The sequence below is a fragment of the Haliotis rubra genome, unplaced genomic scaffold (genome assembly GCF_003918875.1).
Source record: "Haliotis rubra isolate DU_JTF1 unplaced genomic scaffold, ASM391887v1 Scf11, whole genome shotgun sequence".
Taxonomy (NCBI): Eukaryota; Metazoa; Mollusca; class Gastropoda; order Lepetellida; family Haliotidae; genus Haliotis; species Haliotis rubra.
Window position 1 is genome coordinate 272,299 of NW_025765003.1, and position 111,424 is coordinate 383,722.

At 39.8% G+C, this 111,424-nt stretch overlaps 6 protein-coding genes across 11 annotated transcripts; 3 read left to right on the plus strand and 3 right to left on the minus strand.

Annotated features, from left to right (window-relative positions):
- Positions 1-10,332: 10,332 nt before the first annotated feature.
- Positions 10,333-10,932, minus strand: LOC124285337. Its single transcript, XM_046721544.1, has one exon. It carries the CDS (start codon positions 10,930-10,932, stop codon positions 10,333-10,335), a length of 600 nt encoding a protein of 199 aa, XP_046577500.1.
- Positions 10,933-14,936: 4,004 nt separating this feature from the next.
- On the plus strand, positions 14,937-48,758 carry LOC124284041 (AP-1 complex subunit gamma-1-like). 6 transcript variants are annotated; one of them, XM_046720109.1, is made up of 23 exons: positions 14,937-15,023; positions 17,588-17,804; positions 18,932-19,056; positions 19,709-19,850; positions 20,083-20,179; positions 23,595-23,671; positions 26,016-26,030; positions 35,498-35,593; positions 36,283-36,363; positions 36,568-36,666; positions 37,837-37,892; positions 38,079-38,192; positions 38,754-38,894; positions 39,552-39,606; positions 41,377-41,589; positions 41,996-42,123; positions 43,696-43,800; positions 44,812-44,974; positions 45,281-45,422; positions 46,075-46,158; positions 46,395-46,555; positions 46,976-47,074; positions 48,142-48,758. In XM_046720109.1, exons 2-23 carry the CDS (start codon positions 17,604-17,606, stop codon positions 48,241-48,243), a joined length of 2,496 nt encoding a protein of 831 aa, XP_046576065.1. In that variant the 5' UTR covers positions 14,937-15,023; positions 17,588-17,603; the 3' UTR covers positions 48,244-48,758. The 6 variants fall into 6 exon arrangements, with proteins under 6 accessions (XP_046576065.1, XP_046576075.1, XP_046576076.1 ...); XM_046720119.1 differs by having other exon boundaries at positions 15,012-15,033; XM_046720120.1 differs by lacking the exons at positions 14,937-15,023; positions 26,016-26,030 and adding exons at positions 15,144-15,333; positions 24,915-24,923.
- A 3,039-nt stretch (positions 48,759-51,797) lies between these two features.
- On the minus strand, positions 51,798-59,644 carry LOC124284088 (epimerase family protein SDR39U1-like). The gene is given in 8 exon segments (XM_046720148.1): positions 51,798-51,909; positions 52,016-52,471; positions 53,055-53,201; positions 55,341-55,371; positions 55,373-55,463; positions 55,937-56,022; positions 57,449-57,555; positions 59,547-59,644. Coding segments are annotated over 7 exon segments (900 nt in total). The 5' UTR covers positions 59,563-59,644; the 3' UTR covers positions 51,798-51,909; positions 52,016-52,049.
- On the plus strand, positions 53,197-90,541 carry LOC124284079 (E3 ubiquitin-protein ligase AMFR-like). The gene is given in 17 exon segments (XM_046720138.1): positions 53,197-53,216; positions 68,417-68,720; positions 69,211-69,303; positions 75,975-76,139; positions 76,330-76,482; positions 77,077-77,117; positions 77,622-77,754; positions 78,958-79,091; positions 79,315-79,425; positions 81,002-81,186; positions 81,539-81,564; positions 81,566-81,652; positions 82,130-82,255; positions 85,068-85,130; positions 85,300-85,463; positions 86,388-86,492; positions 87,703-90,541. Coding segments are annotated over 16 exon segments (2,040 nt in total). The 5' UTR covers positions 53,197-53,216; positions 68,417-68,420; the 3' UTR covers positions 87,857-90,541.
- A 1,842-nt stretch (positions 90,542-92,383) lies between these two features.
- On the minus strand, positions 92,384-94,486 carry LOC124285602 (dolichyl-diphosphooligosaccharide--protein glycosyltransferase subunit DAD1-like). The gene is made up of 3 exons (XM_046721866.1): positions 94,193-94,486; positions 92,810-92,936; positions 92,384-92,499 (listed from the first exon to the last, which is right to left on the minus strand). The coding sequence occupies exons 1-3, from the start codon at positions 94,401-94,403 to the stop codon at positions 92,496-92,498; spliced, it is 342 nt and encodes a 113-aa protein (XP_046577822.1). The 5' UTR covers positions 94,404-94,486; the 3' UTR covers positions 92,384-92,495.
- Positions 94,487-96,297: 1,811 nt separating this feature from the next.
- LOC124284114 lies at positions 96,298-110,792 on the plus strand. The gene is made up of 2 exons (XM_046720177.1): positions 96,298-96,366; positions 104,459-110,792. The coding sequence occupies exon 2, from the start codon at positions 104,627-104,629 to the stop codon at positions 108,746-108,748; it is 4,122 nt and encodes a 1,373-aa protein (XP_046576133.1). The 5' UTR covers positions 96,298-96,366; positions 104,459-104,626; the 3' UTR covers positions 108,749-110,792.
- Positions 110,793-111,424: the final 632 nt, after the last annotated feature.

A 111,424-nucleotide genomic window follows, 5' to 3' on the forward strand; every position in this document is an offset into this window, starting at 1 on the left:
TGATGTTGCTTAAAGCGACGAAAGAGCATACTCACTCATTCACTTCGTGGCATTCCAGTTTTCAACATGTCGGTCCCAAGGGTATCACGTACATGCAGTTTTCAAATAATCATAGTTCTAACATGAGAAAATACTGGATTGTGATTGGTTAATTAAAGTCATTCAGAGGTATATAATCACATTATATACCTCTAATTTTCCAACACAGTATGTTTATCTCCTAAGTAAATTTGGAACATAATTTCATGTCGTCATTGTTTTGGAAATGACATCCAAATAGACATACAATTCATGACAAGCTTTGTAACACAGTATGCTGAGGGGCGTTTATATGGTTATAACGTGGTGGCCCCCAAGTTGACAACAACTAGTTATCTGGAAATCAGTCAATAAAAGAATTTGACGCGAAAGCAACAAACTACAAAGAAATGTGATATAATAACTATTGTATTAAAACTGTTTACAAATCGCTAAATATGAATTACAATGGCAGTAAAATAACGTGGTAGTACAAATATAGGGCAATGTGATAAAAGCAGTAATTATAATAATATAGTAATTAGAATATTCACCTTGCTGTAACTATGTTATAGCTTCCAAATCAGGCCTAGGCTGGAATCCAGGGTGAAAGTGATCTTCACAGAACTGCCGGTCTTCTTGTATTGCCAGTTAATGCGCCAACAGTGTATATTAATGGGGCGGTGGGTAGCCTATTGGTTAAAGCGTTGGCTCGTCAGGCCGAAGGCCCGGGTTCGAATCCCCACATGGGCACAATGTGTGAAGCCCATTTCTGGTGTCCCCCGCCGTGATGTTGCTGGAATATTGCTAAAAGCGGTGTAAAACCAAACTCAGTCAGTCAGTATAATGATGTATATGTGTACAGTATACCCTGGTTATAATACCACCGTTTGTCCAGGAGAAAATCTGGCATTATATCCAGGGTGGCATTATAACCAGGTAGGACAGTTAGCGGCTCTATGCAATCCACAAGGTGATTGAGCTGATGTCTCCTCTTACGAGCCTTGAATCACAGGATAATCTCAGCGTATGTGGGCTGCAGGGGCTGCTGTATATTGAGCTTTCATCAGCGAGTGAATATTAACGTGCACTGTGACATCAACCCATGATTAGATGATTTCACATGGACCATCTGTATAAAATCGCACCCGTGCAGATCCGGATTAGAATTGGTCGCTTGTCGTGACTGATCAGGTGGTCAGGCTCGCTGACTTGGTTCACACATGTCATTGCATACTAATTGATGCTCATGATGTTGTTTACCTGGCTGTCTGGTCCAGACTCGATTATTTACCATATAGCTGGAATATTGCTAAGTGCAGAGTTAAACAACAAACAAACAAAAAAGTAAAATGGCGACTTCTGCGCTTGCCCAACTCTTCTGTGCCCAGGTCAAGGGATGAACTGGATTGAACAGTATTCCATCTCTATCACGACGTGTCAGGTTGATGTGAGAGGAACGCCCGAAGTAATGAAGAAACCACGAGCATGCCTGTGGTTCTGATGAACCTGGAAATATAATCAGGGCGAATCAGGATTCCAAGCCACGAATATAGGTGTCGGGTACGCCTAAGGAACGCAACTCCGCTCTGCACGACCCGCGAAGATCTGGGTTATAATTGATCTTCAGTAACCCATGCAGTCAGTTCCCAATTGCGCAGATCGATGCTCATGCTGTTGATCACTAGATTGTCTGGTCCGGACTCGATGATTTACAGACCGCCGCCATATAGCTGGAATATTGCTGAGTGCGGTGTAAAATTAAACTAACTCACTCACTCCCTGCTCTGCAAATCGTGGTGTCTTTCTTAGACGACGTCTATAGTCAGTCGTTACAGGTCAGTGGTCAATACCCACAGAAAGTCCGAGTTTCACTCTCGCCGTTTTAAACCAATTCAATTCAATTCTGACCACAGTACCGCCTTTATAACAATACGTAAACTGAGTTCCTTCATTAAATATATGCGTACTTATCACGCAACCGATCGATTAAGCTTCGTGTCGGCAATATGTCGCATGCAGAATCAAAATATTGTCGACTTGATGTAGTGTAGTTGTTAGTTGTGAGCTCGGCTATGGATTTAATGTGGTCAAGTGTTCCTCGCGTGTCAATACTGAAAGAGTTAGTTCTGTTGTCGACAGTTGTAGCCACCTAGCACGAGGGTGTCAGATGTTACATTGACGTAATGTTTTGTTGTCGTTGACGACGACGACGACGACGACGATGATGATGATGATGATGATTGTATATGTCTCCATATTAGATGAATGTAAAACATACCCTGCAGAAGAACTGGTTTTGTATATTGATTTTAAAGTTAAAGATGCTGATTGAAAGAGTAGATTGTTCCAAATGTTTGTGCTTGTGCAAGGAGTGAGTGAGTGAGCGAGTCTATTTCCACGCCTCACTCAGCAATATTCCTGCTATATGGCGGGGGTCTGTAAATAATCGAGTCTGGACCAGACAATTCAGTGATCAACAGCATGAGCATCGATCTACGCAACTGGTATACGATGATATGTGTCAACCAAGTCAGCGAGCCTGACCACCCGATCCCGTTAGTCGCCTCTTACGACAAGCATGGGTTACTGAAGACCAATTCTAACCCGAATTGCGTAGATCGATGTTCATGTTGATCCAGATCACTTTATTGTCTGGTCCAGACTCGATTATTTACAGACCGCGATTTGATGTCGTATAGTATCATTAATATGAGATCTTTTGGTTCCGATACAATAGTTCGCTGAATAGAAAGTCGCGTCTGATACTTTCCAAATCAGCGGTTGTGTAGCCTTGTGGTTAAAGTGTTCGCTCGTCACGCCTACACAAGGGTTCGATCTCCCATATGGGTGCAATATGTAAAGTCCATTTCTAGTGTTCCCCGCCGTAATACACCTGGAATATTGCTAAAACCATACTCACTCACTCAAATCAGCCAATCATGCTGCGGCGAGACTTCGCGTGAAAGAAGCATTCAGACAAGCATCTCTGATTTATGTATCTCGAAAACTGTTATCATCGGGAAGTTCCGAAATGCAAACAAAGGCGACAATTTTTAATCTACAAGAGCCACTTTGGTTGAAGGATTTCAGCAGGCATGGTAGGGTACCCATCTGATAACCAAAGAGCCGCTTTGTCTGACGGATTTCAGCAGGCATGGTAGGGGTACCCATCTGATAACCAAAGAGCCGCTTTGTCTGACGGATTTCAGCAGGCATGGTAGGGGTACCCATCTGATAACCAAAGAGCCGCTTTGTCTGACGGATTTCAGCAGACATGGTAGGGGTACCCATCTGATAACCAAAGAGCCGCTTTGTCTGACGGATTTCAGCAGACATGGTAGGGGTACCCATCTGATAACCAAAGAGCCGCTTTGTCTGACGGATTTCAGCAGACATGGTAGGGGTACCCATCTGATAACCAAAGAGCCGCTTTGTCTGACGGATTTCAGCAGACATGGTAGGGGTACCCATCTGATAACCAAAGAGCCGCTTTGTCTGACGGATTTCAGCACATTTTTGTCTGACGGATAATGACATCTGTTTTTGATAGAGGCACACATCTAATGACACGCTTTTATAGAGGCACAGTCTTAACAAGTCTCAAACATGTTACATGGCTGACATATTTTGGACCTAGTCCTTGCTGTGACAGAGTTAGTTTATACCTTGCCTCTACTGTCCTCTACAGGGTTGATGTCATCAGTCATGCCATGGACATGCTTGACTGTCTTGGCATTATCTCAGCTGGTACGAATGGGAATCTCTTTCAGCTTCTGAAGGTGTTTTCTCACTGTTAGCGGCCAACATGTTTTCTGAACTTGAGCTGACCAAGGTGTCGTCATCAGCTTATGTTTGGCATCCGGTGTACAAGTTCATTAACGCAGACCCTGGTTTAGAATCTGCAATCATGTGTAGGGACTGATATATGTAAATCTATATACTAAGGAAGAAATCCATTTATTTGTACATGACATGCAGGGGTGAGTGGGTGGGGTGCGATGCTGGGGGTGGGGGTGGGGGTCACTTACTTTGTAGATAAATGATAGGTAGGTTGGGGGTCCTTCACATAGTACATGCTTCTCAATATAAAAAATCATTGAAATGATAAGACGATTTACAACTTCTGCTCAGCTAACCACTCTATAACACCTTCAGTCTATTATGATTATCATGATGAATACCGTTAAAGACTAAATTCGTAATTTACAAAACTAAAACATAGGCATATCCTAGAATGCGGGTCAAAAATGGCTCCACATGGTCTACCCATGTGACGACGAGTCGACGCTCCAACCGCGCTGGACACCCCACACACCACCACCACCACCACTTGTTCTGTCGGTTGAGATCACAGGGGCGTGTCACGCTTAGAAGCAGCGTTAGAAACACATATAGGTATATAGACCCTACCCTAGTACTATATAAAAGGTAGTACTAGGGTAGGGTCTATATACCTATATGTCTTTCTAACGCTGTTTCTAAGCGTGACACGCCCCTGTGGTTGAGATTACTTGTATAAACAAATGTCAAATCTAGTCAGAGGTGTTGTATATTTCAAGCAGGAGTTTAACCAATCAGGACACACTTCCGCTGCACGAAATTTACATGCGCGTAATCCAAACTTCATGGATGACAGCAGACGTGACTAAATTTATCAAATGCACCAGTACTTGTCAAATTAATTCGAACAAGTCGTTAAGAATCCAAGTATAATCGGCATTAGAGTCAACTTAGACCCCTTTGGCACAACGGTGAACGCTGCTTTTTAATTTTTGCGATTCATGAAGAATATAGACGAGGAATTGTGTTTCAACGATATTGAGTACCCTGCAGCATTTCGAGAGCAAGTGAAACGAAGGGTCAAGGTAAGTGCAGTAATAGATAGTTAATAAGTCTTCGGGGAAAGTTATTTTTAAAAAAATATTTATTCACCAGTTCTCCAACTGTAACATTTTGTTGAAAATCCGTGAGTATGAGTTCGGGTACGAACTCTGCGCTCGTTGTGACAATTTACTGATGTCGATGTTGATCTTAATACACAACGATTCATTTTATTTGCACATCACGCTTGGGAAAAATATTTATATTTATAAGCCTATTGGGAATGAGTATGGTTTAAACAGCTTTCAGCAATACTTTTTCAACATCAAGATAGGGGGACAAATGCCACACACTGTATCAACGTGGAGAATCCAACCGGGTTTTCTGAGTGCCCAACAAACGCCTTAACGGCTTGAACAGTTATCCTGAGTCAGCCGTTACGACGGGGACCCGTGAAGATCCGGGGTAGAATAGGTCTTCAGCAACCCATGTGCTTGCCATAAAAGGCGACTGTGCTTGTCGTAAGAGGCGACTAACGGGATCGGGTGGTCAGTTTCGCTGACTTGGTTGACACATGTCATTGGTTCTCAATTGCGCAGATCGATGTTCATGCTGTTGTTCACTGGATTGTCTGGTCCAGACTCGATTATTTACAGACCGCCGCCATCCCAGATAGCAATGTCCGTTGGGCCAATGTTGGACCAACATTGGCCATCATTGGGCCTACGTTGGCCAATGTTGGCCCAACGAACATTGCTATCAGGGATATAGCTGGGATATTGCTGAGTGCAGCATAAAACTAAACTCACTCACTCACTCACGTTACGACGGGTAGGAATTTGCTATAAACCGGTCCCTTGTTCCCTGACTGCTGCAAAGTGAAGATCGGGGTTAGGATTGGTCTTCAGTAATCCATGTTTGTTGAAAGGGGTGACTGACGGGATGTGCTGGTCAGCGTGTTGACGGACCGAATGCCTGCCATTGCATTCTTATTGGGTAGATGTTTGTGATGTAAGTCACTGGGTTGTCTGGTCCAGATTTGATTAGTTACAGAGCAAAGTCTCAAAGCTACACTGCTGTGATACTTAAACAACCGTGAAAAAGAGGTAAATCCATGTGCGAGGCACATTCTATGTGTTCCATCGTGATGTGTCTGAAATACTGTAAAATTTGTGTAATTTGACAAACTGAACAAAATCCCGACGTTTCAAGCAAAGGGAAGAGGACGCGTGTTAGAATAACTTACACCGTGGCTTTTACCATTCAGTAGAAGCATTGTCCAGGCTTGTGACTGACACCCAATATCTGATTAATTTCCTGTTATGGACCACGTCTGTAATTTGTGTCCCAGAACCTAGAGTTTACTAGCCCTGTTTGCATCAGCTTCGTGTCTTGTATGTTTATTTGTCGTTTACCCCTTGATTTCAGAGGGGCATAAGCCCCTCCTCTTATCGAATAAAAGTCGAATAAAACTCGGAATGTATCACGCAAACAAATAGACTTCAAAGGTTTGAATTCTGACATTTCCTGTTCCCTGATGTGACTCTATACAGTATCATTGTAAGCAAAACAAAATGTCTGACCTCTGAGAATTAGGTATATTGTAAATCTCGCCGTTATTTGGCACATAATGAAATCGCCATTCAGGTTGTTATTTTGTGTGTTTTAAAATGTCAATATCGGATACTGGGTACATTACACAATCACGTTTCACGTAGATCGGTCATGGGACGCCTATTACACCACGTATATTTCAAACACATACACCCCAGGATTTCTCATACATCAAGCAAAATAAGTTAGGTGTGAAAACGAACGCTGTGCTCGGATGACTGTGCCTGTTCGAAATGTAAACATAGAAAAATTCAGATTTTATACTCTGCAGCATTTCCTCAAATTTTGAGAGATCCATTCGTCTGTACGTTGACTACATTTGCTCGATATTATCAGAATAAACATAGCAAGAATTAGGGAATTGAAAAAAGATGCATCACAATGATTGGGTAAATTCAAACGAAACTGGCAGAATTTCTGTCCAGCGTTACACCATGATTTACACAGAATCATGCACAACAACGGTGTTTGTCGGCAGTTCAGACTACTTCTCTTGGTTACAATGGCAAACAAATAACAATACGCAATAACAATAATCACTATATTACGTTTACTTACATCATAAACATATGTGCAAACGATCCCTGATTGGGTGAAAAGTCACTCGCAAACCCCAGCGTATCGGTCAGCGGTATAGATGTTATACACCAACATTCAACACATATTTGGTCATTTCTTAGAGGTGAAGGTCGTTGGAATAGGAGTATACACACGTTTATCCTACCTGGTGCTCATTTGACCCTTGAAAATAGAAAATATATGCTCTGACAGGTCTTTTTTCTATGGTTTTATTCCAATTATATGACTTTTCCATCCCATGTATTAGTAGTTCCATGTGCCCTCTTTGAAAGTATGGGGCGGTGGGGTAGCCTAGTGGTTAACGCGTTGGCTCGTCACGCCGAAGACCCGGGTTCGATTCCCCACGTGGGCACAATGTGTTAAGCCCATTTCTGGTGTCCCCCGCCGTGATATTGCTGGAATATTGCTAAAAGCGGCGTAAAACTAAACTCAGTCAGTCAGTCAGTCTTTGAAAGTATACATATAAAAGTACATTTGAGTGTCAATATGACATTTTAAATAAAAATCTGAAAATTTCAACTTTTCAATGTTTTACCTCAAAAATAGGACTTGGCATATTATTATTTGACTTTTCTAACCCATTTATTAGTAGTAATTGTGTTCTCTTTGAAAATATATATAAAAAGGTAAATTTGAGATTTTAGAAAATATTCACTGAAAATTTCAATTTTTCAACTTTTAACCCCCACAAATAGGACTTAGCATCATATGTCAAGGGAGGACTTTTTAGTACTCATTAGTTATAACTTAAACATGTTGAATACACTCAAATAATTTCTGTACCATTGTTTTTTTAGGTTTTGTCACATTCTGCCTGGACTACTCGTAATGAACTCGACTTGGAAACGAACTCTACTCGAATACGAAATGTAGAAAATCGCAACGACATGAAATATATGGACAGTATGAAAAATTAAGACTTATTCAGATGTGAAAATGTTTAATTGTGGCTGATGACTGGCGGCGAGGAGAAGGACATTTTGTAAATCGACGGACAATCTCAGGAATCAAACTGATCACCGTTTGGCAAGATTTCTTCTGTCTGACAGTTGGGATAGTATTAGTATTTTTTTATACCATGGCTCGTATCATCCATCAATCCATACCTCGACCGGTTTGGGTGTCCTGTAAAATAATTTGTGGGTTTTGGGGCTTGCTGAATTCCCCAGTCTTCGTAATATAACCTTTCGTAGGCAACTGTTATGTACAGCTGTCAAAGTTAGTAATATAAATGTCAGAGGCTTGTTAAAATGTAGCACAGATGCATGTAACTGGTGGGCTTGTCGCATTCAAAATGAATATACTTGACAGACCTTGAAGAGAGAGCCTTCCTGACTTCACCTGTCAAACCCATGTGTTGGCACCGCAAGGCTGACGACACGTTTGCCATTCTCCACCCAGGCCAAGATCCAGGTCAGCTACTAAAACATCTGAGGTGAGATGAGGTGAAATTGGGTTTTACGTCGTGCTCGAGAATGTTTCGCTCATATGACGACGTGCATGCGTGTGTATGTGTATGTGCGGCTGCTTGTACTAGCCCAGACTTAAGATGGTTTTATAGTGCTAGCCCATTGAGATACCATGCCGCAGTGAAGCAGGAATACCCCACTCAGACACAATATACTGACTCCGAGCCGACCAGTCCTTGCTGTACCCATTAATGCCGAGCGCCAGGCAGGGACCAACAAGTACCATATTTAAACGTCTTTTGGTATGACGCGGTCGGGGATCGAACCCCGACCTTCCGCTCTCCGGGCGGACGCTCTAACCACTACACCACGGAGGCGGTCAAAACATCTGAACAACCAACACCATCGCATTAACTTCACTATGGAACCAGAAACCATCAGCAAACTGCCCTTCCTAGATATCCTTGTGCCCGCACCCCTACCAACACACTCCAGACCACAGTTTACCGCAAGCCGACGCACACCAACCAGTATGTGCAACCATCCACCACAGGTGAAGACTGGCATAATATCTTCACTAACCAGGAGAGCAAAAAACATCTGCTCTACAAATCTTCAAGAAGAACTAAACCATCTTAAAGAGGCGTTCATTGACCTCAATGATTATCCACCCAAGTTAGTCAATAGGACTATCGTATCCACCCTCACAACATCATCGAAGCACCCAAGGCCAGAACAAGCACCTATAAAACTATCCATACCCTACATTGGCAAGACTTCACACCAGAAGCAACAAGTGGATATAGACACCACATTCTCGACTTCCCGTACTCTAAACAACCTACTGCAGGCCAACGGGCGCAATCACACCAACAACGGAAAATTAAACCCCAAAGGTGTTATTTGCAAAATAACTGCAACTGTGGAAAATCATATACATGTATTGGTGAAACATCAAGACCAATCAACATCAGATTGAAAGAACACCAGGTGTCTACAAACAAATAGGACAAGAAATCAGCTATCTCTGAACATATACAGAACAACCCCAATCATCAAATCAACTGGACAGAGTACACAAGACTGGTAGGCAACCAACCTGACTTCACCAAACGAAAATTGACCGAAGCCATCCACATCAAACGACACCGACCCTTGATCAATAGTGATCAAGGTTACTTCATCCCCTCTGCGTATGATGAACTCATCAACCAACCCTAACTGATGTTTTATAGGCATTTAGAAGTTGGTAGGGTAATACAACACACTTGATATGGATGTGCAATATTTCTGTAGAATAGTTAACTCTACTATGTACTTTGATAATAAGGTCAACATGTTTGCTATTTACGTAATTTATGCATTTTAGGTAAGAAAGTGTGTGTGTGTGTGTGTGTGTGTGTGTGCGTGTGTGTGTGGTGTGTGTGTGCGTGCGTGCGTGCGTGCATGTGCGTGCATGTGTGGCTGTCTGTCGTAGGTGTCTGTCTGTAGGCTCGTGCGCTTGTGTGTGTGTGTATGTGTGCGTGCGTGTGGGTGTGTGAAGGTGTATGCGTTTTGTGTTTGTGCATACGGTTCGGCCTGCGTGTGTGTATGTGTAGGTGTGATTTTATTACCAATGTTTTATACAACTGTGACATTTGTGTCTCATAGGCCTTATGGCCGGATGCTGCTTTTAAATTCTTGCAATAATGTACCGTCTTTTTTTAATGTTCTGCGGTATGTGAAACATTGATAAACTATATTTCTTCTTCTTCTTCTTCTTCTTCTTCTTCTTCAACTTCAACTTCTTTTATTTACACACGACGTTTCTGGGCTAATACTTGCCCCTTCATCAGGTGAATGAAAGTGAATAGTGATTCTTAACTAAGTGTTCAGAAAGAGCAGATTTTTAGTCAGATTTGTTGACAGATGTTTTGTGCTCTTTTATCCGAGTGGCAATAGGTCTGCCTGTCTCACCGATGTAAGTGTCACCACAGTTACATTCCAATTTGTAGACACATCCTGTTGGGTTAGGAGTGATGTTGCAGCTGCCTTTGCCATTGGATTTTAGTAAGGTTTTTAGTGTTCTACCGGATGAAAATGTGGTATCAATTCTGGCAGTTTTCTTCAGTAGTCTGCTTGGATCCCACATAGGGGATGTTAATAAGGATGGGGGTGCTTCAGGCTTGGGTCTGGTTCGGTCTTGATGTTGGAGAGTTGACTTGATGGTGGTTTCCATTAGTTGTCTCGGGTAGCCATTGAGGGATATGAAAGTGGTCTTGAGGTGGTCTAGTTCTTGTTGGAGATGAGAGGGGCTGCAGATGGATTTGGCACGTCTGGCTAACGTAGATATGATGGCTCTCTTGATCTGGGGGTGATAGCTGGAGTGGTAGTGGAGATATTGGTCAGTGTGGGTCGGTTTGCGGTAGACAGAGGTGATGAGCTGACTGTTGGAGTTCTGAATGGAGATGTTGAGGAAGGGGAGCTGGTGTTGTTTTTCAGTTTCCATCGTAAACTGAATAAGTTGATGTTGTTTGTTGAGATGGTTGAGCAGGAGAGAAGGGTCGTCATTGCTGTTCAGGATTGTGAAAGTGTCATCCACTTTTCTGAACAAGCATAGCGGTTGGATTGGGGATGTGGATAGGGCTGCTTGTTTAAAATTCGTCATGTAGATTGCGATTATGAGGGGTGACAGTGGCGAGCCCATGGGAAGACCATGGGTTTGATGATATATTTGGTCTTGTCATTTGAAGTAATAAATTTCAACAACTCTGTGGCTTCCTGTACATACTATATATACCTCTGTAACTATTCCCTGTCATTCACCTGATGAAGGGGCATGTATTATCCCAGAAACGTCGTGTGTGAATAATAAAGAAGTTGCACATCCATATCAAGTGTGTTGTACAACCCTAACTGGTTGTATTACTTGTACAAACAGGCCCGTAAACCCCTCTGGCTTCTACATGTAATCCCTTGTCATCACATTGTTACTGTACATCCCAATTAACGTCCTTGTTGTTTTAGTTAATTATTTACTGTATGTATATATTCCCCTGTTTTCTACCTTACTCATACTTGTTAGACAACGATACAAAAATCTGTATCGAAACGCCACATCACCCGAATAAAGAAATTGTTTATCCATAAAGTTTGTCTGTATATAACACGGTTTGGTCGCTAACATTTTTATCCATTTGAAACTCATCATCGCCTCGTAATGAGTTCGGCGCATGTTCAGAAAATTCAAGTCATTTCATAATCATTTTGTTATGTTGAGATGCAACTTGAGATTTCATTTTAGTGTGAACTTTCAGTGGTTTCGGTCCAGTATAGGTTCATCGTTTCTAATTTAGCGAGTTTGTCTTTTCACGTTTTAGCTCCATCTGAGATGCGCCACTGGAGTTTAGTATGAGTGTATATGTGAATATTTTAGCTTCAGCTTGGTGGCACCGCCTACATTTACTATAGGTTAGAGTTTGAATATTAAAGCCCTAACTGAGAAGCACAGTCTTCCATTCTAATCAGTTGTTTTTTTCAAACTTGTGCTGCACTAGATAAACTCCTCATGCGGTTTTGCATTACTTGCTCATTAAATGTTTAGGCTCCACTTGAAACGAGCCTCTTGGTTTTACACTGGATTAGTGTGTTAATGACTTTACTCTTCTATTATTATGATTTTTTCTTGCAATACTTTAGCTCCAGTTGTGATGCACCATATCCTATTATAACACAATATTCCCTTAACAGCGCCATCTCTTATTATACTGAAAGGTATTTTAATGTGTAGTTCGAGCTGAGACGCAACATCGTCTCATATAATGGCCTGATGTTTCCATCTTCAGGCTCAAGAATGTTTTAGCTTCAGCTTGGTAGTACCATCTATGTTTACTATGGATCAGTGTTTGAATGTTATAGCTCCAATTAAACACAGTCTTCTATAATAATGAATTTGTCTTTTGATATTTTAGCTCCAGTTATGATACACCATGTCATGTTATGACAAAATGTTCCTTTAATGTTCTACCTCCAACTAAGCAGCACCTGATCCTATTATAGTCGAATGGTCTTTTCATGTTTTAGCTCGAGCTGAGACGCAACATCTTCCAATGAAGTGAATTGGTGTTTCAATCTCTAGGCTCTGGTTGCGATTCATCGATCTACATGTATTACTTCTCCGTATTTATTGACTTGGTCTTTTATTGCCATAGCTCCAGTTGAGACACATCGCGTCTTAACATAATGAATGGCCTTTGAGTGTCTCGGCTCCAGGTGAGACATGCTATATATAGTTTATCGTTCGATGTTTTTGGTCTAGTAGAGATTCATCATCTCAGATCGTAATGTGTTTGTCTCTTTGTGTGTTTGCTCCAGCTGTGACCCGACACATGTGTCTAGTATGACTAAGTCTTTGAATGTTTTAGCTTCAGCTGGGTAGCACCACCTATGTTTACTATGGACAAGTGTTTGAATGCTATGGCTCCAATTGAGAAACACAGTCTTCTATAATAATGAATTTGTCCAGTTATGATACACCATGACCTATTACAAAATGTAAAACAAAATGTTCCTTTAAATACCTCCAACTAAGAAGCACCAGATCATATTATAATGAAATGGTCTTTTCATGTTTAGCTCGAGCTGAGACGCAACAATGTTGACAACATCTTCTTAAATCGTGGGGGCGGTGGGGTAGCCTAATGGTTAAAGCGTTGGCTCGTCACGCTGAAGACCCGGTTTCGAATCCCCACATGGGTACAATGTGTGAAGCTCATTTCTGGTGTCCCCCGCCATGATGTTGCTGGAATATTGCTAAAAGCGGCGTAAAACCAAACTCAGTCAGTCAGTCTTAAATCGTGAATTGATGTTTCAATCTTTGGGGTCTGGTTGCGATTCATCTCTTTAATGATTGAGAGCCCTCATTGAGAAGGTGTATGTTTGTTATCTGGATGTAATATTGGATCAGTGTTTCAGTTTACCTGGGCACGATTTAGCTAGACATATACGTCATGCGGCTTCTGATGGTGTACTGTGGAGGTTGTAATTTGTTGTGGCTCTTCTCTAAAGATCGAAATTTCGGAATCGATGCAGTAAAGAAATGAGGGCCACCATTTGTTGTGAACTTGTTTGTCTTGTATGAAGTGTAAACATAGCGTCCCACTGTACTAAGCCTGTAAACATTATTCCCTCTCCATCTGTCTCTCGTTTATTAAATGCGTCAAGCGACTTCGACGAATGAACAATATGTTACTTGAAATTAGCACAATGGAACTGTTAGACAACGAGAAAATAATTTCAGTGAGACTCACGGAAAATGTTATTCCTAGTATGGTTTAAACATATTTTATTCCATTCAAAAAAGAAAGAAAAGGATTGGCAAACAAACCTAATTGGCTCATTAATGCCGCTCCATAATATACTGAACAGCAAAAGAAACGCAAGTTTCGAAAAAAAGAAAACTCATGAAGGTAAGCGTTCAGGTTTATGGAACGTTCATGGTAAAGTGACGTAATGATCTCAGATTAGATGATGTCATGCAATTTGACGTCCACACGAACCATTCGCACAAACACACTAACAGTGCGCTGTTATCTCTGAATAATAACAATCTTGGATATCAACAATATTATCTTGGGTTTTTTTTCGTGGCCAGTTGATACAAATAGGAAAATAATAGAAACTACAAAACCTTTTATGAATCAAATCATTTTGATGTAATAATGAATTGATGGACTGACCGTAGAATATCCATATTCGTCTGATGAGATACTGAGTTATTACCGTTTAGCACATCCCGCAGGGAGAAAACTTTTACTTAGAAATAAGATTCGTATCGAATGCTATCATGCATATTTAGGACACATGAAAAAATAGCGGAATACATCCTCATAATCTTGTGAGCAGGAACAAAAAGCATTATCAGAAATGAAACGATTATACTTATCACTGTTTAAGTCACTGCATCCCCATCTAAGGCGGCAACGTATTATTTGACAGAATCGACTACCAAAATTTATATCGAACATTGTGTTGGTATTATCTTGTGGTGGGATTAAATGTCCAACAGAGGAAGCGTTTGTCGCATTTGTAGGTAGGTAAATCCACAGTTTAATTGTTTCGGGCAAAAACGATTTGGCATAATTAGTAGGTTTGCATCTCATAGTCTGATAATTTAAGGGGTTAATAAAAAGGCATGTTATTAAGAAGCTATTTATATTATTACACTCCATTACGTATTACCAATGTTTACGGTTTTACAGGTACGCACTTTTTCCTATTTTATAAGAATTTATACGGGATTCGAAATATGTGTCACCCAAATTAAATATTTGTTTATATATAGTTTATTAAACTGCCTTAGTTTGTGCTGTATGACTTCGGTAGCTGAGTCACTAGCCTTTAGAATGTAACTTGGTGTAGTGAACTTTCAACCTGTATTATTTATCGTGGTGTGCAATGCATTCCGTCGCACAGTTCCGAGTTGTCGCCCATAGATAGATTCACGGATGTGACGTCACAACCACTTGCCACGGGTGTAGTGCACTATTTTCGGGTTTGTTATTATTTCGCCGAACCTGAACTAAAACCTAATTCCGATAGGTAAGATATTGTAAGTACCACCTATGTCTATACTGAGCAACTGAGAAGAACCAGACTTTATCATAAAACCACAGCAGGATTAAATGCAAATTTAATTAGGTACTATTTTCATGTCGCGGATCACCTCACATCTTATAACGCACCGCCATATTGCAGGAAGGCAATGTGGTAAATGAATAAGAAAATATAATATCATACCTCTACGATTGGGTTTTAGAATTATTCGACGGTTGGTGCCTTTGGATTATACCTACATAGTTTGAATTTACCCTTAAGGTGGCACTGAAGATCTGTCGCATACTATTACAAGGTAAAATGACACCGGCTTGCAGCCGTCCCCACCTCCTTCGTATGCTAAATAGTCAACAAATTATGGCAGGTGAAAAAACCGTCACTCACGATCAAACAACTGCATGCTTATTTATACTATTGTTTCTTTGATTGCAAAACAAGTAGTTGCTCCGATAAAATCAATATGTAACTCATTACATTCAATGATTTTGAAGGGTGTACATTTGTCGTATACTTCTTTTAGCATTGACGCATGTGATTGGAATTATTAATATTAAATATGTACCATGTGTACAGATCTCTTTTTGATAATTGGAACTTGACATAAGATCATACAATTTGAGGATATATATATATTTCTAGAAATGCAGACATTAATTCATCTGTCAGTGGTTACAAGTAGTGCATGTTGAAAAACTGTGCAATCACCTGTTAGAGGAATGTTGTTATCGCCAATATCGGTGGTGAATGCAACTGATAAAATAAGTCGTGATTGAGTTCTTCATATAGCTGTTTTATGTTCAGTTCCAGTGGTACCTCTTTTCAGTTTGAGATCAATGGTGAAAATATGACTGAACCTAATAATAATCCTTAACCTCCAAGCTGTAAATTAGTTTAACTTAAGACCTAAGTTATTACATGACTTTATGCAGGATGGTATTATATTATTTCTTCCTATTTACCATGTTTACAAACTCCTTACGTCTGGACGTGATTGTGTTAAATATTTTGATGTCCAAATGATTGATTATTTGTCTTTTGTTTCTTATGATTGATACAAGACAGTGATCATATGTTATCTGTAGACAGTTGTGGACAAACTATTATTCAGTATAGACTGTTTATGTCCAATTTGAGACATTCATTTCATGTTTTCATCATAAACAAATTATACATACTCATCATTAATCATGTTAATGATGTCACATGAAAATGCAACCAATAGCATGTTTTTAACATGTGTAGCATGTTTGGGGGAAATAATAGTTTTTTCAATAGTTAAATTCTAATCATACTGATTCATAGCAGCAGGCATTTTCATGTGTTATTTTTTAAATTCTAGAAAACAGGAAAATGTGAGAATGGCTGTCATCGACTTCAGCCACTATGCTGAAGCAGAAGTTCAGCAATATAAAATTAGCTCGTACTAGTCAACTGACGTTTCTCGAGCGAGGTAGAAAAAACACAATTATCTTTGAGGGATATGTTGGAATTTGATATTGATGATACTTCCCTGTTACCCGGTAGCAACTCTGGGGTAGAACAAGGTCCCCAGTTTTAATAGATAAGGGGGGGTCATGCTCTGTTGCTTGGTTGAATATTGATCATATAGTTGATTCATGTCATTCTATCTTGACCACATCAGTTGATGCTGTCAGTCACTGGATTGCCTGGTCCAGATTTAATTATTTACAGACGGCAATCATGCAGCTGTAATATTGTTGAGTGCTGTGTTAGTAGATAACAAATCAAACAGATTCGGTTTATATGAAGTATTATGGGTCCATTACTGCTAGTGTTATTATTACTGCTGATTAGGGGCAAGGGTTTCCTGAAGAAGTAAGTTGTAACCCATGCTTGACTTTGGTGACCTAATAGATCAGCTGTGGTTAACATATGTATGAAAGCCAAGCATCCATGTAATAAATGCAGTGTTAAAAGATTTTAGGGGTCCCAAGATTCTAATGCTTTAGCGTGTTTAGCACTAATAGCAGCAAAGCTCAGGATACCAGTACAACCTTCAATTTGGAAAACTTTATTAGGTGGTCAAATTCTGTGATTTGTTAGTCGAGCCAAGCAACAAGGGAGGCTCATATAGCATCAATTGTTGGTTGTGGTCCAAACTCGATTGTTCACAGGCCACTGCCATATAGCCAAAATATATCTTATTAGTTGTGAAACAAGAAGTTAGGGTTCAGAAAAGGGTTTATTTTTCTATCAATGTTTTTACAGACCACTGCCTTACAGATGACATTTTCTTGTCGTAAAGCAGGAAGTTAAAGTTTCAAGGAATTGATGTTCTCGTTGACATGAAGTGCTAAATAGACTGTGTGCCAAAAACATTTCAGTCTTATAACCTAAAATGTGATTAGGCATTATTTTCAGTATATTTTAGTCTTTGTTTATGGACTAGTATTGTGTAATCTCAACAGACTCAGACAAAATGGAGCATGATAGATTTATATAATAGTTATTTATTTCTCAAATGAAATATATTTCTGCTTTGTTCGTGTTGTAAGCTTAATAACTATGAAACTTTTCATTTTTTACAGTGTTTAGGCACTAGCCATGCCGACCCCCAAACGGCTGCGTGACCTTATACGGGAAATCCGATCTGCCCGTACTGCTGCAGATGAGAGATCAGTCGTCAACAAGGAATGTGCCGCAATTAGAGATTCTTTCCGAGATGAGGACAACACCTACAGATGCCGCAATGTGGCCAAGCTTCTATACATACATATGCTTGGATATCCAGCCCACTTTGGTCAGGTGAGATCTTCAACAGAGAATGGTGTATAAATGCGTCTGGGAAATATTTGTTGCAGTTGTTGAAAAAGCATTTTGTGATGTATTATTACGTTCAAATTACATTAAACAATGTGAAAGTTCACAAATTGAGACATGTTATTCAGAATTACTTTCTATTATCTTAATAGACTACCAGTTTTACTGTAAGGTTGATGGCATCTTCGTTACAGATACAATTGGCTAACTAGTGAAAATACTGTTATATTTCTAACCTTGAATATTTGAGCAGGGTAACAAGGTTCTTTTTTTTCATGGCCCAATAATGAAGAAATGCTAGTTCCCAAACAATTTAAGGTTGATTTTATTTGGAGTGGCAGGACAGTATTGATGTAACACACTTGATGTCCAAATATGAATGTGTTTGTGGCCTGTTGGGCTGCTGTTACGTTACCTTCCCAGCTGACACTCTCTCACAGACATATCTCATCTTATTGCATCTTCAAATAGAAGCCATTAGGTTTTTGTAACTTGGGGTTCTTATGTTGTGCTAGAATTTTTGTCCTGATGTAGGTTTGGCGATTGACATGGTCAGTGAGTGATTATATTTTGTATCCCCTTCAATGTACATTAACGTACATGTATTACAATGGACCCTGTCCGTGCAAATTCGTCATTTCTCTGGCAGAGCATAAAAACGGTTTATTATTTCTTCACCACACTTGGCACTTAGATAGTTCTTATCATGGACTAGTGCCTTTGGATAGTGTTGGATTTCTGAAGAAAATTAATTTTGCGTTACCATGGCAACAAGTTTGACTTCAGTTGAAATTGGTGGTAGTGCTCCCTTGCGGTGTAGAACTTAAAAACTCTTTCAGTACTCTCTTTCCACTTGTGGGTATCCAAGAACTTAATGAGATAAATGAACAGTACCACTCTATTTCCAGTGTCAACATTACTGAGGTACATCAAGCCGTACGTTTTGACAAAATCATTACTAGTTGATATATTCATGAACAGTATTTTACCATTGCGGGGGATATTGATGACTTTGTCTTCTTCTTGTTACTTGGTGTAAAAAAACCCATGTCTGTCAATGGGTGAAATTAAATATGAGATGAATTTAACAATTTCACTGCACGTTTTTTCAGCTGGAGTGTCTGAAGCTGATTGCCTCACCTCGTTTCACAGACAAAAGAATTGGGTACCTTGGGGCCATGTTGCTTCTGGATGAGAGACAAGATGTCCACCTTCTTGTCACAAACTCCCTCAAGAAGTATGTAGCTACACACCTAATGCTTTTGTGGTTTCAGCATTTCACTGATGAAATAAACTTAGATTCATAAGAGACCCGTGACGATCCGGGTTAGAATTGACCTTCAGCAACCCATGCTTGTCGTATGAGGCGACTATCGGGATAGGGTGGTCAGGCTCGCTGACTTGGTTGACATGTGTCATCGTATCCCAAATTGTAGATTGATGCTTTTGTTGTTGATCACTGGATTGTCTGGTCCAGGCTCGATTATTTACAGACCACCGCCATATAGCTGGAATATTGCTGAGTGCGGAGTAGAACTAAACTCTAAGTTACTCTAACCCAGATTAGCAATGCTGACTAGAAATAGTGTGAAATACAAAAGTCTGTATTAATTTAAGTAAACCATGTATATTTTGGAATTCTTGATAATTGGTGATTTGGAACAGGTGTTCACTAGTGTAGGACTAACAGACTTGTGGCCATGTCTGACCATGTTTAGCAATGCTCATTCGAAATAGTGTGAAATGCTGTTGCCTGTTTTGATGTAAATACACTTTTTAAGTTGGGAACTCTTGAAAATTTGGGACTGTTAACTGAAGGTTTCAGTCTATCAATCAGCAAGTGATAATGCATTGAAGTGGCTGTGACATCTGACTTGTTTTTGTTCCAGTGACCTGAATCATCAAACCCAGTACATTCAGAGCCTTGCCCTCTGTACACTGGGCTCAATATGCTCGGTGGAAATGAGCAGAGACTTAGCTGGAGAGATAGAGAAAATGATCAAATCTTCAAATGCCTACATAAAGAAAAAGGTAAAATAAACTGATGATAAACTGTTGCTTATTCTCATTCTATCTGTTTCAGTGTTCAGAGTAATATTTCTATTCTGGTTGATTTTAAGCCTTGCTGAATAGGGATTAATGGAATTGTCACTTTTGTCTACTGATTGGTTCATTTGAATGAGTTGATATTGTAATTTTTTCTGTGCTTGCTTTGATTGAGAGTATTGTACATTTGTTCAGTTGTTACCTTTTGTCATTGCAGTCCATATTGTGTGCATTCCGCATCATCCGGAAAGTTCCCGATCTCATGGAGATGTATATTCCTGCAACACGCTCACTGCTCAATGAGAAGAATCATGGTAAGGCCTCTATGCAGACTGTGGTTCAGTTAATGGTATAGCATCTTCTTTATCTCCTGGGGCTCCTTTCATTCTGTAACATTGCACTAAGATTACCTTAGTGACTTACGATAACCTTAGTGGTTTGTGAAAAGAGTCCCTGGAATCCAATTTGGGTAAACTTACACTAAACCCTGGATTTCCCATTGTTCTTGCCTCCTCGAATTATCCGCCCTTTGATATTCAAAAGCCAATTTGATTTGCTATGTCTCATGGATTAATCTGAATATGAGTTAAAAGCCAGCATCAGAAATAACCCATTGCCCGATGTCCGAGTCCAGTGTTTTTTTCCAGTCGGGCAAGCAAATTTGTATATCACGCTGTACCAATGTCCAGTTGACTTTCCAATGTTAATTATGTTGTTTATTTAAAAAATCAACAAGAAAATCGGCCGGTATAGAGGGAAAATTATCAGGGCAAGTAATTTTACAATTGCCACTGTACCGGTGTACACTAGCAATTTTAAAGTTATTTCCACCCCTGTTTAGTCACCAAAAGATTCTTCATGGGGAAGGATGACTTGTTGAGGAAAAGGAAGGCCTGCTTTAACAGTGTTCACGAATGGTGTTTCAAAGTAACAGGACATTGGGTCCTGTAAGCTTCAGATGTCTGTCTGACCCATTGAAAATTCACAGGACCCAAAGAATAAAATTAAACACACATTTCAGATTTAACATTTCTTATAATTGGCATTGAAATTATTAACAAACATAAGATTTATAAACAGCAAACAAGTGCCACATGTCACATATAACAACTTCAGTCAAAGTCATTGTGAAATATACAGTCAGACACTGGGGCCGGTGGGTTGTAGACTTCTATCGGACCTTTGGCGAATCTGCCGGATTTGTCAGAGGGTCAGACACTATTCGTGAACACTGCTTTAAGTGCAAACAGTCTTTATCATAGCATGATCCTCACGCCTCCTGCAACAAATGAGTTGGGATATGCAGCTGGTCTCAACGCTGTCATGCTTGCTATCTATTGGATGACGACCAGTCTTTTATATTTTACATATTTAGGGAGAATATTATGGATACTCTTCTCTGTTTGTACTTGATTATATGCAGTATTGATCATGTAACCATGGTAACCTTTGAAGAACTGTTTCTCAGTAAAATAGATGTCAGAATTAGAAGACAGCTCTAATTAGAATGCAACTTATTTAACATAATGAGATACTTAGGATTCTGATGTAACCCTAGTCATATGCTCCGCCAGAAAAAGGTGTTTGTCTTTGAAAATAGGACCTTTTGAGATTTAAGTTGTTTATTAATGATAAGGTTGGGATGTACAGTTTTTTTGTTCATGTCCTCAAACCTGCTGATGGCAAGGAATGAAGATGGTCAGTACTAATTCTGCAATGAAAACACAATGAGACAAATATGCATATTATTAGGTAATGAATATGAATATTCGAAATGAATACAATGGCAAGTCATTAGTTGATACATTATTCATTATGTTCAGTTATACAATAACGAGATAACTTCTGTCACATGTTTGACCATATTGGCTGTGTAAATTCATCACCACAATGATCAGTGACCACATTACTGTCAAATTAGATATATATCAGTGTTGACTATTAGTATTATCATGCCTCATTGTTATATTTTCCATTTTGCAGGTCATACTTTGATAAATAACTCCCAAATACATATAAACACTCTTTCATGAACATTCAATTCCAGTAATATTGAATAATGAATCGAATTTATGAAGGTTACAGGTTGATTCACTGGATATCATAAAAGTACAAGATATGTTTGTAGTTGCATGTGTGTCAGATCACAGAGATGTGTTTGTATTGCAGGTGTGTTGTACACAGATGTGTGCCTGATCGCAGGTGTGTTGTACATAGCTGTGTGTCTGATCGCAGATGTGTTTGTATTGCAGGTGTGTTGTACACAGCCATCTGTCTGATCACAGATGTTTTGTATTGCAGGTGTGTTGTACACAGCTGTGTCTGATCACAGATGTTTTGTATTGCAAGTGTGTTGTACACAGCTGTGTCCCTGATCGCAGGTGTGTTGTACACAGACGTGTCTCTGATCGCAGATGTGTTGTACACAGACGTGTCTTTGATCGCAGGTGTGTTGTACACAGCTGTGTCTCTGATCGCATGTGTGTTGTACACAGACGTGTCTCTGATCGCATGTGTGTTGTACACAGCCTTGTGTCTGATCGAAGATGTGTTTGTATTGTAAGTGTCTTGTACACAGCCGTGTGTCTGATCACAGATGTTTGTATCACAGGTGTGTTGTACACAGCTGTGTGTCTGATCGCAGGTGTTGTACACAGACGTGTCTCTGATTGTAGGTGTTTTGTACACAGCTGTGTGTCTGATCGCAGGTGTGTTGTATACAGACGTGTCTGATGGCAGGTATGTTGTACACAGACGTGTCTCTGATCGCATGTGTGTTGTACACAGCTTTGTGTCTGATTGCAGGTGTGTTTGTATTGCAGGTGTGTTGTAAACAGTCGTGTGTCTGATCACAGATTTTTGTATTGCAGGTGTGTTGTACACAGCTGTGTCTGATTGCAGGTGTGTTGTACATAGCCGTGTGTCTGATCACAGATGTTTGTATCGCAGGTGTGTTGTACACAGCTGTGTCTGATTGCAGGTGTGTTGTACATAGCCGTGTGTCTGATCACAGATGTGTTGTACACAGTCGTGTGTCTGATCACATGTTTGTATTGCAGGTGTGTTGTACTTAGCTGTGTCTGATTGCAGGTGTGTTGTACACAGTCATGTGTCTGATCACAGATGTTTGTATCGCAGGTGTGTTGTACACAGCTGTGTCTCTGATCGCAGGTGTGTTGTACATAGCCTTGGTCTGATTGCAGATGTTTGTATTGCAGGTGTGTTGTACACAGTCATGTGTCTGATCGCAGATGTTTGTATTGCAGGTGTGTTGTACACAGCTGTGTCTCTGATCGCAGGTGTGTTGTACATAGCCTTGGTCTGATCGCAGATGTTTGTATTGCAGGTGTGTTGTACACAGTCATGTGTCTGATCGCAGATGTTTGTATTGCAGGTGTGTTGTACACAGCTGTGTCTGATCGCAGGTGTGTTGCACATAGCCGTGTGTCTGATCGCAGATGTTTGTATTGCAGGTGTGTTGTACACTTTCGTGTGTCTGATCGCAGGTGTGTTGTACACAGTCGTGTGTCTGATCGCAGATGTTTGTATTGCAGGTGTGTTGTACACAGCTGTGTCTGATCGCAGGTGTGTTGCACATAGCCGTGTGTCTGATCGCAGATGTTTGTATTGCAGGTGTGTTGTACACAGTCGTGTGTCTGATCGCAGATGTTTGTATTGCAGGTGTGTTGTACACAGCCTTGTCTGATCGCAGATGTGTTTGTATTGCAGGTGTGCTGCTCACAGCTGTGTGTCTGATCACAGAGATGTGTGAGAGAAGCCCAGACACCCTGCATCACTTCAGGAAGGTAGGTCTTGCTCTGGCCTCTTGTCATACGTCATTCTTGATGCTTACTGTATATCTTGCATGGTGTCAATCTTTCAGTCTGCTTACCACAAGGCATAGATGTTGAACTTTGTTACTGTAAATACGATGCAATGTTATTATAGAAGTGCACCTAGCATGCCTACTGTGTATTGTTTGGTGTCATTGTATTTTGATGTTAGGTTTGAAAACAATTTTGGGGAGGTTTATAAAAGCTGATTTGCACCATCATTCCATTTAATTAATAATAACTGTTAACTCACAGACTACTGTTTCCATCATCACTTTGAGGCTGCTCTCAAATTTGCTTCACTTAATTCATCTGAAGAGTGAATGTTTATTGCTGCTTGTTGGAATATTGTCAGGAAGACTGCGAATTGTGTTTAGACAGCTTATACATTCGTGGCAAAATAATATTCAGGGTGTTTTGTCCAAGTAAGCCGCCGATTGGGCACTTGCACTATTTTTGTTGATTGTATTATTTTTTGTTTTGTAATAGAATTGATTTTCCCCATGATGATTAACCTGTGTTACCATGGTTACTGTGTTTGCATTACCATGGTAACTGCATGAGCTGTCCGAGGTTATAGAGAGTAGGCAGTGTGTGCAAGGACTTAGGTGTTTGCAATAGTCTGGAGCAGTTATTCAGCTGAGCTGGAGGGAGGGTAGGGTAGGGGGAGGGGGCCGATGTTGCTTTGGGAGTTTTCTTAATGTTGTGGCTTGTAATGGTGTGAGATTGCAAGATAAGGGTGTCATGTTCCAGTGTGTATAACATGCAGTGGATGGATACCACTTTGGCTTACAGTTGTTAGGTAATTATTTGGTAGCCTTGCATTTTACCTTCAGTAGACAAGATGGTTCTAAAATGTGGTCGCTGTTGTACATACTTGTTTATAAGGTTTTATGACTGTTTATGTATGTGAAATTCAGTTGTTGAAAACCACATAAAATTTGTCCTTTGCCCATTGTATTAAACTTTTATTTATTTTGAAATCATTCCAAAATAGCAAAAAGAATTCTTGATTTAAAGTCAGATTTCAACAAAAGAAATTCCAAAATATTAGTAACAATATTCTGGTTGATTAACAATATTAAGCAACCAATTTTAATACAAGGTATAAATTTGTTGATTTTTTTATTGACGCCATGTAAAGAAATGATTACTTTGTTGTATGTTTGGTTGTTCCTATGTGAGCTTTGTGTTTATTTTCCCATGCTTCTGCCAGGGGAAAGAGGTATGTTGGATAGCTGCGGTTGCATCCATGTGCCACAGTAGTGCAGCCGTTACGTGGCAGCCGTTGCGTGGCAGCACTTCAATTTGCTTGCTCTAGCCTAATGCATGGTCTATTTTACTAATTGGTTTATTTTCTTTTGGGTACGGGTTGGTAATTTCTATTACAACCGTTTAAATCCTTGTGGTTTTGGTATGGAAAGGTTATTTCTTTTGGTTTATTTTGGAATCCTTTTTTTATGAAAATATATTTAACCTGGTTTACTGTACTGCATGATTTGTTGTTTTCGTATTTAAGTCAAGGAATTATATGAAGTTCAGAATTGTATTCATTGTATGGATGTGAAAATTACCAAGATTATAAACATGACTGAATATAGTGTTTTAGAACATGAAGGAAGTTAGGCTTTTTTAGGAATGGGTCCGTTTATGGAACAAGATGATAGTACTTCCCTTAGAACTTTGACAACCAATCTTCTTTAAATAAAATTCTTTCACATTCAGTGTCATTTCCTCCAGCTTAGTCATGCAGAGTGCTTAGCTTGCTGAGTGCTTTCACTTCATGTGCTGTGTCAGGGAGCAGTCATTGTTGTATATTGTTGAACTTTGCGATGCAGTCATTACGTGTATTGTAATGGGTGTCTCAAATGGAAAGAAGTGATACTACTTATGTTTTAATAAGCACATAAAATGCTATCAGCAAATTCTGCAATGGCAATCCCTGTGAGTGACTGGTAGTCCTTGTTTGGTAAGACCAAAGACCATTTAAAATGGTATCTGGTAAAACAGAATTGTGTTGTAGGCATGCAAGAACCTCATTGATTGGCATAAACTATTTGTTTGGCAAATAATACAAACTGTTTGATTGGCTGTTAGAACAAGCTATTTGATTGTCAGACATTACAATCTAACAGAATGCCTGATAAACAAGCTATTTGATTGGCTGATAGAACGAGACATTTAATTGGCTGATAGAAAGAGACATTTAATTGGCTGATAGAACGAGACATTTGATTGGCTGATACTGAAATAACATTTGTCATGTTGTTAGCTTTCTTACTTTCAGTAAAATGAAATAACCCTTTGTACTTAACAGGGCTCTAAACATGATGTAAGTACGATTCCTGTCATACAAGTGGGTGGAGAGATACATTTCATTTGGGAATGGAAACAACACAAATGCAACTGTTTGGGGCTGACACGAAATGGAAATTGATTTTTTTTGGTCATAAATTTATCGAAAGATAGAATTGATTGTCAGTCGGTAAATTTAAGTTTATGTTCGAAAACCACACCTGAAAAATTGTTGCTGATGTTGTGTGTTAACATTGCACTCATGTTGTCAGTTGACAGTGCTTCAGATAATTATCAACCATCGAAATACACGACTGGTCATTAACAAAACATGAACCAGACATATTTTTCATTCTGAAATGTACTGTACTGCTCAGTTGTAACATATCTTATATTTGTGATTACGCTTTCTTAGTAAAGTACAGATTCTAGTACTTTTGTTGGGTTGAGTCCCATCCGGGATTCAAACCCACACCCTCAGAGTTAGGCATCTAATTACTAGCACACAAAATCAGATGTTTAACCTGCTCAGCCACCGCAGCTTCCACTTTTTAAATGGTAATGTGAATTCATGCTCAGTTGTAGATTTGACATGTACACCAATTGGTATGATGAAATAGTTGATATTCATTGCAATTTAATTTCATTCAAGTAAAGATGCTTTCAAACAAACTGTCCTGTAGATCTACGTCATTTATCATGTGATTGATCATTTGTGTGACTATTTCTTGAAAATCTCTACATTAATTTGTATGCTTAATTGGCTAGAAAAAATGTGTAAACTGTAAATCTGGGCTGCATTCATTAGAAGAAAAACCAAACTCACTCACTCACTCATTAAAAGATTACATTGTATTTTTGGATTTTGATACTAAAAATGAACAAAAGCAAGACAAAGAATTTCAAGTGTGTTATTTAATATTAACCAATCACATTGAAGGATTGGGAGGAAATCCATTCAGTCCATCCATCCAACACAAAATGACATATTTCTTGGTAATATACTAAAATGTAATGCCTAATGCAATAAAGAATAGTTCAGAATAGATACATAGTGCAGCTGAAGTTAATCATATGTATAGTATTTCCTTCTGCGTTTGAAAAGTTTGAAATCCAAATTTACTAGTTTGGTTCCACACGAAACACATGATACAGCATTATCTGGAGCACTGCATTTTGGAGGGGTTGCTATGGAAACTAACAATAACATTAATGCAACAGTTTGTAGATTATTTTTGGTTTTGGTTCTGTGTAGTGTAAATGTTGTGTTATTTTGATTAATAATGGTAGTGGTTTAATAAACAAATTTGCAAGACACCATGCACTGCCATGAGAAAGAAGGCAAATAGGCATGTCCCAATGGAACTTAGCATGATTCACACAAACATCTGCACTGTACCATGAGCATAATGACAGTCTTCTGTATATATACTACTCAACATTTCCCAAGGTCTACACCACTAAAGATGCCTATTTTATCCTTAGAAAATGTTGAGCAGTATATCAATTTGAAATGGCCCTCTCATACAGAAGTATATGTCTATGTTCCTTTCTGTTATCTCATTAAAGGCACAATTTCACACATTTTCAACAATATTTTGGCCTATATTATATATATTGGGATGTACACACTCACTTTAGCTTCTTATTGATACAATAAAAGACTTATTATCCCTTACGCCTAAAATTGATAATTGAAACTCAATCACAAGTTGCACGTATGTTTTTGTTTCAAACATTAGCGTCATTTTGTCTAAGACTGAGCTCTGTCTCCAAAGGAGTTATAGAATCTTTGTAATATGATACAAAAATGGCTTTCAGACCATATAGAAGTTCTTGAGTTGTTGTTTTATTTACCAAAAAATAGAGTTTGAGTAAAACAAATTTGATGTAATTCGATGGTGGCAGAAATTTGTATTACATGTAAATGCTTATGCCCTCCTGCTATAGCACCTGCTTCATTACTACAGCTAAAGCCAGACACACTTTACGCATCAGTTTATTCAAGGCTTGTTCATTGGAACTCATCACCAAGTCAGTGCTTGTTAACTATTTTTGTTTACCGTATATGACCGTCTATAAGACGACCCCATGGATAAGACGACCCCCAAACTTGACCATTAAAATCAGTGTCAAAATGGTATGTTTCGTGCATAAGTCGATCCCCCGTGATGGGGTCCTAATCGCAGCATACACAGACCACAGACAACTGGCAGTTACCAATAATTATAACTTTGGTCCACATTATTCAAAGAAATATTGCGTCTACTCAAGGATCGAAACGAAGTGTAGTTGACAGAAAATGTATAATATATTTTGTTTCTCTAAATATCATATTTATTGTACCAACAAACTGGCTTGTTTATTTTACCCCATTCAACAATCACGAACTGATTACCGCCTCATTCTCCACTGACTGCTAGTTTACAGTAACATCGGTAAAATGTGTGAATTTCAATGGCTTCCGTATTTTACCCCATTCCATTTGAGTACAACTTCTGCTTACCATGTTCATGAGGGTCCGTATAACCTTAATGTTGATTATATATATTTTACATAAAAACTGTAATTAAAATTACACAATGCTAGGATATATTTCTTTGGGTTAAATAATAGTGCTCAGTATTATATGGGGCGGTGGGGTAGCCTAGTGGTCAAAGCGTTGGCTCGTCACGCCGAAGACCCGGGTTCGAATCCCCACATGGGTACGATGTATGAAGCCCATTTCTGGTGTCCCCTGCCGTGATGTTGCTGGAATATTGCTAAAAGCGGTGTAAAACCAAACTCAGTCAGTCAGTCAGCTGTATTATATTTTACTGACGACTGCATCAGAATTCGTCCCGTTATATTATTGTGCATGTTTGAACTTGTTCGCTGCTGATTGCTATTTCCGGCTCAAATACACATGGTAATCTTAATCTTAATTAATTTATAGAGCAAAAACTGTAATTACAATTACACAATGCTAGGATATATTTCTTTGGGTTAAATAATAGTATTCTGTGTTATATTTTACTGATGACTGCGTCAGAATTCGTCCCGTTATATTATTGTGCATGTTTGAACTTGATCGCCAGAAAATGTGTGCACAGCTGATTGCTATTTCCGACTCAGATACACACGGTAATCTTAATCCCTGCAAATAATACAATGCCGCGCAAAAACAACTTAGAACATAAAAAGTAAATAATCTTGTCTAGTGATGTTTAATTGCAAATTTGACATCTCTACTGACAAAGTCGTCTTCTGTTGTTTGTTCACGCGAAGTGATACGATGTTGTTTTCTTACACCTGGAAAAAGTTTGACGAAAGCGTAACCCATGGATAAGACGACCCCCTTCTACAGACTGCTTTTTTCGGTCCTCAAAAATCGGCTTATAGACGGTCATATACGGTACACAAAAATTTCATGAATTGTTACATTATTTAAGTTTGCTTATGCTATATTATTTAAGTGTGCTAAATTTGCCATTCACATTCTCATTTTTACTGAATATTTTGCATGTTATGTTGATGTCAACAAGATAACTTCACATCAAAACAGTGGATAAGTACCGTCTTATCAATACATGCATTGGTTAGTACATCCTCATGTGTCCAGGGTTTTTATCAATTTTGTATTGCAATAATACTCTGGACCTATCTGCCATCATACCCGTGAAGATCTGGCATAGAATTTGTCTTCAGTAGACTTGGTTGACACATGTCACCGTATCCCAATTGTGGAGATTGATGCTCATGATGTTGATCACTGGATTGTCTGGTCTAGACTTGATCCGTAACAGACCACCGCCATATAGCTGGAATATTGCTGAGTGCTGCATAAAATAACAAACAAACCTTTGTCATCATCCCTGTGAAGAAATTGGTTAAAGTTATTGTTCAGCAACTTACGTGTGTGAGAAGAGTTAGTGAATGGAATTGGGTGGTCAGGTTTGCTGAGTTGGTTGATGTCAGTGTATCGCAGTTGGGTAGATTTGTGTTTATGACGTCGGTCACTGTAATGTTTGGTCCAGACTCATTTGTTTACCAAGCACAGCTGCATTGCTGGAATAATGGAATAATATTAAACGATTAACAAACGTTTTCTATCATAATCCTTGTGTCCGATGTGACATTTGTATCTGAGAAGTACATTGAAGGGACTGCTAGTTTTAGTTTGTTGAACTTTTTTACAAAAATATACAGCAAGTGACAGGATCCAAAAACTACAGTTAGTTACATGTGTCAGTTTATAAGAAGCTTGTTCATAATAAATAAAGCCTTTTACTTGCATCTTACCATTGCTATCAGTCTAAGGTAGAAAAATATATATCATAGAATGAAGATGTAGCAAACTGGATAATCAAAGATATGTTTCCTAATGTACAGTTGTACTTAGTGAAATGAAGGCATGGTGCTCGGCAGTGTGTGTAATACTAAGCCATCTGTTGCAGGGGATATGCTTAGTTTGCATTATTATCACCTAGACAACACAATAAAATGTCAACATGTTCAACCCACTTTCTTGACAGTATTTATGGGTTATAACATTCACTGTTGCCATAAGAGAATCATTGGTTATGCATTATAACTTCAATGTAAAATCTTTGTGTAATAATCAATATTTTGAGAAATCGTAATAGTCTGGTTCCAATAATTTGGGATGTTATGGTCTATTGAATGTTGTAGCTATTCTTAAAACATTCATAGCCCTACTAACTTCTTAAACCCATTCTTGAAACATTGGCTACGATAAAAGTTAAAAATTCTTAGGGCTACGAACGTTTCGAGGCCCTGCTCAACAAAGTGACTATAATGCTGAAGTTCCGTAACTCCCATAATTTAACATTGACTTACAACTGTCATAGTGCTAAAATCACTTTCTGGAAAGTGGTTGTGATGTGTTGAAACTCTACTTAGATACAGGTGACTCATTCTTGACGCTAATTTTGACGATATACCAAAAGGGCCTGAAAATTATAGAAAGTTCTGTATATTCCTCTTCATGCTTACACCGCTGGAATGTTTTTGACAGGCAGTTGCACCTCTTACGCTGGTTTGCCTGCCTGAGATTCAAACATTTACTGGCTGCAATGATAATAGCATAAAACACCCCACAATTGATATTACCATTGAGAAACGTGTTTAAGATTTAACTCAGGAACCAACACTGCTTCCTTTTGGAAAATATAAGAGGTTGTCTAAATTATTTTGGAATGATTTTTGCATGTTTATGAACTTTTGTTTTATTGTATGCCATGCATGAGGCATAATGTGGTGAAAGCGCTTTCTCATCTTGCACAAACTCTGGCCACAAACCCTTACATTGGACAACAGGGTTTGCATTCAAGAAATCAGGGTAGTTGATCTGAAAATGAAGAAAGTCTCAGGGCTCCTTTCCATTATGTTTTATTTTATTTACTATGAGCTTTTTTTCTGTAAAATATGTTCATTTGAGAGACTAGTTGTAAGTCTAGTGATAACAGGAATCAGTGGCAGTGATGGTGTAGTGGCACCTTTAACTATTTAGTCATTGTTAATACCTTTTGGGACCTGTGAAGGTCCGGGTTAGAATGTGCCTTCAGTAACCCATGCTTGTCGTAAGAGGCAACTGACGGGATCGGGTGGTCAGGCTCGCTGACTTGGTTGATATATGTCATCGGTTCCTAATTGCGCAGATCGATGCTCATGCTGTTGATCACTTGATTGTCTGGCCCACACTTGATTATTTACAGACCACCACCAGATAGCTGTAATATTTGCTCAGTGGCGTAAAACTAAACTCACTCACTCACTAATACCTTTTGGAACAGTGCAATGATGTATGAAATAAATAAATTTTGAAACGAACTTCAACATAATGAAAACAGGAAATGTTGATATTACCATGATATATTACATGTAAAACAAAGACTCCCCCCTCTTAACAGTCTTGTTTGTAATATGGAATATGGAAATGGAATATTGCTGAAAGCATCACTCACCTACTAACCCTCTCACTTAAAAAGTCCTTAGCAAATGGTTGAAGTCTATTAGGGCTGGGACGATTCACTGATGTACCGATACATCACGATACATTCTAGTTTGATACAGCTATCGTAACGTCCACTGGTGTATCGATACAAAACAGTATTATATTAAACATGTTAAAGTACTTATGTAGAGAAAAATACACAAGTATGATGGAGTTACTTGTTTGTTTATTACAATAGTGTTATTGTTATACACAAATACCTTGCAATAAATCTTTTTGAATCTTAACACTGTGTCATTCTTTCAAGGTGTATGTATTGTGATACGTATCGTATCGCAGGTAAAATATCGTGATACGTATCGTATCGTCACATAGTGTATCGTCCCCAGCCCTTAAGTCTTTACCTGTTATTCAGTGTGGAAGGATATGATATCATTAGCTAATATTAATTGCACATGTAATTGGTCTGCGAGATATATTATTGCATATAACAGTGTATGGGAATGTTTCGCTTAAGTTATGCCATGGCTCAATACGTGTTGTGATTCTTTAGTTGGAGAATTTCACTCAATAATGCTACAGTTTGAAATCAGGATGTCAAATGTACCACAACACACATTTTGCACCATTAGTGTGTTTCTGTGCTCAAGTTGGGGAGGTTGTTGTTGTTAGCAATCAGTTTGTGTTCAATTTGAATGACTGAAAAACCAGATTGATTTGATGAGATTTGTTTTTGTTATTTATCTGGTAAATTAATGCCATCCAGAGAAGTTATCTGGCCCAGCTATTGCACAATTTGGTTAGTAGTACTTGCTGACATAAACAGGAAGCTGTGGTATGTCCCTGTGTTAGGGAAGCAGGTTTCTCGCCATATGCATGAGGTAGCCAAGAGGTTTATTGTATTTGCTTGTCACACCCAAGACGGTTTGAATTTCCTCCATGAGTACATTGTGCGGAGCCCATTTTTTATGTCTTCTGCCAAGAAATAACTCTCTTGGGCATGGGTCACCCAGTCAACCAAAGCACCACATTTTATTGTACGTGGGTTTGTACCAGAGGTATGTAAGAAGTCAATGATCGTGGGTTCGAATCCATGTTTGTTCCGATTATGTTTGTCAGAACTGTACCATGTGTTGTAAATATCAGAAACCTTCATCACCCCTTTGTGCGGATGGTTGAAGCTTCTGGTCTTCATACCTGGGTTCACACAATCATACCCAACATACACTATCGTTATGTCTGCATGGTAGTATTCAGCCATGTCTTCAAGTAAATAAGTCAAACTGATCACACCAACAGATAGTATGTGTAGTTCTATTGTTTTTATGTATGAATATGTATGCAAACATCTGCGACCATTTGTGAAAAGTCATCAATTATACCGTATATTACCGTCTATAAGCCGAATTTTGAGGACAAAAAAAGCAGTCTGTAGAAGGGGGTCGTCTTATCCATGGGTTACGCTTTCGTCAAACTTTTTTCCAGGGGTAAGAAAACAACATTGTATCACTTCGCGTGAACAAACAACAGAAGATGACTTTGTCAGTAGAGACGTCAAATTTGCAATTAAACATCACTAGACAAGATTATTTACCTTTTAAGTTCTAAGTTGTTTTTGCTGGGCATTGTATTATTTGCAGGGATTAAGATTACCGTGTGTATCTGAGCCGGAAATAGCAATCATGTGCACGTTTCCCAGCGATCAAGTTCAAACATGCACAATAATATAATGGGACGAATTCTGACGCAGTCATCAGTAAAATATAATACAGAATACTATTATTTAACCCAAAGAAAAAAATATCCTAGCATTGTGTAATTTTAATTACAGTTTTTGCTCTATAAATTTATTAAGATTAAGATTACCGTGTGTATTTGAGCCGGAAATAGCAATCAGCAGCGAACAAGTTCAAACATGCAAAATAATATAACGGGACGAATTCTGAGGCAGTCGTCAGTAAAATATAATACAGAGTACTATTATTTAACCCAAAGGAATATAACCTAGCATTGTGTAATTTTGATTACAGTTTTATGTAAAATATATATAATCAACACTAAGGTTATAATGGACCCTCATGAACGTGGTAAGCAGAAGTTGTAAATTACATGGAATGGGGTAAAATACGGAAGCCATTTAAATTCACACATTTTTACCGATGTTACTGTAAACTAGCAGTCAATGGAAAACGAGGCGGTAATCAGTTCGTGATTGTTGAATGGGGTAAAATAAGCAAGCCAGTTTGTTGCTACAATAAATATGATATTTAGAGAAACAAAATATATTATGCATTTTCTGTCAACTACACTTCGTTTCGATCTGTGAGTAGACGCAATATATATGATTGTGAATTCTTTGAATAATGTGGACCAACATTATAATTATTGGTAACTGCCAGTTGTCTGTGGTCTGTGTTTGCCGCGATTAGGACCCCATCGCGGGATTGACTTATGCACGAAACATACCATTTTGACACTGATTTTAAGGGTCAAGTTTGGGGGCTCGTCTTATCCATGGGGTCGGCTTATAGACGGTAATATACGGTAAATGATTTCTTGTATTCAAGACTTTTGAGAATATTTTGAAGATTTTTGAGTAAATTTGAAGATTTTTTTATCTTAACTGGATGTCATTAAAAATTTAGATGCATTGCACTATGATGGAGTAAATTTGAAGATTTTTTATCTTAACTGGATGTCATTAAAAATTTAGATGCATTGCACTATGATGGTGTCCAGTTTTAGGTCAGACACAATTGTATTGATGTTGAAGGGACCTATGTGAATGGTTTGACTCAAGCACAAAATGATGATTAACTAGGAATATACAGGGAGCAAACTTCTACAGAGTGGTGCAAAAAGTATTCGGACACTTGATGTAATTTCCATAGACTTAAATGTTAATTTAGTGTAGCATAAATAATTTTCATGAATTTAATTTTCATAATATCAAAGTCAAATTTTGCACATTTGTGACGAATCATCTTACCTATAGTCACATAATTTCTGTTTAATTTTCTGTTGCTTCTTTATCATGGGAATGGGAACAATTTTATCAACATATGTACAGTGCCGTGAACTCCTTTAACATGGCGGTCTATTTGATTGTGCATTGTGCAACCATACGTAAGTTGATAAATGTGATGTCATTAGTTATATAGTGGTCCGACAATTGAACTGAAATTATGCGCGCAGAGCTGAGATGATTTCAAATTTGCCTGTAAATTTTACGAAGATTAATCCTAAACTCACTTCAGAAAGATTATTTATGCTACACTGAAATAACATGCAAGTCTATGGAAATTACGTCAAGTGTCGAATAATTTGTGCAGGGGTCTGTACTTCTTGACAACTGAAGGTCCGACTCTCTGTGCATTTCTGAACATATATCAACATTGTTGTATTTTGTTAGTGTATTATTTTTATCATTTATACAATGATTTCATGTTCTTAAAGCAAAGTTACACCTTTTTGAAGGTGGCAATGCTATGTATGTGTGTACAGGTGTTGTAGATTGTGGTGTCTATTGTGTGTTGTTTCTCTTCCAGCTTGTGCCACAGCTAGTCAGAATACTGAAGAACCTCATCATGGCAGGCTACTCACCAGAACATGACGTGTCTGGAGTCAGCGACCCCTACCTGCAGGTGCGTTATTGTCAACAAATGACTACCGGTATTGGGTACTGGGAAGAGTAGGTCCCAGATATTCCATGCTTATGTTCCTCTGAGATTAACCCATGAAGATCTGGGTTAGAATTGGTCTTCAGCAACCCATGCTTGTAGTAAGAGGCATGGACAGGATTGAGTGGTCAGGCTCGCTGACTTGGTTGATACATGTCATCATATCCCAACTAAGTAGATCAATGCTCATGCTGTTGATCATTACATTATCTGGTCGATACTTGATTAATTACAGACTGTCGCCATATTGTTTTAATATTGCTGAGTGCAGCGTTATACAACATCCAAACCAATCTAAAATCCTCTGAGATCAGGATAAAATTAGTCCTGAATCCAGTGCTTGTCTCCTAATAGGGAAGCCAGGCCAGAATAGGTCCCTAGATTCCTAAAACTTGCCTCCCTATAGCCAACTAACAAAAATTAGTATTTTGTTTTTACATTAACCTGGTTCAATATGTGTAAATGATCTGCTAGGGCAATTCTTGGTGTTCACCACCTCGTATAATGCTGCAGTGCATCACTTTAATCATTGAAGACACCTTTACACCTTTCACAAATTCTAAATTGAAGTGTTCCCCCATCATACATCCTTTGCACAAATCTTTATGGTTTGTAAAATATGAGTTATTAATCGTTTTCTGCTTACCTTGCAGGTGAAGATATTACGCTTGTTGAGAATCTTGGGTAAAAATGATACAGAGGCCAGTGAAACAATGAACGATATTCTAGCACAGGTAAGAAGTTAACAAGAACAATTGTGTTTTTTACGTTTGGAGATTTTATAGTATTTTGATGCCATTTGAGATTTCATAGTATTTTGATGCCATTTTGAGATTTCATAGTATTTTGATGCCATTTTGAGATTTCATAGTATTTCAAAGCAGAGTGTGTAAGTGTCCATATTTTGATTACTAACACCTTTAAATATTTTCTTGAAGGTTGCCACAAACACAGATACAAGTAAGAATGTGGGACACGCGATTCTGTACGAGATTGTACTGACAATTATGGGCATCCAATCAGAAGCTGGACTGAGGGTAAGTTCCGGAGCCTTTCGTTGTGTTTCCAAAGTTTAAGTCTATTTGGTCTACCAGAGCTGTCAGTTACAAACACAGTATTGATTCCATATATATTGCAGTTGTGTTGCACACAGTGACATGAGTAATTACAGTGCATTGATTTGAACTCAATAGTTATTTCCTCATGGAACAGTTAACGTGTGGGTTTTTTAATATAATTGTTCATTGGTTTTGTGTGCATGTGTTTGTTTGTTCCTTCATTAATTTGTTTGTTTGAACATCACCCTCAGCAGTTCTCCAGCTTTATAATGGCAATGTGTAAAAAATAAAGACTAGACTAGAAAATCAAGCGATCCACTCTGGAGCATCAACAGCACAGTTTCCATTTCATGTCATGCAATCAGCCATTTCACCATGGCTTACTGTTCAATCCTAGACCTATATTTTCTCTGAGAATCGGACCACCTCCGTGGTGTAGTTGTTAGAGCGTCTGCCCAGAGAGCAGAAGGTCGCGGGTTCGATCCCCGACTGCGATATACCAAAAGACGTTTAAATATGGTACTTGTTGGTCCCTGCCTGGCGCTTGGCATTAATGGGTAAGACAAGGACTGGTCGGCTTGCAGTCAGTATAATGTGTGTGAGTGGGGTATTCATGCTTCACTGCGGCATGGTATCTCAGTGGGCTAGCACTATAAAATCAGCTTAAGTCTGGGCAAGTACAAGCAGCCGCACATACACATACACACGCATGCACGTTGTCATATGAGTGTAATATTCTCAAGCACGACGTAAAACCCAATTTCACCTCACCTCACCTCTCTGAGAATCCGTTCTAATGCGCTTCTAGATCTAAACTAACATGTTAATAAGAAAGTCTCATGAATTTCCTGCCTCAGTTTATAAAACCTGTATTTTCTGTTGAAGTCAACTGTCATGTCTGCTGCTTTCCTGTTATAATACAGGGGCAGTGGTGGTGTAGCCTAGTGGTTAAAGCGTTCGCTTGTCGCTCTGAAGGCCCGGGTTCGATTCCCCACATGGGTACAGTGTGTGAAGCCAATTTCTGGTGGTCCCTGCCATAATATAGCTGGAATATTGCTAAAAGTGGCGTAAAATTAAACTCACTCAATCACTCCCTTACATTACATGTTTTTACTTAATCTATGCTGAAGTTGTTTTACTTTCTTGCAGGTACTTGCTGTAAATATCCTGGGAAGATTCCTTCTAAATAATGATAAAAATATTAGGTAAGTGAGCATTTACATTTAGTCAACCCTTGTATATATATATATATATATGTGATGAAAGATTAACCATCATAATATGCCAGAATCGTGTGGTGCGTCTTTTCATGAGTGTTATATTTCTTACTCTTCTGTTTGAAATGTTGTGAAGACAGGACACTGTCCTTAAAACGATCTTTGTTTTCATAGGTATGTTGCCCTAAATACGTTGTTGCGAGTCGTGCAGGCTGATTACAATGCAGTACAGAGACATCGAACAACAATTGTTGACTGCCTCAAAGACCCAGATATCTCCATTAGAAGGTAAATCCTTACAATATCATGAAAACATGACAGTTTACAAAATATATGTGACACATAGAAGTGTAATGGAAAAAGATTACACTGAAGAATTAATGTATCAAATTTTAAAATGCGAGGGACAGGAAATAATGGTTGCTGGTGTGTTGGCTGTTCAGTTCATGTACTTCCAGTGGCCAATAATTACCATGTACACTATATTGTAATGGGTAATGTTGTAGTCCAGCAGTTACTTTGTTGGCATGTTACCATGGAAATGCTGAATTAGGTTATATTCTAAAACTATGTTATACTGTTCAACTTCCTTTGTCAACAGGTATTCTGTAATGAATATCTTGTTTTAATCACGATATGGCTGCATTGTTGTCGATGTGATTTAAATGTTTATTACATCATTGTATTCCCCACATTGAAGTTTAAAGCCATTTTCTTCATGTCACATGCCCTTATATTGTTTTCATGTTACATTCACAAGGTTTTATTGCAGAATTATGCCTGTGTATTTTAAGTATAAGTTGTTCAACTTTGAGCTTGGATGTATTGTCATGTTGGTTCATGTTGTAGACGTGCGGTTGAGTTGTCATTTGCGTTGATCAACTCCAACAATGTGCGTGGCATGATGAAGGAACTACTCCATTTCCTGGAGAACTGTGACCTGGAGTTCAAGCCTGACTGCTGCTCAAACATCATCATGGCGGCCACGAAGTTAGTATATTGCTTTTGTGTCCAGACAAAGTATCTTTATCATTATTTTTAGCGGACTTGGTCCTTGTTATAGGCTATTACCATGTGTGAAAGTTGCACTTTTTGAAGTTGAATTTTTGTGTTTCTTATTACATATAAATTTGATTCTAAACCCTCATCAAGTCTTGGAGCTATGATATTGTTGACTGCTATTCAATCCCCTGTAAACATAACACAGTGTGAATATTTGTAGTATACTCTCCACTTTTGATAAGAATAATTAATTGGGTCATTCTATCCAATTATATACTGAAATCATTTTGTGTCATGGAAAGATGAAAAACATGCACATCAAAATATGTATATAACAGATTGCTGTCTCTAACCATTTCATTCGTATTGGAATGTCTTTGTCATGTCGTCATACCGAAGACCCGGGTTCGAATCCCCACATGGGTACAATGTGTGAAGCCCATTTCTGGTGTCCCCCGCCGTGATGTTGCTGGAATATTGCTAAAAGCGGCGTAAAACCAAACTCAGTCAGTCAGTCTTTGTCATGAGTAATGGCTTCAGGAATTGTTGTTCATTCATGCTCAATATGTTTGTATTATTTATCTGAATGAAATGTTGAGCATGAGGTAATAGAGGCGTGATATTTTGATTCCTTTTCCTCTGTAGATATGCACCCAACAAGAGATGGCACATAGACACAGTTATGAAAGTTCTGACAACAGTGAGTGTTCAGATCTTTGGTATATTTACTCTGCTCATGTTTCAATGTCTTTGATGGTTGGTGATCTTATTGTAGTCTTCATGTATCACATATAAGTATGGTGTTACAAGGACTTATTCATTTTAATCTCAATAATTATTCATGGAATCTCAATAATCTGGGATATAAATGGATTTGGATATTTTCTGTTTACATGGTTTACCTAAAAATCCAAGGTAGACATACTACTCAACAGTTGACTTCGATGGTGACTGGTACTGATTCCATGTGTGTAGTAATACTGTAAACGTACTTATTTTCGCGTGGTGCAATTTTTTGCGGAATTGACAGTTTAGACTACATCGCGCGGTCAATTATTCGCGCAATCAGTAATTGCAGGAACTGCCAGCTGTCTCTTTGGCCGCCACTAATAGCAGTGAAAACAAACAGAGTGGCTTAACCTGTCAGGCGGCGTTTATTGCTTACTCACAGGAAATCCCTATCTGTGCGATATCCTAGTACACAGTAACCCGTTTACTCCCGGAAGAGATGAAAAACACATCAGTCTTATGTTCAGAATTCTGACGATCTGATGAATTAACTTATACTGTATATGAAGCTTTTTGTGATTTCAAACAAGCCGGGTTGTTGTGAATGAGATGATTGAGTGTTAAGTGACTATTCGCTTCATGATGATACGTTTGTATCTAAATGAATAAATAAAATACTGCTGTATTATTTCTTTCCGAGTCGTTTCATGGTAGTCTGTTTTGTATCAAACCATCTGTCATGTGACCAATTTCCATGGCAGCCACAACACACATTGCTGTTTTCGCTAATTCGGCGATGGGATTTGGCTCATTATTTAATTATGTTTTGGGAAATCCATTACAGCGACAGTTAAGTATGATTCCCGTAGATTTCTGTCTTCAAACTTGATGTGTTATGGTTTATTCGCGGTGTATAAATTTTCGCGCTAAAATGTTTTGCTCGAAAAGCGCGAAAATAAAACCTGCGCGAAATATACTACGTTTACAGTATTCAACATTTTCAGCAAACTTGCATTTTGTTCACATGTTGATAAATTATCAGACCTGCGAGGATCTGGGTTAGAATTGGTCTTAAGCAGCTTATGCTGTCATAAGAGGCGACTAATGGGATCGGGTGGTTAGGCTTTCTGACTTGCTTATCCCAGTTGCGTAGATTGATGTTCATGCTGTTGATGACTGGGTTGTGTGGTCCAGACTCACTCACAGACTGCCGCCCTATAGCTTGAATATTGCTGAGTGCGGTGTAAACTAAATTCACTCACATCACTCAGTCAGTGGATTGTCTGGTCCGGACTCGATTATTTACAAACCACCGCCACCATATAGCTGGAATATTACTAAGTGCGACATTAAACAACACACAACAATAAATGATTGTCTCTGGGATCTGTTACTTTAGGTCTGATCTTGGTATTCTTATCAGAGTAGTACACAAGACCAGGCCCCGATTTCTCAAAACAAACTTAAGTTTTTACTCAAATTTCAAACTGAGTTGGACAATTTGAAACAGATGAAATTTTAACTCAACTGCATTTTTTAAATAAAAAAGCCCAAACAACTTAAGTAATCTATCCACCAAACTCAAATTGTCTACTATGTTTGAGTTTAATATCGATTTTAGTTCATTCTGGGAAATGGATTTTCTCAAATTTGAGTAAAAACTCTAACTTAAGTCGAAACTCAGACTTAAGTTTGTTTCGAGAAATCGGGACCTGGTTTCATCTTCCGTCTCTTCTTTCAGGCTGGTAATAGTATGAGATCAGAAATTGTGTCCACACTGATCCAGCTCATTGCCGAGGCAACGTCTTTACACGGATACACAACTGTCCAGCTGTTCAAGGCCATCCGAGATGACCAATCCCAGCAGCCTCTAGTGCAGGTCGCTGCCTGGTGTATCGGAGAGTACGGCGAACAACTCTTCTCTGAGACCATTGAAGATGAGCCACCTTTGAATGTGAGTTCAGGTTTGATTATTGACTCATTTTAAGTGAATTACATTTTGGTTGTGAGTTGAGATAGGTTCGATTATTGACTCATTTTACGTGAATTCCAATTTGGTTGTGAGTTGAGATAGGTTTGATTATTGAATCATTTTAAGTGAATTCCATTTTGGGTGTTATTATTCTGCCTGTTTTGCTCAAATATTGAATGTTGGTCACTGGATTGTCTGGTCCAGACAGTTATTTACAGCCTGACATCGTTTAGCTGAAATATTGCTGAGTGTGGTATTAAATAACAAACAAATCAAATCAAGTGATTTCCATTTCATGCTTGAACTCAGATATTATTATTGCATCCATTTTGCTCAAATATTGAATTTAATAATCAAAATGATTTGTGTAATATTGATGTGTTTACAGGCTACAGAAGAAGATGTTGTGCAGGTCTTGGAGAAAATCCTGGCCGGCAGCAACTCGTCCATCATCACCAAGGAGTATGCCATCACTGCCATTATGAAGCTCAGCTCAAGACTCCCACGTGCTGTACCGTAAGTCATTCCTCTGGCTGCATATCTGATTACTTTGTTACATTTCTGATTATCTCTATGATTTCTAATGAGAGGCTGAGGATTACATCAATATTCCAGCCAAATGTTGAAAGGGGAGATCAGAAATGGTGTTGATACATTGTACCCATGTATGGAATTGAACCTGGGTCTTCAGTGAGCAAACACATGGCACTAGACTTTTCCCATCCCCTGATTATCTCTTTTATATGCTTTGAGAGTGCCAGGGGTCCCAGAGTCCCAGGTCCATTACCTTTTAAAATGCAGTGTGAAGCCCATTTCTGGTGTCCGCTGCTGTGATATTGCTGGAATATTGCTAAAAGCAGCGTAAGACTAAACTCACTCATTTTAAAAGCATATAATCATTTCAGATTTATGTTGGATTGAAGCTCATGCAGGGCTCCAGATGAGGGCTGGTTTGGCGTATGTACGGACAGAAAATATGCTCGATACGATAGGAAATAATTTAGAAAACGTAGCAGATACGCACCACAGCAATGGTGTACAGTCTTAAAATCATTTACAGACGTATTTGTCTGATAAAGTATTGTTTTATTGTTCACTGACCTGTTAACACAAGAGTAGCAATGTTGTAGTGCACATATGAAACGAAACACAAGATTACTGATATGCCATCAAATTCCATTCAGTACTCTAAATGTACTGTTTTTCCAGTACTCCTATATTGAAAAAATAAGGAATACGTACTCCTGATGTTGAAATATTATCTGGAGCCCTGTCATGTTTCTTAACATGATACCCGGGTTCAATTCCCCACATCGGTACAATGTGTGAAGCCCATTTATGGTGTCCCCTGTCGTGATATTACTGGAATATTGCTGAAAGCGGCATAAAACTAAACTCACTCGCTCACTCTTAACATGATGTGATGTGTTGGGGTGACTATTGAGGGAGGAACAACTATTGCGATAGCGATAATCTATTATAAGGGTAATGCTATTTTTGAGGGCATTATCATTTGCAGAAGCCCTAAGTCTTCCATTAAAAAGACCCAGGGCTTCTGCAAATGATAATGCCCTCAAAAATAGCATTACTGTTATTATTTATAAAATACATGGACCTTGTGTTGAATTTGACTGTAAGTTTACTCAAAACCAACTTCTGACGGGGTTGACTGACCGAACAATTCAAGTGACGTCACAACAGAACATGACGATATTCGGCCTTGGCCTTTGACAAGACCATGGCCTGCAACATGTCAAACTGTCAGGCACAACGTCACTTTTCAGTGTTCGGTTTTGGTCCAACAACAACGTTAATAGTGCAATTGTTAAGGTTAGCACCAGCAAGAAAGCCAATATTACCGCTATTTCAAGCAGGAATTCGGGTTGCTTTGACTTGTTGGCCCCAGAATATCTGCCAGTCCAAAGCCAATGTCAAATGAACCGTAAGCCCACGCACCCACTATGACGTCATTTGACAACAGAACTGATAGTGGCCCGTCGTTAAAGTTGAGCGGTCCAATATCATTTGCAGTGGCCCGCAAATTTCTGATAATGGGAAGGCCGTTTCATAATTCCAAGTATTTTGCAGGAACATCCAGCGAGTGTTGGAGGTGTATGGGTGCCATACTGATGTAGAGCTGCAGCAGAGATCCGTGGAGTTCACCAGCCTCTTCAATAAGCATGACCACATGAGGTAATACCGCTGTAGGCTTTGTACCTGCCAAGGTCTGGGTTAGAATTTATCTTTGGTAACCCATGCTTGTCGTAAGAGGCGACTAACGGGATCGGGTGGTCAGACTCGCTGACTTGGTTGACACATGTTATTGTATCCCAATTGTGTAGGTCAATGCTCATGCTGTTGATCACTGGATTGTCTGATCCAGACTCGATTATTTACAGACCACCGCCATATAGCTGGAATATTGCTGAGTGTGGCGTAAAACTAACTCACTCACTCATTGTAGCTGCCAGCCTCCATTTCCTAGTGTATTACAATGAGTTCCCTGAAACCATTCACTACCAAGATTTATTTTGGAAGTAGGGGCGTTATGGTCAACTTCCTTACAACCGAACTAGGAATGAATTCATGTTACTCAGGGGTGTTTATTAAATAGAATGAGGTATTATACACTGGAGAGGATATCAAGGCTGTAGATCAGCCTGCCTCCTGTGAATATACTTGGCTGGAATAAGACCCCATACCCATGCTAGAGAGCTCACTGAGGGTGGTGTGGTCACAATATGAAATATTGTTCTTGTGTATATATCAGAGCGGCCCTGCGCCTGCCTGTGTGTTCAATAGAATATGAAAAGGTTGTTCGTCCTCAGATGATGGAGTATGTCGCCTTCACACTGGATGTGTTGGGAGTTAATATGTCATAGCATGCGTCACATTAAATCCTTCCTTCCTTCAACATATGCTGGGTTTGATAGGTGACAGAATAGATCAGGTGCTCAAGGTTCGGAGACAAGGTCTGTAAATATTCGAATCTGGGCCAGATAATCCAGTGATCAACAGCATGAGCATCAATCTACGCAATTGGGATACAATGATATGTCAGGTCAGCGAGTCTGACCACTCGATCCCGTTAGTCATGACTAGATTGTACCAGATTATTTGCTGGCTGCTGTTTTATGGATGACATGTTATTGAGAGCCTCACTAAACAACAACTAACCCTGCCCTCTATTTGTCTGTCTGCCAGATCTGCCCTGTTGGAGCGGATGCCTCTGCTGGACCACTCCAAGTGCCGCAACATGATGGAGAACGGTGAGGTGACCAACGCCGCAGAGGAGGACGATCTGCTCAACACCAACATGGTGGAAAGGACCAACGCCATGAACCTGCAGAACAATCAACAGACAGAGGTAGGACACCTTAGTCCAATGTAGATTCTGGATTATACTGAAGAAAACATATTTCGTTTCTTGTTTTACAAATGTTTTAGTGGAAAATTCTTGTCACAATGCAGGGAAATATAAAGAACTTAGAGGACATTTCTGATTTCTTCTTTAAGAGGTTATTTGACTTTTTTCCAAATATATAGTGCTTTAAAGCCAATATCATTAGGCCAACGGATATGGATACTTCAAGTATATGTTTTGGACTCTGCTTGTTGTTTCTGACACAAAAAGGTTGCAAAGTATAGTTCTGTCTATGTTCCAATATTGCAGTCAGCAAATATCCTTGATATCCTGGGTAATGGCATCTCAAGTCCTGGCAACAGCACAAGTGAAACTGCAAAGGGCAGTGGTGTTGATGACCTCCTTGACCTTCTGGGTGACCTTGGCCCAATGAGCTCTCCTACAAACTCCGGTGAGGACATTTTTAGGAGAATAGTTTAGCTCAGTTGTATTTGGTCTCTATCAATGTAGCACATTCCAATATGCAACATCTCCTGCAATTCTATATGCCAACAATTATGTGATTGAGCATTTCCTTTCAAAATGGAGTTACTACTGCGCTCTACAAATGTCCATATTAAAATGGCCTCCATTGTTCAGAGACAGCTTGGTAGTATGGGAATGAAGTCTTTCAATACTAATGTCACTCTGATGTGCAGGACTGTGGGTATTTTTTTTCTGGTGTCCCCTGCTGTAATATTGCTGGAATATTGCTAAAAGCGGCATAAAACTAAACTCTTAGCATCCAGATCATTTAATGATGAGTTGTACAGTAATCATTTAGTTCTTTAGTGTGTCACATGCTCACCCACTGGAGCGGCAAACTCACTCACTCTCAGCTTCTTGGTCATTTGATGATGAGTTGTAAAGTAATCATTTAGTTCCTTAGTGTGTCACATGATCACCCACTGGAGCGGCAAACTCAGCAGATATTAGTGAACAGTCTACCACATCACCTCCGTGTGTGGTGAACTCTCAAGCTCATGCTCACAGCTCAGAACTGATCTCTTTAGACTTACTTTTTCCAAATGACTTGTTATTGACATTCACTTGTTGTGTTGCAGTGCCGGTGCCTCAGAACAACCTCATGGAGGGTTTTGTACAGCCATCACAGCAGCCCCTCAGCAACCAGATGAACGGAGGCACGGGTAAGCTCACATTGTCTGACGCTTGCAGGGATTTATTTATGTAAGAAAGGGAAAGAAATCCAAGCGTCCAAAGCTACAAAATGGGTCCTGAGAAATCATAAAGCTGACAATTCGAATTTTTTTTATTAAGTTACAGTTGAAGAAACACTCAAACTTGTGTATATGTTAGTTAAAAATAGATATGGAAAGCCTGGAAGCTAATTAAAAACATGCTCGTGTACCATTGATTTCCACAGGCTTCCTGCCTATTGTGGCTTTTAACAAGAATGGGCTGCTCCTGGAGTTCAAGTGTGAGCGTCAGGGAGGCCTGGCTGAAACCACCATCATCAACATGAAGGCCACCAACTCCTCCGCAACTTCAATCTCAGATTTTGTTTTCCAGGCAGCCGTTCCAAAGGTGCATAAAATAGAGTTACTGAGCATGTTGTCATAGTATTGTATGGAGTTAAAGAATGGGAGTTAAGGTTAACCTTAGAAAGGTTCCTCCCAGTTTACCTCTTTATTTGAAATTTATCCAGACTCATTGATTGAAATCTCTTCATTCCCCTAAGCTGTAATAGAAACTTCTCTCCCAGAAGGCACAGTAGAGCAATGTCCCAAAACCAGATACAGTAAACTATGTTTATAAAGGGCACGTTTATAACAAACTTATGGATAAAATGAACTGTTCTTGTTTTTTGGTTTTGCTGTATATACAAGTTGAAATGCATATAATGAACTACAGTAATAACACTGGTGGTGCCTTTGGGCTCGCTATTACCATAGTTTACTGTAGGTAGATAACAGTGAAATATTATCCAGTGCTTTCTGTTCACAGTCATTCCAGCTGCAGCTTCAGTCCCCCTCGGGTAACAATCTGCCGCCAATGAATGATGGGTTTGTGGAACAAGTCATCTGCATCCAGAACCCCTCCAAGGTCAGGGCAATCACACTACTATACGTTTGTATTACATGGTCAGCCTAGTCTTAGCTGCCCAGAGTTGCATTACCTGTTATTGTTGGTTTGAATCCTAGATGACTGGTTTGTCTGCACCATACCCATGCTTGTACGTTTGGAAATGCCTTAGACCTGAGTCATTTTGGGTTTATCTTCCTCATGAGGCAATAAGTGGTACCTGTCAGAGACTTGCATCTGCCCATTTTGAGTTAAGCCATGATGTAACTGAAATACTGTTTGAAGCAGTGCCAGAGATAACTCACTCACACACCTAACTCCCTCAAGCGATCAGAGCCCATTTTTTGGTGTCCCTGCTATGATATTGCTGGAATATTGCTGAAAGCGGTGTAAAACTCTCACTCACTCATGATATGGCAGGAATATCCCTTGTAGTGTTTTATCTACTGAATCATAATCCCACGTGGAGATTCAGTTAACCCCACGTGGAGATTCAGTTAACCCATGCTTGTCGTAAGAAGCGACCTACAGGATTGAGTGGTCAGGCTCATGATGCTGATCACAGGATTGTCTGGTCCAGACTTGATTATTTACCGCCGCCATATAGCTGGAATATTGCTGAGTGCTGCGTTAAACAACAAACAAATGAACCAACTCCAGAAGCCGATACTGGTCTTAACAGGTGACTTAATAGTTGGGTCATAACCATGGGTGACTTGGTGGCTTGTCAGTGAGAGCACATGCTTTAGCCACAAGGCTACCCCACTGCCCTTGTGTCATTGTACCCGGTGGAGTCCAATATCTACAGGCTTCAATCATATAGTGCTGACTAACACTCCAGTAAGGCTGAAATATGGCTGGTTCAAGTTTAAATTCTAACTCCTTCACGGTCTCGTTATGTACAGGGGTTGTGGGGTAGTCTAGTGGTTAAAAAGCGTTTGCTCCTCCTGCCTAAAGCCTGGATTCCCCACATGGGTACAATGTGTGAAGCCCATTGCTGGTGTCCCCCGCCATGATATTGCTGAAATATTGCTAAAAGCTGTGTAAAACTAGACTCACTGACTCATTATCTACATCTTGTTTTACAGCAAGCCATTCGAATGAGGATACGAATGACATACACCCAAAATGGAAATGCTGTAACAGAGATGGGTGAAGTTTCCAATTTTCCCCAAGGCCTGTGGCAATAGCATAGTTGGCTGTTTCTGTAGAAATGACACGTTTGCCCAGTCACGGCTTCAAGTCTTTCATGGATGCAAAGTTTTGTATAGTGAGTTCTTGGGAGCTGTAAATCAAGTCCAGGACAGTTTCTCCATGATGGACTGACAGACCACTGACTGAATTCCTAGGCAGATCTGATGTTGTGGTCCTGCCCAGCTGAACTGTGTGCTATAATTTGATGTTAATCAGATCTCGCAGTGCTAAATTTTGTCTGTCAACCACTCCTGATTGACTGGTGGATATTCACTGACTACAGCAGTTAATCCTGAATCAGGTACCTATGTCACTATAGGTATGCTTGAAATCTAATCTTAGTATTTGTAGCCTGTATGCTTCGCTCCATGCTACGGACGTTGGCCTTGTTGTGAACATGTTTATTTATAAGAAATTTGGACAGCGTAAATGCACATTGATCAGAACTATCACATATTTGTGTTTTTTTCAAGATGGGCACAGAACGGTAAAATGCAACGTTTGTATTTTCTGTCACATAGTTTGTGATTATTTTGTATATACTCTTGTTTATAGTGGAATTGTGCATGTTGGTGAACCTCGATGTGTAATCATCACCCACCTTGCCATCATCTTGACGCAACACCATCACCATCATAGTAGGATTATCGAAGGCATTGAGTAGAACAAACAGTAGATCAAAATATGCATGACTGAAACTGTAATTATTAAATATTTGTATATTCTTTATATTATATTGTAATCAGCCTGGAGAAGATGTACATACTGACTGTACCATATTCCTATATAAATTATGATTGATAATAGTTGGGTTTCTGTGGCAATATATATTGGATGGATAGTAGGGGTAAAAAGGGGATAGATAGATGTGAGGTTTCTATTGCTAATGGTTGATTTGCATGTTAAATCTGAAATTAAGTTTCCTGTGTTGAGTTATAAAGCTTTAATCTGTTCTATAAGTGGCCAAATTGGCAGTCCCATCCAGTTTTGTTCATTTCATGAATTACCTACATTACATGGAGATGGTGTGTCAGTTTGGCCCTTATTATCTTGAGACTGGAAAGGAGCTCCACACCAAAGAGCAGAGGACGTTTTCTTGCAGGTTAGGCATGGATTTGAAAGACTTCACTCAGTCTGAAGGTCACAAATCCACACATCAACTCCAGCAAGAACCAGATAGTGTCATCATGAGTTTGGAATCAGCTTTATATTTATCAGTATGTTCCACCTTTTAGCGAGATATGTAAGTTTACGATTGGACAAATGTATCGACACCTCGGGATTCATGGCAAGAACATAGTAGCGCTGTTAGTTTGAAAGTATCAAGAGGGGGGCAGTGGGGTAGCCGATGACCCGGGTTCGAATCCCCACAATGGGCCCATTTCTGGTGTCCCCTGCCGTGATGTTGCTGGAATATTGCTAAAAGCGGCGTAAAACCAACCTCAGTCAGACAAGAGACAATGTGCTACAGGACTTGGTTAGATTGTATTGGTTTAGGGAACTAATTCATCGTGGATAGTTGCAGGTATTTCACACCTATTGACAATCTTCAGTCAAGAGATGAAGGATATCAACACATTTGTTGACTTAGATCATGTCACTTGTTCCGTGCTGAAGAGCTTTCAGGGTTGCAACCAGTATGCAGAAATGTTGTTCCTATTGTCTGAATTGACCTGGAGGTGGTGCAATCCCACTTTTTGCTGACTTCCCTGCTTGGAAATTAAGAATATCCTATCCAAAGCTTTATGCCAATAAGTCCCTATTTCATCACTGATGGGCTGTGTGGCGTTCTGAATGTGTGCATTTCATCAGATCATCTCAGCCTCATTCATATTCAAGTCAATGACGTCAGTGGTTCATGTTTTCATATATTGTCACTATTTATTTTCAAGGTAGAAAATGTCTTCTTACCAAGGTAATACTATTTTTTTCACGAGTATTATTTGTGCAGATTGATCTTGAAACTTTCAAACTAAGGGTCATGGAACCTTGAATATTGTCATAATCTTTTTTAAAGTTCACATTATATTCTTCCAGGCCTGCTTTCCAACAAGACCTGACTGTAAAATGACATTTGATTTTGTTGTGATTTTTTGTGTGTGCTATTGTTGTCACAGAATGCATGTTCTAGACCAGGAAGATGGTGTACATATTCAGAAATAATTGCTATTTGTAAAATTCAGCCGTGCTTTGTAGATACCGGATGAAGTATTGATAAGACTGTATATATGAACTAAGCCTGTCTGTGTAAAATAATGTTTTTCTGTGCAAAGTGGTTGATCACCACTGTGATGAAGAGCTATGGTTCATTATTATCCTGCCAAATAAAATTCATGTCCAAATACATTGATGCTCTGTGTTATATTGAAAATTCTTTCGGGAAGCGAAGGTAGGTGGGATGACAGGGCTTAAAGTCTTAGTCTCTGAGTGCAGCTTGGAGGTAATATTAAAACCATCTCATTGAGTCTACGGACAGGGTGGAATGATACTTTTGATTATCAACTGTTCAAATGTTGACCATAGCTTTTTTCAGGAATGGGGCGGTGGGGTATCCTAATGGTTAAAGTGTTGGCTCGTCACGCCGAAGACCCGGGTTCGAAGCCCATTTCTGGAGTCCCATGCCGTGATGTTGCTGGAATATTGCTAAAAGTCGCGTAAAACCAAAGTCAGTCAGTTTTTCAGGAATAATGAGCTATCCTCATGTTGGGGTTTTCAGACACCTAAGAATATCAATTTAGAAATTATCGTTTCTTTATTGGTACAGACATTGGTACAGGTATGTATGAAATAATATGCTACTCTTTTATTTATTTTTTGCTTCTGAGATCAGAAATCAAAATTACTCATTTGTATAAGCTTTTCCGCTAAACAGAAAATTCACATGGATTTTGTTTGAAACTCTACATGACCTCATGATTGAGCTTCCACATTTACAAGGCTGACTTCTTCACTGCATATAACTCTTTGATGTGGAGCATCTGCCCATGAGGCTTGTGTTTCATTGACAATCATCAGTACACCCATTGTTGTTACATGTCATTAATGATTTTATTTAATGTGAACATCAGTGACGTATTGTGAGACATCCTGTTGGGACACAACAATTACACAGCTGGTACAGGATTTAAGCAGCTGGTTGTCGGCATGATGCCATCATTGTTTTGGAGATTCTATTATTTCTTAAGACAGATATTACTGTTAGTATTGAGTTGGGGGAAATAATAATTTTGCCTACCTACAATAGCAAATTTAATCAGCAAAAACATTTCAGAAGCCAATGGGTTTCATGTACAGTTGTGTTTGTTTTGTAACCCTACCGTTGGCAATATTCCACCTATATGGTGTCAGTCTTGACCAGACAATTCTTTGATCAACAGCATGAGCATCAATCTGCGCAATAGAAATATGTGTCAACCAAGTCGGTGAGCCTGACCACCTGATCCCATTAGTCGCCTCTTATGACAAGCCTGGGTTGCCAAAGACCAATTCTAATCCAGATCTTCACGGGTTGACCCGATACAAAATGTGGAACATTATCATAAATACATTGTACAACATACTCTTTAATCACCTGAAGTATACAGCTTTAACTTAAATTCCTCTGAAACAAATACATTTTTACTAACAACCTATATAACATACTTAAAGCTTGCATCTGAAATGTTAAATCCAGGGCATCCTAAACATTTAACTTTTAATGCTAGGCTTATAACAAGGACCCTAGACCTTCATGCCTTATTTAACGTTAATAGCTAATGCTCCAGACATCCATGTTAACTGACACTCTCATGATCATCCAAATTTAGACATAAACCAGTTGTGCACAGCTTGTGCAGGCAGACTTTAGGTCAGGATACACAAATTTATACCCACTTTCTAAAGTCCTTTTGGGCAACACTTTCTGCCCCTCCAAAATTATCTTGCCTCTTTCTTCCCCAAATACAAAATTCATGACGAAACCAGGCACTGGGAACAAGGCTGGCCTCCACATGGCCCGGGCAAAGGCTTTGGTAAAGTCACTGTTGGTGGCAGCTTCAGATGCCACTCCATTCAATACTCCTTCAACACTGGGATTCATTATTCCATGTGTAAACAGCCCAGCAATATCAGCAACATGTATCCATGGCAACCACTGGGATCCAGATCCTACCCTTCCTCCCACTCCCAGGAAGAAAGGAATAAACATCTGCTGAACCATTCCACCATCACGACCAAGGACCACACCTAGAATGAAGATAGAAAATGTTGATGACTACAAATACAGCGACATCGTTAAGATTCATGTCTTCATATCGTACACTCATCAATATTCCCATTACATGAGACTCCTCTGAAAATAATCAAGTCTGGACCAGACAATCGTTTTTCGAACATTTTACATTCTGAATAAAACACATCTTCACTTTCATGAGACCGTGCTTCTGATTGTCAGGATTCCCATGGTACTTGGTTTCTGATGGGGCGTTGGGGTAGCCTAGTGGTTAAGGCGTTTGCTTGTCACACTGAAGACTGGTTCGATTCCCCACATTGGTATAATGTGTGAAGCCCATTTCTGGTGCCCCCTCCATGATATTGCTGGAATATTGCTAAAAGCGGTGAAAACCCAACTCATTTGCTCACTTGGTTTCTGACACACATCCTTGTAATAACACTCTTCATTACCACATGAAGTTGAAGTCAACATGTCATGCAAATCTGAAAGGGATACATTCATTCAAAACACTGAGGTGTGCCCAAATGATGTCAGCACTATACTAGTCAAGCACAGTATTACAACAGCAGTTTGTGACAACAACCACTCCCTGACCTGATCTCACAGTGACTTGTCGGACATCGATGGAGTCGGGTAGTCTGGCAGCCGCCTCCCAGTCTGTCGTCAGTCGAGACAGGAAGTCGTAGTCACCTCCTGAGCTGTCCTCAGTGTACTCCGCGGTGGGACTTGGTGGGTAGTAGGCTGCAATCACAGTGCGTGAGTATGGTTTTAGGCCGCTTTTAGCAATATTCCAACAATAACACGGCAGGGGACACCAGAAATGGGCTTCACACATTGTACCCATGTGGGGAATCGAACCCGGGTCTTCGCCGTGACTAGCGAACGCTTTAACCACTAGGCTACCCCCCCCGTCCCCTCAATCACAGTGAGTACAGATAGTAAACATAATACCCAAGCATAGACCTTGGTTTCATAGACAGGCAGACTTGGCTAAAGTGTTATTTTCTTCTAAAAAGTTTTTTTTTTAAATTGTAATATTCTGAATTTCTGAGATATTACAACATAGTACTGTAACACTGCATGTACACCCATAAAGATTCGGGTTAAAATCGTCTTCAGTAACCCATGCTTGTCGTATGAGGCAACTAACGGCATCGGGTGGTCAGACTCGCTGACTTGGTTCACACATGTCATATCCCAATTGTGGAGATCGATGCTCGTGCTTTTGATCACTCTGCTTTTAAATCTCTGATAAAAACCCATCTGTTCACTGCTGCCTTTCTGTAAAACCCATATGAACTATTTCCTTCCCAATATTGTCACAGCGCCACTGAGCATATCTATGGTGGATATTAGGTGCTTTATAGATAAATCATTATTATTATTATTAATCTGACTGCAACACATTGATCACAAGTTGACATAACTTAACACTGTTGCTGCACTAAACTATTATCAGTCTTGATATACATAATGAAAAAAATTGTTCTATTCTCCATTCATACTGATCCAAAATACATCTGCTTGTAGAATCATGTGGGTTTCCATTCTGAACTTTATTGTACAGGTATACTTGCTGATAAAAATATGTTGACGACCATCCAACCTTCCACATTTATACTATAAGTCTGATAAGTACTGGTGGACTTACAGATGAATCAGGTCATCCTTATCATTTGTTGTGTAGTATTTTAGACAATGATCCGAGGAACCCTTAAGTGGCCTTCACACGGCAAACTAAAGTTTGACAACAAATGTTAAAATTTTAAAAGGTGTCAAACTCGCGTTTTTATACGTCAAACACGTGTTGTCAAACTTTCGTGTCATTTGAGCACCATGTCTCTACTGGTGCGGTCACTTGACAATTTTGTTGACTGTGATAGGTTGTTTCACCTCACACGTCAAACTTGAGTTTAACAACACCGAAAGTTTGATGGAAAAGTTGGTGAAAATAGAGACCAATCCTATTTCTCGATAACAGTTTGACAACTCTGAAATTGGTGTTGGTGGCAAGTTGTTGGAATGTTCACACTCTCAAACTTGAGTTTGGCAACATGTGTTGTCAAACTTTAGTTTGTCGTGTGAAAGCCGCTTTACTTAATAGCCACCTGCAGTACCTATGACTTTATGGATTTGTAAGGATTCATGATCATGTCAACTAAACTAAACCAGAGACCATATAATTAATAATTTGGTTTCGGACCAAGGTACATGTGACTACTGGATAACCTTTTTAACAATAGTATCACAATAGTTGTAAACTGACACTATAGCACTGATGCACTTGATAGTCCACCCATCACACTAGTCTCATTACGATTCACTCACGTAGTCGGTGAATCAAGCCACTACAATATCACTATTTTGGAACTAGTTTCTTGTTTATTTATGTGAGATATGCAAAATGGAATATATCCAAGTCATGTACACTCTCGTAACCTTGATTTGTGGATATAAGGGAAGTGCGGCGAAATTCATATATTAAATGCATGATTTCATTTTGTATACACACTGATTATATTATTCATTGATTCAGCAAATTGAAAATGCCTAATATTCCACTCGTGAATAAAACGTTTGTTTACGGAAGCCATTTACAATCATCACCCATTCATGTGCCCATAAAATGTGACGTCACCTTGTTTCGTGGATTACATAGTCGGTTACTTTATACCACTATGTACGACATCCCACTGCAGTAAGTACTGACACCAAGGAAACCAGACAACAAGAAGTGAGAAGGTTGGAGCAAACGGTATTGTTGTTGTTGTTTTTTCACATTGTACGTGCTTCTGCATAAAACTCATCATCACCCCCACCTTGCCATAAATTATGAACGGTCCCTAACCCCTATTGTCAAAGAAGGATCTCTATACTCACCCACTCCTGACATAGATACGAATACCTCCGGGAGCCTTGCTAGCGGCAGAGATGGCTGATGACAGTGCTTTGGTGGTGGAGATGCGGCTGTTATAAACCTCCTCCTTGAATTCAGGTGTCCATCTACAAAACATAAACCGATGTCAATACAGCTGTTTAGCACCAGGTTCAACAGTGATTTGGTTAAAGTGCTTTGGAGAAACAACTATTGTGACAGGACTGTCAAAATTATATCTTAACTTTGCAGAGTTTCTTATATTACTTTTCTGAACATTCTAAAGTATCTTACATGCCTTCCAACCTCTGTGTATATGAGAAAAATCAAGACAACATCTTGTGACAACTATAATCACACTGATAGTTCAACCATCTCTGTTGATTGTTCAACATCCCTTAATATTGTCTGACAAAATATTGCCCATATTTCCTTAGTACAGGCATTTCTACTGGTCTACATTCATCTATACCAACCAAAGATAACTGACAGTAACTGCTTTGGTGATCCATAACTGACTGAACAATCTGATACATTACAGTAAGGTGAGGTTTCACAACATAGAGCCTCACACCTCAAGAAGATTGTGCGATTTACTCACCTTCTCTTTGGGTTGAGAATATTTTCCCCCGCCATGCTGACAACGGCTGTACATCCTTCTGGCAGGCCATAGCGACTCAAGTCATTCTGAATAAAATTGTAAATGTAAACATCAATGTCTTACATGAAAATATATAGAACTAATTTCAAAAGACAATGTCTATACCAAATGTTTGTGAATATATTGTTATAACAGTCTTAGGAACCTGGACCCCGTTTCACAAAGCGTTCGTAACACTACGACTGATGTAACTCCTACAGTTTAACATAGACTTACGACAGTCGTAACGCTACATTATATCTTTGCGAAATGGGGCCCTGGGTTCTTAGTCATTGTTATTTCTAAATCCTGGTTAAACATATGTCCAATATTGTCACAGCACCACTGAGCATCTCTACAGTGGATGTTAGGTGCTTTATAGACCTTGAGTCTTCAAGCTGATTAGATAGTTCTGCAAAAGAACACTGAACAAAACTGTCATCCAACAACTATCACCCAATTCCTAGTCTAGTCTCTGTTGGGATCCAAGAATACAGGTCACCAGCAACCTATGTCAGACTGATCAGGTGGTCAGGCTCTGTGACTTGGTTGTATGCACGTCATTATAACCCAACTGAGCAGATCTGTGATTATAGGATGTATATATAGCGCACATATCCACGCAACTAGTGCATGCTCAAGGAGCTGGTATTTTTTCCCTCGATCATTGGATGTCAATCTCAACGGCACATCGTATTATCAATCCCAACTTGCTGGGGAGTATACAACTCTTGCTGCCACTAGGCGCACCGAGTTATTGTGGCTTTCTCATCCTACCGAGGTACCCATTCACAGCTGGGTGGACTGGGACACATATACAGTACTTTGTCCAAGTCCACTGCACGTTTGTTTTAAACACGAGTGAGTGAGTAATGCTAAAAGCTGTATCAGCAGTTTTGCAGACATTCGCAGCCTGTGTTAAACAAGACTGGCCCAATGGTAACAATCCTTGACTAGGATATTTATATATTTCATGGTCAGATTGTCACAAACACGAATTGACAATGGCCACTGAATCTTTGCTTACTGACTGATTAGCTTAATTACAGATCAAAGGAATGATCTGAATATTCAATATAACCTTACAATCCTGTGGACCTGAAGCTAACATGCAAACATGTTAAACGCATGAAACATCAACTTGCAGGGATGAAAACATTCATGTGTACAACCAGGCAGTCATAACTGTGCAAACCGGGCAGTCATAACTGTGCAAACCGGACAGTCTTAACTGTGCAAACTGGGCAGTCATAACTGTGTAAAACGGGCAGTCATAACTGTGCAAACCGGGCACTCATGACTGTGCAAACCAGGCAGTCATAACTGTGCAAACCAGGCAGTCATAACTGTGCAAACTATGCAGTCATAACTGTGCAAACAAGACAAAGTTTTACGCTAATCAAACTTGGCAAATGTCATTTCAAACAGGTTAGAAAGTAAGTAGATGTAATTTTGACAGTTACTATAACTTACCCAGGTGATTTTATCCGGGCCAGTCTGTCTTGACACAACAGTGACTTTGAAGCCATTTTCTACAAGAAGCCTGCTTAAATGTCGTCCAATGAAACCACTGCCGCCACCTGCATGGAGAAGTGGTTAACTTTACACACAGATCCAAACCAACAACAACCTCACTATCATGATAGGGCCTGGCAAATTCATTTTCTTGTTGTAAAGATTATTTAACTCTTGATGCCAGAGGTAAAATAATGATAAATATATCGATTAATAACATATTTTTTAGGACTGATTCAAGATTAAACAACTGAAACAAAATTGACTTCTATAAAATGAGTCTAGATTTTCAACAAATGTCCTCTTCATCTACCAACATATCAAATAAATGTTGTGAGGAAAACCCTATCTTCTGTAGGAAATGCAACTTTTCCGTGTGTGAGGCAGGAAAATGTTATTTCTTTCAACCCTCATCAACTAGATGTAGATACACTAAAGATCTGGTGGGACTCCTCATGGACTAGAAGACACAATGATACCTATTGTTGATAATTCCTAATAAATCATACTCTATCACATCATAGTGAGTATACACCAGAGGGACAGGTGGCATCTACTATCTCTAAATAGCTGGCAACAGTGACATAGGAACACATTAAACATGTATACACAGGGAAAAAAGGAAGTATATGGATAGTTATTTTGATTTAGATGCTAAATGGACATAAACAGACATAAAAGGCTTACAGACATAAAAAAAACACAACAGTTTGCTCTTACTGCTGTAAGTTATCACTATTCTTTGTGTGTTGACTTTCTACCCTGACAGAGGCAATGGACAAATAGAACCAATGAATTGGGCAAAGTGTGATGAATAGTATGCTATGGACTGGTATATATGAGTGAGTGAGTGAGTTTAGTTTTACGCCACACTCAGCAATATTCCAGCTCTATGGCAGTGGTCTGTAAATAATCGAGTCTGGACCAGACAATCCGGTGATCAACAGCATGAGCATCAATCTGCACAACTGGGAACCGAACACGTGTCAACCAAGCCATTGAGCCTGACCACCCGATCCCGTTAGTCGCCTCTTACGACAAGCATGGGTTACTGAAGGTTCATTCTAACCCGGGCCTCCATGGGTACTGGTATATTTGAAATTTTGCACTGTACAGTGACATTAACCAGGAAAGGTCAACCATAAAAATGTCCAACATGTTAAGTCAAGCTCCTGTCACCAAAGATTTATTCCAATGCAATGTAAATATCAAATTAACTCAGTCTTGTATTTGGACAGTGCAAACAGATTATAACTTAATATCTTTTGATTCCTATGTTAAAATAACACACTTTTAAGATATTGTTTGTTGAGGAACTTCATATGCACTATGCAGAATATAATTTAAAACAGACTATAGTATTCTAAGGTTGGCAATGGCACCCAAGGTCCTTGTTAGTTTGTTTTGCTGATTACACTGACTGAAGGGACATTACTGGCTGGTTGATGGATGACTGTGGAGACATTGGTGCCATCCTGGAGTTCGGTCAGGTCAGCTGGGGGAATCAAATAACAGTGATACACACGCACCATAGATCACCTAACTATGGTGTGGTCTGCACACACACAAAAAGTAGAATATATGTTTCTGATATAAACAGAGACAATGTAACATTTGGCGTCTGATTTAACTTACTTTCATAATCATAAGAAACTATATATTTGTTATTTAGAAACGTTCATTCTGATGTTTTATCGAGGCTTTTTATCTGACATGCCAAATAACTGACTGACTCGTATCGATAGGTGTATCATAAGACCGAATGTATCATCCAACTACATTTGTTTATCAAGCACCTGGTAAGGCTGGTGTGCATACACTGTGATTTACTGCTGATGTCAAGAATTAGTAAATTGTCACATATGATGAAATGCAAATGTCACATGCAGCATAATGTTAACATGCTTGCCAAAATATAAAGTTGCCATGACCCGACACATGCACTTTGGCCTAAAGCAGGAATTGTATTTCCAGTTTTGGACTTTAATATCCAAGGGCATTCGTAAATATCACTCCCTGTGTTGTTTCATACCATTGATAAACAAGGTATACTTACCAATTAGGACACTCATTGCTATCCACCAAATATCACCTTATGCAAGCGCACATTTCCATCGTCTGCATGACCGGCCTTGAAGTATTAGCGCTTCCGGGTCGCATGGAAAAGTATAAACCTAAAAACTATGTAGTATAACAAACAACCCTAATGTCAGAAATTACTCAACTTACTTTTATTTTATGATTTTTTCTTTTCTTTTCACGTTTTGAACTTCAGGCTTTGTCTTTATAACTAACGTCCGGTGTGAATGAGTACATATTTGCGTGGAACGTTTAAATTTCAATGGAGTAAAAGCTAGTTGTATTAATTCAACGTAAGTACGAAAACTTCCGGTTTAGACTCGGACGACATTTTGAGATCGACATTTGTGTTTTGTTTTATGTAAGTCTGTTATATTTGTTGTTGTTATCGTCATGCTTGTTCAGTCTTTATGACCTTTCACTTTCCACAAGAGGTGCACGAAATTATATCAGTGTGAGATATATTTTGATGTCGTTGACGTAAGATGTCGTTATCGGGATTGTTCCTAATGTTTTTCTGTTCCGTCTAGACGGGTCAAGCATTTACCGACCGGTACTGTCTCAGAAATAATTTTTGTTGTTCGGGAACAATATCCACGTATCTACCACATTATGACAATGATTTTAGTCGGTCAGTCGCGCTTTTTAAAGCGCTTCTGAACTCCACGGTTGCATTCTACCTCTACTTGTTCTAGAACATACGGCCGAACATACTCGTACGTAACCAGTGTTGTTTAATAGGTAGATAATACATGGTGGATGAAAATGTTATTTCAATGAACAGCATGCACCCCACCAGCACTGAGGTCATATAGCCCAAACGTTTGTTAAATGGATTTGTTTATATTAATCATAACAAGATAATTCATATATTTCTCTGATTCTGAACAATTTCACATCATATTTGTTTCTGTGACTGAAGCCATATGCATGATACAAATATCTCCTTTTGTTGTCGTTCATCATTTTATAATTGTTATGCTGAAATTTTTGTCCTTGCTGTTTTAAAATACACCACTTAAAACAATAGATATGATAACTGAAAATCAAGGTTCTGAGTTTCTACCTGATTTCTTCTTGTTTGTAACCAAACACACTTACTTTTAAGTTATAATAGATGGGACGAATGCAAACCTATTGGCATGCTCTCTCTCTATATACATGATATATCTACACCACTACAACTGCCACAGTGAGGTGTATGATGACAGCTTTCTCAACATGGTCAAAGTGACCAAATGGCCAGCTGTCTGTAGTGTTATGATAACACATTGACAGAAGGATAAATATGCCAGTGGAACTAGTTTTTCACATTTTAGGATATTTTGTCAATTAAAGTCAAACATTTCCTGACATATTTTGAACTAAATGTGTAGAGTTGTCCAAAATGAAATAGATGAGATGGACATGAATGGACTTTGTGAGGTGTGACAGGGCAGTAGATGACTGCAAGGAACACTAGGTACGGGGCTGACTGGCTTCATAAGACCAAGGCTTATTTATTTTGTATTATAGGCTTTGAAATACATTGGCTTATCATCTAATTGTCATCAATTAGTATTTTATAACTCATCCATAAGAAAAATTCACGAACTTTCTCCTCGGTTTGCCTCTTAAAAAAAACAAACATGACTGAAGCCAGTCCAGGGAGACTCTATAAGGGGAAGTGGTCTCCTCGAAAGCTGCAGCCTGTTTGAGTTGTCAGCTTCATTGTAGCCGGTTTATTTTCAACAGCACTTCATTTTAAGTCAAATACTTGTTATTAGTGTCAGTATAATTACAGTAGCTTTGTAGTAAAGTTTCAAGTGGGCATGTTGTAGCTCACTGGCTTCAATTCTCAGTACACAGCTTAAGAAAGACTAACTTATATCGCTAAAACTTCTTTCACATATTCGTTTAATTTTTTAGAAGGGAAATATACCTTTTGTTTAAAGGTGTTTGCAAGTAATAGTGATATTTTTATAACTAAAAAAATGTGTTAGGGTGTATTTGAGGTGTGTGAAAATATGACATATCACCCGATCTGCCATTGAAATACTACTACAAGCTTGTTTGAGTGTTTCTAGTTAGTGTTCAAAACATCTTTCACATACACCCTCAATTTTTATGAGGGAATATACCATCAGGTGAAAGGTGTTTGCAAATAATAGTAATAGTTTTATAATTTAAAAAAATTTGTTAGTGTGTATTTGAGGTGTGTGAAAAAATATGACATATCAGCGATCTGCCATTGAAATACTACAGAAGTTGTTTGAGTGTTTATTGTTCTAAAACATCTTTCACATACACCTTTAATTTTTATGAGGGGAATATACCATCAGGTGAAAGTTTTTTGCAAGTAATAGTGATAGTTTTTTGTTTTTTTGTTAGTGTGTATTTGAGGTGTGTGAAAAATATGACATATCGCCGATCTGTTCTGATCGCCATTGGTGCTTGTGATGCTTGAGTGTTATAGTTCTAAAACTTCTTTCTTTCTTGTTGATCTTAGTATTTGACAAAACTGGAAGGTGTTTGCAAGGCTTTGTGATAGTTCTTAACATTATGTTCTTGAGGGGTCTGTGACAGTGTCAGTTAACATTCTGTCAATGCCCATGTCATTCCACACATGCAATAAGATATCTGAATTAGTTACTAATGTAAAAAAAAATGTCTCAAAGTAGATTTTTATAAAAGGACAGCTGATGTTAACATGTGTTCTACCGATAGTTTTGGCGTTCTTTAACATGTTTGGGGAGGGATGGCAGTGGTGTATCATTTATTCTTTCATTCATTCACATATGTTCTTTTCTTTTTGTTCTTTTTCTTAATTTCTTTCATTCATTCACATAAAATTCTTGCTCTTAATTCATTCATTCATTCATTGTAAAATTCCGACCTTTTCAATACACTGGCTGAAGTACTGTTAAATGCAGCCCGAGTTTAGCTTGGGACGAACCAAGTCACTGTGTAATGCGTTGGAGCATGGCCGAGGCACTGCGTTAATTAGTACAAATGGTAAAGAAAGCAAGCCCGAGTGACCTATCCCTGTTGTAGATTGTACAGAGCTCTATTACTTTGGTGCAAGAATTGAATTGAACATGAACATTTTACAATTATAGACTGGTGATGAGGTCAATATCTGTTTTTATGGACCCGCGAAAAGCAATATTGACATAAAAACAGGTATTGACCAAATTCGCCAGTCTATAATTGTTTTATTATGTAATTACCGAAAAAAAGCTTCTAAAATCCAAAACATGTCAATTTAGTCAAGAAAAGTAATTTTATTTTCACTACAAACCGATAACGTTATGTTAACAATAATGTGACATGTAAACAATAAAATGACGTCATAGCTTGACGTGAATGGCGTCATAGCTTGACGTCATAGTAATTCAGGTCAATATGACTTTTGGTCGGACCTGGGTTGGAGTCAATATGATTTCTGTCGACGGTCACGTGACTGCCTCTAGACCAAAATATGCTTGTATAATAATAGATGTGATGTCACACTCATGTATCATTTTGAAATGCACAGAACTGTCAACCCACTGTCCCTTTAACATCTTTACACAATAAGAGTGGGCACCATGCAGGGGTGGAAATAACTTTAAAATTGCTAGTGTACTCCGGTACAGTGGCACATGTAAAACCACTTGCCCTGATAATTTTTCCACTGTACCGGCTATTTTCTTGTTGATTTTTTAAATAAACAACATAATTAACATTGGAATATCATTCTGGACACAGGTACAGTGTGATATACAAATTTGCTTGCCCGACAGAAAAAAACACTGGCGTCGGGCAATGGGTTATTTCCACCCCTGACCATGTGAAGTTACCCTCCCTTCTTGCAAAATAACTGTAGTGCAAATGTAGAAGTACAGTGATTTCCAGTCCAGTTTAAATGTCAACAAACATTTGCTCATAGATGTGGGGTCTTTTATACTGTGGAGATTTCTTTACATGTGAATATACCAGTTATCCTTTAACAATGCTATAAATCGGCATGTACTAATACAATAATGTACACAGAGATTGACTTAAATACAAAAACAAAATATAAATAAATTGTACTCAAACATACTGCTCAAATAATTTATGCAGAAAGATATGTACTATGGCACTGAACATGATTGCAACATGGAGATATACCCCAGGTCTTGAACAAATGTAAAAAATATAATGCCTACCCTGTAAGTAATACAAGGGTGTGATCTGAGCTGCCACACTTTTGGAGTGCTATAATCTTGGACTTGAAGGAGATGTAGACTAAATATAATTCAGTAATGCACATATACTTTTCACAATGATTCACGAGCATTATATATATCAAAATATGAGACAAACTATCAACAAAACCCTACCACGCATTCTCAAAATACAATATTACTTGCACACATCCATTCATTCAGAAGCGACAGAATATTTTGTCTCATATTACGCACATTTTGTTTACTGAAAGAGGCTATGTTAGCATATTGTATTATTTCTGTACAATACAATATATAGATAATGGCCAATTAACTTACTATATTTTTTATCCCAACTCGTCCCTTCGCTGACCTGAGCAGTTCTGTGATGTGCTGATGGATGTTTAGGTTGAACAAAGCATGGAGTATAACAATAGGTGTTAGCTTGGCCAATCAGTCTATTGAGCTTCTTGGTATGTTGAAATGCACAGAACTGTCAACCCACTGTCCCTTTAACATCTTTACACAATAAGAGTGGGCACCATGCAGGGGTGGAAATAACTTTAAAATTGCTAGTGTACTCCGGTACAGTGGCACATGTAAAACCACTTGCCCTGATAATTTTTCCACTGTACCGGCCATTTTCTTGTTGATTTTTTAAATAAACAACAATATTAACACTGGAATATCATTCTGGACACAGGTACAGTGTGATTTACAAATTTGCTTGCCGACAGAAAAAAACACTGGCGTCTGGCAATGGGTTATTTCCACCCCTGACCATGTGAAGTTACCCTCCCTTCTTGCAAAATAACTGTTGTGCAAATGTAGAAGTACAGTGATTTCCAGTCCAGTTTAAATGTCAACAAACATTTGCTCATAGATGTGGGGTCTTTTATACTGTGGAGATTTCCTTACATGTGAATATACCAGTTATCCTTTAACAATGCTATAAATCGGCATGTACTAATACAATAATGTACACAGAGATTGACTTAAATACAAAAACAAAATATAAATAAATTGTACTCAAACATACTGCTCAAATAATTTATGCAGAAAGATATGTACTATGGCACTGAACATGATTGCAAGATGGAGATATACCCCAGGTCTTGAACAAATGTAAAAAATATAATGCCTACCCTGTAAGTAATACAAGTGTGTGATCTCAGCTGCCACACTTTTGGAGTGCTATAATCTTGGACTTGAAGGAGATGTAGACTAAATATAATGCAGTAATGCACATATACTTTTCACAATGATTCATGAGCATTGTATATATCAAAATATGAGACAAACTATCAACAAAACCCTACCAAGCATTCTCAAAATACAATATTACTTGCTCACATCCATTCATTCAGAAGTGACAGAATATTGTGTCTCATATTACGCACATTTTGTTTACTGAAAGAGACTATGTTAGCATACTGTATTATTTCTGTACAATACAATATATAGATAATGGCCATTTAACTTACTTTATTTTTTATCCCAACTCATCCCTTTGCTGACCTGAGCAGTTCTGTGATGTGCTGATTGATGTTTAGGGTGAACAAAGCATGGAGTATAACAATAGGTGTTAGCTTGGCCAATCAATCTATTGAGCTTCTTGGTATGGGGCAATTAGAGAGTGACACAGAAGTACAGATATTGTGTGTTGTTGCTGACTGAAAAAAATGAACAAACTGACAACTAATTATTTATAAGAAATATATGTAAAATCTTTGCATTTTAAAAGAAACATATCTACAAAGAACTACATCGTTCACACAACTTTTTACAGGTTTTAATTGACTGGCCAGATATAGGGGTATGTGTCAAACAGGTTCAGTGTTTTAAATGTAATTATGCCATCCATATTACAGTCCGTTTGAGTAAGAAACGAACCGATGAATTCCAAATTTTAACATTGTACAAAATTGCCACATAAATATAAATAGTACATATGTTTATCATTTACTAATACCCAACAGCTTTCTTATATTCCGGAAACGGAACAGCCAGTCATGGCCGGGGACATCTCAAAATCTATTCCGGGAGACCTGTCGATTCCTCGTCCGTCGTAGTGTCATACTCACGACTTAAAAGGGATGACAAGTGGTGCCATAGTTGCCTGTTGTAAGCCATCCTGAGACCAGTAACCTTGCTCAATGACGTTAGCTACCTTGTTGACACAGTTTTGCCAAGTTTCAGTCGTGATTTTGTTAAGGGATTCAACCAAAACCTCTACGTCACGTAATCTAAAAGTTGTGTTTGATCTGGCAACATCTCCTTTGACAATACCCCATATCATTTCAATGGGGTTACGGTCACAGTGATAGGGTGGAAGTCGCAGAATATCGTGACCCTTACTTTTTATGTAACTGTCAACCTTGTAGAAAGGTTCACCTTTGTGGGTTTTTATGATCTCATATAGCTGAGGCTTCGTTGCCTTTGAGGGCGGTGGGGTAGCCTAATGGTTAAAGCATTCGCTCGTCACGCCGAAGACCCGGGTTCGAATCCCCACATGGGCACAATGTGTGAAGCCCATTTCTGGTGTCCCCCGCCGTGATGTTGCTGGAATATTGCTAAAAGCGGCGTAAAACCAAACTCAGTCAGTCAGTCTGTCGTTGCCTTTGAAGGCCGTGCGATCTGAAATTTGTCAAGCCATGATATCATATCATCTTTTCAACTGTACGATGTTGGGCCTTTACTGTCGGGGTCCTGCACGCTGTTGTATGTGGCATTGTTCATTACGATAAAAGACTTCTCTGGTAGAGCTTGTACCAACTTGTTTTTAACCCAATCGAGGAAAACCGCACCATTCATCTCGGAATGGTAGTCTCTGTTATCTGTGGACTTTGCCCTGAGTACCAAGTTGCAGCCTGGGAGAAAGCCTTTGCTGGAGCAACCAGCATGGAGAATGATTAGTCTTCCTCCTTTCCCTAGAGGCAGCTTTCTACGTGACCCCTTATCACCCCCATCGGGTACCCACTGGCTGCTGGCAGTGTGCGAGGCATTGACCCAGGTCTCGTCCAAGTACACTGGCTCGAACCCTTCCTCGCTTCTTCTTTATAACCCTGAGAAAATTATTTCTCAAGCTTAACCATATCAGGGCTGCTCACAGAGTACTGACCTATTCTCCCCCGAATTTTCTTATAACGATACCCGAAAGAGTGTAAGAGTCGCCAGAGTGTGTACTTTGATACTCTGAGGTTGTGTTCTTGCTTCAAATGCTTTTTTAAAATTTTCAGCAACATGCATTTGTTTTCAGAATTGAGCTTGTTGATAGACTGCCTTACAAGGTTTTTTTGAAAGTTGTCCAAATGTTTTAATTTGTGTGATTTTGACACGACCCCTACCTGCTTCGCATCACCCCCACAATGTTTGTGTTCCAGAACATTTGTCAGTACCCTTACTGATACTCCGAAAGCTTTTGCTGCCCGCATACGGAATTTATTAATGGCATAAAATGATTTGCCCCTTTCGGCTTCAGCACGGAAAAAAATTGTACACTTTAATTATCAACTGTTTCACGATTTTTCATCAGGCATGTGTATCCCGTTCACGACGAGATAGTGGCTGTTCCGTTTCTGCGGTTTCACCCCACTGCGACAGATCACAACTTTTCCGTTTTCAATGATGATAGTTTCTTAAACAACTTTTTTGGTGGAGTTCTGAAAATTTTCAAATATAAGAAAGCTGTTGGGTATTAGTAAATGATCAACATGTGTACTATTTATATTTATGTGGCAATTTTGTACAATGATCAAATTTGCAATACATCGGTTCGTTTCTGACTCAAACGGACTGTAATGGCACTTATTACAATTTATACAAGAACGCAATTATACATAAAACATTATTCAGTATAATTTAACGAAATGGTCCCAAACGCCCCATAATACTTCTGTCCTGGGCATTTTCTGTCAACATCCACATAATCCTGAAAATCTGATTGTTATGTTATTTAAAGAGATTACGGGGAGTCCCTTACATAGTATTATCAACCAAACCCCCAATTATACTTCCGTCCTTGGCATTTTCTGTCAACATCCACATAATCCTGAAAATCTGATTGTTCCGTTATTTAAAGAGATTATGGTAAGTCCCTTACATAGTATGATCAACCATGTTTTACAAACAATTTGATCCAGTCACAAATCAAGCTTAGAAGGTTTATTCTATGCCTAAATATATGAACATTCTGATGAATTCACAAGGGTTCAAATGTAACAAATGTTATATTTGGGATTACACTTTCTTAGTGGAGTACACAAAGAAAGTACTTGAATTCTTTCTTTACTTAGAAATTTTAATCCCAGATATTACATATGTTACATCTGTGTCAGAGTCCATGTCAGTTTGTTGATGTTCTGCAGCCTCTAGTGGAATGGGGTGGTGGGGTAGCCTAGTGGTTAAAACGTTGGCTCGTCACGCCAAAGACCCGGGTTCGAATCTCCACATGGGCACAATGTGTGAAGCCCATTTCTGGTGTCCCCCGCCGTTATGTTGCTGGAATATTGGTAAGAGCAGCGTAAAACCAAACTCAGTCAGTCAGTCAAACACTGGGATCCAATAACGCTAATATCAGCATGATCAGAGGTCTTGTTTCAAACTCACTATCAGGGTAAAATATGTTGTTGAAAGTATAGATCTTGCTTCTACAATTATTTATTTTTCTGTGTAGGAAAATGCCAGCCATCTTACTGGAGAGGATTCCTTTGCCTAGCCTGCAGACGTACACAGCCTTCAGTACAATTCTGTTGGCATGTGCACTCTTCTACACGCATCAGACGGTCACGTCCACTCCATTCGAAAGTCTGGAACATGAAGATGCAGCTCCAATCCAAACTGAGATCCCGGTAACAGAGAACCTGAGTGAAGATGATCCCGAGATCGTGATCTCTGACCCATGGAACACCACATTACCCTACGACTCCTACGAGTGGAACTTCCTGTTTGTCATGACAACTCAGGCATGGTGTGTTTGGGTGAGTTGTGAGAAAACTTTGGATAGATTTAGACACATACTGAACTTGTACAAGTTGGGGAACAATTTTCATTATGAGTACCGATTGCTCAAAGTCACACTTAAAAACTCTGTAAGAAGTTTTAGAGATTGTTACTTATACATTACAGTAGTAAGGACATCCCAATGCAGGTTACATCATAACAACCATTCACACACTTTGCTTGGTCTATGAAATGGCTAACATTAGTCAATAATATTGTGACTTTGGTAAGCTTTATTGCAGTTGCTTTCTTTTAATTACAATCTTCAGTTGAAGTGTTCAAAGTTAGAAATCTTTAAAAAGTAGGATTTTTACATTGATATAAAACACTGCAGTATTGTAAAACTCAAAGATACCCTCACCTTTACTTATTTCCAGCACCGTGAAATACAGTTGAATGTCAAGGTTGTTCCCAGTGTAAGTTTGGCAACATCCAGTAGTGATATTCCAAGTTGCATGTTTGTTGCAGACCCTGGTAAATACAGCCTATTGCTGCCTGATCCTCTTGGGCAAGCTCATTCAGCGCATGGTGTTTGGGGAACTCCGAGTCAGTGAACAACAGGTAACCAGTTGATTCAGGGAGTGCTAGTTGAGTGTTGATTATAGAGGTGTAAATGTTTTTAGAAATCAGTAGTGAGTGTTGGGTTGGAGCCCTGTCCATCTGCTCACCTCTATACCATAGACAGAAGCTAATTGACTTTCTGTCTGCTCAGCTCAATACCATTGACGGAAGCTAATTGACTTTCCCTCTGCTCAACTCTATACCATTGACAGAAGCTGACTTTCCGTCTGCTCATCTCTGTACCATTGACAGAAGCTAATTGACTTTACCGACTACGTTGTGTGAGGTCTCATTCTGGCAATGATACTGGAAGTTTGTCAGTGCATATGTGGAGGTTATGCCACTTTTTGTGGTTTTTTTTTTTTTTTTCATCTTTTTATTGATATCACTTTTACTACCGGTTTAAACTTAACAACTTTAATTAAGTGAGTCACTTCAGAGAAGAATAATTACAAAATTTTCCATATCCTGACTCATGCTAAATGCTTGTCTCCTTCTTCTTGCGAATGATAGTGGAACACTTGAAATCCCTTGAAGTTCCCTTCTAAAAAAAGCGGACGTAAAATCATCAATCTCCCACGGGTGGCCTCCCTTGCTCCTTTGGCGCCCTTTTAGGCACATGACCAGCCATGTTTTGTCACTCTCTCCTTCGCCCCTTGAGGATGGTTGTGGAAGCACTTGGGTCCCTATACGGCACATATTCTTTTCTATTTAGGACCTTTACATCAAAATAATTGCTGTATACAGCTTTTAGGGTTGTATTCTACTCGTGTTTACATTTGATGAAAACTTGTAATCGTTGTAGGTACCTGTTGTCTGCGGCTGACTGCGGTTGTCTGTCCTGATTGCACTACTTCATGTACTTTCAGCTCTCGCTGTAAACATTGTCTGAATTTAACCACTTTTGAATTCAATAACTAGCTTTTTTTCCATTCATAGACGTGCAAAGGACTGGGTAAGAAGGTATTCACAAGTCATGTCTAAAACGAGTGATTGCGCTGATAACCGTGTGTTAACTACTGCTGCCGATGTTCATAATTCCAGTGAACTGCCGAGCATTTTACGGGGGCAGGTCGCTGTTCCAGTGATGAACTCTTGAGCCAATAAGAGATCGTCGTCAACGGAGCTGTCCTCTTCGCAGACGAAGAAGACTAGATCGTCTTCAACGCAGAAGAAGAAGGCTAGTACCCATAAGACTTAATCGAAGTCTCTACACACCTCTACGCAGAAGACGAGATCCTTCTCTGCCGAGATTGTACCTCCGGAAGAAGCAGACGTGTATGATGATCCCCCCATCCTCATACCTGAAGTCACAGTCGTCAGCAAGAAGACGAAGCCTGCTTCTACAGTGACATCGGCAACTTTATCAGCGCAGACATTGACAGAAGACCTTCTATCAACGCAGACATTGGGTACCAGATATAGCAGCAGCATCAACTCTTCTCAAGTGCAGCGTACCTTAGAAGACACCTCATTGTTGTCAGAAGCATCATCAACCCTGCAGCAGTCTCTTCAGACATCACAGAACTTCAACCCGGGGCTGTTCATGCAACAGTTTACAGACCAGATGATGTTGATGATGGAACGTCGCTTCACGCAGGAGAAAGCTGCTACGAAGACCACTACGATGACTACTAGCCTGCGTGAATATTCTGCAGTCTCTCCAACGCACTTGGAAGAAGAGGGAAGCCTGCGTGAAGGCTCACGTACCTGACAATCTTCCCCATCTGAAGTTAGGAGCCTGCACAACGCTACAACGTCAGCTCAATCTAAGACGTCCCTGAAGGAGCCGCTAAGAATTCTCCACGCAGAAGGCGATCGCAGCATTCTCCCGAACCCTACAGACGTCGTAGATACGGGTCGTCATCACCATCGGACTCAGACGCACATCGGGAACCTGCACGCAGGCACTCCACATCTTACAGAGGGGAAACTACGTCTAAGTATCAACCTTTACGAAGGCCTAGAGAGAGATCTCAAGACTCCAGGAAGATACAGGATCACATCGGGATCGTTGACCTGCGCGCAATTCATCATACAGATCTTCACACAGAGACTCAAGTCGTCGTGGATCGTCAGAGTGGGAGATGTCTAAATCAGAGGAAGAAGGTGAAGTCATATTCTCAGATCCGGAAGTAACCTCATGGATTGGTAATGGCCTGGACCTAGCATCACCTTCCAAGGACACAGGCGAAGCGTTTACATACAAGATGTCCAACGATGATTTCGACACACTCACCTTTCCGCCTATCGACCCGATCTCCCAAGTACCGGACAGTCTCAGCTCAGCTTTTGATAAGGCTACCAAGTTACAGAATCAGCATATCACAACGTTCAACGCCAGGAAATTTCCCTTACATCACATGGAACCCTTCCTGAAGGCACCAGAGATTGATGAGGACTACAAGATCATCAACAACTCCCGCTATAGAACTAACAAGATAGAAGATAAGAAGCTAGCGTAACTGGATACGACTACTAGATGTACCTTCTTCGGACTAGCCAGGTCTAGGGCTATCAACGAAGCACTCATCTCGAAGTTCAAGAACTCCAACGATGAAGATGACCGGATGATATAGTCTGCGCTACTGACTCAGAATAAGGACCACTAATTTATGTCGGAGCATCTGGCATCCACATCAGCGGGCCTAACTCTCCTGAGGAGACAAAGATTATTGTCATCGTGCACCTGGAGTGAGCGGTTCACCAAGTCCTTATACAGAGCCCCATGGTCAGCATCATCAATCTTCGGAGGAGGAATTGAAGAAGTCGCCAAAGACGTTACACACGAATCAAGGGTGGTCATGATGATAAAGATACCTTGGCAAATGTGATTCGCCAGACGTCCCAGCACTACTTCAACAAATCCTAGTTTGCAGGAGTCCAGAGAGCCAGAGAAAAGAAGTATTCCAGCTCAAGAGGAGGAAGAGGTTCATTTCGTCGCCCAACCGGAGCCCCCAGAAGTAACCCCAGAAGAGGCCGAGCACCCAGGGGTACCAGGGGAACCAAGCGCTGAAGGACAGGTTTGGAACGACTGGAGTCTTCCACCCCCAGCCGTTCCTGTACAACCTTGGACAGTGGGTGGACGTCTTCAACGGTACTGGGAGAATTGGGGAATACTACAGGACGACTACGTATCCCAGATACTACGCAGAGGGTACCAGATACAGTTGGAAGCCACCCCGCCGCTTACAAGCAGCCCGCTGGCCTTCAACTATGCTGCCGACCAGACAGAGAAACTGGACGAAGCAATCAAGACTCTACTCGACAAAGATGCAGTAGAAGAGATGAATCAAGATCTCATCACACCCGGTTTTTATTCCCCAATTTCCTGGTACGGAAGAAGAATTCCAAGAGAAGTTTTGGTTCATCTATAACATGAGGAAGTTCAACCAGGAGTATGTCTGCAGACCAGCAAAATTCAAGATGATACATCTTCTTCAGCTCCGACATCTCGTTCGTCCATCAGAATACCTCGTCAGCATAGATCTACAAGATGCGTACCTCCACATCCCGATACATCCAGACTCAAGGAAATACCTAAGATTCCTTTTCAATGTTCATCACTTCCAGTGGAAGGTTCTACCGTTTGGAATATCGTCGGCCCTGGTTGTTTACTCGAGTGACCAAGCCCATCGTCACATATCTACATCGTCGAGGTCTACGCAGTGCTTTTTAACTGGAGGAGAGAATTCAAGTTCATCAAGATCCCAGTCAACTCAGACTGCAACTAGACTTCACCATCAGGCTTCTCACTCAGTTAGGATGGCTGGTAAATCTCCTCAAGTCGGAACTGGAGCCGAAACAGGATCTTCAATTTCGAGGAATACGACTCATCACGGCGGTGAATCGCATAGTCGTCCCAGAGGATCGTTGGGTCAAGATACAACATATGATATCTCAAGCAATGCTCTCTTCATTGACAATGCTTGGCAAAGCATGCTCGGTCTACTCACCTCAGCTCAAGACATGACTCGCAGAGGGAGATTACAGCTGCGCCCACTACAAATATTTGTGAACGCCCATCTCGACAGTCTGGATCTGCTGATACTACCGGACAGCCTGAAACCATACCTCTTATGGTGGGCTCGGAAGTTGAATGTTTGCGAAGGAACCTTTATGTCAGAGCCGGTTTGCAACACTCATCTCTACGTGGATGCATTGCTACAAGGATGGGGTGCCCACCTCGACAATGAAGTGGCAGCAGGGAAGTGGTCGAGTCAGGATCAGAGTCTGCACATCAACCTGTTGGAGATGAAAGCAGTGATCAACACTTTACATGCCACATTCCAGGAGCAAAGAATGTCATAGCAGACGCCCTATCTCGTCCACTACAACCATCCCCGATGGAATGGATGTTACACCCAGAAGCGTTCCGGTTCGTCATACAGACAATAGGATCTCCACTGATAGACCTGTTTGCAACAAAATTCAACAAGCAACTACCAACATTCGTCTCACCAATTCCAGATCCTCAGGCATGGGCAAAAGACGCTTTAAGCATCTCATGGGAAGGATTAAACGCTTATGCATTTCCACCTCCAGCACTACTACCACAAGTAATACAAAAAATCAAGCAGACGACAACGCTGCAACTGATTTTGGTCGCGCCCCATTGGCCAGCGAGGGTATGGTTTCCCATCTTCATACAAGAACTCGGAAGTCCAACCCTGAAACTACCAGAGTGGTCGAACCTGCTCGTCCATCCACACAGCAAGCAAGCTCTCGGGAATCCGGCATTATTCCAGCTACATGTGTGGAGCGTATCTAAGCTTGCCTGAAGACTAGAGGGTACTCCACCAGAGCAGTGAAAGCAGTGACACTAGCTCTACGCATATCAACTTGCAACTTGTACGACGACAAGTGGCAGAGATTTGAACAGTATGCAACGAGGAAAGCCTTTACAGCGGTAAAGGCAACCCATCCTCAAGTGGCGGAATACCTGTGTCATTTGCGACAGACGAGACACTTAAAAGGTTCAACACTGTCAACGTACCTGGCTGCTCTCAGCACAGTTATCACCATGAAAATGGGTGTTAAGCTGACCGAAGTACCAGAGATACTGGCACTACTACTCTCATTCAAGTTGGAAGACCAACAACAGAAATTCAAGGCTCCTGCCTGGGATCTCAACGTAGTTCTACAACATCTCACCAGTGACGCCTACGAGCCTCTAGAACGGACATCCTTTGAACTACTGACAAAGATTACGCTGTTCCTGATCGCCCTAGCAACAGCAGCGCGGATGTCAGAAATACATCCTCTGGACTTTGAACGAAAACGATTTGAATCAAGACATCGTGACATCGTAAATCTAAGACTGAGATGGGACTTTATTGCCAAGAACCAACTGCCCGGCCAGCCTCACAGACAGTTCCACATCCCAGCAATCTCTACAGTCCTTGGGCCACAGGATACACAGCATCTATCCTTATGCCCTGTCAGAGCACTAAAAGTCTACCTAAAAAGGACAAAAACAAGGAGACGAAAATTCAAGCGCCTATTCATCCCGTTAGCCACTGAGACGCCCACGGAAGTCTCACAGACAACGATATCGATCTGCATGAGAGCCACTATACTAAGGGCCTACAATCCCCACGAAGTCAGAGCCCTGGCATCTACACTTGCTCTGCATGGAAACTGCTCGATTACATCAATAATGGAGGGCTGCTTTTGGAAATCAGACACGGTGTTTGTCAACCACTACCTCAGAGACATAGCCACCGAAGACGTCTCAGGCATTCACCAGTTTGGGCCACTTGTTGTAGCACAGCAACTAACAGTTCCACAAAGGCGCTGAGAAAAATCTCACCCTTTTATCACGTGACTTGTGAAAACCAACGCTCTGGAGAGCAAATGGTTAAAGTCCATGCACACGTCTTGCGTGCATCAAGAGATGAAGTTTCAATAGATAACTAATGGAACATAAATATATCTAAAACCCACACAAAAATGTCGAGAAGTTTCTGAAGAAATCTGACAAGTTGTGGTTCCCCCCAGACTCATTAGAGAGAAGTAGAAAGAACAGAATCATCAGCAGTGCCGTCATAAGTTCCCATGGGGGGTAATACAGGACGTAAATTAACAGCCAGTGAATCCAGAAGTGGCCTGTCCCACCACTGATTCCGACGGATTCTGCAAGCATTTAGCATGAGTCAGGATAAGGAAAAATTTTCTGACTAAAATTGATATTTTATACTTATCCTGACTCATGAGGTCAGCCCTCCCAACCTCCCCTCTCATGGCACTCTGGATTTCCCTGTAAATCCGGGTGTCAGGCATTCATGCGGAGAGAGTGACAAAACATGGCTGGTCATGTGACGAAAAGGACGCCAAAGGGGCAGGGGAGGTCACTCGTGGGTGAGTCATGATTTTACGAAGGGAACTTCAAGGGATTTCAAGTGTTCCACTATCATTTGCAAGAAGAAGGAGACAAGCATTTAGCATGAGTCAGGATAAGTATAAAATATAAATTTTAGTCAGAAAATTACATAAATACTCCCTATTCACATCCTTTCTTTTATACAATTAATTAATGTGAGGGACCTATGTCCTAATAAGTACTAGTATCTACACTGTTGGACAAGCAAGTAGTATTATCAATTTAGAAAGACATTTATGATCAATCATTTCTGTTTGACTATTTATTGCTTTCCTTTCATTTTGCTCAGCACCTGAAGGACAAATTCTGGAACTTTGTGTTCTACAAGTTCATCTTCATCTTTGGTGTGATGAACGTTCAGACGATGGAGGAGGTTGTGCTGTGGGTGGCTTGGTTCTCCGTCCTTGGCTTCTTCCACCTCCTCACACAGCTCTGCAAGGACAGGTTCGAATACGTGAGTACACTTTATACATGCTTGGCTTATCATGGCTTTCCTGGACATGAAATGGTGTCTCAGATATTCATGCCAACTGTGAATGGAATCACCTTCATTGCTGGTCATCTGAGACACCAAAAGAGTATGGCTGTGCTATAAAATTTCCAAGTCCTTCCAATGTACATTTGACTATTGCTTATGTTTGCAGTTGTCATTCTCCCCAACCACGGCCCGGTACTCCCACGTGAAGCTCCTCAGTCTGCTATGGGTGATCCTGGTATCGTGTGGAGGCCTGCTCCTCGTGTGTGTCTATGTCGGACTGCAAGTTGGACTGACTATACTGGCCTTCATGGCGGCTGAGGTGAGTTTGGGACACTTCAACCCCAGGGGTCTGGTGGTTGAGTCTCATGGCAGCTTTATGTATCATACTAGAGACCTAGGTTTAATTCACCAAATTGTACAATTCATGTATCATATTCTTGGTGTTCCTCATAATAATAAAATGAATCAATTTCTTGTATCCTATGGTTATCCATAGCTCACTAACAAGGAAAAGGATTGGGAGGCTGATTCTGTTGTAACATTGCTGCATTCGTCAACCTTCACTCTAGTGATCTCAAGCTTTGAAATGATTGACTTACTTCCATATTTCAACTGATCTGGATCTTGGATAAAATAGAGAACTAACTTGGCTGAAGTGGCTGTTGCACTGTGGTATGCCACTTATTTTAAGAGGTTTTAAAGTGCAGTGTGTTAGTTTAGTTTTGCGCCGTTTTTAGCAATATTCTAGCAATATCAGAGCAGGGATACCTGAAATAGGTTTCACACATTGTGCCATTGTAGGGAATCAAACCGGGTCTTCAGTGTGACAAGCAAATGCTTTAACCACAATGCTACCCCACCGTATGTCTGAATGGATTTTTCCTGCATTATTTCTTGTCTTGTTCCTTTGTAGTGCTTGCTGCTTGGAATCAGGGCTCTGTATGTGGTTGTGAGGTAAGTAGCATGTCACAACTATCACTCAGGTGGTGAAAACTGATATAAATGTAAACCGGTATATATCTCACAATCACGCCAAGACATTTAAGAAAATATATCTCTTTTGTAAAGATAGTTGAGCATTATTGAAGTAATCTACTTTTTCCAGCCAGGTTAACTGTCTAAACTTTCTAACCATGCCATTATTTGACCTGTTTTCTGATATGATTTAGTTCAACCTATTAATAATAAGAAGCTTTCTGGGTGAAAATGTCAATGCAAGGAAATTAAAGTATAGTTTTATAGGGTACATTCTGTTTGTCCATAGACAATAAAAGTACAGAGATTTCTGTCTGCCCAGAACTCAAACGTACCAGGTACCAGGCATGTTGGGCCCGGTGTGCCCTCATCCTTGTGAAACAGTTTTTATCAACTATGAAGTTATTCATCATGTCTTCTGATAAAATCAAGTCTAGCACTGTCAGTGACCATGCACAATGATGCCATGTGATTGTGTGTTAGGTACATCATCCACCTGTGGGACATGAGCAAGGAGGGTGTGTGGGAGAACAGATCCATGTATGTGTACTATGCGGAACTCGTCTTTGAATTGGCCGCCCTCTCCATCGACTTCTGTCATCATTTACACATGCTGGTGAGTGTCTTTTTATCATTTTGTTGTCTGTGGTCTATCTGCTTAGAAGGTGACTTGTGTCAAGTGTTCAGACCAAGCTTCATCCTGTTTATTACAATGATAGAGCTGTTAGGTCAGTGACCTGCCAGAATTGTCAACATTAGGTATTCTGTAACATGTAACTGGAATACTGTTCAAGACAGAATTTAAACAAAACCCATCACTCCTTTGAGAAGATTGACAGTAAAAGTTCCAAGCTTGCCCAGTTCAGATTGGTGTTCATTGCAATTAGATTTAACACAGCCGACAAGCAGGGAAGTGCAATTATCAGCTGTGAGAGAGTGAGTTTAGTTTGATGCCGCTTTTAGCAATATTCCAGCAATATCACAGCTGGGGACACCAGAAATGGGCTTCACGCATTGTACCCATGTGGGGAATCGAACCCGGTCTTCATGGAAACACTATGCTACCCCAATCGCCCCAGCTGTGACTGGGTTAGTGGGAAACTACCCTGATTGTTGGTCAAGGAAGTGATTGAAGTGTAGTTTTAGTACATCACTGCAGCCTGTAATTATACTCATGGAAACAAATAAGGGAACACATGAAAGTCCACGTGTTCCCTTATTCTTTTCCAGGTTTCTTCACAAGGTATGTATTGCACTGTGAGTGAAATTCTGGAAAAGAATATAGGAACACTTGTACTTTTATGTGTTTAATTATGTGTTTCTATGAGTATACTCAAATCAACAGAAGGCAAACCAGTGGCCAAATGCATGAACACCAGTTTATGATGTCATAGTATAAAATCTGCTTGGGCATGTTAATAGTCACACAATGGGGCTGAGTGTTGATTTATGCCCCAGTCAGCAATATTCATGATACAAACCCAGTGGATGACAGCATGAGCAACAGATAACTCCATCTGAATCTGATATACAAACAGCCAGGTCACATGATAAAGGGCTGATCCTCAAGGTTCAAATAGGTCTGATGGTATAGAATATACAAACATTGCTAAAAATTTAAAATGTCCTATGTCTTGTCGTCAGCAAAATCTCTGTGTTGGACATTATGCAGGAAATCATTCATTGGTTTGCCTTTCCAAGACTTGAATATAAGAGACAGATGTGATATAACTGGAATAATGGCTAACCACTGTAGTGGGATAAGAAGCACTGGAGTCTGATAACCTTGTATGATTGTGGTGTGTGTTTCTGCCGGCAGCTGTGGGGAAACATCTTCCTGAGCATGGCCAGTCTGGTGATCTGCATGCAGCTACGCTACCTGTTCTATGAGTTCCAGAGACGGGTGAAGAGACACAAGAACTACCTACGTGTCGTCAAGAACATGGAGGCCAGGTTAGTAGAATGAGTAGATGGTGTGGACATTCTTAAACAGATGGAGTACATAAGATTTTAATTCAAGTTAAAACCATACAAAATATTTCACACAGATTTGAAGAGGATTCCAGCTTAATAAGTGCAATTTGTTCTGCTAAACGTAAACTTATCAGTAGGATTATCCTTGATTATTGTGACTGACATGAGGGCTGAGTGTCTCATGGGAACTGTTCTGTGTTAGGTTCCCCATGGCAACACAGGAAGACCTGGAGCAGAACAATGACGACTGTGCCATCTGCTGGGAGAGGATGGAGTCGGCCAGGAAGCTGCCCTGCGGCCATCTGTTCCACAAGTAAGTCCTGATATAATGAGGGCTGATTAGCGGGGACATTTTACTCATGCTTCAAAACTTCTGACCCTTCTCTCATACTTCTGATACTATTGCACTTGTGTGAAACTCTTTCCAGTTGTGGGTGGTGGGGTAGCCTAATGGTTAAAGCGTTGGCTCGTCATGCCGAAGACCCTGGTTCAAATCCCCACATGGGCACAATGTGTGAAGCCCATTTCTGGTGTCCCCCGCCCTGATGTTGCTGGAATATTGCTAAAAGCGGCGTAAAACCAAACTCAGTCAGTCAGTCAGTCTTTCCAGTTGTGTTGTAATAGTATAGAAGTACCTTCACCTTCCAGTGTAGCAATGTGAAGTGAGAATGTGATTTGGGCACCATGTTTGAGATCCAGCAGAGGTTGTTCAGGAATTTAGGGAGGTACTTCGGCATATTTTCTGATTATGAACATATTCTGAAACATACCTGTTTAAACATGGTGTCCTTTGGGCAGAAACAGATATCTGTGATATGTTAAGTAAGGCAGCTGACTTTGTGTGCTGCGATTAGGTGCCTGACCCTGGGGGTGTGGGTTTGAATCCCGTATGGGACTCAACCCAACAAAGCTACTAGAATCTGTACTTTACTGAGAACGTATAATCCCAAATATAACATGTTACATTTGACCACTTTCTAAATGGCATTGTGTATTCATCTGTGATATAGCTGACAGATATCCATCATTTAGCGAGGTGGTGGGGTAGCCTAGTGGTTAAAGCGTTCACTCGTCACGCCGAAGACCTGGGTTCCATTCCCCACATGGGTACTATGTGTGTCCCCGCCATGATGTTGCTGGAATATTGCTAAAAGTGGTGTAAAACCATACTCACTCACTCGCCCATCATACAGGTGACAGATATCTGCTAAACAATTTGGAAATATCCATGATATATATGTGACACAGCTGTGACACAGCGATGGCGCTGTCAAATACCTATGGTATATCAGGGAGATATCCATAATAAATCTGAAGGATATCCCTGAAACAACAGAGATGGCAATAATATATCAGCAAGATATCCATGATACAGCAGAGATGGCAATAATATATCAGCAAGATATCCATGATACAGCAGAGATGGCAATAATATATCAGCAAGATATCCATGATACAGCAGAGATGGCAATAATATATCAGCAAGATATCCATGATACAGCAGAGATGGCAATAATATATCAGCAAGATATCCATGAAACAACAGAGATGGCAATAATATATCATCAAGATATCCATGATACAGCAAGATATCCCAAGATAACAGCAGAGATGGCAATAATATATCAGCAAGATATCCATGATACAGCAGAATGGCAATAATATATCAATAATATATCAAGATATCCATGATACAGCAGAGATGGCAATAATACATCAGCAAGATGGCAATAATATATCAGCAAGATATCCATGATACAGCAGAGATGGCAATAATATATCAGCAAGATATCCATGATACAGCAGAGATGGCAATAATATATCAGCAAGATATCCATGATACAGTAGAGATATAATGATATAATGGTTATGCACTGTTCTGTTTGTAGTTCCTGTTTACGATCCTGGCTGGAACAAGACACTTCTTGTCCAACCTGTCGCATGCCACTGAGTGACAGTCCACGTGAGAGACAAAACGTGCCACAAGGGGTGCCCCCTGAAACAGGGAATACTGGGGCACCACCAGCGCCACCAGCCAACCAGGCAACCACGAATCACTTCTTTCATTTTGATGGTAAGCAGGCCTGAATGAGGTAGTGATGCAGATGTTTGATTCCTTGACATGGTTACGTTATAGATTTAGCTTCAAGTCTAGCCTAGTGGTTAAAGCATTCGTTTGTCGTGCTGAAAATCCAAGTACAATGTGTGTAGTCCATTTCTGGTGTCCCCTGTCATGATATTGTTGGAATATTGCTAAAGCGACATAACACTAAACTCAAGATAATTGGAGGAGAGAAAATTGGCATACAAAAGTTGTTGTTTTTTTCCAACATGTTGGTTTCGCTTATCAGCAGTTAGTGCTGAAAATTTTTTGGTTCTTTGCAAGGAAGCTTTTCTCGGCTATAAAAATGTTTTTGTTGTTTCAGCATCTCGCTATGTGAGCTGGTTGCCGAAGTTTCTCGGTGGAGGTGACTCACACCAACCTGTTGCCAGGACAACAGCAGGCACGGGTGTCCCCCACCTCCCAGCTAGATAACATGGTGAGTAAGAAATCAGAGGTAATCTGTTTTGATACATTGTCAACACAGACTGAATGAGCCAGACAGTCAGATTTGTTGACTTGGCTGATCAGTAGTTTGGTAATGTTACTCATGTTGTCAGTCACTGGTTTGTCTGGTCCAGACTCAGTGATGTACAGGCTGCCATGATATAGCTGGAATAATGCTGACTGTATTAAACAAGAAGAGGAAAGAAAAAATGATGAAAAAAGACTATGAAAACAAATTGTTATGGTTTCAAGTATTCAGCATTGTTAGACATTGTTAGATGTTTCTGTCCTTGTTTTGGGGCAATGGGGTACCCCAGTGGTTAAGGTGTTTGCTCGTCACGCTGAAAACCCGGGTTCAATTCCCCACATAGGTACAATGTGTGAAGCCCATTTTTGGTGTCCCCTGCTGTGATAATGCTGGAATATTGCTAGAGGCGGTGTAAAACTAAACTCACTGTCCTTGTTTCAGGCTAGGCAGGTGCAAGCAGTATTTCCTAACATGCCTCTGGCTACCATTGTGGATGATTTAGGAGCTACTCGGTCAGTGAACCTGACCATAGACAACATTCTGGAGGGAAGACTTGTAGCTCCACCAGTGAGTATTGCCATCTTAGTTCTTGCAGTGAACATGCAGCTTACCCAGTGGAGTAAGGCGCTGTATCTTACTGTGCATGGGTGCCGTTGTACAAAGCGATCTTAGTGCTAAGATGATCATACCTCCCATTAACATGGTGTTTTTCTGTCGGGCTACTGTACCGGTGTCCATTGACTCAGGTTGCTTCCTCACCAGTACAGCACCCAGATTTGCAGAGTTGCTTTTCATGAGAGTTTGAATCCCAGTTTCTCCCCTGATTATGATCCTTGGGTTGTCAGCACTATACCACTTCTTTATGTGTCACCATAGTGCTGATGATCCTTGGGTTGTCAGCACTATACCACTTCTTTATGTGTCACCATAGTGGTGATGATCCTTGGGTTGTCAGCACTATACCACTTCTTTATGTGTCACCATAGTGGTGATGATCCTTGGGTTGTCAGCACTATACCACTTCTTTATGTGTCACCATAGTGCTGATGATCCTTGGGTTGTCAGCACTATACCACTACTTTATGTGTCACCATAGTGCTGATGATCCTTGGGTTGTCATAGTGGTGATGATCCTTGGGTTGTCAGCACTATACCACTTCTTTATGTGTCACCATAGTGCTGATGATCCTTGGGTTGTCAGCACTATACCACTACTTTATGTGTCACCATAGTGCTGATGATCCTTGGGTTGTCAGCACTATACCACTACTTTATGTGTCACCATAGTGCTGATGATCCTTGGGTTGTCAGCACTATACCACTACTTTATGTCACCATAGTGCTGATGATCCTGGGGTTGTCGGTCAGCACTATACCACTTCTTTATGTGTCACCATAGTGCTGATGATCCTTGGGTTGTCAGCACTATACCACTTTCTTTATGTGTCACCATAGTGGTGATGATCCTTGGTTGTCAGCACTATACCACTTCTTTATGTGTCACCATAGTGCTGATGATCCTTGGGTTGTCAGCACTATACCACTTCTTTATGTGTCACCATAGTGCTGATGATCCTTGGGTTGTCAGCACTATACCACTTCTTTATGTGTCACCATAGTGCTGATGATCCTTGGGTTGTCAGCACTATACCACTTCTTTATGTGTCACCATAGTGGTGATGATCCTTGGGTTGTCAGCACTATACCACTTCTTTATGTGTCACCATAGTGTTGATGATCGCTGTTGTCAGCACTATACCAATTCTTTATGTGTCACCATAGTGCTGATGATCCTGGGTTGTCAGCACTATACCACTCTTTATGTGTCACCATAAGTGCTGATGATCCTTGGTTGTCAGCACTATACCACTTCTTTATGTGTCACCATAGTGCTGATGATCCTTGGGTTGTCAGCACTATACCACTTCTTTATGTGTCACCATAGTGCTGATGATCCTTGGGTTGTCGATGCACTATACCACTTCTTTATGTGTCACCATAGTGCTGATGATCCTTGGGTTGTCAGCACTATACCACTTCTTTATGTGTCACCATAGTGCTGATGATCCTTGGGTTGTCAGCACTATACCACTACTATGTGTCACCATAGGTGCTGATGATCCTTGGGTTGTCATAGTGGTGATGATCCTTGGTTGTCAGCACTATACCACTTCTTTATGTCACCATAGTGCTGATGATCCTTGGGTTGTCAGCACTATACCACCACTTTATGCAGTGTCACCATAGTGCTGATGATCCTTGGGTTGTCAGCACTATACCACTACTTTATGTGTCACCATAGTGCTGATGATCCTTGGGTTGTCAGCACTATACCACTACATATGTGTCACCATAGTGCTGATGATCCTTGGGTTGTTGTCAGCACTATACCACTTTCTTTATGTGTCACCATAGTGGTGATGATCCTTGGGTTGTCAGCACTATACCACTTCTTTATGTGTCACCATAGTGTTGATGATCCTTGGGTTGTCAGCACTATACCACTTCTTTATGTGTCACCATAGTGTTGATGATCCTTGGGTTGTCAGCACTATACTACTTCTTTATGTGTCACCATAGTGGTGATGACCTTTGTCACAGTCGTGACAGTTGTAACAGCACCATTTCCATGTATGTTTCCACTGTACTTGTAAAGGGGCGGTGGGGTAGCCTAATGGTTAAAGCGTCGGCTCGTTACGCTGTCGACCCGGGTTCGAATCCCCACTTTGGCACAATGTGTGAAGTCCATTTCTGGTGTCCCCGACCGTGAGATTGCTGGAATATTGCTAAATGCGGCGTAAAACCATACTCACTCACTCACTCACTGTACTTGTAAATGTTCATGAAATTTGTCACATCGGATGTCTATGACATTTGTTAACCCATGCTTGTCGTAAGAGGCGACTAACGGGATCGGGGTGGTCAGGCTCGCTGACTTGGTTGACACATGTCATCGGTTCCCAACTGCTGTTGATCACTGGATTGTCTGGTCCAGACTCGATTATTTACAGACTGCCGCCATATAGCTGGGATATTGCTGAGTGCGGCATAAAACTAAACTCACTCACTGTGACATTTGTTGCATGATATAACGCAGTTGACAAACACTGTTCAAAGCGACACTGTAACAGCACCTCTCTTCAACTACCATTGATGTGTTTCATATTGTAGTTACACATATAGTGAAACACCTTCAAAATTATCAGAGCATGTGATTGTGCGAATCCTAATATAATTATAACAAATAATTTGAATAATCCATGTAGCATCCATGAGCCACTCTTGCAATAAACTAGATATGTGGTAGATGAACAGAATACACTTATATATCCTTGTGGTTTATTTAATAGCATTATTAATGTACATTTGTGTTTTTCAGACACCAGTACTTGCCAACAGGCCCAGTGTTGACAATGACACCGATGATGAACAGAATATGCAGGTATGAGCAAAATGTATATTGGGCATTTTGAGCATAAATATGGTTGCTTCTTTTCTTACCCGTACTGTTATCAGAGATTTTGTATGATTATGGAAAGTGTTTTCTGGCTTTATTCATCCTTGTTTGTCTTATACAGTCTACATATGTGTACGTATGCCATGTCTTTTAGCAGATAGCTGTGCCGTCCACAGTGTCTCGGACAGGGCTCATGGGATTGAGGGCTGCATTGGCTGACACCCATCAGTTAGTTGAGGATAACTTGGACAGACAGCCAGGCCCCCTGTTGGCTCAGGCTGAGGCCATAGTTAATAACTCTGGGGACTTTAGACACAGGTAGGTGATGGATAGTACCGTGAAGCTGAACCAATACAAATACATGTAGGTGCTGAAATGTTCAATACTGTAGCTAGGAATATTCCAGCTGTATCACATCCACCTGTCAGTCATTAGGGAGGAGACATTACCTGATGTTTGTTTCAGTGACGAGGTGCCGGGATCGAGCCCACCTGTGACCGAGTGTAAAAACCTGGAAGTCAACTTTGTGTGCAGACTCTTTCAGTGTTGTCACAACCCCTAGTGTACAGTACACAACCCTGAACCCACGAATCTGTTGGTAAATACCACCATATAGCTGGAATATTGCTGAGTGCAGTGTAAAACTAAACTCACTCACTGTTGGTAAATGACCAGATGGTGGCCACATAAATAAGTGCAAACACCTAGTGAGTGAGTCAGTATGGTTTTATGCTGCTTTTAGAAATATTCCAGCAATATCATGGCGGGAGACACCAGAAATTGGCTTCACACATTGTACCCATGTGGGGAATCGAACCCGGGTCTACAGCGTAATGACTGAACGCTTTAACCATTAGGGTACCCCACAGACACCTATGTACGCATATTGCAATGTGCAGTAAAACTTGGACGAAGTACTGTGACTATGTGTCCCATAGTTGTGTTGTGAATAATGGTGACCTCAATGATCGAGAGCGATCGTGTGGAAAATAGCATTCAGAATTGTTCGAGTTTTCGAAGTAAAAGCTCAAATAGTTAAGTGCGAATAATAACTTTCGCGATTTGGTAAGCTGTGATTGGTCAATTCAAAAGGTTAGCTGATGCGACCTTCTACTAGGGTTTGTTACACACAGTATATCACTGTAACGAATAATACTGAGCCTATTAGGCTGGTTATGCCAAGTACTTCATGCTGGATGTTGTATGACATGTTTCAGTGAGGTGTTGTATGACATGTTTCAGTGAGGATGTACCATCACCATTAGGAGGAAGGTTTTCCAAATCTGCATCTGAGAGAATGTCAATGTTAGAACACAGAAAAACATCCATGGTTGATCAAGCCAGAAGGTAAGCCTTCTCTAGTTCAAGGATGATTTACAAACACATCATTAAAAGGACATTATTATAAGGGTAATGCTATTTTTGAGGGCATTATCATTTGCAGAAGCCCGAGGTCTTCCATTAACTGCCCGACGAAGGAGAGCAGTTGAAAAAGACCGAGGGCTTCTGCAAATGATAATGCCCTCAAAAATAGCATTTAGTTATTATTGCTAAAATACATGGAATTTGTGTTGAAAAGAAAAAGGAAACAATGAAGGAATTTGACTGTAAGTTTACCCAAATCAACTTCTGACGGGGTTGACTGCCCGAATGCAATTACGTCATCGAGGAATTCAAGTGACGTCACAAGAGAAAGTGACGATATTCGACCTTGGCCTTTTGACAAGACCATAGCCTGCAACATGTCAAACTATGTCAGTGTTCGGTTTTGGTCCATCAACAGCCTTAATAGTGCAATTGTTAAGGTTAGCACCAACAAGAAAGCCAATATTACCGCTATTCAAAGCGGGAATTCGGGTTGCTTTGACTTGTTTGACTCAGAATATCTGCCAGTCGAAAAGCCAATTAATGTCGAATGAACCGTAAGCCCACGCACCCACTATGACGTCACTTGACAACAGAACTGATAGTGGCCCGTCGTTAAGGTTGCAGCGGTCCAATATCATTTGCAGTGGCCCGCAAATTTCTGATAATGGGAGGGCTGTTTCATGATAATTCCATGTATTTTAGCTATAATCAATCATAAGCTTTGATTACAAGGAAAATCGTAGCTTTGTAGGGATATCCGTATTTGCCAGATGAAAGTAAGATTAATGTATCAGGTGGCAAAAGATCTGTCAGTGTAACAGATTTGGGTAAGGGACCTTCATTATTTATAGCTATGGGTGGTGATGATTTTTATGGAGCAGCATGTACAATGTGAACCTCTCTTTTCTCAACCCCTCTCCCCCCCCCAACTTTATGTACAAAGTAAGTCTCTCTCACACACACACATACGCGCACACACACATGCCGCAAGTTGTGTACAAAATCAATGACAACCCCACCCCACCAGTACATGTGTTCAAAATTGATGACCCTCCCTCCACACACACCTCCCCAGAACAAAATGGGTGACACCCACCCCCACTTAAAGTCATGGTCCCTGATGCCAGAAATATCTTGAATTGGTAGTTTGCTTTCAGTCTGTTGTATGTTTCTCTTTCTTGTTTTGTAGGAAATACCTTCATAAGAACAGACACAGTGCAGAAGCATGTGATCATTCATCAGGGTCTGATCAGTCGGACGACCCCAGGTCACAACAGCGTGAGGTGATATTTCAGGCAGCTCAACGCAGACTTAACTCCTTAACCCACTCTCAGTACAGCTGATAACGGAGCTCCATCATCTGTATATACTTTGTGTACAAAGTACTTCTTCGGAATTATTTCTGGCCTGGAGTTTACAGTATTTGTGATATTTCATTTTTGTCGGTGCTGTCTATTTTTAGACATGCCTTAAATTATGCATTGGTTTTCATTGTAAGATTTAATAGGCATCCAAGCTTACCTTTATCCCAGATTTTCTGTCTCCTTTCTTATGAATGTGTAACTAAAGACCCTTTGGATCATAAGTTGACTCTTAACATAATGCATTGAACACACTGTTCAGAGTTCTGTCCCTTGCTGCAAGGACCCACCGATTGGGGGTTCAAGGTCTAGATGTGATCCTCATTCTGTCAGTCCTATGTATTTGTAAGTGTCATCAAAATGGAAAACATGGTAAACATTTTATAATCCATAACTAGCTTCCACTGGAGATATCGTATCACAGTTCTTTGCAAATAATTGTGACATAATAAAATTTCATTTCTTGGGTCCTTTTTTGAAATATGTAACAGGGAAGCATGTTAAATATTTTAGTCCTGTCTGGTTAATTTTCTTGAAAATTCAAGTTTTCCATCCTGTATTTTGTTCATTGGGTCCCAATGTTTTCAAATCTTCTCTGAAGGTGACTGGATGCCTGAGCATCACAAGAAGAAAGTTGATGCAGGATTAAATGTGTGGTACTAATCGAGCGTTTTCATGGCTTGCATATACTGTGTAGCTCAACATAATGTACAACTGTGTGATAAAGATATGTTCATGTAATATATTCGTATAAATAATCTCATCAATTATCATCATCTTACCGCTTGTCTCACGAGATGAAGGAATTAATGTCTGTACATTACTTTCGATGTTGTTGACAATCTTTGTGTAGATTTGAAGCTGTTAATGAACAAATAGTCAGATTTATATGGTGTCCAAATACATATTTGAATGGGGACTGTTTGACATTATTACAGAGCACTAAAGTAAAGTTTAAGATAGGTCAACCTGGGTCACTTCGCCATAGAATGATGCGATCTCACAATTGCGATTTTCCTTATCCAAGTGTAAGTGATCTCACAGATGTCTGTGTCAGAAGGGGCGGGGGGGTAGTCTAGTGGATAAAGTGTTCGTTCGTCACAGCAAAGATCCGGGTTCAATTCCCCACATAGGTACAGTGTGTGAAGCCCATTTCTGGTGTCCCCGGCTGTGATATTGCTGGAATATTGATTAAAGTGGTGTAAAACCATACTCACTCACTCGATGTCAGAAACTGCTTGCAGACATTTCAGAGATTTAATAAGTTGTACAAAGCTTGCTCAATAATTATCAAGAACCTGATGAAATAATTTTTTAGATGATTAAAATAGACTAATTTCCTATGCAGATGAACTTCCCCACCCGATGGTGGCATACCAAAAATGTGTATACAGTATAATAAACTGTTGTTGGGTAAAGTTTGTATTATTGTACAACCAAATTATCATGACTACTGAACAGATTGCTTTAAGAATTATTTATATCATAATGCTCTTGAACGTAATTATAATTACCAGATGCACCTCCTCTTTCCAAAACGATGTATCCCCGCATGTATAATTCACAGTCTGTTGTCAGAACTGCCAGAACTATGACTGAAACTGATCCAACAAACTAACTGAAAGCCATTTCACATTCATCTGATTTGGTTGCTACATGTCTCATGAGAAGAATATTATTACTCAACTTTTGATAGGGATACTGGAACTGCAGAATGAATGAATGAATGAATGAATGAATGAATCCATTGTCCAGGGTAATAATACAGCACATGTGCATTCACTTAGTGAATGGAATCAGATGCATTATACATGGAATTTGTATTATCAGCTTTATTATAATTAACCAGGCGTGTACATGTAAAGCATGTTGTTATAACAATTATGTTCCTTGTTATGTTGTCATTAAATGCCTCCTGTGAAGGACTAATAGATGTATATTACTCAAAACAAGCGAGACAACACCTATTTTTTTCAAAGACTATAGTTTGCCAGGTGGCGTTCTTCAGGTGTTCCTTAATTTCTTTTGAGTGGTATATTTGTTGTAGCTGTTATGAATATGTAATATGTGCAGATCTGTAAAGGCTTACCAGTGATCTTTTACATTGTGTCCAGTTTACTTTTGTTTTCCTAATGCTAACTTTGGATATAAGAGATCTATAAAATTTGCATGTCACTTCAAATATCTGCTTTTCTAATAACGTAAAAAATTAATGCAAACATATGCATTAGACCTATTTTACTACCTTGAATTGTCCTGAACTGATTGATGTGATTTTGATTTATTTATTATTCTTACTTGTTTCATGCAATTTCTTGTTATGAATTCATCATATTTTGTTCTGAAAGTGTCATTTTGTTTTGAAACTTGTTTTTGCTGGTTTGAAAATAATCAAATTCTTACAATGAGGAAACCATGTTTCCTCCTTGATGCCATTTGGCCAGTTTGTTAATCAGTCAAAGATTTCTGCACACTGGAAGATGCATTTGTCCTGCATGTCTCCGAAAGCCATCTTGTTGACTCTTTACAATCTGACAGTGTTTTCTAATTGAACACAGGGATTATCTGGAGTGGCTTATTGAAGTCGTGTTGTTATTTTATGTACCCAGATAAAGTTTTAACATACCATTAGAGGTATTCAATAAATTATTTTTGTGTCACTAACAACTCAGACTTCTGTTTTTATGCACTAATCAGCAATTTTCAACCTTAAGGGTGGTTGTGGCAACTCTAAAGTTTAACAAAAAATTAAAGGGATTGTTCCTGTACACTACTGCACTTTTGGTACAGTTGTCATGGTTACCATGTACTCTTCTGTAACTAACTGATCACCATTTAAGTCAGGTCATGGGTAAAGGAGAGCAAATCCTGAGCAGATAAATACGATCATCAACATCAAAGCAGATACACAGTGCTGCAGCCAGGATTTCCTTGGAAGGGTCTAGTCGGCCCCTACCTTTGGAAAATGTGGGTCAATGAAAAGATCTGTAATTCTTCTCTTTGACATTTTGACAGCCAAAAGGATTCAATGATAAATTATGTACATCAAGTCAAGCTCCATACAGTGAAACAAGTTTCTTACAGCGATTCATATTACAGTTTCGTATGCAAATTGACGTCCTAAATGTGCAGATCTTAGGAAGACTTTTTGAATTCAGGTAGTTTCAATATTTTGATTTCTGAATGTTTTACAGCGTTTTCAATGAAAATACAAATGTAGTATTTTGAAAATAATTACATGCCTGATATATAAATATGTGTTAAACATATGACAAAGTTTAAATGTTAGTGTTATTCATATTTGATCTGTAATATGAGAAACGATAAGAAAGACTGCAAGTTGTCAAGTTCATGTCCTGAAATAGAACCTCTCAATGTACTGCAGTTATTTTCTGTCCACCTGTACACAAGCTGAGATTTGACATTTTGTGTGTACGCGTGTAAGATCACATTTATTGAGTATTTACAAAAATTGAAGCGTACCGGTACGCAATAGACTTAATATGAACTGAGTTTTCACATAAATATTTGCGTAATTTACGCAGATACAGAGTTTATCTGTACCTCTGCAGCATTGTTACCTACTGCAGCAGTCAGCCAATCAATACAACCATTGACCAAAAGGTTGCACCAACTTCATGTACAGCTGACCGCCTCCGTGGTGTAGTGGTTAGAGCGTCCGCCCTGAGAGCGGAAGGTCGCGATTCGATCCCCGACCGCGTCATACCAAAAGACGTTAAAATATGGTACTTGTTGGTCCCTGCCTGGCGCTTGGCATTAATGGGTACAACAAGGACTGGTCGGTTCGGAGTTAGTATAATGTGTCTGAGTGGGGTATTCATGCTTCACTGCGGCATGGTATCTCAGTGGGCTAGCACTATAAAAACAGCTTCAGTCTGGGCTAGTACAAGCAGCCGCACCTACACATACACACACATGCACGTCGTCATATGAGCGAAATATTCTCCAGCGCGACGTTAAACCCAATTTCACCTCACCTCATGTGCAGCTGGGTTTTTTCCAGTCTACAGAATGTCACATGATCAGCCAAGTCATCAAGCTGTTTCAGGGTCCCTGGAACGATTCTGCCTAGAAACAGTTTGTATGCCTGCTTTAGCCTGCTCTCACTTCAAGCATGAGAATACCCATCGGTAAAAGAGCATCACAACCTGCATCAGCCAATCACCCAGCAGAGCCGGTCCATGATTCAATTTGCCTTAGGCCCACACGATCAAACTCAACAATACACTTCTTGGATCAATACAAATTGTTTCAGAAACTGAAATAATTAGCTAAAAACCACTACACTGTAAATCGTATCCTATTTTGTATCCTTGACCTTGGTATGTTCATAACTTCAGTATATCCTTGACCTTTGTCTCCATGACTTTGATATATCCTTGACCTTTGAGTGTCCTTGACTTTGGTCTATCCTTGACCTCATGAGATCATGCTCTCATGATTCCACCGGTTTCTGCATCACGAACATAAACATAACATACAAATTTGTACTGTTAAATTAACATTTATTGATGATTGTGTTGTATATGCATGAATACCCCCCTGGTCCCCACCCTCCCCTTGTGACGGCCTCAATCTTGCCACCAGTGTCTGCTGTCCATCAACTGAAATGTAAGATAATGTATCACTTAAAAGAAACATCATTTACACCATATCATAAACAAGTTCATTCCATCCAAATCATTGCCTCTTAAGACCAGCAGTAGAATGGGAGTCATTAGTAGTGATAAATACTAATATGACATCACTTTGACTACATAGTGTACTGTGTCAATCTCTGCAAAGAAAACTGCTGAGGTGAAGTTAGCCCTAGTTTAACTAGCTCTAGACAAGTTGCTAAATTGGAACACTGACTACATTCATATATATCTTCCTTCGTGTAAACAATACGAGTAAAGCAAAAATAGCACTTACCCCAGAAAGTTTATAACGACTAAGTGTAGAATGACGTGAGCAAATACAAAGTCAGCAAAGGCTCTTTCAGGGCTGATTCCGACAAAGTCGTTTTTATTCTGGGGATTCACCTGAAGCCTTAGACACACTGAAATTAAACAAAAAACAATCTTTCAAAGAGTTGTACATATAAGCACTAGGTATCAAGCTGACACTGTTAAAGAACTAGTACACACAGAACATTGAGGATTGAATAGGTTTTGTTTGTTGTTTCATGCAACACTCAGCAATATTGCAGCTATAAGAGTGAGGTCTTCAAGTAATCGAGACTGGACAAGGCAATCCAGTGATCAACAGCATGAGCATCGATCTACGGCATTGGGATACTATGACATGTGTCAACCAAGTCAGTGAGCCTGACCACCCGATCCTTTAAGTCGCCTCTTAAGACAAGCATGGGTTGCTGAAACTACACTTCACAACATGATCAACATCTAGCAACATGGACTGTTATGAATGTTTCACATTTTATGATTTTTAAGTCATACAAAATACTTTTTGCGTGTTCCAAAAAAAAATTAGAAACATGCCAACAAATTATTCATGTGGACCCAGACTGACATTTAGTCTGACTTTATAATATGGAAGTGCTTGTTTTCTTTCATCTTTCGGAAAGACTTCTGCCTGTATCCCCCTTAAATTTCATTTTAGTCAAATCATATCACTTGAATATATATATTTCTCATCTGATAAGGATGAGTTTTAACATGTTTCTTGAACTGTATCTGAACATACTGAAAGACATATCCAACTTTTGAAAATGCCTCTCAAAGAATTTTTCCTAATCGTTAAAATTAAGGGGGATACGATCAGAAGTCTTACCTAAAGTCGGACCAAATTAATAAGTCTTCTCCTGTACATTTTTAAAATGATAAAGTGACGGTAAGAGAGAGTTTTAGATGTAACCGATAAATCAGAAGAAAATGTTGACATGGTTATAGACAGGTCAAGTTAAGACATAAAATAGCACTGTTTTACACATCACTTCCATGCCTCCTAAGTGGAGAACTCTGATTGGTTCTTCTCTTTACCTCCAGAAATAGAGGCTGTAACGTGGTCCAGTAATCAAATGTACGAAGTCTTCTGGTAGGAGTTTGCACAAGATGAATTGTGCAAATTATCTTTCATAACCCAATAAAACCATTCCATGCGGGAATAGTGTCCCCAAAACACGCTAAACGTACCATGCTTTCTGTGAAACCGGTGTGTGTCCATAACCGGCAAATAAGCCAAGCTATAATATTCTTAAGCTATGAGAATGATAGGCCAACAGCATCATGACCCAGTATTATCAGGATAACATCAATGGCATATTAGTGCAAAAAAAAAGTAATCAATACTTACCTCCCAAAACAAATGAACCAACTGTTGAAATAAATCCAGAGAGAAATGAGTTGAATGGGAAGGTTCCCACCAAACAACAATATCCGAACTGGAATACTCCCGTCAAGAACACGTACACTAGGTAAGCATCTACAATTTTAAGTCTTTTGGGTGTTGACTGGATATATTCGTCATAAAACTTTGCAACAACAGACGTTAATTTCTCCGGCATTTTGATGTGTCCACCCTGCAAATCGTATCAATGTTCACGAAACGTGGCAAGTGCTCTTCCGTCCTCAGCAACAACAAACTATTTTCGTGGCGACTTGCTACAACATAACGAGAACCAAGGCCTCTGTTGGACACCAAGAGTTGGATGTTTAAATGACTACCAAACTGGCTCTTCATTTTTGGACATGTAATCGATTAATCCACGAAAATGATGACACACAAGGCTAGTCACATGCATCCTGTAGCAATATATATTTGACCCCACAACACGAGGTTAAGTATGTCGGAATAATCACAGCTAGTGATTTATCGGGTCAGTATTTTGCAGATCGTCTCAAAATATGTGTCCACAAATAAGTCATAAAACAAAACATATAAAACGTAAATATTGTCTTCGTTATTTGTAACTTCATTCAAATCTAATTTGACAAACTGCACACCATTTTGACGAACTTACAGAAACCTATTTATGTGTTTATGTAGTTGCTACTATTTGGAAAATGCCATATTATTGTAGACATTTTATTAAGTTATAACATTAAACACTACATGGCGCAATACAATTTCACCGGTCTGGGGGACTCATTTTGGTGTTATTACAGCAATATCACGCCGGTAGCACACGGATTCGTCACCACACACCTTCCGTAACCTCGAAGACGATATATACAGCTTGGAAAACCGGAACTGCAATGTCACAGCACCCAATAACGCCGCTTTTAGCAATATTCCAGCAATATCACGGCAGGGGACACCACACATTGTACCCATGTGGGGACTCGAACCCGGGTCTTCGGCGTGACAAACTAACGCTGTAACCACTAGGCTACCCCGTCGCCCCTAATGTTTACATGAAAGACTAATAGACATCATAACCCGGATTGGTGCAATCAGTAACACGCACACCATTTCACTTCCTCTCAACCTCACTGAAAATAAAGTCACTGATATCTGGATTAGTCTAACACTTTGTATCAATATAAATGATATAATTTGGATAGAACCAACTAAATCTAATTAAGCTGAAAAGTTTAGATTTGAAAAGGAGTCTCGGTGAACCTGCAGAAAGTTTCGATTTGCTTCGTTTGGGTCTTTAGCATGCAGATAGAGCTGGGCGGAGGGGAGATGCTGGGGTTCAGGGGCTGTGGGACAGGCTAAAACTGGACATATAGTCTCACGCCAGCTGAACCATATTGTATTCCGTACAGCCTAGACTAATGCTTAGTCTCTGAATATATATAATTTTGATAGTAACAAACAAGCCCATTTATATTGAAAAGGAGCCCTAGGGAGACCAGAGATCCTGAACCTGAGGAAATCTAGACTTGCTTTATTTAGGGCTTTAGCACTGCAGAGAGAGAGCTTGGCAGTAGGGAAATTAATGTGGATCAGGGACTGTGAGACAGACTACGTCCGGCCCAGCACTGCCTTCAATGCAAACGCCTAAATGAAGAAATCAGATTTCTGCTATTTGTTTCTCTCTGAGTTAGAAAGGTTGTTATGTTTGAGCTCGAGCTTATTTTGTTCTCCTCATATCTGACTGACCTGAGTGAACGTGATGTAAACAGGGTTGGAAACATGTCTGCAGTTTTACCTGACTTCAGTCCTCTTACCTCTATATCACATGGACTATGAAATGAATAATACCTTTTGTCACCTCAAGACCGAAGTACAAATGCTCGATACAATATATGCTGTTGGGAAACAATTATTTGAAACACTGCCAACAAATCAGTTATCTTTATTTGAGTAAGAATGATGTTCTTGATATTGCATTTGTTGCTAAGTACTAGAAAGATAAATATATATGTAACATTGATTCACACTTTTTATGTTTCTTTTAAATCGATCATATTTCAAACCACGTGACTTTCTCTGGCGTACAAAGTTGATCACGTGACATTCTTTATCGCCATCTTGACCGAATGGAGCAAATCCGAAAATTTCAGAAAATGTCAAAGATGGTGAGTACTGTTTGTTTATATGAGCTTACAAAAGACCCAGACCACATACAATTTCGATTTACTCAGTTTTTGATCAATTGAAACTTGTTTCGTCATGATTGTACATGTTTTGACGGGAGCCCAAGAACTGTCAAGTTCAGGCTCTCGAAAACGCGCGGTTCTTGACAAATAGATGCCATGTGCTCATCTGCCACAGATGGACATGCATTTCGTGAAATCGAAAAATTGCAACTATTGACATGAGCGTGTGCATGCTATGTCCAATATTTTTGTCTCAGCAACTCCGTGCCAAACGCAATCCCAATTCGTAGCGTTTGCGTTCCAAGTCTGAGTTAGGCAAACACTGACCGGCTGAACTGAAAGATGGAATAATTTGATAAACAGCGATAATCTCTCAGTTTCTGAAGCTGGAACATTTGTGAAGGGTCGTCAGTTTCAACCTAGTTAGATGACGTCGCGTTGATTCTGATATATTTCCTTAAAGTACCGTGTGAGATGCTGTGTGCCTATAAATGCACACGTCTGCCTTTGTTGCTAGGCTATAAATGCCCAAGGCGATGTCAATAATTATGGACATATATTCAGGTCTTGCCAGTATATGAAGAGTGGCTCCAAGTTCTCAAACACACAGTTCAAGAAGTATTTTTCATCCAACTTCTGCAACACTGTCATCAAAAGGACAATTATTTAAAGCTGATCAATTCTGTAGGGAATATGTAGTTCACAATCACTAATATTAATAATATTAAGATGTCGATGTCACTGAATTAATCAAATGAAATATGTAGGGAGTATGTAGATCAGAATCGCTGATAAGATTTGAAATTTACTGAACAGACATCTCTTTCAAATAGTGCTCTGATTGTGTTTCAGTGTGTGGCATCATTTTTCTCTGGTCAAAATGGAATTGATGTATTTACTTTTTAAACACTAAACTCCATGTATTATTAAGAGCATGCATGTTATATACTGAACCACAAAAGAAACGTTGCTTTGCAAAACCCAATGCAAAATTTTGTTCTTGCAAGGTGGTGTTTTTATTATGTTTGTACCGTTTTCTTGACATGTTTTTCAATCCAAATTGACAGTTATTACCAACATCAGTGTGTTTTCTGATGAAAACGCATATCGAAAGGTTCCGTATGACATTCGTGAAAATGAAAATGCATGTGCATGTCGTGACAACACTACTAATGAAAGCGGGTTCCAAGCTCGCCTGAAATCATTTTTGTTTTGACACAACCACCATGCCACGTCTTACGAGAGATCAGAGGAACCAAGTCGTGGGACGATTGCAAGTTTTCCAGACTGCACAGAGGGTAGCCAATCATTTTAATGTTCATGATAGGACAGCAGGAGTGGTATCAGGTCACTAAGAGCATTCAAGACCGTCAACGCAGTGGGCGACCTTCAGTAACATTACAACGTCAAGAATGACAGGCTGTGCGCAACCATCTGCAGGATCGCTTCCCCAGAGCAGCACGTAAGACCATTTCTGACTCAAAACAGACCCATCAGTGCCGATACAGTGCGTCAACGTTTGCGCGTAAGAAATCTCTGCTGTCACAAATGTTATCGTAGTCCTGTCCCCACCGCTCATAACCACCCAAACCGACCAAAATGGGCAACTCAGCATCGAAATTTAGGTTATTGACAATGGAGAACTGTGCTGTTATCTCATGAAAGCCGATATTGTGTTTCGACAGTTGATGGCAGAGTGAGAGTATGGCGAGGGCGTGGTGAAATGTTTTCCAATGAGTGTATTGTTGAAAGAGACTCTCGGGTGGTCCAAGCATCATAGTGTTGGGTGCAATCGGTCTGAACAGTTAGTTGACACCGTGGTGTTCCAGAATCTTGCTCCAGGATGAGGAAATGACAAGACAGCTGCTCGCTATATGGATTAAATCACAAGACCCCACGTTGTACCACATTTTGGACGTTATAGAAATCACATCTTCCAGCAAGACAACGGTCGTGCCCACACTGCCAGAGCAACATTGGACTTCCCAAGACAACATGGCATCCAAACCCTACAATTGCCTGCACTCAGTCCGAATTTAAGTCCAGTAGAACACCTTTGGGACGAAATTCAAAGAAGACTGAATGCCACCAACCAAGGCCGACAACTGCGGCTGGACTCGATCAGGCATTTCGCAGAGTATTGACCCATGTGCCTATGGCCTTCATTGACCGGCTAATTCATTCCATGTACAGACGATGTAACGATTTCATCGATGACCATAGAGGCCACACATGGTACTGACTTTGGGGTATCTTAATGGTACCATTTTTGGTTAATTGTTTGTGTGAACTCTAAATGTGATTCCCGAAAATGTGTTAACCATAATTGTCAAGTTTGAACTCAGTCCTCCTATTTGATTGTTAATTAGAGTGAATTAAAGTGTGTGCTTTAAGAAACTCCTATCAGTGGGACATTTCTTTTGTGGTTCAGTATACATTTTCAATTCATTTGTAAACATGGTTAGAAGATGGGTTCTGTCATTGCTGGTACCCTGACTGGCTGATATCAATATAAATTATGAGTTAATTCACTGACTGGTGAGTAAAACTTTAAAAAGTCAGTTGATCAATCAGGGTTTCTAAAGACAAATCTTGTCTTGACAGATGTTCTTTAGTTTTCGCAACAGTTTAATTTGTCACAATATTTTGTCAGTTAATTTGATAAATCATGGAACATGGAAAAAATAATTGATGGACTGTTGGCTGATGCTTAATATTAGGTTGCCTTGTAGTTATAATCAATTATGTTTCCATTTGATTCTTACACATGGCTACAGATCGGAACAGCTTCGACGATAATAAATACATAAAAACACTAATAAATACATCAGTGTTTTTACATTTTCATCCCTCAAAACCCTAATGTCCACCCAAAAATGTTTCCAGTGACATATTCAAAACTATTTTCTCTTTATATCAGATCCAATTTTTAGCATCATGTCCTTTCAAAATAATAAAATAATATAATTTTGTTTGTTAAACAAGTGTCTGAAAGGGAATATCTTTGACTTATTTTATTTTTGGGTTGTTGTTTTTATCCCCCCGGCATGTAATGCGGGGGGATATAATCGACGCCGAGTCCGTCTGTCCGTCCGTAATCCAGAGCATAACTCAGAAACAAAAGTTGGTAGATATATCAAACAGAACCTAAGGTGGTGCCTTTTGTTTTTTACAGATTTTTGTAATTTTTATTTTTCTCGGTTTCCATGGAAACGATTCGGACTTAGTCCCAAAAGGGAGGGGTGGGCTTCGTTTCTGGAGCATAACTCAAGAACCGTTCAATATTTTTCAACAAAACTTGCTAGATATATCAAACAGAACCTTAAAGGTCACATAAACCCTAGGGGGTAAAAATACATAAATCACTAACTGGCATCGTTATAAATGAAACCCCGTCATTAAAACTACTCATTTCGACCTTTAATTGACTTAAATCGACCTTTTTGACAACAGTGCACAATTCTCACCCGCGAACGAAATTTCAACCAATCAGAGCGGCGCGACTCTGTGACGTCATATGAGGAATAGCTTTGAGGGCCGATGCAGAATTCATCTACATTTTAGGGGTTAAATTATCTTGTTTACAGGCTTGTATAAACCTGAAATCGTGACAACTGTTGCGGAAAATGAAAGCTATATGTTCTCACAATCTACTGGCATTTAATTTTGTCTCCTGCTTTGCCTAGTTTCCGAGTTACAACTTGTTTTCATAGACGCTTCTGTCACAATTGATTGGTGTCGTTAGGCCCTATTTGTATAATGACTGATCCAAATTGATCCCATTTCTGTGTTTTTTACCTCGATATTTAATCATGTCATGTAAAATTCTGTTTGTATTCTCAAAACAGTGTCGGCCCATAAGTTTTCACATGCAATACAGCAATTAATACTCCCTTGTTGTAACCCGTGTTAGGTGGTATAAACCTACACATGTTATTTGTCATCATTCACTTGATGGTCAGTTAATGAATTTATAACAGGTATAATTAGTGGTAACACACTTAGATTACCCGACAAAGGTTCCCATTTGGCTTTTCTTGTGTCTGGAGTAAATATTCAACATTCAACCGATAACACGCTGATTGATTAATTACTTTTATCTTACACAGCGGAATTGTCAAAAGGTAGTGTTTATGTATGTAGATTTACTAATCTATACTGAATACACTCTGCCGTGTTGCTGTCTGCGTAAAAACAACGTCCTTCTTTCAAAGGATTAACCGGCAATACATTGATTGATTGCCCATTATTGGCTAACTAAATTACTGTTTTTAATGAAAGGCGGACATTATGCAATTAGTTGCCAGGTGTGCTATCTTGGGTGACCAATGATGCTATACACCAATACCTGAAAAGATTTATCACTTTTTCGTATATTAAACTGTTAAAAGACACATCATTTGGAACAGTTTTGTGGATATTGATGGATACATTCCTCAAACAAGGTAATGGCCTGATATTGTTCCTATAACTTTAATCTGTTTTAATTTTAATATTTGCATTTTGTTTTTATTCATTTGTCGTAGCATTCAACAGAATCATTGTTTTTGCCGTGAAGTGTAATGAGACAGACAACATACACTAGGGTGTGTGTGTGCGAATTATGATTCACATTGGCAAACTATAAAATGTCTAGATATTACAGTTCTGTTATAAATTCACTATAAGTATCAGCAGATCGTCAGCTTTTTATTTAGTTTCAAAATGCATAAAAGTATGATAATAAACTAATTAGGATTATAAGACCAAATATAAAGACGCACATTGACTAGTATCTACATACTGGTGAGTGGACATTAACCATGTGAATGTAGCAAGAAATTTATCACGCAGTATTGTGACTTCGACCCCCACCTCGCTTCCGTGGAAGAAATCGTTATGTTATAAGTTGTGTCATGCAAAATCCTTTTGGTTATGATTCCAATACATATTTAACTACGAGTAGAAAGTAGTTTTGATTTTCTAACTTGATGAAAACAAACTATAATCTCATTAATTCTAACAGACTTTACGATTTTCAAAATGGCGGCGCCTCTGTCGGGAACATCCGCCAGTCTGTGGATAAATGCTATTTAGGTTTATTTTCACCGAAGTTACAAAATCAAAACTACTTTCTACTGGTAGTAAAATATGTATTTTATTGATGGCCAATAGGATTTTGCATGACATAGCGTGATAACATAACAATTTCTCTCGTGGAAGCGAGGTGGGTGTCAATATAATACTACTTACAATATTATTGTTACTCGACCACAACCTCGCTTCGAGGAAGAAATCGTTATGTTACAAGTTGTGTTATGGAAAATCTTTATGGTCATCAATCATATACATATTTTACTATAACTAGTAAGTAGTTTTGATTCTTTAACTTCCGTGAAGCGATCTGAACACAAGTAAGATATCGTTTCAGGATTCCACAACGCCGCCGCGACTCACAAACATAACCCATTTAGCACCTAACTGCGGGTCCTGTGGAAATCTGTGCATGGTGACACCATCACCTGACCCCTAGGAGCAATTGATGACAAAGCAACGATTCGGCATGTCGTCGTTCATGTCGAGAAATCATCAAAATGATGAGCGTGCTACACACTTTCTATACAACTAACTGAAAATCGTTCCTCATATGACGTCCCTGCAGTGCTCTAGCGACAGAGTTACGTAACCTGTCTGGTTTCGTTGGCGGGCGAGAGGGAAGCAGGCGACTTTTTGGCCACTTTTAATCGCTCGGTATTAATTAACCACAAGTTTTTAAAGAATAAATTTGGTGTTCCGCATAAGACTAACCACAAATCTTTCATATGTAATGGTTAAAAGAGTAACAAAAAACAAAGTTTAGTGGTTCTTTAAGTGGTGCCTTTTGCTATTTGCAGATTTTTGGCATTTTATTTTCCCCGGTTTCCATGGAAACGATTAGGACTTAGTCCCAAAAGGGAGGGGTGGGCTTCATTTCCAGTGCACAACTTGAAAAGCGTTCAATATCTTTCAACAGAACTTGGCAGATATATCAGGCAAATTTTGAAATGGTGCCTTTTGCTATTTACAGATTTTTGACATTTATATTTCTCATGATTTCCATCGAAACGATTTGGACTGTCAGATTTGTTCTTTCAAATATGTGGGGGCAGGGGGGATATGTCATCTTCTGATGACTCTTGTTACAAGAGGTAATGAAGTAAAAGTAGTAATACAATGTACCCGGTATCTTAGATGTTAGGTAGTGGCTTGGGTCAGAGATGATTCATACTATGGGTCTGTGTTTTGGGTTGGTACTTTCCCAACCCCTTAAAGTAACTTTTGTGTACCCAGCCATGAAATTCGAGACACATGAGTTTACATCCATGTATGGCTGTCACCTGAGAATTGAGTCAGTCTCAACAAAATGGCAGGAACTTATTCCTGAAGTACTACTTCTTTCCAGTCTATGAAAACTTAATATGACACGACAAGACAGCAGTCAATAAATTATTTGTTTTTTTTTTCAAAAAACTTATTTCACTAGTTCTTGGTGTTTGTAGCTAATTGTTTTAGAACAGAATAAAACTATTAAATATGTCTTTTTTTCTGTTCACTTCAAATTTGAGCAAAACTGGATCAGTCTTATATCCCTCAGATGCTTCTAGCCAGTGAGGACTACCATCATTTGATATTTATCCCCATGGCATGTAATGCGGGGGGATATAGTCGTCGCCTCGTCCGTCCGTAATCATTTTGTTACTGGGGCATAACTCAAAGACCGTTTGATATTTTTCAACAAAAATTGGTAGATATGTCAAACATAACCTAAGGTGGTGGCTTTTGCCATTTACAGATTATTGTCATTTTTATTTTTCTCTGTTTCCATGGAAACGTTTTGACTTAGTCTTAAAGAAGGATGGGCTTCGTTTTCGGAGCATAACTCAAAAACTGTTCGATATTTTTCAACAAGACTTGGTAGATATATCAAACAGAACCTTAAGTGGTGCCTTTTGCTATTTGCAGATTTTTGGCATTTTTATTTTTCCCTGTTTCCATGGAAACGATTCGGACTTAGTCCCAAACGCGAGGGGTAGGTTTCGTTTCCGGAGCACAACTCAAAAACTTCTTAATATCTTTCAGCAGAACTTGGCAGATATGTGAGGCAGATGCCAAAGTGGTGCCTTTTGCTATTTGCAGATTTTTGTCTTTTTTATTTTTCTAGGTTTCCATGGAAACGATTTAGACTTAGTCTCAAAAGGGAGGGGTGGGTTTCGTTTCAAAAACTTCTTATTGTCTTTCAGTAAAACTTGGCAGCTATGTGAGGCAGATCTTGAAGTGGTGCCTTTTGCTATTTGCAGATTTTTGTCATTTATGTTTTTCATCATTTCCATGGAAACGATTTGCACTTAGTGTAAAAACAAGCTGGACTTTAAGTAACTGTCAAATGATTTGTTCTTTCAAATATGTGGGGGCCGGGGGGATATGTCATCTTCTGATGAGTCTTGTTGCTTTCCCTATAACAATGGCACCCGTGAAGATCCGGGTTAGAATTGGTCTTCAGTAACCCATGCTTGTCGTGTAAGAGGCGACTAATGGGATTGGGCGGTCAGGCTGGCTTACTTGGTTGGCATATGTCATCGTATCCCAGTTGCATCGATTGATGCTTACCTCACGATGCTGATCACTGGATTGTCTGGTCCAGACTAGATTATTTACAGAATGCTGCTATATAGCTGGAATATTGCTGAGTGTGGCATCAAACAACAAACCAACCAATGTTATAACAATGTAATGGCATTGTGTTTGAAGGTTAAAGGGGCGGTGGGGTAGCCTAGTGGTTAAAGCGTTGGCTCGTCACGCCGAAGACCCGGGTTCGAATCCCCACATGGGTACAATGTGTGAAGCCCATTTCTGGTGTCCCCCGCCGTGATGTTGCTGGAATATTGCTAAAAGCGGCGTAAAACCAAAACTCAGTCAGTCAGTTGAAGGTTAAAACAGGTTGAAACCTGAAGTGGTAGGCCCCGTTGCATAGCCTTTGCGTATAAATGTTTTGCAATGGTTGTATATTTCCTTTAGAAGATGATTTCAGAGCTGATTATTTTCTTTGTTTCAGATTTTCCAATTATGGTAAGATGTCCTGGAACATGACTGTCCACTGTTGTCTATGGATAGTGCAGGATCCATGATGTAACTCCTCTCTGAGAGAACGGATAGACTTAGATCTGAATCTAGAATCTTCTCGACATGATCTCATGTTGTCACTGATCTTTAGGAATCCATCATGTCTGAAGGTTGTCCAGTGTCTCTTGTACCTGTGACCAGAATGGAAACCGTTGCCACCCATGGATCTGAAAGCCTTGTTGTCAAGGACAACACAGTACCATCTAGATCTGCTCCTGTTATAACTATTGTAGCATCATCTCCCTTAAACACAGATAACCTTGATAAGGATGCTATACCCTGTGTGATCATTGAACATGTTGGGACAGTTCCACCATCATCAAGTCCAGGACAGGCTCATTTATCTGATGCTGTCCATAAGTGTGATGAGTGTGATTACTCCAGCCACAATAAGCACTACCTGAAGCAGCACATTGACCTGGTTCATAATCCTGAACGTCCATACAAGTGTCCATTTTGCGATTATGCTGGGAAACGTAGTCACTCATTACGTGAGCATTTAGTCGTCCATACCAATGAGAGACCTTATGAATGTGAACATTGCAATGCCTCATTCAGGAAAAAAGGGCATCTCACAAATCATATCAAACTACACACAACCCAGAAATTGATTAAGTGTAGTTTGTGTTCAGTGTATTTGGCTGATCAAGATTCTTTTGAAAAACATCTCAAGGATACCCACAATACTGACAGAATCTATGCTTGTGAACTTTGCGACTTTGTTGCAGGCGATCAAAGTCTGATTGTGAAACACATCCAGTCTCATGACAAGGTGTTCAAGTGTAGTGAATGCTCCTTTGTAACAGCAGATATTAACAAGCTCGCCTCGCATGCTGACACTCATATATTGAAACCACTTCACTCCGAAAAGTCAGTTTCTTCTTTGCCCTCAACAACTCAACCTCCAAGAACCCAAGCAAGACCTCCGCTACCTCCGGGAACAGCTCCTAAAGCGGAGCAGGGCAAGCATGTCATGATCAAGTGCACTGAATGTGGATTTACTGCTCCAGATGCAGACACCATGAAGACACACATGTGGTCACACATCAAGACTGAGGCACAGGTAGAAAAGAAGCCTGATGTTGCAAAACTAGTTGAAAAAACATCAAAGATTGGCCAATCTGCTCCTAAAGAGATACGAGTCATTGAAGCTACCCTCCCAGACAATGCAGCTTACAAGTGTACAGAATGCAGCTTTGTCCACAAGGAAGCAACAGTGTTTATCAAACACATGCTGACTCACAGAGTGAAGCCATCTGTGAAAGTGGACCAAGAAAAGCCACAACAACAGCAGCAGCAGCAACAACAACAACAACAACCACCTCAGCAGCAGCCACAGCCACCTGCAGAACTGAAGGCGGATCAGACATTTCTGGTTGCTCCAGTAACGAAAGAAAATACATGCAAGAACTCTGAGAATACCCCTTTCACACATGACCCATCCACAGGTCGATTCAAGTGCATCATCTGTGGCTACACTTGTGAGTATCAGCGAACAATCAAAGCTCATATCTGGAAACACTCTGGAAACCAGGCCATTGACTACCCCATGTTTCAGAATGGTCCTCTCAGTATGTATGATGACATACCAACACCAAAAGTACCTCCCCAGTCATCTTCTGGAGGTACTGAAGATGCAGAGACTCAGGAAGATGGGAATGTCTCAACTCCTCTTGGTGACTTCACTGTACAGAAGACTACTACAGAATCTCAACAGACCCCAGCTCAGACTGCTGCACCGGTTACCCATGTTTTTAGATCTGTCAGTGACAACACTATCACGAATATCAAACTTGTTAAAACTGACATTGCTCCTAAGACAGTTGCAGGAGGAACTGCAATTTGCCAGATGCAAACCATTGATGGTAAAACACTGGCCTTAGTTAGAGAGACTCCTCAGAAAACTACTTCTGTAATAAACATCCCTTCATCAAGCAAAGTACCACAGATGAAAGAATCTGTTCCAATTGCACATGTTGGAAATGAAGAAACTGTCACTACTTCAGAGTTGAATCTAGTTGAAACATCTAACAGTCCAGAAAGAAGACTGGTTATCGCAGGTGTGACATTAGCTGGATCAAAAAACACTAGTCCTTCCAAAGCATCATCCAAATTGCCCAAACCCTCTATCTTAGCCAAGAGTAAATCTCCATCCAGTGAACAAGGTTCACCATCAACACTGAGTAAAGAGTCTTCTGAATCTCCTTCAGCTGGTGCAAAGCTTGGCCCAGAGAAACCCATTCAGAGAGATGATACAAATATACTGCAAGTAGCCAAGAGGATCTGTTTCGATAAAGAGGTCGAAGAGTCGAAGACGGAGGAGGTTAGTGTGGTAGTTGAATCAGTTGACTCAGTTCCCTCTGCTTCTGGATTTACTGGCATGAAGAGTCAACAGAACAGTCCTCGTGTGGCGGAACAGTGCCAGCATGATGAATGGACAGATCCTGCAGGGTCACCTGAAACTGTTCCAGTAAGTCAGAACAATTCTCCTTCTATGGTAACAAGAGCTCGCACGCGACACGCTGCTAAGGTTGAAAAGGATAAAGCCAAAGAGAGGTTGGAAGCAGTTCAAGCCAAAAAGTTATCCCAGTTGGAGAAGATGACTGTTAAAGAAGAAAGTGTTTCAAAGGGACCTTTAACCAGGGCTAAAAAGCACAGTGAAGAAGCTGTCACACTTTTGTCCTTGCTGAAGAAGGGTCCCAACCGCAACCCAGTGTGTGCTCTTCAAGCTGGTGAGGAAGAAAATATTGTGAAGCCAAGTAACGATTCATCTGAGGTTGATAGTGACACAGAATCTGATGATGAAGTTGTTTCAGAAGATTTGTCCAGCGAGTCTGCAAAACCTAAAACAGGCATTTGTTCCTCTCTCCTTGCTGTCATTGAACAGCTGAGAGAACGGTCAAAGTCTGAGAGCGAAACTGATGAAGCTGCTAAGAACTTGCCAGGCAGACGTCAATCAAGACGCAGGAGTAGGAGGGAATCAAATGAAGATGAACTCAATGTTGACCCTATTGAGAACATGGAGAAGATTGAGGAAGATGGAGAAACTAAATACAGATGTAAGCTTTGTCATTACAGCAACTCGAGAACACTTCTGATCCGATTACATATGCGTCTTCACAAGTCCAAGAAGCCCTTTGAATGTTCCCTGTGTGACTTCATTGCAGGTTCCAGTGAGTCTCTGCAGGATCATATGATTCGTCACTGTAAGATGCGTACCTATCCATGCAAACTATGCCCCTCCACCTTCAACTACAAGAGTCAGTTAAGAGCCCACATGAGAGCTCACAGTGACAAGGACCCGTTGATCTGTCACATGTGTGACTTTGAAACTAATGACCCAATGGCTTACAGGAACCATCTACGCTTCCATGCTGATCAGTATTACCACAAATGTGACCTTTGTAACAAACTGTTTGTTACCAAGCTGGAATTGCGCTCTCACAAGCAGGAACTATGTTACAAAGATCAGCCTGAAAGCATTGAAGATTCGGATGCCACTGATTCGGACTATGAAGTTCCAAAGGATTTCTTCCCCAAGAAGGAAAATCTCAAATGTTCTCAGTGTGAATTCACTACCACAAGTGTAGCTGTTTTTACAGATCATGCTCGCATCCATGAAGAAACTAAAACTCTGAAATGTGAGATGTGTGACTTTACTGCGGTGTCTAGTAGGAGTTTGAAATCTCACATGAAGCGTCACATCAACGACCAGCGGTATGTTCAGCAGCCCCTGGAACAGTACAAGTGTAATCTCTGTGGCTATGTCTGCCACCATTTGCCCTCACTCAAGTCTCACATGTGGAGGCATGCCAGCGACAGAAACTACAGCTACGAGTTCACCAACGATGTCATCAATGCCGCCATTGACTATGACTGTCGTATTGACAGCAGCAACACCAGCGACCCCGACATGTTGGAAAAGATTCTCATCTCAGAAAAGAAAATACTCGAAGGGAGATTAAATAACTCTATGGGACCTGATGGCCGCCAACCTGTCTGCTGGGTGGTATTTAAATGCTGTCAGTGTGGTTTTGAAACTATCAACAAGGCACAACTTAACGTTCACATGAGGTCACACTCAGACATTATACAACGCACCCTGGAGGTGAGCCAAGGACTGGTTCGACATGCTCCAGGGGGCAAGAGATCTGCTGGGGACACACTGCTGAAGGGAGATAACCCGCCAAGTAAAATAGTCAAAACTCAGGACCATGGCTGATCTTGTTGCTACTGATATCTATTCTGTGCTTGTTTGGGGGAAAATACTCACCTCATCTAATGGACACATTTTTCTGTTTGTTGATTTATGTGTGAAATTATATGTGATTCCTACTGAAATTACATTTGTCAAAATGAATAAATATATTTTTGTTTTTTGACGCACAAACCTAGAGCATGTGGTTGAAATACAAAACTTAATGGAAATATAGTTTAATAAACATGTTTTTTAAATGAATTTAAGGATAAATATGAAAAATATACACATGTAAAAGTATAAATATATGTTGTTTAATATTTAATTTTGGGTGGTTGGAACTAAATCCATGATCAGGTAAACAGGTACCTAACTCACAGCATTATCATTGATGTCACATCCAGTCTGAAACCTGTAAGTGACCTGTCTGCTGTGTCCATTAGTTGAGGTATTTCCAGATCCTACAACACAAAGACGTCCTGCAGATGCTTGTTGGAAACAAACTGTTGTGTTGAGCAGTGTTTCAGTACTACCTTTGCACTGCTGCAGTAAAAGGCTTTAGGAAAACCCTCAAACTCTCAGTTAACCAAAGATACTGCCTACCCTGTTTTCCCGCTGGTGGAGGGTCTGATCCTGAAGCCTTTTACAGCTTGTGCTGATGGTGGTTCTCATGTAAATGTTTCTTACCTGCAGCTGAGTGTGGCCATGATTTGTATATTTTTACAATTCTGAAGTATGACCTATCTGAAAGTGAAAAATAGGTACTTAGAAGGTTCCTTGTTTGATTCATCTGTACAAAATCAAGATTTATCTTGATGGCTAAAGAAGTTACTGTTTTGTGTTTTTGTTAGAAAACTGCAAAAAAAGAATAGGCTTGTAGCTGTGGGTGATATGATGCCCGACTATATTTTTCAGAACCAACAAAAAGTTTATACGTGCCCAATATTTCTTACACACTAATATTGTCATGCACAAGACTATGAATAAGAATTATGTTTTTCAGTTTCTAGTCATATGAAGAATTAATAGTGCACAATGCACATTTGTTTTGCAATAATGTTCTCATAACATTTATGGTGTCCCTTGCCGTGATTTTGCTGGAATATTACTAAATGCGACGTAAAACCAAACTCACTCACTCATAACATTTAGTTCACAGGGTAGGTCCCAAATCATCCTGATACGGTTATTTCATCAGGGCATAGAACCTGTTTTAGTCACTGTGTGGTATGTACATAGTATCAATGTACCCTGTATCTGATAATGCCAGGCCACGAGTCCTTGGTGCCAGAAATGGTACAACTTTGTGTCTTGTGCCTATGTTATTGACATTGTTAAATTTTAAGTGTTTTGGTGTAAATTCTTTATACAGTTCAATAATTTGTGCACTTATGCAAATTTCAAGATCTCCTTTTTCTCATCTCTCATGACCTTGTATAATATTCATAATATTTAATTGTTGATGATCTGGAGTTGTCACTGCTAGTGCTTCCTTTACCTGTGGAGTATCATTGTTTTGCTTTTAGAATTTCAGTACCATGTGTTTGTGTGTATTCCACTGATCATGTTGAAGTACTAATGGGTTTTTCTCAGTGTTTGGGTCATGGGTTTCTTGTCTAAGATGTTTAGTTGAAATAACACAAGTTTGTATTTTGTATCTGTGCATGTGCGAGAGTGAATAGGCAGTATCATTCATGAGTAGAACATGGTAGCAAGTGCGAGGATTTGTTTTATGCTGTACTTTCGTGGAAAGCCATCAAACATGGACTTCAAGGTTTAATATGCAGTCTGTTTTCAGTTTTGTGTTCACATGAAACAAGCCGACTCATGTGCAGACCAAGTAAAACTTTCTAAGTGGTTGGTGACATGCATCATTCAAATCAGTTGTTTCTTCTTTTGTGTTTGTTTTTTTTGTTTTTAGATATCAGTGATTTGTCGTTCAAATCAAAGGTAATGCGGATCATGTCCAAGAATTGCCTTTAAAATGTTTGAAAACATTTTCTTCTCATCTCAGATTTTCTTAACCCTGTTTTAATGATCACAATGGTCATTGACATGCATGCAGGGTTTTACAGTTTGCCAATGTAGAGAAAGGACTGAAGGATGCACAACATTATTGATTGACTATTACTTTGCTGAGTGTGCCACAAAAGGCGACAATGCTTGTCGTAAGAGGCGACTAACGGGATCGGGTGGTCAGGCTCGCTGACTTGGTTGACACATGTCATCGGTTCCCAATTGTGCAGATAGATGCTCATGCTGTTGATCACTGGATTGTCTGGTCCAGGCTCGATTATTTATAGACCGCCACCATATAGCTGGAATATTGCTGAGTGCGGCGTAAAACTAAACTCCCTCACTCACTCACTCCCTTTGCTGAGTGTTTGGTTGTTTCTTTCAGAGCTGTTACGTGCATCATTTCATTCACCAATCCACATGATCAATGATTCATTCTAGGCTCTAAAGAAATTATCAAAACATACAGTTCTCTACACCGTTACTTCACAGGACCCTCATATTGCCTGCAAGGACCCTTATAACTAATAATTTGGGGTCCCCGCGACCCCCGTGTTTGTGAATCAAGGTAAAAAACCCCTGCATGCATCCATACTTGGAAGGCTTTTAGACTAGGGCTGAGACGATACACTATGTCACAATAAGATATATATCGCGATATTTTACTTGCGATATGATACGTAT

Bases quoted from the DNA above. Each gene is read 5' to 3' on its own strand.
- LOC124285337 (XM_046721544.1), bottom strand. From the start codon at position 10,932: ATGGAAACTGAAAAACAACACCAGCTCCCCTTCCTCAACATCTCCATT.
- LOC124284041 (XM_046720109.1), top strand. From the start codon at position 17,604: ATGCCGACCCCCAAACGGCTGCGTGACCTTATACGGGAAATCCGATCT. The intron at 19,057-19,708 runs GTATGTAGCTAC...TTTTTGTTCCAG, and splicing joins GTCACAAACTCCCTCAAGAA to TGACCTGAATCATCAAACCC. The intron at 19,851-20,082 runs GTAAAATAAACT...TTGTCATTGCAG, and splicing joins ATGCCTACATAAAGAAAAAG to TCCATATTGTGTGCATTCCG.
- LOC124285602 (XM_046721866.1), bottom strand. From the start codon at position 94,403: ATGCCGGAGAAATTAACGTCTGTTGTTGCAAAGTTTTATGACGAATAT. The intron at 92,937-94,192 runs GTAAGTATTGAT...GTTTAATTTCAG, and splicing joins TGGTTCATTTGTTTTGGGAG to TGTGTCTAAGGCTTCAGGTG.
- LOC124284114 (XM_046720177.1), top strand. From the start codon at position 104,627: ATGTCTGAAGGTTGTCCAGTGTCTCTTGTACCTGTGACCAGAATGGAA.